The sequence below is a fragment of the Sapajus apella genome, unplaced genomic scaffold (assembly GCF_009761245.1).
Source record: "Sapajus apella isolate SASKATOON/1434 unplaced genomic scaffold, GSC_monkey_1.0 scaffold114, whole genome shotgun sequence".
Lineage (NCBI taxonomy): Eukaryota > Metazoa > Chordata > Mammalia > Primates > Cebidae > Sapajus > Sapajus apella.
The window spans coordinates 4205853-4347185 of record NW_022437054.1 but is presented as its reverse complement, the minus strand read 5'-3'; the positions used below and the strand labels follow the sequence as shown (position 1 = coordinate 4347185).

The following is a 141333-nucleotide window of genomic DNA, read 5'->3' as shown; positions in this document are numbered from 1 at the left end:
CTAGAGATCGAGACCATCCTGGTCAACATGGTGAAACCCCATCTCTACTAAAAATACAAAAAATTAGCTGGGCATGGTGGCACGTGCCTGTAATCCCAGCTACTCAGGAGGCTGAGGCAGGAGAATTGCCTGAACCCAGGAGGCGGAGGTTGCGGTGAGCCGAGATCGCGCCATTGCACTCCAGCCTGGGTAACAAGAGCGAAACTCCGTCTCAAAAAAAAAAAAAAAAAACAAAAAGAAATACATATGTGCTTATATGTGTATAGATGTGCATTTTATATACATACGTATATAGAAATATTCTAATATGTATATATGCATGTCTGCTGTGCCTCCACCTCCGTATTTTCCTGTGTTATATAACTGTAGTTCCTGGCACATGGTCATTGTGTGAGTCAGGGTCCACATTCAGTATTTCAATAGACTTTTTTTTTCAGGTCTGGGGAATGGGAGCTCAACAGAAAAAAATTAATAGAAGGTTGAACAGGTGTTAAGAGGAGTGAAGAAGTAAAGACGAAAGTAAATGCCGGAACCAGCTACCAAGCCCCGGGCCGGGGCACGAAGGGAAGAAGAGGCTGGGGTCTTAGAACCCAGAAGCTGGACGGAGAGGCCTGCCTCGTGCCTTGTCCAGGAGGCGCCTGGCAGCTGGTGTCAGTGCCTGGGCGGGTGGCGGGAGCGGGGAGAGGACACAATGTGGCTGGTTCCGGGAGTGCAAAACAAAAACAAAACAAAACATTAAAAAAAAATCGGAGACTGGTACTGACCGCTGCCCGGATGAAAGCTGAACGCAGACACAAATAACACCAACACGGAGAGGAGCGAGCCCTCTCCCTCCCCGCGGCTTGCAGGCTCCCTCTACTGCCCCCTATCGGCAGAGACTAGCACGCCGCCAGTAAGCAAAGGGAACCGGGTTTTGCAGGATCTGGGACCTGCCCCATCATCGCAAAGCCAGTAGCTTAGCAAACCTTAGAAACTTAATTTACTCATTCACATTTAACAGCTGCCTAGAATTTCTCTGTACATTTGTACCACAGTTTATCCATTTTCATGGTGCTAGATATTCACGTTGTTTCTTGATTTTTATTTGAAATGATGCTACAATGAACATTCCTTTAATTCTTTTTGAATCATAAAGTTTTGGAGAAGAGCTCATATGACAGTCTGCAAAGCATAAAGGAGTTATTAATATTTTTTCACCCACAATTGAATGTTTAAATATTATATAAGTCCAGGTGTTGTAAGTACTATACACAAACTATTTTCTCCCATTTCATCCTTTTGGCAAGAGAACTGTCCTAGAAAGAACACTAGCATCTAGCAGGGTGCTTTGAATAGAGCAGGTTTTAATAAAGTTTGACACTGATTAGGCTGAGGAAATAACCTGGTTAGTAACAAGATGTTGCATAGAGATTCCAAACATTAATTTCCTTTCTTACCAAACGTAAGCAAATGCAAACAGCATGTGATAATGGTAAATGTGGTAAAGTGCTCATTTCTCTGAGTTGGTCAATATTTAGCTGAGGCACGTCAGTCCAAAGTCTCCCCCAATGCTTCTCCTTCATTAAGCAAATCATCTTTGAGATATTCTGTAATTTTCTGTATATCTTCCCTATTATATAGTTAGTTTTTCTGTTAAAGATCATGTGTGGGCCAGATGCAGCGTCTTACCCTACAATCCCAGCACTTTGGGAGGCCTAAGTGGGAGGATAGATTGAAGCCAGGAGTTGGAGACCAACCTGAGCAAAATAGCAAGAACCCTGTCTCTACAAAAAAAGTTTTAAAAATTAGCTGGGTGTAGTGGTGCATGCTGGTAGTCCCGGCTACTTGGGAGGCTGAGGTGGAAGGATCACTTAGGCCAGGAGTTCAAGATTTCAGTAGGCTGTGAACACAACTTCACTGCAGCCTGGGTGAAGCAAGACCCTGCCAAAAAAAAAAAAAAAAAAAAAAGGCAAAAAGCTCGGGCATGGTGGCTTACGCCTGTAATCCCACCACTTTGGGAAGCCGAGGTGGGCCAATCACTTGAGGTCAGGAGTTCAAGACCAACTTGGCCAACATGACAAAACCCTATCTCTACTAAAAATACAAAAATTAGCTGGATGTGGTGGTGGGTGCCTGTAATCCCACCTACTTGGGAGGCTGAGGCAGGAGAATCACTTGAAATGGGAGGCAGAGGTTGCAGTGAGCTGAGATGGCACCACTGTACTCCAGCCTGGGGCGACAGAGTGAGACTTCATCTTAAAAAAAAAAAGAAGAAGGGAAAGGAAGACGAAAGAGAGAAAGAGAGAGAGAAAGAAAGAAGAAAGAAAAAGAAAGAAAGAAGAGAGAAAGAAAGAGAAAAAAAGAAGAAAAAAGCAAAAAGCCATGTTTGGTGTGTGCAAGGCAGATAAAAAAAGATTTGAAAACGCAAGGCTGCCACCTTGTGGATCATTTGTATTAAAGGCTTTCCGTTTAAGTCAACCATAATGCTAGAAGTGATTTGCAGGATTCTTTTAATTTTTCTCAACATGAGTTTTCTCCCTGAATTTCATCATTTTGTCTCATTTATTCTATGGCATCGAGGTGGTATTAGAGTCAGTTTGGACTCCAGCTTTTGAAGATCTGCAGTGTCCATTAAAGAAAGCGTAGTGCCTCCCTTGTCTTCTGTCGCCTTCGTGTATGGATCTGTGCGCTTACTTGCATTGATCTCTGACTTTGAAGTCTGCCTTGTACTCCCCCAGAGAAATATCAGGAAAGAGTCTTTGAAAGTCCATTAACTGCTACAATTTAGAATTAAACATCGGTCACTTCCGAGGCAGAGGTGAGAAAACGCGAAGTTAAGCAAATCACAGGGGATACCTGCAGGGTCAGGAGTGCTGAGGCAGGAGTCCTCTGAGCATGGAAGCTTCTCCTTCTAACGGGCTGGCGCTGGGCTCAGCTGTTCAGCATGTGCCCTTGACGTTGGGTCTTCTTTGGCACGATGCTGGCAGAGAGGCTGGAATCTAGAGAACTGTCAAGGCACGCGCCTGGCAACGTGGGCACTGCTTTTTCTCCTTTCTTCTTGTTCCTTTGCTTATACATCACTGGGGCAGAGGTGAGGGATGGCAAGAATATCACTTATGGGATCAGAAAACAAAAATCCAGGACTCAAAATAAAAACCCGGGACCTGTCTAGAGGGTCTAGACGACTCCTCTCTGCTTACTCAAATCCCTGCTGTGTACCTCTTGGCCCACAATAAAAGTAAAACATGCCCCAGGCAGAGAAAAAGCAAAATATTACTAACTGAATTAAAACCATGTACATAGCTCTTAATTTATTGCATGCTGTCAAATGTATTGGCTATACAGGGATAAGTATGTCGATTTCTTGCAGCCAGGAAGCCAAGTTGAAAGTTCTCCTGGCTGGCCACGGTGGCTCTTGTCTATAATCCCACCCAGCACTTTGGGAGGCCAAGGTGGGCAGGTCACTTGAGGCCCAGAGTTTGAGACCAGCTTGGCCAACATGGTGAAACCCCATCTCTACTAAAAATACAAAACTTAGCTGGGTGTGGGGGCGCACGCCTGTCGTCCCAGCTACTTGGGAGGCTGAGGCAGGAGAATCGCTTGAACCTGGGAGGCAAAGGTTGCAGTGAGCCGAGATCACACCACTGCACACCAGCCTGGGCAAGTCTCTGTCTCAAAAAAAAAAATAATAATAATAATAATAATAATAAAAGAAAGTTTTCCTGAAACTTATTTGTAACTTTCACCCTGATCCTCTAGTGTTGAGTGTAACTTGCCCTGCAGTCCCCTGGAGACTCCTAAACTGGTCTTAGCCTATAGAACTGCACAGCTTCGAGTAATAATCCACTGTGTCTGCCCAGCACCCTGAAGCCTTCTGGGAGTAGTCGTCCCCATCTTTTAGAAAGTGTTCCTTCCCTGCTGCCCTAGAAGAGTGCGGGGGCATGGCAGCTGCCATGCTGGTATAGACCCTGTCCTCCTGGCTGCAGTGGGTTGGTCTGGAATAGAACCTGGTTCAGACAGGGCAGCCAATCAGCCCCTTTCCCAGGGATTTTTGACTCTTAGGGAGAGCAGAGTTAGAATTTCCCTGGTGTACATGTAGTGAAAGAGAATGAAATTGCTTCCCAGACAGAAGCAGAGAAAAGCCTGGCGAGAGTTCTGGGGGCTTCAATTCCTCAGCTGGAGTTTTCCTACATCCCAGCCACTCCCCGACCTTCCCAGGTTTTTTTTTTTTTTTTAATTTATTATTATTTTATTTTTATTTTTATTTTTTTAAGACAGGGTTTTACCATGTTGGTCAGGCTGGTCTTGAACTCCTGACCTCAAGTGATCCGCCTGCCTTGGCCTCCAAAGTGCTTGGATTACAGGTGTGAGCCACCGTGCCCGGCCCCTCCCCAGGTTTGACCCTGTGACACTCCTGCAGACCCTTCCAATCAACTCCTCTTTTCCCTAACCCATTTAGAGATGGCTTTCTGTTGCTTCTGTCTAAGCGTCCTGATGATTACCTATGGAGAAGCCTGTATCAAGGTTCCAGCTTGGCCAGGAGGGGCTGGAGCACCAAAGAGTGTTCCTTCCCGTAAGCAGATGATATGGAAACCAGGTTACCAGAAGCTTGCTCGGAGACCATAAAATCAGAACAAGGTGTACTAACACAATAATGTGATTAACAGCGACAGGCTCTTCTAATCTGCTGTGCTCATCTTTAAATAGGAACAGATCTGTCGTGAAAGGAGCATGCGTCGTTGCTAGGGCTGCCTCTGTGTGGGCCTCTTTTCTGTGCTTGCATGACTGACCCAATGCTCTTTCTGATTTATTTATTTGTTCCAGGGTTCAAAAACATTTATTGGACGCCTGCCGTCTGACAGGTGTTGTTTCAGGTTTTGGGAACACAATGGTGAGTAAAGAAAAATTCCTGCTGTAGTTCCAGCTACTCGGGAAGCTGACCCAGGATCGCTTGAACCCAGCAGTTCTGGGCTAGCCTGGGCAACATAGTGAGTCCCTGTCTCTAAAAAGTCCCCTGCTCTTATGGAACGTACATTCTGATAGAATAAATAGATATAAACAGATGTACATATATATGTATATACACACACTTTTAGGTGGTGATCAAGTTCTAGTAAGAAAACAACATAGGGAAAGAGGGTGGAGAGCAAGGGGGATTGGTTCGTGATGGTCTTTTTCATAAGGATAAGTGAGCAGAGACCTGAATGATGCAGGGGGGTGAGTCCTGTGAAAGACCCAGAGTTCGGGGGGATGGAGGCAGCAAACCACATTGCCATGTATGTACCTATGCAACAATCCTGCATGATCTGCACATGTCCCCCAGGACCTAAAGTACAATACAAAATAAATACATACATACACAAAAAGAAAAAAGAAAGAAAGACCCAGAGCTGAAAGATTATATGCTAGGTGAATAGCAAGGCAAAGATTTTGAGGCAGGAGAGAGCTTGAGGGGTTCAAGGAAAAACAAGATGGCCATAGCGGTTGAGCAAGAAGGGGAAGGAGAGAAGGTGAGGTTGGGAGAGTCAGGGGCAGGGGCAGGAAGAACCTTGAGACCTTGGTGAAGGTTTGTATTTTATTGTTATGGGAGCCTTTGAAAATAAATAGGTTATTTACTTTTAGGTGGTTGCCCTCAAGTTTGCAATATACATTTATTTGTTTATTTTTTTGAAACAGAGTCTCGCTCTGTCACCCAGGCTGGAGTGCAATGGTGCGCTCTCGGCTCACCACAACCTCCGCCTCCCGGGTTCAAGCAATTCTCCTGCCTCAGCCTCCCAAGTAGCTGGGATTACATGTGTGCACCACCACGCCTGGCTAATTTTTGCATTTTTAAGTAGAGACCGGATTTCACCATGTTCGTCAGGCTGGTCTCAAACCCCTGACCTCGTGATCTGCCCGCCTCAACCTCCCAAAGTGCTGGAATTACAGGCGTGAGCCACTGTGCCCGGCTTGTAATATACATTCATAACTAACCCATGTCTTCTTTCTTTCTTTCTTTTTTGTAGGGGCAGGGTCTTTGAACCCAGGCTGCAGTACGGGAGTGCAGTCACAGCTCACTGTAGCCTCAAACTCCTGGGCTCAAGAGATCCTCCTGCCTCAGCCTCCTCAGTAAACAGGGCTGTGGGTATGCATCACCATGTCTGACTAATTTATTTTACTTTTAATTTTTTATAGAGACAAGATCCATGTCCTCTTTCTTTCTTTCTTCCTTTTTTTTGAGCCTGTTGCCCAGGCTAGAGTGCAATGGCGATCTCGGCTCGCTGCAAACTTTGCCTCCTGGGCACAAGTGATTCTCCTGTTTCAGCCTCCTGAGTAGCTGGGATTACAGGCACCCGCCACTACACCTGGCTAATTTTTGTTATTTTTAGTAGAGACAGGGTCTCCCTATGCTGCCCAGGCTGGTCTTGAACTCCTGACCTAAGGTGATCCACTTGCCTCGGCCTCCGGAAGTGCTGAAATTACAGGTGTGAGCCACTGCGCCTGGCCGTACTTTTTCAAATAACAATATACAACTTCACAGGCATGCAGTTACTTTATAACAGAGTATTTTCCCCTCCATCCCTCCCTCTTTCCTTCCTTCCTTCCTTTCTTCCTTCCTTCCTTCCTTCCCTCCCTCCCTCCCTCCCTCCCTCCCTCCCTCCCTCCCTCCCTCCCTCCTTCCTTCCTTCCTTCCTTCCTTCCTTCCTTCCTTCCTTCCTTCCCTCTCTTTCTCTCATTCTCTCTTTCTGTCTTGAGAAAGTCTTGCTCTGTCGTCCAGGCTGGAGTACAGTGGCTTGATCTCAGTCCACTGCAACTGTTCAGTGTAATTTATTCTTAAGCTTGCTCCCCTAGAGGTTATTTCTCTCCCCTCTATCTGTTTTCAAGATTTCCCCATTGATTTTGATTTTCTGCAGTTTGACTATAATACATCTGAGTATAGATTTGTATGGTTATTTGTTCTGTTTGGTGTTCTCTGAGCTTCCTGGATCTGTGGTTTGGTGTTTACCGTCAATTTAATAGGCTGGTCTCAAATTCCTGGCCTCAAATAATCTGCCTGCCTCAGCCTCCCAAAGTGCTGGGATTACAGGCATGAGCCACTGTGTCTGGTCTTTTATTTCTTTATTATTATTTTTTTAGAGATTGGCTCTTGTTATATTGCCCTGGCTAGGGTGCAGTGGCTATTCACAAGTGCTGTCAAAGCACACTGCAGCCTTGAACTCCTGGGCTCAAGGGATTGTCCACATCAGCCTCCTCAGTAGCCAGGACTATAGGTCCATGCCACCAAGCATGGCTTCCTCTGGAGTTTTTGTTTTGTTTTGCTTTGTTTTCTGATTTGCAGTCTTGCTCTGTCACCCAGGTTGGAGTGCAGTGGTGCGATCTCACCTCACTGCAGTCTCCACCTCCTCGGTTCAAGTGATTTTCCTGCCTCAGCTTCCTGAGTATCTGGGATTATAGGCATGAGCCATCATGCCTTGCTAATTTTTGTATTTTTTTTTTTTGAGACGGAGTTTTGCTCTTGTTACCCAGGCTGGAGTGCAATGGCGTGATCTCGGCTCACCGCAACCTCCGCCTCCTGGGTTCAGGCAATTCTCCTGCCTCAGCCTCCTGAGTAGATGAGATTACAGGCGCGTGCCACCATGCCCAGCTAATTTTTTTTTGTATTTTTAGTAGAGACGGGGTTTCACCATGTTGACCAGGATGGTCTCGATCTCTTGACCTCATGATCCACCCGCCTCGGTCTCCCAAAGTGCTGGGATTACAGGCTTGAGCAACCGTGCCTGGCTAATTTTTGTATTTTTAGTAGAGACAGGATTTCACCATGTTGGCCAGGCTGGTCTTGAACTCCTGACCTCAAGTGATCCTCCTGTCTTGGCCTCCCAAAGTGCTGGGATTACAGGCACGAGATACCATGTTGGGACCCTCTGGAGTTTTTTTTTTTTTTTTTTTTGAGACAGAATTTTGCTCTTGTTTTTCAGGCTGGAGTGCAATGGTGCGATCTTGGCTCCCCCTAAGCTCTGCCTCTGGGTTTAAGCTATTCTCCTGCCTCGGCCTCCTGAATAGCTGGGATTACAGACATGTGCCACCACACCCGGCTAATTTTATATTTTTAGTAGAGATGGGGTTTCTCCATGTTGGTCAGGCTGGTCTCGAACTCCAGACCTCAGGTGATCCACCTGCCTCAGCCTCCCAAAGTGCTGAGATTACAGGCATGAGCTACCATGCCCAGTCCATTTTAACAATGTTTAAATGTACAATCCAGTAACATTGACAATGTTGTACAACCGTCACCACTACTTATTTTCAAAATTTTTCTGTTCTGTTTGTTTGTTTGAGATGGAGTCTTGCTCTTGCCCAGGCTGGAGTGCAGTGGCGTGATCTTGGCTCACTGCAACCTCTGCCTCCGGGGTTCAAGTGATTCTCCTGCCTCAGCCTCCAGAGTAGCTGGGATTACAGATGCACACCACCACACCTGGTTAAGTTTTATATTTTTATTAGAGATGGGGTTTCACCATGTTGGCCAAGCTGGTCTCTATTTTCTGACCTCGTGATCCACCTGCCTTGGCCTCCCAAAGTGCTGGGATTACAAGCATGAGCCATGACACCCGGTCTCATTTTTGTATTTTTAGTAGAAACGGGGTTTCACCATATTGGCCAAGCTGGTCTCGACCTCCTGACCTCGTGATCTGCCTGCCTTAGTCTCCCAAAGCACTGGGATTACAGGCGTGAGGTACTGAACCCGGCCCCCAAATTTTCATAACCCCAAACCAAAACTCTGGAACCATTAAGCAGTAACTCCACATTGTCCCCCACTTCCACCCTCCCGCCCCTAGTAACATCTAATCTACTTTCTGTTTCTTTGAATTTGCCTATTCTAGGTTCTTACATAAGTGGGATCACACAATTTTGTGTCTGGCTGACTTCATGTAGCACGTTTTCAAGGTTCATCCGTGTTGTGTCATGTATCAGAACCCCATCCCTTTTTACGGTTGGATAATATTCTGTTGATATATATACCACATTTTGTTTTTCCATTCATCTGTTGACAGGCACCTGGGTGTTTCCACGTTCTGGCTAAATGAATAATGATGCAATGAATATTGGCATACAAGTATTGTCTGAGTCCTTGAGAATGGAATTCCTGGATCATATGGTAATTCTATGTTTAGATTTTTGAAGAACTACCAAACTTTGCAGTGACTGTCTGTGTTATTTTACATTCCCACCAGCAATATATGAGGGTTCCAATTTCTCCACATCTTTACCAACACATATTTTCCATTTTGGGGTTGGATAATGGCCATCCTAAGGCATTTGAAGTAGTATCTCATCGTGCTTTGGATTTGCATTTTACTTTTTGTTTGTTTGTTTGTTTTTGAGACAGAGTTTTGTTCTTATTGTTCAGGCTGGAGTGCAATGGTGCGATCTTGGCTCACCACAACCTCTGCCTCCTGGGTTCAAGCGATTCTCCTGCCTCAGCCTTCCGAGTAGCTGAGAGTACAGGCATGCACCACCACGCCCAAGCTAATTTTGTATTTTTAGTAGAGACAGGATTTCTCCATGTTGGTCAGGCTGATCTCGAACTCTTGACCTTAGGTGATCCTCCTGCCTCGGCCTCCCAAAGTGCTGGGATTATAGGCGTGGGCCACCCCGCCCGGCCAGATTTGCATTTTCCCAATGGCTAATGATGTTGGGTATCCTTTCACGTGCTTTTTTGCCATTTGCACGTCTCCTTCGGAGAAATATCTATTTAAGTCCTTTGCCTATTTTCTTTTTTTACACAGAATACAAATGAAAGTTTATTGTACAAAATTAAGGCCTTCATATTTCATAGTTCACCAAGGCTAAAGAAACACTAGTTTAAGTCCTTCATAAAAATTTCACTTTCAGGCCGGGCGCGGTGGCTCAAGCCTGTAATCCCAGCACTTTGGGAGGCCGAGGCGGGTGGATCACGAGGTCAAGAGATCGAGACCATCCTGGTCAACATGGTGAAACCCCGTCTCTACTAAAAATACAAAAAAATTCAGTTGGGCATGGTGGCGTGTGCCTGTAGTCCCAGCTACTCAGGAGCCTGAGGCAGGAGAATTGCCTGAACCCAGGAGTCGGAGGTTGCGGTGAGCCGAGATAGCGCCATTGCACTCCAGCCTGGGTAACAAGAGCGAAACTCCGTCTCAAAAAAAAAAAAAAAAAAAATTTCACTTTCACTCCCCCTAATCTCTAACTATTAAAATGACCCAACTAAATGCTATCAAAACAAACACATAATACCAAGTCCTTTAAAGACGACTATCCCAAATGTTATTTCTTGGCATAGGTGATCTTCATAGCATGGGATGGTGTGATCTTAAATCCCTGTAAAGCATCCCTGGCAGCTCCAGCCTGCCCATCATTTTTTTTTTTTTTACCATTTATTTATTTTATTGCATTTTAGGTTTTGGGGTACATGTGAAGAACATGCAAAATTGTTGCATAGGTACACACATGGCAGTGTGATTTGCTGCCTTCCTCCCCATCACCTACATCTGGCATTTCTCCCCTTGCTATCTCTCCCCAGCTCCCCACCCCCCCCCGTCCCTCCCCTATTCCCCCCAACTGACCCCAGTGTGTAGTGCTCCCCTCCCTGTGTCCATGTGTTCTCATTGTTCAACACCCGCCTATGAGTGAGAACATGCGGTGTTTGATCTTCTGCTCTTCTGTCAGTTTGCTGAGAATGATGGTTTCCAGGTTCATCCATGTCCCTACAAAGGACCCAAACTCATCGTTTTTGATGGCTGCATAATATTCCATGGTGTATATGTGCCACATTTTCCCTATCCAGTCTATCGTCGATGGGCATTTGGGTTGGTTCCAGGTCTTTGCTATTGTAAACAGTAAAGCAAAGTCATGCCTCCCTGGTACTAGACATACTTCCTTGAAGCCAGGGAACTGATTAAACAGCATGGATAACATCATCTCATTAGTCTCTTCTGGTAAGTTATTAAGGAATAAAATATAGTTTGGAGGGTAATGAGGGACCTGAGGATTTGGTGTTGAATTTCCTTGGGTACTGGCTGAACTTGGAGTTCCCTGGCCAGGCTTTTTGTTTGTGGTTGTTGCAGCCTGTTCCACAGTTTGGCTTTTTTCTTTTTGTCAGCAAAGGTGCCACGCATTTTAAATATTATATCTGAATCTGTCTTTGCATACTGTATTCACACTGCTTTACCATAAAATGGAAATCCTTGTAACTGTCTCAAAGCATTCGTGGGTGAGCCCAGTTCCTTAAAGATGACAAAGGCCTGCCCCTCATCTTCATTGTCTTTAAAGCCGCAATGTCCATCATATGACCAAACTGAGAAAACAGGGCATAGACGGATCTCTTCAATTCTTCCTTTTTAATTTTGTCATTCATATTGTTGATATAAATTGTATGATTTGGTCTGATATCCATGTTTGCGTTAAATTCTTCAAAAACAGACAGTAAATAATCTAAGGCGTACGCCGTCTCTTGCCTGCCTATTTTCTTTTCTTTTCTTTTTTTCAGTCTTTCATATGATTTTATTTTCTTCCTTCAACCATAATAATATGATATCCGAATTTTGTCTTAACTGGTGGGTCTGTAAACACGGGCTTATCCATCCGACTTACAGACAAGGCAAATGCTGCTTCTTGAAACGGTTCTACCACGGACCCTCTGGTCATCCAACCCAAGTTGCACCCTTGCCTGGCTTTGTCTTCACTATATTGTACGGCCACTTCATTGAATCTCATCTGACTTTGACTTTTCCATGGCTTCCATGGTTTTACCATGTTTTTTACACAGAATGTGTCTGACCTTTCCTGCATTGCCACCACCTTTGGGACTTTGAGACTTCTTGTCAGCACTGCCACTCCCAGAGGCTGCTCCCGCTTCCCTGCTTTTCCAGAACCACTTTTTCCTTTGGGCGGCATCTTGGAAACTTGCTGTTGAACTCTTACCTATTTTCTAATCAGGATTTGGTTGTTATTCTTGTCGAGTTATAAGAGTTATTTATATATTCTGGTTGTTAATTCCTATCAGATATATAATCTGTGAATTTTTTCTCCTATTCTCTGAGTCGTCTTTTCATTCTCCGAATAGTGCCCTTTGATACACAAAAGTTTTAAATTTTGATAAAGACCAATTTATGTATTTTTTTCTCTTGTTGCCTGTGCTTTTGGTGTCATATCTAAGAAATCATTGTCAAATCCAATGTAATGAAGCTTTCCCCCTATGTTTTCTTATAAGAATTTAATAGTTTTAGCTCTTATGTTTAGGTTTTTGATACACTTTAATTAAATTTTAGCGTATGGCAAAAGAGAAGGGTCCAACTTCATTCCTTTGCATGTGAATATACAGTTGGTCCAGCACTATTTGTTGAAAAGGCAATCCTTTTTCCACTTAATGTCCTTGGCAGCTGTGTTGAAAATCATTTGACCATATTTGTGAGGGTCTATTTTTGGGTCTCCATTTTATTCCAATGGTCAATATATTCTATATTTATGTCAGAACCATATTGTCTTGATTACTGTGCTTTGTGGTAAGTTTTGAAATAAGAAAGTATGAATCCTCCAACTTTGTATTTCTGTTCCAAGAGTGTTGTGGCTATTCAGAGTCTTGTGAGATTTCATATGAATTTTAAAATGTATTTTTCTATTTTTCCAAAAATTGCCATTGGGGTTTTCGTAAGAATTATATCTGTAGGATCTGTAAGATGGCTTTGGGTAGTACTGACATCCTAATAATACTGTGTTCCAATGCATGGACATGTTATATCTTTCCATTTATTTGCCTTCTTAAACTTTTTTCAGCAATGTTTTGTAAAAGTCTTATTCTCCCTTGGTTAAATTTATTCCTAGTTATTTTATTCTTTTTGATGCTGCTATAAGTGGAATAATTTTCAGGCCAGGAGTGGTGACTCAGGTCTGTAATCCCAACACTTTGGCAGGCTGAGGAGGGTGGATTACCTGAGGTCAGGAGTTCGAGACCAGCCTGGCCAACATAGTGAAACTCCGTATCTACTAAAAATACAAAATTAGCTGGGCGTGGTGGTGTGTGCTGGTAGTCCCAGATACCTGGGAGGCTGAGGCAGGAGAATCACTTGAATCCAGGAGGTGAAGGCTGCAGTGAACCAAGATAGCACCATTGCACCCCAACCTGGGTGACAAGAGCGACATTTTGTCTCAAAATAAACATCAGCCAGGCGTGGTGGCTGATGCCTATAATCATAGCACTTTGGGAGGCCGAGGCGGGTGGATCACGAGGTCAAGAGATCGAGACCATCCTGGTCAGCATGGTGAAACCCCGTCTCTACTAAAAATACAAAAATTAGCTGGGCATGGTGGCGCATGCCTGTAGTCCCAGCTACTCGGAAGGCTGAGGCAGGAGAATTGCTTGAACCCAGGAGGCAGAGGTTGCAGTGAGCCGAGATTGTGCCATTGCCCTCCAGCCTGGGTAACAAGAGTGAAACTCCGTCTCAAAAATAAAATAAAATAATAAAATAAAATAAAAAATAAAATAAAATAAAATAAACATAAGGCTAGGTGTGGTGGCTCATGCCTGTAATCTCAGCACTTTGGGAGGCTGAGGCGGGCAGATCACGGGGTCAGGAGTTCGAGACCAGCCGGGCCAACATGGTGAAACCCATTCTCTACTAAAAATATAAAAATTAGCCAGGTGTGGTGGCAGGCGCATGTAGTCCCAGCTACTTGGGAGGCTGAGGCAGGAGAACTGCTTGAACCTGGGAGGTGGAGGTTGCAGTGAGCCAAGACCGTGCCTCTGCACTCCAGCCTGGGTGACAGAGCGAGACCCTGTCTCTAAATAAATAAATGGAATAGTTTTCTTTTCTTTTCTTTTCTTTTTTTTTTTTTTTAATTTTAGACGGAGTTTTGCTGTGTCACCAGGCTGGAGTGCAATGGAGCAATCTTTTTTTTTTTTTTTTGAGACGGAGTTTCGCTCTTGTTGCCCAGGCTGGAGTGCAATGGCGCGATCTCTGCTCACCGCAACCTCCGCCTCCTGGGTTCAGGCAATTCTCCTGCCTCAGCCTCCTGAGTAGCTGGGATTACAGGCATGTGCCACCATGCCCAGCTGATTTTTTGTATTTTTAGTAGAGACGGGGTTTCACCATGTTGACCAGGATGGTCTCGATCTCTTGACCTCGTGATCCACCTGCCTCGGCCTCCCAAAGTGCTGGGATTACAGGCTTGAGCCACCGCGCCCAGCCGCAATGGAGCAATCTTGACTCACTGCAACCTCTGCCTCCTGGGTTCAAGCGATTCTTCCACCTCAGCCTCCCAAGTAGCTGGAACCACAGGCACGTGCCACCATGCCTAGCTAATTTTTTTTTGTATTTTTAGTAGAGATGGGGTTTCACCATGTTGGCCAGGATGGTCTCGATCTTTTGACCTCGTGATCTGCCCCCCTCGGCTTCCCAAAGTGCTGGGATTACAGGCGTGAGCCACCTCACGCGGTAGGAATCGTTTTCTTAATTTCTTTTTTTGGATTATTCATTCTTATTTTAAGAGACAAGATCTCACTATGTCACCCAGGCTGGAGTGCAGTGGTGTGACTATAGCTCACTGTAGCTATCCAGTTTGTGGTCATACAAATTGTTCATAATATTTTCTTTTTTTTTTTTTTTTTGAGACGGAGTTTCGCTCTTGTTACCCAGGCTGGAGTGCAATGGCGCGATCTCGGCTCACCGCAACCTCCGCCTCCCGGGTTCAGGCAATTCTCCTGCCCCAGCCTCCTGAGTAGCTGGGATTACAGGCACGCGCCACCATGCCCAGCTAATTTTTTGTATTTTTAGTAGAGACGGGGTTTCACCATGTTGACCAGGATGGTCTTGATCTCTTGACCTCGTGATCCACCCGCCTTGGCCTCCCAAAGTGCTGGGATTACAGGCTTGAGCCACCGCGCCCGGCCCATAATATTTTCTTATAACCCTTTTTATTTCTGTAAGATCACTTGTAATGTCCTCTCTTTCATTTCTAATCTTAATTGAGTCTTCGGTTTTTTTCTTAGTCAATCTAGCTAAATGCCTGCTAACTTTGTTCTTTTCAAAAGAAATCAACTCTTGGTTTCATTGATTTTCTCTATTGTTTTTCTATTCTTTCTCTCTTTCATTTATCACAGCTCTAATCTTTATTATTTCCTTCCTTCTATCTTTAGATTTCATTTGTTCTCTTTCTGGTTTCCCAAGGTGTAAAGTTAAGTTGTTGATTTGAGATTATTGTTCTTCTTAAATGCAAACATTTACAGCGATTACTTTTCCTCTTAGCACTGCTTTCACTGTATCTTATAGTTTTGCTGTTGTGTTTTCATTTTTATTGGTCTCAATGTATGTTTTAATTTCCCCCTTTTTTTTGACTCATTGGTTGGTTGAGTGTGTCATTAATTTCTGCATATTTGTGGCCCAGTGACTTTTATATATACTTATGAAGTTACCTTTAGTAGTATTTTTTTTTCTGTCTTTGAATTACTATTATCCTTTCATTTCAGCCTGAAGCACTCCCTTTAGCATTTCTTGTAGGGTAGATACTGGTAATAAATGGACTCAGTCTTTTTAATATGGATGTAACTTAATTTCTCCTTCATTCTTGAAGTGTAATTTTGCTGTATATAGAGTTCTTAGTTGACAGTCTTTTTCTTTCAAGATTTTAAACATGTCATCTAGTGCCTTTTGGCCTCCATGGTTTCTGGTGGGAGATAAACTGTCATTCTTATTGAAGGTCTCTTGTACATGCATGAGTCACTTCTATCTTGCTGCTTTCAAAATTCTCTTTTTGTCTATGAGAGTTGATAATTTGACTATATGTCTCAGTATGTATCTCTTTAAAATTTTCCTGCTTGGAGTTCATTGAGCTTCTTAGATGTATTTATTCATGTTTTTAATCAGATTTGGGAATTTTTCAGCCATTATTCAAATTTTTTGCTTCTCCTTTCTCTCTGTCTCCTCCTTCTGGGATTCCTATAATGTGTACTTGGTATGCTTGATGAGGTCCCATAGGTTCCTCAGGCTCTCTTCATTTTTCTTCACTCTTTCTTTCTTTTCCTTAGACTGGGTAATTTCCAATGTCTTCCTCTCTTTTCCTTGTTCAAACCTGCTGTTGAATCCCTCTGTTGCATTTTTCATTTCAGTTATTACAGATTTTAGCTTCAGAATTTGTTTGGCTTCTTTTTATAACTTGTCTCTTTATTTATATTCTCATTTTGTTCAGACATTGTTTTCCTGATTTCTATTAGTGTTTATTCATGGTTTCCTTTAGAAAATATATTGAATGTATTTAAAACAATTGATTTAACATCTTTGACTAATAATTCCAAAGTCTAGTCTTCTTTAGGTATGGTTTCTGTGAAATTCTTCATATCCTGTGAAAGAATCTTACTTTCCTGTTGCTTTACATATTTTATAATTTTTTGTTGGGAACTGGTTATTCTGAGCATTATTTTGTAGTTACTCTGGAATCTAATTCTACTCCTCAGAAATTGCTTGTTTTTGCTTGTTGCGGACTGGACCCATTCCTATTTGTGCCTTTTCCAAACTATTTTTGCAAAGTGTATCTTCCTTGTTGTGTGTGGTCACTGAGGTTCCTTTTCCATTGTCTCTACAGTTAAATGTCCTTAAATGTCTGGCTCTCAAGAAGGAGGGAAGAGATCCTGTCTCTTTAAACCTCCTGTGGCTGGGAAGCTGCTTCAACCTGTGAGGTGGGCATTAAAAAATGGCTGGCCTCCAGCCTGGTCCCTCACAATCAAAAGCGGCAGGCATCTGGTAAAACACATGACCTCCTACTCCTGGAGGATAAGGTCGTTTGTGTCCACACTGGTTCCAGGAAGCTGCACCAGGAGTGTGGGCGGCTTCTCTGACAGTTTCCTGGTGCTGAGTGGCAGGCTTTTTCCTGTTGCCGCTACATCACAAAAGGCTGTTCACCAAAATTTACTACCAATTTCATCACTCTCTCCCTCAGATGTCAGAAGTGTTCCAAAATAGACAATTTCTGCCAGTTCAACAGCTGTTTAGGTGAAGAGACAGATTACTGGATCCTCCTGCTCTGCCATCTTCCCTGACATTCCCTACCTTATACCTTTTTTTTCTTTTGAGACAAGAGTTTCACTTTGTTACCCAGGCTGGAGTACAATGGTGCAATCTCGGCTCACTGCAAACTTTACCCCGTGATTTCAAGTGATTCTCTTGTCTTGGCCTCCTGAGTCACTGGGATTACAGGAGCCTCTCACCACACCTGGCTAATTTTGTATTTTTAGTAGAGATGGGGTTTCACTATGTTGGCCAGGCTTGTCTTGAACTCCTGACTTCAAGTGATCTGCCCGCCTCAGCCTCCCAAAGTACTGGGATTACAGGCATGAGCCACCATGCCTGGTCCCTACATTATGCTTTGATTATATGAATTAACTCCTGGAGGGTAAACTTGTTTCCAAACTTTGAGAAGGTATTTCAATTTGCTTCCATTCCCAGAACCTGTTCTGCTTTCTAACCATATCAGAAACTGGCCAGTCTCTCTTGATATTTGCTATCAATGTCCAAAGCAAAGGCCAAACCAGAACTGTCTTAAAGCTCCCTTAAGCCATCTCCTCTCTCCTGTCCAGTCCTGTAATAGAAAAGCTGAAATGTGATAACAGGTCAAGCACATACGGGAATTTTGTTGTTGTTGTTGAAATGGAGTCTTGCTCTGTCACCCAGGCTGGAGTGTAATAGTGTGATCTTGGCTCACTGCAACCTCTGCCTCCCGGGTTCAAGCGATTCTCCTTCCTCAGCCTTCCAAGTGTCTTGGACTACAGGTGTCGGCCACGATGCTTGGCTAACTTTTGTATTTTTAGTAGAGTTGGGGTTTTGCCATGTTGGCCAAGCTGGTCTCCAACTCCTGACCTCAGGTGATCCGCACACCTCGGCCTCCCAAAGTGCTGGGATTACAGGCATGAGCTACCGTGCCCAGCCCAGGGATATTTCTTGTTCTACTTTCCTTTTTGTTCATTCATAGGTCAAACATTTTTTGAGCAACCAGTATGTGCCAGCTCTTTGATGGATGCTGGGAGACAGTGTTAAAAGAGTCATGTTGTTCTCAATAAGCTCACAGCCAATAAGAAGCGAATACATAAAAGAATTCCAGTATACTTCAATGAGGCTTGAAAGATATGTGGACAGAAATGTGTGAAGGAAATAACAGCATGTATGCCTAAATGAATGTGAGGGAAAAGCAGGGAGAAAAATGGAAAACCTCACACATAAAATGGCACATGCAGTTAGGCAGGTGGGAGCATTTCAACAGGGGCACTAGTTAGTGCAAACACTTGGAGAGTGAGAACCTTGCCAAGTGGAGTGACGGCAAGTAATTCAGAATTGTAGTGTAAGCTGTGTGGGGCAAGTGTTAGGATATGAGAAAGGCCGATGGGGCAAAAGCACGTACAGTTGAATTTTATTTTATTTTTATTTATTTTATTTATTTATTTTTTTGAGACAGAGTTTCGTTCTTGTTACCCAGGCTGGAGTGCAATGGCGCGATCTTGGCTCACCGCAACCTCCGCCTCCTGGGTTCAGGCAATTCTCCTGTCTCAGCCTCCCGAGTAGCTGGGATTACAGGCACGCACCACCATGCCCAGCTAATGTTTTGTATTTTTAGTAGAGACGGGGTTTCACCATGTTGACCAGGATGGTCTCGATCTCTTGACCTTGTGATCCACCCGCCTCGGCCTCCCAAAGTGCTGGGGTTACAGGCGTAAGCCACCGCGCCTGGCCTTATTTTTATTTTTTGAGATGGAGTTTTGCTCTTGTTACCCAAGCTGAAGTGCAATGGCGTGATCTCGGCTCACCGCAACCTCCACCTCCTGGGTTCAAGCAATTCTCCTGCCTCAGCCTCCCAAGTAGCTGGGACTACAGGTGTGTGCCACCATGCCCAGCTAATTTTTGTATTTTTAGTAGAAACGGGGTTTCACCATGGTGACCAGGATGGTCTTGATCTCTTGACCTTGTGATCCACCCCCCTTGGCCTCCCAAAATGCTGGGATTATAGGTGTGAGCCACGGCGCTTGGCCGAGTTGAATTTTATTTTTAAAGCCATTTTAGTGTGGTAAGATTATCAGAAGTGTAGTGACATGATCAGATTTATGCTTCAGAAAATAAGTGTTGTGAAGGAGGATCTGAAATAAGTTAACAGCAATAGTATTTAAAAGCTGCTAAAGGTTTACTCTGGAGTGTTTTACATATCATCTCAATCCTCACAAAAATGCTATGGCATCAGAACTAAAATCATTCCTTTTTAGATGAAAAAATGGGCACAGAGAAGTACTATGCAAAACGATATATGGTGAGTTATGTTAACTAATGTGGTGAAGCTGAGATTTGAATCCAGGTAGTCTAATAGCAGAGTTTGGATGCTTAATTGCTGTGCCTTACAAGGGGCTGGAGAAAGGGCAAGTTAGAATTCTATTGAGATCATCTAAGTAATGAATAATCAGGGCTTGAACTAAGGCAGTGGCAATGGGGTTGGAAGGTGGAGCACAAGTTGGGCAACTTTGAGGAAGCAGAATTGATAGGACATGATTGACTGTGGAGGATTAAGGGAGTGAGGCTCCTGGATGACTGGTTCCCAGTTGGTCTCTTATGGGAGATGCTCACTAAGGCAGAAGACATGAAGAAATGAAGTTTGGAAAAAGAGGGAGACATAATCTGGTCAGTTTTGGATGTGCTGAGTTGGACAAACCAAATGTAGACATCTAGGAAGCAACTGGGCCTGAAGGTGAGGAGAGAACAGAAGCCAGAGGTGTGATGAGATTCCTGAGGGAGTAGGCAAGGAGACCAGTGAAGGCAGGGCTCCGCTACCCACTGCAACTGTCTCCCACCTTGAAGGGATAAGCAGAGAAATACAAGCTTCAGCTGTTTTCCGGGTGAAAGTCTCCAAACTCAGGAGACACTGGCAAATCTAGTTTGCTTATTTGATACAGATATTTATCCATATTCTTTTCAAATGGGATCAAGTAGTTTTGTAGTAATTACATGATGAACTTTATTCATTTTCAGAAATCTTTTGTTAATTTCCTTTTGGACTCGAAAAATTGAAAACTGTATCTTCAGCCCTCTAAATACTCCTGTTGTACGGAAGTCTAATCTCTAACACTGCTTTTTTTGATCTTAGTTTGCAGCTGTATATATATACTTAAAATGTTTCCTGGTTAGTTCTGTCTTCACCTTCTATAAGTTCCATGACAGCAGGAACCATTTAATTCATCATTGTAGGCCTGGTGCCTAGCAGATTTTTGGCATACTTCTTTGTTGACTTACGAACTTTACTAGCTCCTCCCATCCCACCTTTCTCCTTTCTTCTTCCCTCACTCCCTCTCTTCTTTCTGTTCAACAAACATTTGTTGGATGCCAGGGATTCAGCTAGACTGGTATATAAAGATGACTAAAGCAGTGCTCCTGCTCTTGATACTTTAGTAGAGATAAACCTGATAAGTGGATGGCACCTTGATGTCTAGAATTTCATCAAGAGGATAGGGGAAAGGCATCGCTGTCAGGAGATGGCATGTGTCAAAGCTTGCGGGTAGGGAAATGTGAAACACACATGGTGCACATGAAGAAAGACCAGGAGTTTTATGTCGCTGGGGCACTGCATAGCATTCATGGAATGCTGTGGAAAGTAAGGCAGAACAAATCAGTGCCAGGTGAGGCTGAAAAAGCAGAGCCTGTGAAGGCATGAGAAACCATCCTCATTTTTGTGCCCCTAATCTTTACCCATAAGGGCATCTGGAAGGACAGGTGAGGATTTGTGGTTGACAGATAAAATGGTGGAGGATTCATTCATACCTATACTTTCTTGCATTGCCTATCTTTTCTTTTGGTTTTATATGATAAAAGATTACTTTATAAGCAATTATTTCTAAAACAATTCATTAGAGCCAATTTGTTTTCAATCAGCAGCAAACTATTTTTAATAAATGGACAAAAGCTTTTGCCCCTTGTCGATTTCAATCATTAAATTGTGTGGGAGAGTTTTTCAGTTTAGTGGATTAACACATTTCAAGGCATTATCCTTCAACAATAAGGGAGAGGTTTCTCTGGCCTCATTAATTAATTAATTTTTGGTGTAACTCCTGAATTCTTATTCAATAAGCTACAGTTTATTACTGACATTAATTACTCTGATCCTTAAGCGGAACCAGATTTGACAGGGGCAGCCTCTTCGAGCTGTCTCTGTCCTTCTGCCTCTTCACCTTTCTGTGAGCCCTTCTTTACTTTTAGGCACAGGATGTTCTAGCCTGATCTTGGACTTTCCCTGTCACAGCCTTGGAATTAGCCAGTTCTCTAGAGAATGGAACTGGTTTTAGATATTTGCACAAGTTTTTTATAATTTTTATTTACCGCGTTTTTAAAAAATGCCATTTTATAATAGCATTTTATATTCAGCTTAATGCCAATTAATGACCCCATTTTAAACGTTTTCCACAACCTGATATATCCCATGAGACCTTGACCTTGTGATCAAAATTTCTTCCAACTATACTAGTCTTTAAGAAGTAATAAGGTTGGCAAGGATGATGAGTATTTATAATTTTTTTAAAAAAGTAGTTTTAAAAACACATGAAAAAAAGCACCTCTCAGTATTTTTTACATCTATGTAAATATTTTATTCTGCTTCCAGATAGAATATTGAAATTTACATGTTAAAGACAATAAACAGCTAAGCTACTGACATAAAGTATACAATAAATTTATGAGACATAAGATACAGATGAGAAAAATCTGAAATAAGTTTTAACTTCATTTACCCTATTAGGAACATCAGGATGTCTGGAATTGATACTGGCCTTGGTCTCAAGTACTTGTTCCTGTATATACCTGTTTTATCCTACCAGAGAGCATATCACATTAGAGTGTCTAAGAAATCAGTGAATCTTTACTAAGCTTTCCATCTTACCAAAGTACAAAACATTATTTCAAATCTAGGCCTTCTGACAGAATCCAGTATCTATTTTTACACTTACTTTTTCTAAGTTCTTTAGTAAAATTATAAATCAGAAAGTAAGTCAAGATATGCTTATATCACAAAGAATATCAATGAAGATTTATGAAGATATATAGCTAGTACTTCTAAAAATCACAAATTTTGACATTTGGAGCAACATAATTGCCATATTATTATAGCTTTTATTAAAAAAGCCCCTTTCCAGCTTGTTTCCAGACTTCTTTTACGCCTTTAATGCTTTCTTTCTTCACACACTTCCAGTATTCTTGTATACTCTGATGTTGTGGTACCTGTTAACCAAAAGTAAAAATCAAGGGGTAAAAAAAGACAGTAAAAATCACTGTCTTCAAGGTTAAACACAATTTCATGTGTAGTTTATGTTACTGTTTATTTCCTTCCCTCCTCCAAAAGTAGTTGAGGATGGACTGTGTTGTAAAAGATGATCACAACAGAATGTAAAATGAGGGTAAAAGACAAAGAGTGAACGTGACTACACTTAATGTAACCAGGGAGTGGAACCAGACTCAGCACACATTAATGGAGTTTCTTCTGTAAGAGGGTGATAAAGATGTTGGGCCATCTCCTTTCACATACTGGCTTTAAAATTTAATTATTTTATAATGTTTTATAATCTTTCCCTTTTTCTGGTTAACTTTATTTAGCTGTGTGGAATAAAATTATAAACCCAAAGCTTTGATTTAATGTTGGCTTAAACTAAAAAAGAAGCAATAGGTCACAAAATATTTAATGAAAAGCGTCAAGAAATAATCTAATTCATGTGCAACATTTTTTAGCAAAAAATATGTGTGGATTACTATTTCTCTCAATAAAAAGGTAAAGGGTAGAAAATATTTGGATCCTGGTGACCACAGGAATTGATGGAAAATTCCACAGGAATTTCCATTGATGGAAATTAGCCAAGTGGAAGCAAAATTCTACTCCAGGTTATGTATGTTCTTTTTCCTATGACTGATTTACAGCTCTTCTTTTTAATGTCTTCTGAGAAAGGGCAAAGAGACTCCCAGGTAAACTGTTAACTGTAAAGACTGGCTTAATTTCCAGGAATATATTTATGGGGTGTCGGATAACTGCAAAGCTTATAAAATATTGTTTGCTAATGAAAATCATATTTAATATTTTTCCCTGTTATATTTGTTGCAGGAAATGGAACTGCTTTTCTGAGCTGTAAATAGCTTTATTTTCATGCATAGTCCCATATTCTCTCTCTCCCCACCTCCTTTCTTTCTTCTTATCTGTCTGTCTGTCTGTCTGTCTACCTATCTACCATGTAGGGTCTCTTTGGATCCTAGTTTTCCCCTTGCAGACTTCTTTTCTGAGAGTGCTTCTAGCACATTCTAATTTAAAAAAAAAATCTGAATTTGATCTGTCCCATAAATGTATAGACTCATATGTGACTTCGAGTGAATAATGCTAATGGTGAAATTAATTTCATTATCTCAGCTACTATACTAAGTATTTCACATTAAATTCTTACAATAATGCTTTCTGATAGGTTAGTTTCCTCATGGTATGGATAAAGAATCTGAGACTAAGAAAAATTAAGTGGCTTTGCAAGATTCAGCAGTTAATAAACAGTAGAGCTGGGATTTGAATTTACATATATCTAATTACATGTCGTCAGTCAAATACTAGGGTAGGATTTCTTTTTCCTTTTTTTGTAGAAACAGAGTCTCATGGTGTTACCCAAGCTGGTCTCGAACTCCCGGCCTAAAGTGATCTGCCCACCTAGGCCTCCTGCTGGGATTACAGATGTGAGCCACCATGTCTGGCTAGACTATATTTCTGAATAGCATTTTCCTTAAAAAAAAAAAAATTTTTTTTTAAACAGACAAGGTCTTGCTCTGTTGTAGAGGTTAGAGTGCACAGGTGCGATCATAGCTCACAGCACCTTTAAATAGTGATTTCTGATTAGATTCAGATTATTTTTTAAAAATCGAAGAAAATATTTAATCTCATAAAGTATATTTCCGTATTTCAATTTCAGCTTATAATCTTTTTATAAATGATGAAAACTCCATTTAAAGACTGTACATTTGCCCAAATTCTAGGTTTAATATCATTCAGTTAATGATAATGTAAACATGTATTATATAAAAAAATTTGTTACCCATAAACCTCGATGCATTCTGTTTTTTAACACCCCAAGAAACTCTTCATGACTAAGACATTCATCACCGTCCACATCAAAGATCTTGAAGACGGTGTCCAAAATATTGTTTGACAGTTCTTGTCCTGTTGCTACTTTCACAGCTCTCTTAAACTCGGCTAAAAAACAAAGATAAAACAACTCATCAACTACCTGAAATAGTCTCAGTGGAACTAATCTAAATTTTCATTATTTGAGAAGTAAAAGCAAATCCAAATTTTTATTATTTGGGAAGTAAAACAAAAACAAAAATGTCCATGAAGAAAATATTCAAATCCTAAATTGAGAGATGGCATTAAAGTCACTGCAAGATAAATGAGCTATTTTAATTTAATCAATGCTATAGACATATATTTAAATAATTCCTCCTTTTTAGGAGAATGAGAAAATAAAAGTAAATAAAGTAACCATTAAATTGAAGTACTGGTATTGTAAATCTAGAATAGCCACATTAAAAGCTAAAATAACCACATTATTTTTACTTATAATTTGTTCCCTGACTGGTAGTATTTAGTTGAAGAATATAGTAAAACTGTTTATAGGTGATAAAAATCGAATGGTTTTTCATAACTTACCTAGTCTGACAGGACGATGAGCTAAACTGAACATCTGCATGGCAATAGCAAAGTCTTCCAAGTGGGTTGTAAAATGGCAAAATGACTTGAACTCATCCAAACTAATGCTCTAATAAAACAAGAGTTTTTATTACAATTTTGTAAATACATTAAACAATCTTATAAACGCTGTGAACCTTCTTTTCTACAGTTAAAGACTAGTGTCATTCTAAGAGGAAGAGGCAACAGAACTTTCTCTGTTCCTTTCTCTCTGTGTGCACAAAGAAATGGCCACATGAGGGGCACAGTGAGAAGGTGCTGCGTGCAAGCTGAGCGAGAGGCCTCACCAGAAACTGGCCCTGCTGGTGCCTTGACCTTGGGCTCCTAGCCTCCAGAACTGTGAGAAATCAATCTACTGTTTAAGCTGCCTGACCTGTGGTGTTTGGGGGTGGCAGCCTGAGGAGACTAATATAGTCTGTTACGTGGTCCACTTCTGCTAAGTTTTATTAGTGGACACAGCACTGAGCAAGAGCACTGGGTTTTGGAGTTAGATGAACTTATGTTGAAATTCCGGTTCTGCCCTTTACAACGTGTATGACCATAGCATAAGTCCTAAGTAACACTTCAGGGGTTATACAGCTTGCCCAAGGTCTACTAACTGAAACAATCAGGATCTGAACCTTGGTCCATCTGACTTCAAAACCTGCACACTTAAAAATAAAACAAACGGACTCTGTGTGGTGGCTCATGCAGGTAATCCCAGCACTTTGGGAGGCCAAGGCAGGAGGATCACCTGAGGTTAGCAGTTTGAGACCAGCTTGGCCAACATGGTGAAACACTGTCTCTGCTAAAAATACAAAATTAGCTGCATGTGGTGGTGCACGTGTGTAGTGTCAGCTATTTGGGAGGCTGAGGCAGGAAAACTGCTTGAACCTGGGAGGCGGAGGTTGCAGTGAGCCAAGATTGCAGCACTGCACTCCAGCCTGAGTGACAGAGTGAGACTTCCTCTAAAAACAAACAAACAAATACAAAAGTTTAAAAAGTAAACAAGGCTGGGTACGATGGCTCTTGACTGTAATTACAGCACTTTGGAAGGCCGAGGTGGCCGGATTGCTTGAGCTCTAGAGTTGGAGACCAGACCGAGCAACACGGTGAAATCCCTGTCTCTACAGAAAATACAAAAATTAGCCAGCATGGTGGCATGTGCCTGTGGTCCCAGCTACTCAGGAGGCTTAGGCAGAAGGAGCCCTTGAGCACAGCGGTTTGAGGTTATTACAGTGAGCTAACTGCACCACTGCACTCCAGCCTGGGCAATAGAGCAAGACCCTGTCTCAAAAAAAAAAAAAAAAAAGTAAACAAAGTATAAAAATTCTCTTAGCTTTTACTTTGTTTTTGAGACAGTATTTCACTGTCATCCAGGCTGGAGTCCAGTGGTGCAATCACAGCTCACTGTAACCTTGAAATTCTGGGTTCAAGCTATTCTCCTGCCTCAGCCCCCCCAAGTAGCTGGGACTACAGGCACACAGCACTACACCAGCTAATTTTTAAATTTTATTTTTAGTAGAGAAGAGATCTTGCTATGTTGCTCAGGCTAGTTTCAAACTCCTAGGCTCAAGTGATCCTCCCACCTTAGCCTCAGAAAGTGCAGGGATTACAGGTGTGAGCCATTGTGCTCAGCCAAAAATTCTTAATTTGAAAGTAAATTCTTCCCTGCTTGAAAAAAAAAAGTTTCTCTTTGTAGGGATATTCAGGATCATGCCCTCCATAATGTGTAGTCTTACTCAAGGTTCATTGCTTTCAAGCTTTTGTGACTTCATGACATTTTTATTTTTAAACATTTCAATAAAGTTTTTGAAAAAGTAATATGCGCACATGGTTAAAAATTCAAACAGTATGAAGAATAAATGATGAAAAGTCCTTCCTCTTCTGATTCCCAGTTCCATTCCCCAGACATGTGATACCAATTCCTAGTGTGTCTCTGTCCAGAAATATTTTGTTCATATAAAAGTGTATACATGTACACACACATCTCCTTGTTTTACACAATGGGAACAATCTCTTCACATATTTCTGTATCTTCCTTTATTCTCTTAACAGTATATTTAAAAGATGATAGGCAGAGAGGAAAAAAAGAAAAAGAAAAAACCAGTGTATTTATCAGCACAAATAAAAGAGTGGCTGCTTCTATCATGATCTCAAAGTAGGCACTGGGTGCAACTTTTTTGATGTTGCTTTTCTGATAGATGAAAAATATTGTATTAATGTCTGAATTTGTATGTCTTACAGAGCCTTGCTCTGTTGCCCAAGCTGGAGTGCAGTGGCACGATCTTGGCCCACTGCAATCTCTACCTATCTGGTTCAAGTGATTCTCCTGCCTTGGCTTCCCAAGTAGCTGGGATTCCAAGCACGTGCCACCATGCCTGGTTAATTTTTATATTTTTAGAAGAGACAGGGTTTCACCAGGTTGGCCAGCTGGGTCTCACACTCCTGGCCTGAGATGATCCACCCACCTTGGCTTCCAAAAGTGCTGGGATTACAGGCGTGAGCCATAGCATCTGGCCTGAATTTCTATCTTTAATTGTGAATGAAGTTAAACATTTTTCACATGCTTATTAGTCATTTGTGGATTTCTCTTCTTGTGTCCTGTTTAGGTCCTTGGCCCAGATTTCTAATGGGTTTTTAGGTGACTTCTTATTGTGGGAGACTGTTCTCCATGAGTCTCACGTTTCTGTATATCTATCAAACAGAGGCAGCACCAACTGCATTTTTGTTCCAGATTATCTTTTCAAGGATTTCATGCCAGTAATCCCAGCACTTTGGAGGGCCAAGGTAGGTGGATCACCTGAGGCCGGGAGTTTGAGACCAGCCTGGCCAACAAGGTGAAGCCCATTCCACCGAACATATAAAAATTATTGAGGCATGGTGGCGTGTGCCTGTAATCTCAGCTACTTAGAAGGATAAGGCAGGAGAATTGTTTGTATAGCGGACAGCATTGTTCCTCAGGAGCACCGGACAGCTTTCCTTACTGTCCAGTATCATGAATACATAATGTCTCCCACTGCAGCAAAGCTCAGGAAGGTTTGTTTACTGCCCATTACAAAACATTCAGATTTATTAAGATGAGGGGTCTCAGCTGTGAGGTGGATCTACTGTGTGGGCAGCATCTACCTGGGCCTCTCAGCATCATGCCCACAGGGACTGGGAGGCAAGGGGGAACTGATACAAATATGTTGCTCATGTTGTTGCTACATTATGATAATAAAATTCTGTGTGTCTGACTCAATATTCTTGTATCTTCTGCAAACATCCATGAAACTGTTCAGGCTAACTTGCAAAGGGATAAAATCTCAGATACTCTACAGTTAATCACATGTTGATTTTCATAACATATTAAATAGGGAAAAAAATCTCACACCATTTTAAGTTTCTTGATACATACATACAGAGTCTCACTCTGTTGCCCAGGTGCAATCTTGGCTCACTGCAACCTTTGTCTCCCAGGTTCATGCAATTCTCCTGCCTCAGCTTCCTGAGTAGCTGGGACTACAGGTGTGTGACACCATGCCTAGCTACTTTTTTTTGTATTTTTTGGTAGAGATGGGTTTTCACCATGTTGGCCCGGCTAGTCTTGAACTCCTGACTTCAAGACAGCCTCCTGTCTCAGCCTCCCAAAGTGCTGGGATTACAGGTGTGCGCCACCACATCTGGCCAATCCCTACTGATTTTTAAAGATCCCATTATAAATTGAGAAAGTTGGTCTTTACATATCAATTATCTCCCACTTCCTCATGTTGTTAACTTTTTCTTTTGACTCTGATTATAATTTTTGGAGGGGATGAGGTGAGGTAACAAAATATTAATTTTTAGATATTTCATCAAATTTTCTTGGAAAGGTTCTGGGTTTTGCTTAGAAAGGTTTATGGCCTAAGATAAAACACTGTTTCCATGTTTTCCTCTACACTTTAGTTTCATTTTCTTTCTTCAACATTTAATTTTTTGATTTATTCAAAATTTAGAGTAATGAATGGGGTAGAGATTTATGTTTATTTTCTCCCTCAGATGGCCAGTGAATTATCCTAATGCCATTTATTAATAATTCTTTTACCCAACTAATTTAAAATACTATTTCATAAATGCTAAATTTTCCATATGTTCAAGTCTATTTCTGGAATCTGTCAAATTTATTGTCAGTAACAAACTATTTTAGTTACCAAGATTTTGATAATATATTTTAATATGTTGACATTCTTTTCCTATAAACTTTTATGGCTTGTCTAGTTTCTTCCCAAGAATTCAATTTTGGGAATAAAAATTCCCAAGAATTTTTATTGAAACCTGCAAGTGTTGACCAGTATCTGGCTCTTTTCTGATTCTCGTATGTATGAAAGACTGCAGTTCCTTGCCTCCCTGCATTCAGGTGGGGTTTGTGATTAGTCTGGCTAATAGCCAAGTGTCACATGATGTTTCCAGGCCAAAACATTTAATTGCTGGATTGTGACTCCCCTCCTTTTTTTCCTGCCACAGCCTCTGAGTGTGGTGCTTCTTCCAGATGACGCAACTCCAAGATGGCACAGCCTCAGAGGGTCTAGACCCCTGAGGGGGTCTATACCTCTATGCAGACAGAGACACCTATCAGCCCATAATGGAACTGTGGCATGACTGAGCAAGAAACTCAGGGTCAGCCAGGGGGATTTCAGGGTTAATTTGTAGTTGCAGCAAACTTGGACTGTTCTAATATACCTATTACACTTATAGGCTAACTGAAGAATTAGAATACAACCGAATTGCTATATTTATAATTCTAAGGCTTTCTATTCAATAATAGGGAATGTCTTATAATTAGATGCGTTTTCTTTCTATAGCCACCAAGGCTATTGTTTTCTTTTTTTGTTACATTTACTTCTAATTGTTATATATTTACCTTGCAATTATAACTGGGTTCTTCTATTGTATTTTATCTTTTTTCTTAAAATAGAAGTAACTTTTAAAAAAGTTATATAAAATACATGTCCATTGCAAACACTTTTTTGGAACAATACATAAAGGTATAAAGAAAGAAACAGTCACTTGAAACCTCACTACTGCACATGAATAATTATTAATACCTTGGCAATCATCATTTCACACATCTCGTATACACATACATACACATATGCATGCCATTACGTTTTCTACTTGTAATTTGTATACAGGAGAGCTGCTGCTTCTTATATATTAATTTGTAACAGGTACTTCAGGTACTTTATTGAATTCTTACTGTTTCTATGATTTTTCTACTGAATTCTCTTGGGTTCTCTAGGCATATAATTGCATCATATAAAACAGAGACAACTGCTACCTCCTTTTTAATACTCTTTTAAATAACTGTGTTAATTTGGACTGGTTAAGATTTCCAGAATGATATTAAATAATAGTGGTGATACTTGTCTTATTCACAGCTTTACTGGAAATGAAAAACTTGTAATTGCTAGACTCGATTCTGTCTTAGGCAGTAGTTTTCCTTCATAGGAAAATAGCATGTACAGAACATTCCTCAAATTGATTTTATATACTATTGAGAGTAGCACAGTCTTGGTTAATTCAGAAGTTACTTTATTTATTTATTTACATATTTGTTTTGAGATGGAGTTTCGCTTGTCGCCCAGGCTGGAATGCCATGGCTCAATCTCAGCTCACTGCAACCTCTGCCTCTCGGGTTCAAGCGATTCTCCTCCTCAGCCTCCCAAGTAGCTGGGATTACAGGCGCATGCCACCATGCCTGGCTAATTTTTGTATTTTTAGTAGAAATGGAGTTTCACCATGTTAGCCAAGCTGGTCTCGAAATCCTGACCTCACAAGATCCATCTGCTTCAGCCTCCCAGAGTGCTTTGATTACAGACGTGGGCCTCCATGCAGGGCAGAAGTTACTTTATTTATGTAAACATGTGTAACTTATTATTTCATCTTTATCACATACATAATAAAAGGTATACCAACCTCTCCTGCTGACAACTTCTCTCTCACATTTTTCCAATAAATATCTTTATTTTCAGTGTTAGTGAAAAAAAGTAGCCACTCTGCAAAGTCTTCTTTTCTCATGAAACTCAAACCTTTAGAAAACTGAAGGAATTCCATTTCTTGAATCTCTGTTTGTAAATTTTCCATAAATCTAAATGTTAAAATACAAAATTAGTAAAGTAACTAGTGGTATCCAACCTTAAATACTGTAAATGGGTCTGCAAAGTACCTTCACTATTACCCACTGAGTGGCTGGCCTCCTGATGTGGTGAGCAGGATAAGGCAGAGTGCTGTGCAAGGATTGTGGCGAGAGGGAGGATGCAGAGACGCTGATTATGTTCAGCACTGGCTTCCATCAGCAACTTCCTATACTCAATATGTTTGTGTAAGTTATAGCTGGCAACCTACATTTTGATAAACCTAACAACTTAAAAAATTATGTAAAATGTTGCTTTGACACATCCAGAGAAAATACAATTCCATGGGAACTAATTTTTTCCAACATAGAAAAATTATCAATAATCAGAGAAATTTAAAATTTAGGTGGGACATTGCTTTTAGAATGTTAATCATAATTACTACTTCCTAACATTTTTCTGATACCAGGGTTAATCAGTGTAATCAATGGCTTGGCATCAAAGCTTAGATCTTCCTAAAAACATAATCTGTTTAACAATAATACATGTCTATATGACTCAACATGCCTTTCTTGTAAAAACAACATGGCACTTTGATCAAACGGTCATCAATGGCTTCCCAGGAAAGGGACAAGTTGAGAAGACATCAGATTAAAATAAATCTTCTTTGAACAAGAACCCAGAAATGTTGTACTTGATTTATTTATAACCTACATCATGTGAAAGTATTATCATCTCCACGAATTTTAATATGTTGCAGATCTCTTTATTCACTTATCCACATGTTAAAAGATCTATACTATCCGTCATGTCAAATTCAAATGAAAATATACATGAGGGGATGACAGAGAGGGACATTCTAATTCAGTGGGAGAAAAACTGTCACTGTTAAAAATTACTTGCTTGAAGTTCTACATTTATCCCAGAAATCTTAAAAGCATGAAGGAGTTTGATCTTAGACTTCTGTCTACATGGTAGGCAAGAGTTTGTTACTTAACAAAACATTTTCTGAATGTACTGAATACACAGATTCATCAATGCCATGTTTCTTTCTGGGTCAAAGCAGAACTTTATCTAAAATTTGAAGCATTTTAAGTTTGGACTGATGGATCAACAAAATATTTTCCTGATATATTTTGCCTTTTATTTAGTTTAGTTTTCTTGCCCTGTATACTGTAATGACATTCAATTGATTCTTATTACGACTGTTAAATGCATGCTCTACTTGCAAATGAGTGTATACTGAATTATGCAAGCAGAAAATATGGTATAAAAACATTATTAACATGTTCCTTTCCCTTTCTTTTTCTTCAGGCTCTAACCGAGCCGCTTGCAGAGGCTGAAATATTATAAACTTAATTGCCATTAAACTATACATTGTCAGGATTAAGCTACTTTCATCTTACCTAATTATACTACTTTTAATGAATATGAGCCCATTTATGATGATAATCTTTTCCCTTTAAGCCTAAAATCATAGTATCTTGAAAGTCTAGAACATGATCTGAACATGCATATATGAATTGGAAGATTTATAGATAGGCTGACAGACACATTTGTGAACAAATCACATACTTTGTAAATTAGTGGGTTAATTAGAAACAATGAAAGACATCTGTTCCTCCTCACTGGAATTGTTTAGGCAGTGGTGTACTGGAGTGGCTCATATCAGCTGTGGGTCTGCGAGCACATCTTCCCACCTCTGCTGCATGCTGGGGGGCTTGACATTGGCGTGGCAAGAGTATTTATTTATACCACTAATTGGCAAACACTACAAATCAAGGCTGTTTTTCCTGAGACAGAGGACTGTTAAACATATTTACGAGCACACTACTGCTTACAGACACCTCTGAATTTATAAAAGCTCTTGATGAAACTCAGAACTCCGCAACTAATAATTGGCATTTCAGAATTTTTAACAGTCCCAGTCCTAAAAAGTACATCAGTATCAACATCCTCCCCAATTTTTCCTGATAAGAAGACTTGAGGCCAATTTTCTTCCCTCTAACCATTATATATCTTAAGTCACAGGTTTATTTTCAGTATAAAAAACTCACTGGAATAAAAAATGAGGTCAAATGTGCCATACTAGAAATAAACTCAGGGATTATTTCTGGTTACTGTCTTTAAGGCTAATTCATGGAGTTTAAAAGAAGGGAAAAGAAATGCAGAAGAAGAAAAGTCTCCAAAGAGAGTAAGAGAGAAGAGGAAAAAAGAGACAGGAAAAACACAACAAAACCAAGATGTACTGATTCAGGGGGTAAATGTCATCAGGAGCTGCCTGAGTAGCCCGAGTCAATGCTTTCCCCCCGAACATCACGTTGGTTGATAGAAAATTCAGTTTTCACAATTTAAATTATCTGCTGCTTTCATAACAATAAAAGAACACCAAAATCCTGGAGACAGAATTAAATTATACTGTGGTTTTTACTTAAAAGGCTAAGTGGTATTTCAGTTGGAAAATCTTTTTATTAGTTGTATAAGTAAAAAAAACCAAAACAGAAAACAAATCACAAGTTTTTCTGTGTGCTTCCTCATTAGCTGATGAGTTTCTCTTGATCTGTGCCTGTCCTTTTGGTAACCTAGTCTGGTACTTGAAGGCCCATTCAATGCATCCACCACCTATCAGAAGACTATGGAACTCTGGTGATGCTCCCCACCTCAGCCTCCCAAGTAGCTGAGGCTATGAGTGCATACCACCACACACATCTCTTTTGCAGAGATGAGTTTTTGCCATGTTGCCCAGGCTGCTGTCGAAGTCCTGGGCTCAAGCAATCTGCCTGCCATGGTCTCCCAAAGTGCTGGGATTACAGGTGTGAGCTGCCACGCCAAGCTCCAGACCCCACTCTTAATTGCTTCCCACTTTCTCACCCACGCCTCAGCTCTAATGGGCTGCAAAAGGCCTTCTTCAAGTATGGCTTAAAGAAAACCATATTAAAACTGCACATAGTGCTATCTTCACAAATTGATGGTGCACATTTTCAACTGGGTCCTTGAGCTTTCCAGACCCTCTTCTGCAAGCCTGGAAATGTGTTCTTTGATTTTACTTAGAAGCTATTTCAACCCCTTTTCACTTTCTTTTCTGTTTATCCTCAGCATATGACTTTGCCCCTGCTTCCTACAGAAACTAGAAACCATTATTTAATAAATGCATTCATTTTCTTATTGTCACTAAAATTTTTAATAGCATCTACAGGCATCCTTCTCTCCACTCTCTCCAACCTGTCACAATGGATGAGGAGTCCCTTTTCCTGTCTGTGGCTAACTTATTTGCCTGCACTGTGAATCTTACCTAGATTCCTGCACTTCCTCCCCCCCTTCAGGGACCTTGCTCCTCTGGTGATTCCCAGTCACTCCTGTATTTTCAGCCTTCACCTCCTTCCATCATCAGTTAAACATGTTATTCATTACACTCCCAGAAACACAAAAGTATAAGCTCCAAATAATACATATGGAAAATTTTTTGTGGAATTTCAATGATTTGGCTAGTATGTTGGTGCAAACTTTTGAAAATATTATATATTAGAAGTCATTTTCTGTTATTTTATGACTTAGCAAAATTTAAAAGATATTTTATGATTGCCATAACTTCCAGCCTATTATAATTTTAACTTTAGGGACACTTTGCAATACCTTAGAAAACTTCTGAAAAATTTCACTTTTAAAGTTTTTGTTAATTTAATCAGATTTAAAAAACTGCACGATGGTATGACATATTTCACAGGGCCCATTATTTATAGGAGCCATTAAAGTAAGGTGAGAAGCATCCTTAAAAATTAACTAGTCAGGAAATCTTAAAGTGAAGTGAGGTGGTATGTTAGTATCTCTGTGAATGTAGTTTGAAAAATTATCAGTAATATGACAATATCAGCATTATGATAACAGCTTTCCTTGTTTTAAATTATGATACTTTTGAAACTTCAAAAAACATTGAGAGAGTGATATTTTAAGTATACAAAAGAAGTACGGTTTAAACTGTTGTTGAAAAAAGTTGTTATAGAGAGGTTAGATGACTCAGTATAGCTATCGGGTAAACTGTGATTAGTGGGATTAGGATACAATTCAGAAACATAGATTTTTTTTTTTTTTTTTTTTTGAGACAGAGTCTCAATCTATCACCTAGGCTGGGGTGCAGTGGTGCAATCTCGGCTCACTGCAACCTCTGCTGCCTGGGTTCAAGCGATTCTCCTGCCTCAGCTTCCCAAGTAGCTGGCATTACAGGTGCCCGCCACTGCACCCTACTAATTTTTGTATTTTTAGTAGAGACATGGTTTCATCATCTTGGCTAGGCTGGTCTTGAACTCCTGACCTTGTGATCCACCCAGCTCAGCCTCCCAAAGTGCTGGGATGACAGGCCTCGAGCCTCCATGCCTGGCCAGATTTTTTCTTTCTTTTTTTTTTTTTTGAGACAGAGTCTCACTCTGTTGCCCAGGCTAAAGTGCAGTAGGCACTTGGATTTTCATGTATTCTTCTCCATTCCTTAAATCTAATCAATCACTGAGTCCTACAATTTTATCTCCTGTGTCTGGAAATCTTTTCCACTTCAAAATCTTTATTGCCACTACACTAGTTCAAGGCTCTTATTTCTTTTCTGGAATATCTGAATGGTCTTCTCTCTCATAAAATCTAACCTCTACTCTGCTGCCAGATGACGGGCACATCTGACTAAATACCCTTCACACAGCATTCTTCAGGGCCTTCATCACTGAGTTAATTCAACAAGCCACCTCTGTCTTATAAAACCTTCACACAGGTAAGTACATACTTCCCCAGCCTCCGTTCTCCTCACCTTATGCTTACTGCTTTATGAACTCTACTGCTTCTAATTCCCTTTACAAACCATACATTTTCATGCTTCTACATCTTTGCTCCTGCTGTGTTATCATTCCCTCAAATGGCTCCCTGCCCAAAGCACTTTTGCCTGTTAATCCCTGCTAGTTTGTCAAGATTCAGCTTAGTATTTCTTCCAGAAAGCGTCCCCTGATTACCTAGTCCCAACCTTTAACACAGGGTACACTAAGTGATCTTCTGTGCTACCCAAATATCCTGTTTATATAAGAAAACACTAACTACAATGTATTTAAATGTTTTTCTGCCTGTTTGCTAGACAGTTTCCAGAAGGAACTATCCCTAGTGTTTGAGAGGTAATTTGACACATAATAGCATATATCACATTCAATAAATCTTTACTGAACTGGATTCAGCTAAATAAGATGCAGGTCTCCTGCCTCCCAAGTCAGTGTTTTCCCTGCTATTCTGTTCTGCTTTTTGATATTTAAGACTTTGGTTAGTGGAGTAGCACAGGGAGGCGCACTGTCTCATTGTGCATGGAATTATTATCATTGGGAAGAAGGTACACAGGACACCGTATTTTAATGTTTATAATAATCATATAGGTAAGCATTATTCTTTCCATTTTTTAGATAAAGAAAAGAACTTAGGGAGGTTAAATACATTACTTAAAATTAATGTTAGTATAAAGCTTTACTTGAACATGTCATGTCTATTTGTTAATATACTGTTTATGGCTGTTTTCACACTACAACCATGGAGTTGTGTAGCTGTGAAAGAGATCATATTTACTCTTTGGCCGTTTGCAGAAAATGTTTGCCAACCCTTGTGCTAGAGAATGAGAGACTACATGAAGCAGCTGAGGTGTCCCAACTGAGATCATCTTAGAAGAGCCAGCAGCCAGCCAACCCATCAGCAGACTTCAAATGCAAGAGTACAGTAAAGATCTGCCAATCCTGTCCCCATCAGGAGAACTACCCAACTGCCTTAAAGACTCCTGAGAATAAATGGTTGCTGTTTTAAGATGGGTTGGTGTTTTGCCTAAAGAACTGATGCTAGGGGCATGGTTCTTTGTTGCAAATATTAAGTTACTAAAAAGAATTCTAAAAAGTATTCTATGAAACAGAAAATAGGTTCTATAATAGGTTAGAATATTTTGAGCACACTAATTTTAGTTTCTATTTCATAGGTTTAGTCCTTAAGAGATAAATACTATATAGATACACAAAATTCAGACAGTATTTTAGTTTTATAATCTGCAGTTCTGGGAAATGAATATATTCTCTTTCTCTTTATTTCTTACCCATAACATTTCCCTAAATGAATATAAATATTTGCATTTACCTTCGAAATTCTTTATAATGAAGTTTTCTTTGTCCTCTTTTTCCAAAGAAATGGATCTGAAGAGTTGTGTTAATTTCAGGTTCTTTCACTGTTGCTTCCTATTAAAAAATTATAATAATTTAAAATATTATAAATGAGAAAAAAAATTGAATCTGTAGAACTCTTAGAATAATACCCAGAAAGGACAACAACAAAAGCTGTAAAAGAGGGATAGAGTCATTCCTTCTGTTATTTTGCAAACACTCCATAACCATCTTTGCTCAAGCAGGCAAAAAACAGTAAGGGCTGAAATACTCAAGGTGGACTTCAGCATGAAACAAGATCTTAGATCAGGCCAAAAAAGAAGTTTAGAAGAGTGAAATAAATGTTACTTCAAAATATGATCTCTAGGTCTTTACTAATGAAGCAGCACTGAGTTAAAGCAAGAAAGTCTTTGAGCTTTTGTTGAATGTTGGAAATACTTGCAAAACACTTGTTTTTCCTAATTATAAAATTAACTGGTGAGAATTCCAGTAAAGGTAATGAGTGAGGCAGATTCGCACTTCTTTAATAAAATAAACAACGAAAAAAACCTACTAAAAAAAAATTGCAGCAACCAAACAACAAAGGGGGTATAAAATTTAAACCAGATTTTGAAAAAGAGCAGTCAGAGACACACTAGACTCAGGTGTGGGATGGTCTAGCATATCTCCTCATCTTTCCACCACCCCAACCCTGATTCTCCGAAGTACAAGGGGGATGTCAGATTACCCCATTAGGAGAAAACCTTCAATTCTGTGATAAGCAGATTAACAGGGTTAGAAGACAACTGTGAGACAAGTCATGGAAAACTCTTCAGTAGAAGCTCCTCCCTGAAGCTTGGTGGGACTTGCAGAGTGAAGAAGGGCTTCTATCTTTCAGGGCACTATGTTAAATTGAGGGAACAATCAGAAGCCCACAGGATGGGATATATCTCAGAGGGTGGAGTGGGCCATGGTCTGGAACATTTAATAGAATTACAGAGAGAGAGCGGAGTCTAGGTGCTCCAGTAAGGGTTGCATTTAGACTAAGGAATTCCCTTCTCTCCTTTAGTCTATGTAATAGTGGACCAGAATGCAGTACCTGCAGTTCAGGGGAAAAGATAAATTAGTTCCAGATAGGAGAGAACAGTATTAAGGAGAATGTCATTCATGCTCTGCCAGAGCAGAGAGGGTCTGGATAGAACATGAGCATGAGGAAAAGATAAGGCATGACAACTATACAAAGACCCTGTAGCAAGAAACAAAAAGAACAAGTCAGGCAAAAGGCACAAAAACCCAGATAACCCAAGGAACAAATGAGTATTTCTCATGAGTCCTTTAAAAAACAGTAACTTTTTTTTTTGAGATGGAGTCTCACACTGTTGCCCAGGCTGGAGTAAAGTGGCACGATCTCAGCTGACTGCAACCTCTGCCTCCCGGGTCCAAGCGGTTCTCCTGCCTCAGCCTCCCGAGTAGCTGGGATTACAGGCGTTTGCCACCACACCCAGCTAAATTTTTTGTATTTTTAGGAGAGATGAGGTTTCACCATGTTGGCCAGGCTGGTCTTGAACACCCGACCTCATGATTTGCCCGCCTTGGCCTCCCAAAGTGCTGGGATTACAGGTGTGAGCCACCGTGCCTGGCCTAAAGAAAATAACTTTTTGAGATAACTACAGATTTCAAATGCAATGGTAAGAAACAATACAAAATATCCTCTCTGCCCTTTACTCAGTATCCTCCAATGCTAACATCTTGCCAAACTATGGTAAAATATCACAACTTGACACGGTCAACATACAGAACATTCTTTCACCACAAAGCTCTCATGTTGCTTTTATAGCCACACCAGCTTTCCTCCTGTTCCCACCCTTTCTTTAGCCTCTGACAACTATTAATGAATTCTCCATTTCCATAATGTTGTCATTTCAAACATGTTATATAAATAGAATCATAAGGTTTGCAACTTTCAGGTATTGGCTTTTTTTTTTTTTTTTTCCCTGGCTCAGCATAATTCTTTGGAGATTCATTCAGGTTGTTGTATCTTTTGCCATATCAATTGTGTTTCTTTTTATTGCAAAGCAGTATTTCATGGTAATGGAGTCCCACAGTTGAACTGTTCACCTGTTAAAAGACATCTAGATTGTTTCCAGTTTGGGCTGGATGTTGCCAAACTGAGCTGCCAAGAATATTTGTATATAGGTTTTTATGTGAACACAGGTTTTCATTTTTCTGGGATAGAATCCCAGGACCACAATCACTATTTTCGGGTGGTGGTTTTACATTCCCACTAGCAATGAATGATTCAGTTTCTCTGCATCCTTGCAACCATCTGGTGTGTCAGTGGTTTGTTTCTAGTCATTTGGATGGTGTATATCTCTCTATGGTTTTAATCTGCACTGCACTAATGACTAAAGGTGCTGAGTATCCTTTTATGTGCTTGTTTTTGCCTATTTTCCTTGGAGAAATATTAAGTCCTTTGCCCAGTTTTTAACTGGGTTGTTAATCACTTTGTTGTTGAATTATAAGAAGGGTTCTTTATATATATACCAATGGTAGATCCTTACCGGACACGTGGTTTGCAAGTATCTTCTTCCATTATATTGGTTATCTTTTCACACTCTTGATGTCCTCTGATGAACACGAATTTTTTATTTCGATGAAATCCAATATATCTACTTTTTCTTCTGTTGCTTGTGATTTTAGTGCCATTATGTAAGAAATCATTGTGAAATCCAATGTCATGAAGCTTTGTTCTGATGTCTTTATAAGTTTAGCTCTTACACCCATTTGAGTTAATTTTTATATATGGTATGAGGTAGGAGTCCATATTCTTTTATACATACATATCCAGCTGTACCAGCAACATTTGCTGAAGAGATTTCATTACTTTTTGAAAATTGTGAATGGTATATTTAAAATTTTAGTGTCCCTGGTGTTCAGTGATAGTATATACACATGTGATTGATTTTTGTACATTTTTCTTGTACCTGGTGACTTTCCTAAAATCAACTATGAGTTCTAGAAGCTTTGTTTTGTTTTGGGATTTTTTTTTGCAGATTCCTTGGGAGTTTCTACAGAGACAATGCCATCTATGAAAAGAGACTGTTTCATTTCTTACTTTCTAATCAGTAGGCCTTTTATTTCCTTGTCTTGCCTTACCGGAGTGGCTAAAAATTTCAGCACTGTATTGAACAAGAGTAGCAAGAATGAACATCCTTGCCTTGCTCCTGATGTTAGGGGAAAAGAATTCAGCCTTTCATCATTAAATATGTTAGCTGTAGGTTTTTTGTAGATGCTGTTTACCAAGTTCAATGCCCTGCCCTATTTGTTTTAATGAGTGCTTTTAAAAAAACTACAAACGGGTGTTGAATTTTGTCAAATGCTTTTTCTATACTGATAGATTTGATTGTGTGGTTTTTCTTCTACAGTTTGTTAATATGCTGGATTACGCTGATTGCTTTTGGAATACTTAACCATCTCTGTAATAAACCCTATTTGGCCATGATATATATTTTAAAAATATCTTGGCCAGGCACAGTGGCTTGCGCCTGTAATTCCAGCACTTTAGGAGGCTGAGGCAGGCGGATCACCTGAGGTCAGGAGTTAGAGACCTGACCAATATGGAGAAACCTCCCCTCTACTAAAAATACAAAAAAAATTAGCTGGCGTGGTGGCACATGCCTGCAATCCCAGTTACTTGGGAATTTGAGGCAGAAGAATTGCTTGAACCTGGCAGGAGGAGGTTGTGGTGAGCTGAGATTGTGCCATTGCACTCCAGACTGGGCAGGCAACAAGAGCGAAACTCCATCTCAAAAAAACAAAAACAAAAAACTTCTGTTTGCTAATATTTTGTTAAGAATTTTTGTGTCCATCACATTCATGAGGGAGATTTGCTTGTCCTTTTTTTTTTTTTTTTTTTTTTTTTTTGAGACAAGGTCTTGCTCTGTTGCCCAGGCTGGAGTGCAGCAATATGATCAGAGCTCACTGCAGCCTCCATCTCCAGGCTCATGTGATCCTCCTACCTCAGCCTCCTGAGTAATGGGGACTACAGATGCTTGCCACCATGCCCACTAAGTTTTGTATTTTTAAAGAGATGGGGTTTCGTCATGTTCCCAGGCTTGTCTCAAACTCCTGAGCTCAAGCAATCCACCTGCCGGGCCTCCCAAAGTGCTGGGATTACAGGCTGGTTTTTAAGTTTTATTTTTTATCATTATTTTTTGAGACAAGGTCTAGCTCTGCTGTCCAGGCTGGACTGCAGTGGTGCAATCATGGCTCACTGCAATGTCTACTTCCTGGGCTCAAGTGATTTTCCCGCCAAGCATGTGCCACCATGCTTGGCTAATATTTTATGTTTTTTTTTTTTTTTTTGGTAGAGACAACAAGGTCTTACTGTATTGCCTGGGCTGGTCTCAAACTCCTGGGCTCAAGTGATCCTCCTGCCTCAGCCTCCCAAAGTGTTGAAATTACAGGTATGAGCCACTGTGCCCAGCCTCGTTTGTCTTTTTATGTACTATCTAGGTCTGCTTTTGGTATCAGGGTAATACTAGTTTCATACAATGAATTGCAAAGTGTACTGGAAAGTGTTCCCTCTTCTTCCTTTTTTCTCTTTGAAGAAACTGTGTGTAGGTGGTAATTCTTTAAACATTCAGTAAAATTCTCCAGCAGAACTATCTAGATCTGAAGATTTCCTTTTGGGGAGTGATAAAATTATGAATTCCATTTCCTCAAATGATCTATTTTATTGGATGAGTTGTGGTGGTTTGTTTTTATCAAAGACGTCAAGTTCATGTGTGTAGAACTGTTGTAGTATTCTCTTTTGACTTCTACAGGGTCTGTTGTGAAAGCTGCGGTTTCATATTCGCAGTTTGTGTATTCCTTTTTTGTCAGTCTTGTTAGACGTTTTTCAACATACATCTTTTCAAAGAACCAGCTCGTTTCATTAATTTTCTCTACTGCTTGTTTTTAATTTCATTGATTTTTGATCTTATAAGTATTATTTTCTTCTTTCTGCTTACTTTGGGTTTTTGCTCTTCTTTTCTAATCTCTTGAGGCAGAAGCCTAGATTACTGACACTTTTCCTTTTTTCTAATGTAGGCATTTTATGCTATTAACCTTCCTCTCAGCAGTGCTTTGGCTATAACCCACAAAGTTTGATATGCTGTATTTTCATTTTCAGTTAAATATATTTTTTGGTTTCCCTAGACTTTCTCTTTGACACACGAATTATTTAGAAGCATGTTCTTTAGTTTCCATGTGTTTGGAGAGTTTCTTGTTGTCTTTCTGTTACTGATCTCTCGTTTGATTCCATGCAGTGAGAGAATACACTCGGTATTATTTCAATTCTTTTACATTTGTTAAGGTTTGTTTTGTGGCCTGTGATGTGCTCTGTCTTGGTATATGTTCCATGAACACTTGGAAAGAATGTGTATTCTATTGTTGGGAGGAGAGTTCTACAAAGGACAATTAGATCCTATTGGCTGATGGTGTTCTGTGTCCTTGCTGATTTTGTCTACTTGTTCTACCAATTGTTGAAAGAGGGTTGTTTAAATCTCCAACTTTAATTGTAGATTTGTCTAGTTCTCCTTTCAGTTCTGTCAGTTTTGGCATCACATATTTTCAGCCCTGTTGTGGTACACACATTTAGAGTTGCTATATGGTGTTGTTGGGTTGATGTTTTTGTTATTTATACAATATCCTTTCTCTATTTGGTAACTTGTTTTGCTTTGTAGTCAACTTTATCTGGTATTAGACAGTTATTCTTCCTTACAGTTTCATTAACGTTGGCATAATACATCATCCTTCTTCATCCTTTGCCTTTTTATTAGTCACAAGTTCTTTTTTTTTTTAATCCTTTCTTATTATTAGTTTTTGAGACAGGGTCTTGCTCTGTCTCTCAGGCTGGAGGATAGGGTGCAACTGCTCACTGCAACCTCTGCCTCCTGAGTCCAAATGATTTTCTTGCCTCAGCCTCCTGAGTAGCTGGGATTACAGGTGTGTGCCATCTTGCCTGGCTAAGTTTTGTATTTTTAGCAGAGATGGGGTTTCACCATTTTGGCTAGGCTGGTCTTGAATTCCTTACCTCAAGTTATCCGCCTGTCTTGGCCTCCCAAAGTGCTGGGATTAAAGGCATGAGCCTGGCCAATTTTCTTTTAATCCTTAAAAAGAATTATTATTTTTTAAAAAATGTCAATAGAACAGTGGTGTTTGGTTTCCTTTGACTTTCAAGGTGCTGTATCTTTATATCTGAAGTGAGTTTATTGTAGCATATAGTTGGGTCACATCTTTTAATCCACTCTGCCAAACTTTATGTCTTTTTTTTTTTTTTTTTGAGGTGGTGTCTCGCTCTGTCACCCAGGCTGGTGTGCAGTGGTGGGATCTCAGTTCACTGCAACCTCTGCCTCCTGGGTTCAAGTGATTCTCCTGTCTCAGTCTCTGGAGTAGCTGGGATTACAGGCATGTGCCACCATGCCCAGCTAATTTTTGTATTTTTAGTAGAGACAGGGTTTCACCATGTTGGCCAGGCAATCTCTGTCTTTTATTTTTTTTTTGAGATGGAGTTTCCATCTTGTTCCCCAGGCTGGAATGCAACTGCATAATCTCAGCTCACTGCAACCTCCACCTCCCAGGTTCAAGCCATTCTCCTACCTCAACCTATCGAGTAGCTGGGATTACAGGCATATGTCACCAAGCCTGGCTAATTTTTTTGTATTTTTAGTAGAAATGGGGTTTCTCTATTTTGGTCAGGCTGGTCTCGAACTCCTAACCTCAGGTGATCCACCCACCTCAGCCTCCCAAGGGCTGGGATCACAGGCGTGAGCCACCTTGCCCGGCCATCTCTATCTTTTAATTGGTGCATTTAGACTATTTACAGTTAATATAATTATTACTGTGTTAGGGCTTAAGTCTGCCAATTTATTTTCTGTTTTCTATTTATTCTGTTTTTCAGTTCTGTTTTCCTTTTCTTGCCTTCTTCTGGGCTACTCAAACATTTTGTAGAATTCATTTTTGATTTATCTATATAGCATTTTTTAGAATATTTATTTGTACAGCCTTTTTGTGGTTGCTCTAGGTATTTTATACATATGACACAGTCTACTGGTGTCATGAGGTTAGCAGTTTGAGTGAAGTATAGAAACCTTATGTAACTTTAAGTTCCTTTACTTTCCATGTTTATGATGGTTTTAAATATTTATCCTACAAACATTTACATCAGATGTTACAATTTTTGCTTCAGTCTTAAGGGAGGTAAAGTCTAGTCTATTTATGCATATTTTTGCTTAGTATGTTCTTCCTTCCTGGTGTTCCAAGGTCCTCCTTTTATTGTTGCCTTTCTGTTTAGAGAATTATGTTTAGCTATTTATTTAGGGTAGATCTGCTGATGAGAAATTCTCTTAGTTTTCCTTCATCTGAGAATGTCTTGATTTTCTCCTCATTCTTGAAGGATATTTTCACTGGATATTGGATTTACATTGACAGTTATTTTCTTTCAGCACTTGGAAAATGTGCCACTTCTTTCTGGTCTTGAACAAAGTGAGATAAGAGATGAGAAACTGCTGTCATTCTGTTTTTCTCCTACAGGTAAGTGTTGTTTTGAAATGAACTAACCTGACTCCATCTTAGAAAAAAGCCTGACAAGCTCCAGCTTAGCTCTGCTCTCCCTTTCACGGCCCCCCCGCCAGGTGCATTACTGGGTCACGCTGTACTCAAAGCTTTGAACTGCTGAAGTTTGGGTCACGCTGTTCTCAGTACCCACAACTGTTGTAACTGCATCCTGCTTGGCAAGTCTACCTGCTATTGTGAAAATAGCCCCCTAATGATCGTATGTAAGTACTCTTCGTAACCAGCAACTATGGGAACCTCCTGCCTCCTGGTTACTAGCTTCCTCCTACTAACTTGCTTGCTCTGCTTCTGTAAAATTCCGCTTCAGCTAGACTCTCCCTCCCCTCTTGTCTAGGTTAGGTATAAAAAAAATCTTAGCCTCTTTGGGGCCGAGAAAATTTTGAGCATTTGCCATCTCTTGGTCGCCGGAAATAAAGGCCTCTCAAATTGGAACTCAGAGGGTGGCACCTTCTCTAACTTGCTCAGGCGTAACAGTTTCACCACTGCTAACTTAAGATTTTTTTATCTTTCATTTTCAGAAGTTTATGTATCTTGGTATGGATCTCTTTGGTGTTAGACTACCTGAGGTTTGCTCACTCTCCTGAATCTACATTAATGTCTTCTGCCAAATTTGGGAAGTTTTCAGCTATGACTTCAAGTACTGTTTTCAATACTACTGACTCTCTCTCATCTCCTTCTAGGACTATGACAACACAAATATCAGATCTTTTGTTATAATCCCAGAGGTTCCCAAGGCTCTATTCATTTATTTTCAGTCTTTTCCTCTCTGTTGTTCACACTGGGTAACTTCTATTGTTCTGTCTTCCAGTTCATTCATCCTTCCCTCCGTCTCCTCCATTCTGCTGTCGAGTCTACTCAATGAATTTTTAATTCAGTTACTGTAATTTTCAGTTCTAAAATTTTCATTTGGTTATTCTTTTACAGTTTCTATTTCTTTGCCGATGCTTTTATCTTTTCATTTGTTTTAAATGTGTAACTGCTTGTTGAAGTACTTTGACAATGCCTGCTTTAGAATCATTATCTGATAATTCTAACATTTCTGTTATCTTGGTGTGTTGGCATTTATTGCTTGTCTTTTTACATTAATTTTGAGATAATGCTAGTTCTTTGTATAACGAATGATTTTTAAAATTGAAATCTGGCCATTTTCAGTATTGTGAGACCTTGGACCTTATTTAATGCTTCTGTTTTAGCTGGCTTTGTCTGACAGTACTCTTGACAGGAGAAGACAGATGCTGCCTCTTTACAGCCAGGTGATGGTGGAGGCACTAACACTTGAGGACAGATCTCTTCATTACTGTTGTGCAGGGATCAAAGTTCCTGCTCCACACTAGGCCTTCACTAATACTCCCCTGAATGGGAGGGACTGGAGTGCCTTGACACTCCTCTTGCAGCCTCCACTGACACTCTGGGGTGGGTGGAGATGGGGAAAGTGGTCTTATTACTATTGCAGAATTGTAAAAGTCTTGACTTCTACTAACCCTCCTCTGATAACACCAGTGGTGATGAAAATCACAGCTCTGACACCATCATAGTGGGGGGGAGGGGACAGGTGGGTTGGTTCATTATAACCCTGCAAGAATAGATGTCTAGGCTCCCCACTAAACCTTTGCTGGTATGGGTGGATGTGAGGCTACAATTTGTGTGTGTGTGTCTGTGTGTGTGTAGTCTGGCTGAAGTAGAATAATTATTATGTAAAAGTTTTCTGTCTTGCTAGGCTGTCCCTTTCCTGATCTTTTCCTGTTGATCAGGCTTTTGTTGGAGCTTTAAAAATCTGTGTCTCTTGGTGTTTCTGGGTTGCCAGGTCCTTCAGCTCCAAATTTGGAATACATGAAACAAAAAAATAAAATCCACGGAGCTTACCACCATGTCATTCCTTTGGTTCTGAGGATGCTGGTTCCAGAGGAGCTGGTTTGCCTTCTCTTCTCTACCTTTTAGGTGTTTTATATGTAATGTCTAGGATTTTTAGTTATACTTAATGGGAGAGGAACAGAAAGAAGTATATCAACTCCATTTTCCCAATAGTGGAAGAGTTCTTATTTTTAGTTCAGATCCATATTAAATGTTTCCATGACACACAAAAAAATTCAAAAACAATATACAAATACCAGCATTAAAAAAATAGAAAACCCAAATAACACTACAATAGAATAAACAAATTATTACAGACAGCAAAGAATAAAACAGATTTTCTAATTTGTTTTGGATAAATACTTGACTTTTTTTGGATAAATACTTGACCTTACGTCCCCTTAAATAACAAAGTATCAGTATCCACGAGTTGCATCTTGTCCCACCCAGATCTGCCCTCTATTCCAAACCTTTCCTTTACTTTCTGTCTCAAAGAGAATGCCTCTCAGTATTCACTGGTATTCAGGCACATGAAAAGGGTCAATTTTCATCCCTTTTATTCCAACCTTTCCAAACACCCTCAGCGATATCTTCCTATTTGTGTGCCCCACTGTCCATCCATTCATCTATAATGTTTGTGTTCTCAATTTGTTTTCTTAGCTCTATAGTCTCCAGTGTCATCTCATTCTGTTATTATTTTAGCCTTCCTTTGACTTCTGTTGGTTTGTGTTACAGAAGAACTTGAGTTTGTTCATATATTTCTCTTGCCTTTCCACAAAAATTAGGACTGCTTAAGGACACACACATACCTACATACATACATACATACATACATACAATCAACATGAAGGAGAGATAAGGGTCCCTTAATAAGAGGAGGCTAAGGAGTTAATATAAAAACATTAATGTGCTATAGCACCTTTCATAATTCATACAGGTAGGTCACAAATTTTGCTTTAAACTTCCTGGGGACCAAATCAAAAGGAATAGTTTTAAGATTCAACTTTGTCTATACACTAAAATTATTAAAGCATTCAGGATTTTGATTTTAGAGTCAAAAGGAAAGCCTTTCTTCCTCACCCTCCTAGGCCACCCTCTCCAACTCTACGAAGTCTAACATTCTTTAGTAATAGACAAAGTCTCTCATTAGAGTGAAAATAAATTTCAAGAAATGAAAAATCATTGTGAATGAGGATGAATACAGTCAAAGAATAAATTATATTAGTTCCCTTCCTATTTTGATAGTAGAAAGACAGTTTTGTACCCCACACTGTACTATACTTTTAAATTGTGCTTTCAGGTCTAAAAATAAGCTCTTTGAGGGAAGGGGACTTGTAAGTTTAACATACAGGATACCATACAGGGCCTGAAACATATTATATGATTGTTTAACAAACATTTGCATATCAGAACATATTTGTTGAATAAACATACCTACGTCTAGTGTTCTCTAAAATTCTCTTAGGATGGCTGCCTTCCTCTTCAGCCTATGAGGTGCTCTATATCCCATGTCACATTGGTTTGTAATCCTAGACTCAAAAAGCCTTCCAACAACCTCCAACTCTGTCCTGTATGGCTTCATTCCCAAACTCTCCTTTGTTTAGCCCCCTCATAGGCTGGCAATTCAATTAGGACTATTTACCTGACTTTGGTCAGTGCCACAGGACCTAGTGCTATCTGGACCCTACCTACTCATAAAGGGGATTGCCTAGAATTGATAAATGACTGAAGATCACAGCTTTTTGGCCTTTTCTAGCAACTCTGATCCCCAATTCCTTAATACAGGCCCTATATTTCCTACATTCTATATAGATACTGTAGTCTGTGAAAGACTAATTTGTTCTGTCTTCTGTTCAAAATAGTTGTAAATGAGAAGTTTCCATTTTCGGACTCTGTGTCCACAAGTGCTCAGGTTCTATACATGTAATTAATATGTGGGTGTATCAATTAATTAGTGAAAAAGTCATCAGATTCAAGCCAGGCAAACACTGTTCTGCTCCCAAACATTAGATAGTATTGACATATGGGGCATTTAATTAGCTGATTGTTATACTTGTTCTAATAACATACTTACAGACATAAGAATATTACTAGTCCCCCAGATCTACAGTTACCTATGTATTCTAGACAGAATGTTACTGCTATGATTTGGATGTTTGTTCCCTCCAAATACATGTTGAAATATAATCTCACCGTAACAGTATTAAGAGGGTAGGAAATTCAACTATGGTATTTCAGAGGTGAGACCTTTGGGAGGTAATTACAATTAGATGAGGTCATGCGGGTGGGGCATTAGTGGTTTTAAAAGAAGAGAAAGAGAGAAGAAAGGAGAGAGCTAGTATGCTCTGTCCCTCTTGCCACACAATGCTCTGCACCACCCAGGGATTCTGCAGAGAGTTCCCATCAGTAAGAAGAACCTCACATATGTGGTTCCTTATCTTCAGAATTCTCAGCCTCCGGAACTGTAAGAAATAAACTTCTTTGTTTAGAGGTAAGGTCTCGTGGCCCAGGCTGAATTGCAGTGGCATGATCATAGTTCACTGCAGCCTCCTCCAATTCCTGGGCTCAAGCAACTCTTACTTCAGCCTCCCAAGTAACAGGGGCTACAGGTGTGTATCCGTGCCTGGCTAATTTTTTGTAGAGACAGGGTCTCACTAGGAGGTTGGTCTTGAACTCCTGAACTGAAGCAATCCTCCTGCCTCAGCCTCCCAAAGTGCTGGGATTCCAGGTGTGAGCCATTACACCCAGTCAATTTCTTTTCTTTATAAATTACCCAGTCTCAAATATTCAGTACTGTAGGAGAAAATGGACTAAAACAGTTACACTGATAAATTTCCTTTTGAAAGACAGCTTCAAAATTTTGATATTTACCACATACCAAAAAACAAATGAAAGTAAGTTTTTCTAATCAGATTAGAATCAACTATTGCTCTGAGTCTGAAATACAGCTGTAGTTTAATGTCACATTTATTTTTATTCATTTTTTAAAAAGATAAGGTCTTGCTCTGTCACTGAGGCTGAAGTGTAGTGGCATGATGAGAGCTCACTGTAGGCTTGAACTTCTGGGCTTAAGGGATTCTCCTGCCTCAGCCTCTCAAGTAGCTAGGACTACAGGCGTGTGCCACTATGCCTATTTTTGAAAAGAAAATTTTTGTAGAGATGAGGTCTTACTATGATGCCCATGCTTATCTTAACTCCTGGCTTCAAGTGACCGTTATACCTTGGCCTACCAAAGCACTGGGATTACAGGTATGAACCATTATGCTGGGACAAGATAAACATCATTTGGAGATAACATGATTTTACACTTAGAACAACCAAGAAAATAAACAGAAAAGTAAAAATAATAAGATAATTCAGACCAGGGCAAAAACACTAAAAATCAGATAAATTTCCTGTTTAGTTACAATAATTTTCCCCTGGAGGGAAAAAAAATTCATTTATGTAACAGTAAAAAAGTAATGTAAAGTTCCTAGGGAAGCCCTCAAGAAATAACTTACGTGAATGAAAAAATTAAATTTAAATAAATAAAACCACAACTAAACCAGAAGATAACATAGGTTAGTATTTTGATGTGGGGAGGGCCTTTTAAAGAATGAAAATAATTGGATAAATTAAGTGAGATAAATATGACATTAAATCCGTAATAAAAAGTAATCTCAAAAATACTTCAATAATTTTCCAGATTACTAAGTTAATATTCTTAAATATAAAATACTCTCAAGAGCACATATGAAACAAAAACCAAGTCTCAAAAAACAGAAATAGAAAATTTATAAAATAAGAAATACAAATGCTCTAAATAATTATCTCAAAAAATATCTGAGATAACTTCTCAACTCTATCAAATTAGTGACACAGATTATTAAAACAATAAACAAAACAAAGATACCAAATCCTGGAAAAACTGCTGAGAGATGGGTATGCTTACTCAATGCTGGTGGGACTATAAATTGTTATAACCTTTCCAGAAAGGTTATAATAGAAAGCAATTTGGCAACAGGTACCAAAAACTTAAAAGGTATTCATGTCTTTGCTCCAAGAATCTCATTTCTAGAATTTTACTCTAAATTTACATGTTTAGATATTTACTGTGGCATGACTTCTGTAGTTCGGTCTCGCATTACTATAAACAAACACCCGAGACTGGGTAATTTATAAAGAAAAGCGGTTTAATTGGCTCATGGTTCTGCAAGCTGTACAGGAAGTATAGGGGCTTCTGCTTCTGAGGAGGTCTTGGGAAACTAACAATCATGGCGGAAGATGAAGGGGAAGCAGAGGCATCTTACACGGCTGGAGGCAGGAGCAACAAAGAGACGAGTGAGGTGTCACCGGCTTTTAAACAACCAGAGCTCATGAGAACTCACCTTGCAATGATAGCACGAAGGAGGATGGTGTTAAACTATGAGAAACCACTCCTGTGATACAATAACCTCCCACCAGGCCTTCCCTCCAACACTGGTGGTTATATTTCAACACGAGATTTGGGCGGGGACACAGATCCAAACCATATCAACTTCTAAGAGCAAATATTTGGAAACAATCTTAATAACCAATGAATAGGCCAACGTTTAAATACATTACATCCATCTGATCAGGTATTTGTTCATTCATTAAAGAATATTAACTGAGCATGTCATCCATGCCTGGCGCTTTACAAGGTCACATAGATACAATCTGTGTAGTAAAGACTTAATCTTATCAGAACAGAGGTCTGGCCTTTGTTTTGGCTGCTGGAAGTTGATCTCTAAGATAAGAGTGTCTTTTTTGACTGGGGGGCCTTGGGTCACAGCAGACAGTCTAAAAATAAGATTTAGGGTAGGGATTTGGATGAAGGGGATCAGCTTGACCCTGAAATGGCTGGAGACAAGGGTCAGCTACATGGGCAGCCAACCAGGTTTACATGGCTGGCCCAAATAAAATCTCTGGACATCAACACCTTGGCGGGCTTCTCTGGTTGGTACTACTCTGTGCATATTATCACACACCATTGCTGGGAAAGTTAGCACTACCCATGACTCCACTAGGAGAAGACAATTGGAACCTCTGCTTGTGGGACTTTTTGGAACTCTGCTCCATGTGCCCCTTGCCTTGGCTTTTTTTTTTTTTTTTTTTTTTTTTGAGTTTTGCTCTTGTTGCCCAGGCTGGAGTGCAATGGAGCGATGTCAGCTCACCGCAACCTCCGCCTCGCAGGTTCAAGCGATTCTCCTGCCTCAGCTGCCTGAGTAGCTGGAATTATAGGCATGCATCACCACACCCGACTAATTTTTGTATTTTTTTTAGTAGAGATGGAGTTTCTCCATGTTGGTCAGGCTGGTCTTGAATTCCCAACCTCAGGTGATCTGCCCACCTTGGCCCCCAAAGTGCTGGGATTACCATGCCTGGCCGCCTTGGCTGATTATCCTCTCCCTGTGGCAAATTGTTACCATGACCATAATGACTTTGTTGAGTTATGTCACTTCTTCCAGTAAGTTACTGAACCTCAGAGTGGTCTTGGGGGTCCCCTTGAATTCTGTAGTTGCTTTCAGAAGTTAAGAGTGGCCTTGTGAACTACTACCTAACATCACACAACCTTAAAGAGAAGCATGATACTTTCATTGTAGAGGACACAAACAATTATATTAACATGTGACAAGGTGTTGTGATTGGGGACATACAGGGTACTAGGGGAGCACACAAGATATGTTTAGGGAAAGGGAATATCATTCAGGGAATTGAATGTGAGCCAAAAAGTTCAGTATACAACAGCTCAAAGGGAATGAAACGTAAAGAACTGTGACTTAAATAATTCGTTGATTTTGAAGCAGACATGCTCTAAAATATGAAGCGATTTACAACTTTAAGAAAATCTTAGGAAAAGCAGAGTGTGGAATTACAATTGATTAAAAGATGATTAATGAAAAATGCACTGATAGGCATTACTGATGAGACTAAGAACTGGTTCATATTCTCTAGAAGGTATTTGTCAATATTTATGAAAGTTTGTCAATGACCTTAGAAATATTCATCTTTCGACCCAGCAACGGAATTTCAGGGGTTATTCCTGAGATATGTTCACGTATGTATAAAATAATTACAATTATTCAATGCAGCATTATTTGTAATATCAAAAGATGAATACCTGTTAAATATCTTTCAAAAGGGGAATGGTTACTATATCCATACAACAAAGTACTATGAAGCCATTAAAAAAGAATGACATCTTTAGATATATTAAGTTAAAAAAGAAGGGTGTGGAACAATGTATAGTATGTTACTGCTTACATTAAAACACAAAAAAGAATACAGATGTATCTATTGACTTCTTTACATGTATACTTATATATGCATAAAACCTCTCTGGAAGAATATGCAAGAAACTGAAAGCACTAATTGCCCAGGGAGGAGAACCGGGTGACTGGGAGGGAAATTCTGCTCTACCTACATACTCCTGTGCACCACCCGAAGTTAGGAACACGTAAATATAGCATATATATTTAAAATACAGTCATGTATTGCTTAACCATAGGGAGAAGTGCTGAGAAATGCATTGTTAGGTGACTGTCGCTGTGAGAACATCACAGTGTACTTACACAAACTTAGGTGGTACACCCCACCACATACCTCTATGTACAGTATAGCCTATTGCTCAGACCACCACTGTATATGAAGTCTGTTGTTGACTGAAAAGTTATGTGGTGAATGACTGTATTCAAAAAATTAAATATCTGATACCAAATCTATTGGTAACTATTGGGAATATCTGAACAAACAGAATAGAGTAGCTATTATAAATATCAGTTGTTTGTAAATCATTTATACATACCTGATGTCCAGTTTCATTAGTTTTCACTGTCATCAAGTCATCTTGTTTACTTATTATCTTCTGCAGCTAAAAAGATTGCAATCATGAGTTTACATGTGTCCCTACCAGATTTTTCAAAACAACCTAAAAAACAGATGCCAAGTTGTTGTTATAAAATATATGTAGTTATTTGCTGAATATTAAACTCTTTCTAATCATAACTCCTATTATCTTTTTCTCTTAGACAATGTAAGAATCAGAGGACAAAAGAGATAACAAAAGTATTGACATTATTATTACTACAATTTTCTACTAAGAAAGCTAGCTTATTTAATAGATACATGTTCTTAGGTAGCACTCTACAAAAACTTCAAGATTACACTTTCTTTCAAGATAATTTTTACTCATAATTAATTTGTTACATCACTAGTTTATGGGTGACATTTTCAAGTATACAGTTCTTAAAAAGCGATTTATATTATACACAGTCTTGCTTTTCCCTTTATGCATTTATAAAGCATTAAAATAATTTAAAGACTTACATTTCTACTAATTAGGACATTGTAAATAATATCTTGAAATTGAGTACATTAAAAAACCTACCTGCCTTTCAGGAGCATTTCTATCAATCCTCATATGGAAAGCAAATTTAAAAAAGAAAGCATTTTAAAAGAATCAGATATAGACAAAAATCCCAAACTATGGATTCAAATCAATTAGGAGACAAATCTCGATCCATTTTTTTTTTCTAGGCTATTTAACATTTTGAAAACTGCTGCAATTAAATTCCATATTAGTTATTTCAAATTTGGCTATTTCTATTATGTTTGTTTTAGGCAAGTGGTTTACTTCTAGTTCTCTAAATCTCTCAGCCAGTTTTCAATGTCCCCCTTTCCCCTACGTATTTATTTTAGAAAAAAGTTAAAAAGCTTTATATTTATTTTATTTTATTTTTTTCTGAGACAAAGTCTCACTCTGTTGCCAGGCTGGAGTGCAGTGGCATGATCTCGGCTCACTGCAACCTCCACCTCCTGGGTTCAAGTGATTTTCCTGCCTCAGCCTCTCGAGTAGCTGGGACTACAGGCGCATGCCACCATGCCCAGCTAATTTTGTATTTTTAGTAGAGACGGGGTTTCACCATGTTGGCTAGGATGGTCTCGATCACTTGACTTCGTGATCCGCCTGCCTTGGCCTCCCAAAGTGCTGTGATTATAGGTGTGAGCCACTGCGCCCGGCCTATTTTTAAAGTTGACAATCAAATGGTATAATGCCAAGTTCAATATCCAAACATTTCTCCCTGTGCTTATTCCCCTGGAACCTCTTAAAAATTTTCATTACAGAAAATTTCAAACATAAGTAAAATGAACAGAATTCTATAAGTCACCATATAAACATTACTTATCTTCAATAATTATCAGTATTCTGCCATTCCTGGCTCATCTACCTCTATCTGCTCCCTGTTCCCTTTCCAGTTATTATTATTTATAGCTCTTCAGGAAAAAATGACATATATTAAAATGTACAAATATCAGCCATACAATTTTGACAAAGTTTCTTTGTGTCTCTTCCCAGTTTCCAAACCTAGTTTCTCCTTTACTCTGGTTCCCACAGAGACAGTTCTGATTTTTTTCCCAACGTAAATTAGTTTCACCTAGTTTAGAAATTCAAATAAATGAAATTAAACAGCATGTGTCCGACTTCTTTCACTCAGCATAATGGTCTTAAGATTCATCCATGTTGGTTGCCTGTCAGTAGTTGTTGCCATTTATTGTTGCATTTTATTCCATTTTATGAATATAGGATTATTTATTCATTCACCTTTTGATAGATGTTTTCATGGCTCCAGTTTTTGGCTACTGTGAATCAAAATGCCACAAATGTTCTTTTACAACTCAATTTTGTGGATGTAGGTTTTGATTTCTCTTGGATAAACCTTAGGAGGATAACAGATCTGTTTAACTTTATAAGAAACTGCCAAACTATCTTCTAAAGTGAATTCTGGTTCCTTCACATCCTCACCAACATTTGATGTGACTGGTCTTTTTAATTTTGGTCATTCTCTTTAGAGGGTAGTATGTCACTGCGGTTTTAACTTGCATTTCCCTAATAGCTCATGTGGAAGGTTTCTATATTTATTTAAAAATAACTCTAGCAGATGTATTTAGTATAATAAAACTGTAATGCTACTATATTAAGTGGGCAGTCCTTGCCATCAATATGAAAGCAATGCAAAATAAAAGGACCACCTAAGGAGCAACTGATACTAGGAAACAGACCTACCATTAATCTACTGTTTAGAGAGATTGCACTAAAACCCTGGCATGTATCCCACATAAGCACATGTATCATCGATCAAGGTAAAGATTTAATGGATTAACCATTACTGGCTTTGATCACAGTTGCTATCTTTTATTATTAGCTGACAGAGAACAGCTCATGCAGACAGTTGTTATTTTACGAGTTCTTGAGATAAAGAAGCAAGGAATACATTTACTAACACAGTTTTCAGATCTGAATGTTAATAAAACATGAATGTTCACAAAACACAAAAGTAACAAACTGAGGCAATCTGTATTTTAGGACGCTTTCACAAGGCTTTTATTACCATACTTTATCATTACTTTTACATTTGCCATTCAAATCACTTTGTTACATTTATGTTTTAGGTATTAAAGTGATTCTCATTACTTTCTAGTACATATGGTGGGTAGAGCAAGAAATAAAATCTACTAGAAAAACATTTAGATAAACTAAGATAAATCCCTTCCTTTTAAATATGCTTTTTTGATATGTAAAGAACTAATTGGTTCTTTGAAGAAAATTTCAAATATAAGATGCTACATATGGCCGGGCACGGTGGCTCATGCCTGTAATCCCAGCACTTTGGGAGGCTGAGGCAGGTGTATCACCTGAGGTCGGGAGTTCGAGATCAGCCTGGCCAACATGGTGAAGCCCCATCTCTAATAAAAATATAAAAAATTAGCTGGGCACAGTGGCACGTGCCTGTAATCCCAGCTACCCAGGAGGCTGAGGCAGGAGAATTGCTTGAATCTGGGAGGCAGAGGCTGCAGTGAGCTGAGATTGTGCCACTGCACTCCAGCCTGGGTGACAGAGTGTAAAATTATCACACAAACATCCAGGTATTTTATGATAAACCTAAAATAATTAGCATCTACTTACCTTAAAAAATTCCCTTTTATCAATCATCTCATTACCATCTGTATCTAGCATTTTAAAAGCAACATGAAATCCAGAATGGGGTTCTGCAATAAAGTGAAAAATGAAAAATGTTGATGAAAGCAAGTTATTTGCAGATAGAGAGATCTTCAAATTTCACATAAACTAGCAGGAACTGTTTGAATAAGGGTCTACACAGAAAACAATGATTTCTTACAACAATTCCAAAGGCTGACATTTGGTGTTATGGCTTTGTTCCCCGTCTTCTCCAACACCCTTTCCATAAGTGCTACTGCTCTGATACTAAGTGTTCTCCCTTTCAATGCAAAATTAATTTGTGGGCTTAATTTATTTCTTTAGCTCTACTAGGGGCTTTTCTATATTCTTACAGTAACTTGGCTATTTTCAAATTAATGATTACTTTTTATTTCCCTTTTTCAGAGTACTTAAAAAACAACAACGTATTTTGCAATCATTTTAGACTTACACAAATTTTGTAAAGACAGTACAAAGAGTCCAGAGAGTCTCCATATACTCTTTGCTCAGGCTTCTCTAACTTTTTTCCTTTTTTTTTTTTTTTTTAGACAGAGTCTAGCTCTGTAGCCGGGCTGGAGTGCAGTGGCACAATCTCCGCTCACTGCACCCTCTGTCTCCCAGGTTCAAGCGATTCTCCTGCCTCAGCCTCCTGAGTAGCTGGGATTACAGGCACATGCCACCACGCCCAGCTAATTTTTGTATTTTTAGTAGAGATGGGGTTTCACCATTGTTGATCAGGAAAGTCTCGATCTCCTGACCTTGTGATATGCCCACCTCAGCTTCCCAAAGTGCATGAGCCACCATGCCCAGTCAATTTTTTTTTTGAGACAGGGTCTCACTCTGTCACCGAGGTTGGAGTACAGCAGTGTGATCACAGCTTACTGCAGCTTCAACCTCCTGGGCTCAAGCAATCCTCCCACCTCAGCCCCCACAAGTAGCTGGGACTACAAGTATGCACCACCATATCTCGCCAATTTTTTTACTTTTTTGTAGAGATGAGGTTTCACCATGTTGCCCAAGTATCAAACTCTGGGCTCAAACTAAAGTGCTGGGGTGAGCCACGATGGCTGGTCTTCTAATGTTAACATGTTACACAACCATAGTACATTTATAAAGACTAAGAAATTAACATGGCATAGCATTATGAACTACACTATTAACTTTATCAAGATTTCATGTTTTTTCACTGTTTTCCTATTCTAGGATCAAATATAAGATACCATGTTATATTCAGTTATGTCTCCTGAATCTTCTCTAATCTGTAACAGTGTCTCAGTCTTTCCTTGTTTTCCATGACCTTCACACTTTTGAAGGGTACTGGTCAGGAATTTTGTATAACGTCAGATAAGCATTTTTAAAGTCAAGACTACCACTTTCATTCTCTTGTTCAACAAATGTCCTATTAAAGAGACAAGGCTATGGGTTACTATAGTGCACAGGAGATAGAAGAGACTCAAGGGGATAACTGAATCCAACATTATCATTTTGTAGATATAGAAACTAAGGTACCGATAATGTTTTTCATGATAAACACACAAATACCAAACTTTTAAAATCCTGTTTAGTAAGAATAGAGAATTCCACAAGATCACTGAGAAGAACTGTGGGATACTTACTAGTGAGGATTGTAAGCAAGAAAAGATACTCGGTATACGAAATTAGCCCTGAAAGAGATAAAATAAAAACATACCAGAAAATAAGTTTTAGATGGTTTAGAAGTAAACATACAGAGACATTAAGATTGAAATTTCACCTAATTAAAAAACCATTTTTACTTTAAATTACCTCTCTTTGATACAATGGAAAATTTTTATAATAGTTGAAGTAGAGTCCTAATACTGAAAAAAAGAAACTATGCTTCATCAGGTTACCATTGCCAGTAAGGAGGTTGTGATGGTTAGTCTTAAGTGTCAGTTTGACGGGGTCACAGACCGAACATCTTGAGTACCCAGATTAAACATCATTTCTGGGTGTCTCTGTGAGATTAGCATTTACATTGGTAGACTTGGCAAAGTAGGCTGTCCTCTACAATATGGGTGGGCATTATTCACTCTCTCTTTGTTGAACAAAAAGTGCAGGAAGGAGAAATTCACCTTTTTTTTCTACCTCACTTCTTTAGCTGGGACATCTTATCTTCCAGCCTCAGATGGGAGTTTATACCACTGGCTCTCCTGGTTCTCAGTCCTCCAAATGTGGACTGAATTACACCACCAGCTTTCCTGGGTCTACAACTGGCAGATCAAGGGACCTCTGTGCCTCCATAACTGCATGAGCCAGTTCTTCACAGTGAATCTCCATCTATACCTCCAATTGGTTCTGTTTCTCTGGAGAACATTGACTAATACAGAGAAAGAATGGATGCCGGCTAGCAAATAATTGGCATCCACTAGAAGTTCTATTTGCGTGGCATTTTATGTAATTTCTACTTAAATTTTTACTATTCATAACATCTCAAGTGAAGCAAATTTATAAATTCAGCAGAATAACAGACTTGGAATACTGAGAGTCAAATTATATTATTTAAAATGTAGCAATTAATTTGTTGTAGCAGTAACTTGATTTTTCCTTTGGGAAATCATTCTTTGCCAGTCTCAAATATGCAGTTTGGGTAGGATGACCCTACATTTGCCTCTGCAAGTAAATGCTAATTGGCCAAAGCCAATCACTGCATTTCTGTGGAATTGATGTAGGGATGGGCAAGTAGCTCAGGCCAAGGTAACAAGCAGGTTGCAACAGTCTTGAACCAGGGACTGGCTTAGGGATGGGCTATCACCTAAGTTGGGCCACTCAGAGTACAGCAGGATTTCTGATGCAAATGCTGGATTACTGACTTCTACATTTTTATTTTGTGCTGGGCTTTGGTGATGTGAGAATGTTATTCTCAGGAATGTGCGAAAATAGAGAGTGTGCCTGGAACTGCCAGAGGTCAGTATTTAGAGTTCAAGAATGTAGCCAATCTTTAATTGCCTGATCTGGAAAATGAATATGGTGATGTTTGTGCCCTGGATGAAGCTGGGTGTGAAGCTAACTCTGTCTAGTCACTAAACTTTCTTGCTTGCTCAAGTACATTTTGTCAGGTTTTATGTTGCTTACAATGAAAAAGTTACATTAAACATAGAAATGATATCTCAAAAACATGGCTTCCTGATAAACTAAAAACAATTGTTCTCTCCGGGTCATAAGATTGGTATAATAGCAAAACACACAATTAATAATTTCAAACATTTTTTTTAATCATGGAAAATGTCCATCACACACAACAGCAGAGAGAATAATATGATGAATAATTATATAGAATTATATTAATAACACAACGAGACTCAGTGCCAATAATTGTCAACTCACGGCAGGTACTGCTTTACCTATACTTTTTTTCACTCCCTACTTCCCACAGGATTATTTTGAAACAAATCCCACATGCACATATTTCTAAAAAATTTGGGCTGTACATCTAAAAAAACCCTCCCTACCAGATAGTTACCACATCTAAAAAGTATAATTTCCTTAACATCTTCAAATTCAAATTAGCATTATCAATTTTCCTGTTTTAGATAAGTTTTCAAGTGTGTTCAAATGAGCATCCAAAGAAAGTCCTTACATTGCACTTGGTGAGTAGGTCTCTTAAATCACTTGTTTTTTAAATACTGTGGTAAAATAAATATAACATACAATTTACCATGTAAGCCATTTTTAACTGTACAGTTTGGTGGCATTAAATACATTCACACTGTTGTACAACCAGCATTAGAAATTTTCCACCATCCTAAATAGAAACACTGTATACATTAAACATTAACTCCTGAATCCCACCACTCATCCCCACCTCTAGCCCCTGTAACCTCTATTCCACTTTCTGTCTCTGAATTTGCCTATTCTAGGTACCTCATATAAGATTAATTATATAATATTTGTCCTTTTGTGACTGGCTTATTTCACTTGGCATAATGTTTTAAAGGTTCTTTCATACTGCAGTATGTGTCAGAATTTCCTTCCTTTTTAAGGCTGAATAATATTCCACTGTATGTATGCATCACATTTTGTTTATCCATTCACCTGCTGATGGACATTTGGGCTGTTTCTACTGTGTGGCTACAAATATTGGTGAAGAAATATTTGTCTGAGTCCCTGCTTTCATTTCTTTTGGGTATATACCCAGAAGCAAGACTGCTGCATCATAAGGTAATGCTGTTTAATTTTTGAGGAATCGCTCTACGTTTTCTGCAGCAGCTGTGGAAATGCAAATTCCCACCAAATTTCTCCACATCCTCGACACTTGTGTTTTCTGCTTTTTTTTTTTTTTTTTCAACTGCCAATCTACTGAATACGAAGTGATATCTCAATGTGATTTTGATTTGCATTTCTCTGATGATTAGTAATGTTAAGTACCTTTTCATGTGCTTATTAGCCATGTGTATCTCCTATTTTGAGAAATTTCTATTTGAGTCCTTTTCCCATTAAAAAACATTTTGTTACAGTTCTTTATATATTCTGGTTATTACTTTATCATATATACAAATATATATGATCTGAAAATATTTTCTCCCATTTGTGGATCTTTTTTTCACTCTTTTGACAGTGTTCTTTGATTCACAAATGTTCTTAATTTTGATATAGTCTAACTTATTTCTTAAATTCCTTTTCTTTACCTTTTTTTTTTTTTTTTTTTTGGAAACAAGGTCTCACTCTGTTGCCCAGGCTAGAGTGCAGTGGCACAGTAATGGCTCACTGCAGCCTTCATCTCCCATGTTTAAGCAATCCTCCCACCTCCTGAGTAGCTGGGACCATAGGGATGTGTCACCATGCCCAGCTAATTAAAAAACTTTTTTTTTGGTAGAGGCAGGGTCTTCCTATGTTGCTCTGGCTGGTCTCGAACTCCTGGGCTCAAGTGATCCTCCTGCCTCGGCCTCCCAAAGTGCTGGGATTAAAGGTGTGACCCACTGTACCCAGCCTTCCTGTCTCTTATGTCTCTCTTAATGTGCAGGTTTTCTCCCTTGTCTTTTTTGCCCCTACCTTTCAACTTAATTGTTGAAAAAGCTGGTCATTTGTCCTGTAAAATTTCCAAAAGTCTATAAAATTTTGATGAATGAATCTCCTTGGTATTTCACATGTTCCTCTACCTTCTGTGTTTTCTACAAATGGTACTTAAATCCAGATGTGTGCTGAGATTCAAGTTTGAATTTGGCAAGAATTCTTCACAGATGGTGTTCTGTATTTCCAGGTGTTTACAGAAAATACTAGATGCCATAGAGAGATATGGATAGTAAGAGTTACAGGAGTTTAGAAAATTGTGCAAGCATATCTGAGCTTAGATGATCAAAGGTGTCAGAGAGAAAGTAATTCTAACAGTAATCTTTAAATGATCGGCAAAAATTTTAATTAGGCTGATGTGCTATGAGTGGGAAAGCTATTTAGGATAGATGAAGCTGAATATGAAAACTGAAAAGTGATTGTCTGAAAAAATGTTCAGGTGGAAGCAGCAATGGGAAATAAAACTACTATGGTAGTTCAGACAGGAAGAATAAAGACCTGCAGAGGGTGATGGCAGTGGGAATGTATTTACCCTTCTGTGCAGGACACCATACCCTAATGGCTCCCAATCAAAGAGAGGAGAGAAGACTCAGGGCCAAAGCCCAAAGGTACTTCAGAGCAAGGAAGGCAAAAATTGTATATCTAGATGATTCCAAGTTTTACCTATAAGTAAATATTTTAAATGTTTTCAATGGCTTCCTTTTTTTGCATTAATTTTTGTTGTTTCTATTTTGGAGCAGGTATATTTTTCTTTAATAAAAAGACTGTAGTACATTTTCAGATTTATTTTGCTTTCAACTATTTAGTCATTACATAAAGGGAGAATAAATTAAATGTGTTTTGTCATATCTTGTACCTGGGAGAAGTGCTCTAATGTTAGCTGAAAGATCAAAGTATTTCATTCTTTGGCAGCCTTAAGAATTTTTCTAATTATCAAAGGAATATGGCAATATGAAAAAAAATGGTCAAACTGCTAGACTGCACTGGGCTTGGTGCCAAAAGGAGACCTTGCTTTTCTTTTCTGTAGACACAGGTACAGGTCCTTTATGCAAGCAGAGCTTTCTGAAAAAGAAAATTCCAGTGTCTGTCTTTGAAATACTGACTTAAAATAAAAAGCTTGAATAATCACAGAGTTGAGACAGTATAAAAACAGTACCTTTCACTCTCAAGGTGGGTTATAAATAAGCATTCTAAGCCTCTGTCCACTAAAAATGTTTTTATTTATTTATTTTTTTTTTCTGGTGACGGAGTTTTGCTCTTGTTACCCAGGCTGGAGTGCAATGGCGCGATCTCGGCTCACCGCAACCTCCGCCTCCTGGGTTCAAGCAATTCTCCTGCCTCAGCCTCCTGAGTAGCTGGGATTACAGGCATGCGCCACCATGCCCAGCTAATTTTTTGTATTTTTAGTAGAGACGGGGTTTCACCATGTTGACCAGGGTGGTCTCGATCTCTTGACCTCGTGATCCACCCGCCTCGGCCTCCCAAAGTGCTGGGATTACAGGCTTGAGCCACCGCGCCCGGCCTAAAAATGTTTTTAAAGAAAACTGACACACGAGAATGCTGACAGGAGAAATAGTTTAATATATATTTGTTAAATTTAATTGTAAAACAAATGCTATTAAGTGGCAATGATTCAAAACTACATTAACAGAATATTTTAAATCATTTATGTTTAAAAGTTTGTTAAAGAATCCTTAAGAGGAGCACTAGAAGAAATTAATAAATTCTGATTTTTTCCCCCTCTTCACATCACACAACCAATATGTTGTCCTTGTAAGAAGGTTTGAAGGAGGCACATCTCACTCATGAGTGTGAAAACCCAACATCATACTTAAGACGAATAAATCCTGGCAGTTACAATGCTTATCTAGAAATATTAAGTTGGAACCATTCTAAAATACGATCTGCTGTTAAGTACAATTTTGTGAATCCTGTTTTCCAAAGGCATTGAATTATCCCATCTATTGTAAGAATACGTTTATATCTTACACCATATCTCATAATTTATACTCAGTATATTTTTGAGGATGGTATTGAGAATTATGCTCAGTTAAAAAAATATATAATAACTTACAACTTATTCTTCCTTGTAATAATACATGTTGGTAAATTACTTTCTTATTTTCAGAATGTACTACCTTTTGCTAGTTATGATAAGAGTGTAAATTTTGACAGTTCTTATATGTGGTAAAATGGAGTATTTCAAAGGGTCCCAAGTGTAACTAAGTTTTACATTGTTTTTCTTCAAACCACTATTAACAGCAACAGTAAAGTACACCTTTAACAACTATATCTTCTGAATCTTTCTTATATTTACATTAGTGTTTTTTTCTTTAAGCTGGAAATGTACACTTCAATTCATGTATTTCAGAGAACTAAAACATAACTGTTGTCTTTCCTCAAGCTGTTTCCCTATTGCACTTATAAGCACTTTTTTCCTACACTATCAGATCACAATCAACATTATAGACAAGTTATACAAATAAGTCTTAGCCCTTCCACTGTATTGGGCTTCCTCACAATTTAATAACCAATTCTACTGTTCTCTATTTGTTCAGTCAAAAACAATTTATTAAGAGTATACCACGTGCTAGCCATCGTGCTTAGACCTCACACGTTTACATAGAAAAAGCCTTTTCCCTCAAGAGTTTATATTCTAAGCAGTTAGCAGATGACACATAAACAAGCAATTATAATAAAATGTGGCAAGAGAGACTATATAAAGAATGATGAGCATGTAGAGGAGAGAACAATTCTTTTTTTTTTTTTTTTGGGACGGAGTTTCGCTCTTGTTACCCAGGCTGGAGTGCAATGGCGCGATCTCGGCTCACCGCAACCTCCGCCTCCTGGGTTCAGGCAATTCTCCTGCCTCAGCCTCCTGAGTAGCTGGGATTACAGGCACGCGCCCCCATGCCCAGCTACTTTTTTGTATTTTTAGTAGAGACGGGGTTTCACCATGTTGACCAGGATGGTCTCGACCTCTTGGCCTCGTGATCCACCTGCCTCGGCCTCCCAAAGTGCTGGGATTACAGGCTTGAGCCACCGCGCCCGGCCGAGAACAATTCTTTTCCACTGAAGAAGTTAAAAACGATTCCCAGAAGAGGTGATGCTTGGGCTAATTCTTCAACGAGCAGAAGGCTGAGTCAGAGAGTAGAGGGAGAGAGAACAGCACAGGCAAAGGGAACAGCATGAACAAAAGCACAGAAGTGTGAGCAGACATGGCACTCTGTGCAGAATGGCAAGAGAGGAGCAGGGAGAAGCTTGCGCAGGTCACAGGCCACAAGGGGCTTATATGCACCAAACTAAGGAAGTTGGATTTTACTTATTAAGTGACAGTTACTTGATCTGTTTCCTATTCTCTAGAGGTAGGGAGAAGAGAGGATGAATTTGATAAATACTTGGGAAGTAAAACTGGAAAGACATTGTGTTCAATTGTACATGAAGGCTGGGATGGGCAAAGAGAGAGAGAGAAGGGGTTTTAAGATATTTCTTGGGTTTGAGGGAGTTAGATGAAATCTGGTACTACCAAATGAGATCAAGAATACAGGAAGTGTTGGTTTAGGGGGTAGACGATGAGTGCAGTTTGGCATATCTGAATCCATGGTAACTGAGAGAGATCCAAACGCAGGTGTCTGGCAGCTGGTCTGTATATACAGACGGCTGAGGCTCAGGAGTGGAGGCACTGAAAGAGATTTGGGAGTCATCTCATAAATGCTAAAACCAAGGAAGCTGAAGAAGAGTAGTAACTGAAGGCCAAAATTCTATGAAGTACCAATGTTCAACAGGTAGGAGGTCAAAGAGACACAGATTTCCCTAATAAGAGATCTGTTGTTGATACAATCTCAGGCACTGTGTCAGAAGTTTCATGTAAGCATCTCTATTTTACCAATGAAGTAGGCTTTAAAGCAGCTCATAAACTACAGGCCACACAGGAGCTGTGACACTCTCTATGTATTCAGCGTGTGAAGGCTTCTCACAATTAGGGACACTCTTCTCCCAGCTAGAATGTGGTATGGTAGATGCGTTGGAGGGATGGAGAACGGGAAGGATCAGCGTTGACACCCCAATCAGAGTGGGATAAAAGTACAGAAAAGCTTAGGTATAGAAAAGTCTTAGTTACGGGTGGCCAGCATTTGGACGAATGGTGAGATAGCAGATCTTATACCATGCCCTTTCATGATACTTTGAACTCTTCCTAGTTCTGTAACTCTCCAGTTCTGCCTCAACTTTTACCCACCAATTGCTTAAATTTCTTGTCATCATTAAGCGGCATCTTACAGTCCTGAATTCCCTGCCAGTCCTTTATGAATGCAGGAAGGTAAGTTGATTTTCCTTCCACAGCCACTGCATGTACATTTTAAAAATTTATCTTTGATTTTGTAATGAATGTTAGTTATATATATAATCGATCCTTGCAGTCATTCACTGTTTCTGGTTAAAGTCTCCTTGCCTCACCCCTTCCCCTCTCATCTTCCTTATTCCTCTATTTCTCATATAAATATCCTCATGGACTTTGCCTAAGAAGGGAAAAACCTTCCTGTTTATTTTTCTAATAGTTCATCACTAAGGACTTTCTCCCAATCGTCCAGAAATACTGGGTCTCAATTCTCCTTCAAAAAAAAAAAAAAAACCATCCTGGAAATATATGATTAATGCTGTTGTTAATTCTGAGAACAGAAATAGTCTTCCAGCTATGTAAAGAACAGAGGCCAGGTGCGGTGGCTCACGCCTATAATCCCAGCACTTTGGGAGGCCAAGGCGGATAGCATTCACATTTTCAATACACAGAAAGGCTAACTAGAACTGTAGTTGCAGTGAGCCGAGATCGACCCACTGCACTCTAGCCTGGGTGTCAGGGTGAGGCTCTGTCTCAAAAAAAAGAAAAAAGAAAAAAAAAGTTGATGCATTATTTCTAAAATTTATGAAAGCATTACTACCAAATGGATTTAATTTTGTTGACAAAATAATACCTATTAATCCAGTTTAAATTTTTAAATATTTTCTTTTGAGATAAGGTCTCACTTTGTTGCCTAGGCTGGAGTACATCACTGAAGCCAGCTTCTCAGGATTAAGTGATTCTCTCCCACCTCGGCCTCCTGAGTAGAGGATATTACAGGCATAAGCGACCATGTCCAGCTAATCTTTTAATTTTTTTGTGGAGGCAGGGTCTCCCTATGTTGCCCAGGTTGGCAGTGTTCATGCTTTTAATAGACAGAAAGGCTACTTAAAACTGTATAGCAAAAATACTCAAGGGACTCACTGAAATAGTTCAGGATAGTTTGTAATTAGCATGTAGTTAACTTTAGATGAACAGTTACTATGTGTTAGAGAATGTTTTTAGGCAACATACCAGGCAACTGGGGATAAAATAATAACCACACATATTTTTCCACTTTGACAATTTATGGTTTAAGAAAGATTAGAAATCAGAGAGTACAGTATAACAAAATACAAAAATGAGAAAGCGTAAGACTCTGTTTATTGGTTTCAGAGAGGACTTCATAGAGTAGGGTAGCTGAGAAGTGAGCAGCTGTTCAGCAGGTAGCAGGAGTATGGTATTCCATATAAAGGCCACAGGCAGCACTTAAGGCACTCACTACCAGGGGTCTGCAACGTGAATGCAGCAATGAAGCGGTATAGGGTACTTCTTTGAAATACCCTATATAGGATTTTATAGGGTATTTGAGAAGCACAGTGTGCTTCTAAGGTCCTTGAAATGGGTTTCTCTTGTAAGATCTACAGATTAATCTCTTACTCTCAATTTTTTTTAAGATGATTTAAACTTTCTCTTTTCAGTTTTTATTTTATGCATTTTCCTTGAAAACAATTTTGAATAGAATTTCTAAAATCACATTACGTAGAGTTTTACACAAAACCTGAATTAGTCTACTCTGGTTCTCACAGTCTGCCTTTAGGTCAAAATTATTACAGAACTCTTTCCAGCCTTCCTTACTTCAGGAAAAAACCCCTCAAATAATTGTAAGTCAGTTCAGTGTATATTCACAGACATTATCTGAGTTTTCAAAACTGGTAAATATCTTTCTTAAAAATCTGAAAATGCTTCCGGAAAAGTCCATATCATGGAAAGGTACCTCAAAGCCATAGCTCTGATCTAAATATTGGTACTTGAAATTTAAATATTATGCTTAAAATCTACTTTAAAATGCCAAATTAATAATTTCCTAAAGCAAAACCTTACAAAATCTTTATTAGCTATGATTTTTAAAAATACCATTTACAAATTCATTAATAAGAAGCTAAAGTTCAGTTAATATTAAATCTTACAAAAAACATATAACAATATTCCAATTATAAACTTAAAATGTACCAGAAACATAAGAAAACTAAAACTAACTTGCCCAAGGTTACACAGCTAACTAACAGAGCTAGGAATCTAAACCAGGCTTAAAACCCATGCTCTTAATACTTTTTAAGGCTACGTAACAGATACTATACATGTTTAAAACATCTTATTTTATTAAATTCTTTCAACAATCCCATAAGGAAGGCATTACTATCTTATTTTGAAGGTGATGAAAGTGAGGATGAAAGAGATTAAGTAATTTCCTCAGGTCATAAAACTAGGAAAAATTTGAATTTAAGTCTGTCAACTTCAAAACACACACTTTTTGTTCACCAACCATATACTACATTCCGGTAAATTCCCCCTATAAAAAGTTTAGGAGCGCCGGGTGCGGTGGCTCAAGCCTGTAATCCCAGCACTTTGGGAGGCCGAGGCGGGTGGATCACGAGGTCAAGAGATCGAGACCATCCTGGTCAACATGGTGAAACCCCGTCTCTACTAAAAATACAAAAAATTAGCTGGGCATGGTGGCGCGTGCCTGTAATCCCAGCTACTCGGGAGGCTGAGGCAGGAGAATCGCCTGAAACCAGGAGGCGGAGATTGCGGTGAGCCGAGATCGCGCCATTGCACTCCAGCCTGGGTAACAAGATTGAAACTCCGTCCCAAAGAAAAAAAAAAAAAAAAAAAAAAAATTTAGGAGCTTGTTAACCTCAAAGTATATAGAGATGTTCTGATGCTATGACCGGAAGGAACTGGTGAGGGGTGGGGTGGAGTGGGCGTAAAGATAAGTAGACAGTTTAGTATAAGGAACTAATACTTGTAGAATATAATGAAAGTCCACTAAATCATGAATGTGCAGACGTATTTATCAACAATAAATGAGTGATACTGCTTTTATGGAGTTATTATACCTTTGTCATATTTTCTTCCCCCCCAGAGTGTAATGTCATAAACTTACTCTCAATTTAAAACTAATGTTATATATTTTTTGAGACAGGGTCTTGCTCTGTTGCTGAGGAGACCACAGCTCACTGCAATCGTAACTTCAACCTCCTGAGCTCAAGAGATCCTCTCACCTAGCCTCCTACGTGGCTGGGACTACAGGTGTGTGTCACCATGCCCGGCTAATTTTTTTTCTTTTACCTTGTCTGTAGAGATGGAGACTTGCTACCTTGCCCAGACTGGTCTTGAACTCCTGGGCTCAAGCTATCCTCTTGCTTTGACCTCCCAAAGTGCTGGGATTATAACTGAGCTAATACACCCAGCCATAAAATTAATGTTGATTTGAGAATGCTGTAAACCTCTTGAAATTAACTGTAAAAGCTCTGCTGCATTCAATGAAAGGTTATAAACCACTGATTTAGAAATTACATTTATTTCTTAATTCTCCAATTCCTTCTTTAAACAACAGGAAAGAATAATCACCAACCTCACGTGAACACTTTTTCTACACTTCTAAAACAGAGTGGTCCATCTCTCTGATCCTTGATAACTTTCACTGAATTAACAATACCAACTACTTCTATTTTAGCTATCTATTTCTACGATCACTCCCTGAACCCTGAAATCACCTACAAGTGTATCAGCTTAGACACTAAATTCAGACACCTACTCTATGACCATAGTTTTCTCTGCACTTGGACATCCATTACAACTGTTTTCTTTTTTTTTTTTTTGAGACGGCTCACGGCAACCTCCGCCTCCTGGGTTCAGGCAATTCTCCTGCCTCAACCTCCTGAGTAGCTGGGATTACAGGCACGCGCCACCATGCCCAGCTAATGTTTTTGTATTTTTAGTAGAGACGGGGTTTCACTATGTTGACCAGGATGGTCTCGATCTCTTGACCTCGTGATCCACCCGCCTCGGCCTCCCAAAGTGCTGGGATTACAGGCTTGAGCCACCGCGCCCGGCCATTACAACCGTTTTCAACCTCACTGGCAGCTTTCTGTCTAGACTTTTTTCTTTTATTGAAGTTTATCATAAAATGGAATTTTTTTTCCTCTTGACTTTCCTACTTTCTTTTTTCATTTTTCTTCCTGTTTTACCTTCTTCTCTACTGTTACTCTGTTATCCTGCTTAGACTCTAATGGCTCATTAGTTAAAACCTCTCTTACTCCTTACATTGTTAACTCCCTAGGCCATGACTTCCTCCATTCCTCTGCCTAGCAAATCCTAACTGTCCAACTATTCTATTCTATTCTTTCTGTTCTGTTCTATTGTATTCTATTCTACAACTACACTGATCATTGACTCTATTCTTTCATAATCTATGTTCTCTTCTCGTCCTTGAAGGATTCCCAGAAATTTTTGTTTCTCTCATCTGTTCTTCTTCCATATCCCAAAAGCTACTTCAAACCTTCTTTTTCCATGAAGTTCAGCCCTACTATCCTACTTTATAAATAAAATCAAGGCTACTCCAAAACACCTGTCTCATTTGCCTGCCACTAATTTGCAAATATCTGCATAAAATGCTCATCTGTTCATCCTCTTCTCCTGATACAAAGGGAAAGATATCCTCCCTGTGGAATGCTGATCCTTCCACTCCTGTTCTGAAGACAATCCCTTCTCTCATATTTTCCAGGATTTTGTCCTATCCATACTTCCTTTGCATATTTCACCTTTCCTTCTCATCAACAAGACGCGTGCTCACCACCTAAAATAAACCAACATTCCCTTGGTCTTTTTTCTCTACGCTTAGCTATTACCCACTAACTCCTCTGTTAATGACCAGGTCTCAAGAGGTCTGTGCTTACTTTTCTCATATCCCCCTCACTTCTCAGCATTCTGCAACTTGGCTTTAGATCTCATGCTATCACTGACCTGTATGGTCGGCCCTCCACATCCATGAATTCAAGTAACCATGGATCAAAAATATTAAAAAAAAAAAAAAAAAAAAATAGGCCAAGTGTGGTGGCTCACGCCTGTAATACCATCACGTTCAAAGGTCAAGTCTGGAGGACTGCTTGAGTCCAGGAGTTTGAGGCCAGCCTGGACAAAATAGTGAGACTCCCGGCTATAAAAAAATTAAAAAAAATTAGCCAGGTGTGGTGGTGCACACCTGTAGCCCCAGCTATTCAAGAGGCTGCAGCAGGAGGATTGCTTGGGCCCTAGAGTTTGATGGTATAGTGAGCTATGATTGTGCCACTGCACTTCAACCCAGCAACAGAGCAAGACCCTATCTCAAAAACAAAACAAAACAAAACAAAACACCAATACAAATAAAAAAAATAAGTTATAGAATATAACAACTATTTACATTGTATTAGGTATTAAAAGTAATCTAGGGATGATCTGAACTATATGGGAGGATATTTGTAGGTTATATGCAAATATGATGCCATTTTATATCAGGGTCTTGGGCATTCTTGGATTTTGGTATCCAAGGGAGGTCCTAGAACCAATACCCCATGGATAACAAGGCGCCACTGTACTTGCTAAAATGTCAAACACTTCCAGCTGCTAAATATAATGGATACTTCTCAGTCCTTGGCTCACTCAACTCCCTAAATTTACTTGGTTTTCATATTTGATAAATTTCTTTAACACTTTCTGCTTGGCTTCTGTAATAACACTCTATTGGTGTTCCTCTACCTCTCTGATCACTCTGCCCCATCTACTCCCTTAAATAGTGGTGCTCTTCTGGATGCTCTCGGAGGCTTCTTATCTTTTATTTTAAATACTCTGCCTCATCCCCTCTTCCAGGGCTTTAATTAACATTGATGTTTTAATAATTTATCTGTAATTGCTCAGAGACTTTGAAAAAGTTACCTCCTACATACTATGTTATTATGTTTTATAAACACCTGTTAAATAACATGGTGGAGATCTCATACTGTAATTCCTTGATAATACTTCGGTTAAATAAAACACATAACTAGAAATTTAGCAACATATCAAAATTACCTTTATCGCCAAGGTCTCTGAAAAAAGTTGATCCACAACCAGCTGTTTGGATCCCTGACAGTGTATCCTCGATGTCCTTTGAACACACATATTAAAATTTTAACTAAAAGTTCATTTTCTATCTTACCAAAAACAAACCCCACCTCCTCCCACATGTTGCTTACCTTTTTTGTCAGTTTCTTGACCAAAGTTTTACCTACAACAAAGAACAAACATTATTTAGTATCCATTTTCTTTGGTAAAACTCAAGTTGCAGAAAGAAAATTATTTAAAAGACAAAACAATCAAATATTTATTTAAAAAGACTTGTAATTTTAGTTACCACCTTAAACCATAATTATGAGTCAGAGAATTCTAAGACTAAACACAAAGGCACTATAATTTTTTGCAAGATCCATTTTCAATTTCACTCACCCTATTTCATACATATGAAATCGTATATAACCATCTATGACTTATCTTAGTTGTCTGAGCCATATGATTATTAAAACCACTCTCTTTTTCAGTTTAATTGATTTAGAAAAAAACACTCATGATTTAGAAAGCTTCTTTTTTTTTGTAAATCTGGAAAGTCCTCTTAGGCTTATACTCTCCAGTCCAATGTAAAAGTCTAGCCGACATAACCATCCATTCTAAAATAGTCACTTTAGGCCCGGCGCGGTGGCTCAAGCCTGTAATCCCAGCACTTTGGGAGGCCGAGGCGGGTGGATCACGAGGTCAAGAGATCGAGACCATCCTGGTCAACATGGTGAAACCCCGTCTCTACTAAAACTACAAAAAATTAGCTGGGCATGGTGGCACGTGCCTGTAATCCCAGCTACTCAGGAGGCTGAGGCAGGAGAATTGCCTGAACCCGGGAGGCGGAGGTTGCGGTGAGCCGAGATCGCGCCATTGCACTCCAGCCTGGGTAACAAGAGCGAAACTCCGTCTCAAAAAAAAAAAAAAAAAAAAAAAAAAAAAAAAAAAAAATAGTCACTTTAAATAACTTCCTATTGGATAACAGAGATTTAAAATGCTTTCAGGTTTTCAAGCCATCTTCTTCATTTTCTACATAACTTTCCTCATATCCACCATAATTCTAAAGCCATGATACTGTTTCTTTTTTTTTTTTTTTTAGGAGTTATTCTGATGATAGCCTCATTTTAAACATCTAGAACAAAACTGAAAAATGTTTTATTTTTGTCTCATATAAGTATATATAGCACTAACTTTGCTTACTGATCTCAAAATTATCTTGTCTATGAAGTTCCTTCAGTACAATTACACAGTCTGTGAATATTCAGGTGGCACATTAAAAAAAAAATGAGTGCTTTTAGATGTGCCTTTTCTACAGTTTGGGTTGCATAATTTGGAAGATAAATCTACAAGGGCAAATTCTATTATTTGGTGTTAGTAAACTGTCAATATTTTATTTTTACATTATTAATCAAAACATTTAGTTGTGAATATGACTACATACTTTTTAGAAACATCTATGACTATGTTTGTAAGCTTAGGAGCTGTTATTTTCGGATTATTTTTATTCATTGGAGAAACTATTAGGTGACAGCCAAAGCCAAAGAGCCCCAGAATCTACTGTTAGGTGGTGTCATAGTACCAAATAATCAAATAGATAAAAATTACAATTTAATGTAAAAACGGAAGTGAGTGAATGTGTATATAATATAGTAACATAATGCTGATAATGAACTCCAGAAAACTGTGTAATACATGTATTTACTTATCTTTACACAGTCAATTAATTTAAAAAAGAAACTGATCAATATTTCTATGCTTTTCCTAGAGTTATGCCACAAATATTCATTCATGTGCTCTTTTATTTTTAGATAATTAAAATTAGTCTTATCTATTTTTAAAAAGATTAAGCTTTACACCCAACTTAGAAAGTATTCTAGAAAGCAATGATTGACATTTTGAAGGCAGAAGAGGAACAAGAATTTGAGGTAGCAAAATGGTTGGTATCTAAGAGTTTCTTTAAAATCAGATTATTTCTAAGGAGTTTCATCTGTTTGAAGGCTAGATTCCTTTTTGGTCTTTCAGAAATCTGTAAAAAAAAAAAAAAAAAAAAAAAAAAAAAAAGTCTTTCTACTTGAAACTGAGTGAGTAAAGAAGGTAATATTTGCTTCCCTGCAGCTAGAAGTCTGGCTGCCAAACAGCTAAGCCAATAAAATTCAACACTATGTGAATGAAATACCACAATAAAGTCATGAACTAATTGAATAATATAATGCCGGAAATACAGGTAAAAAATAAATTATAAAATCTATGGAGGCAGATTTCATACTTGTCTTACTTTTATGTAGGTCAGTGCTAAACATTTAAATATCTGTTGACCGAATAACTGAATAAACAAGTCAGAAAAAATTTCACAATGTCTTCTTATCCAGGTCCCTGTCTTTTGGATAATTATATCATTTTACATTTAAAACAAATTGGCAATAGGAATTAGGTAACAATATGGGCATTGAAGGATTTATTTTCATATTTCATATATAGTTTTCAAAAACAGGTGTTAGACTCTTTGAATTCCATGGTAGTCGTAAAAGGAAAAAGAACCTGTGACCTACTTTCAACACTTAACAAAAGTGAATAATTATGCACAGTAAAAACTGAATAATTATGCACGGTAAGATTATAGAGGCAGTTTTGCTGCTTTTGATGACTTCATGTAGATTACAAGTTCTATTTGATATGTATATAAAAATTTGATCATCAAAAGTGGGAAAACCATATACTTAATGCAGTTTAAGTTATAAAAACCCCTTTTAAAATTCTTTTTTAAAAATTCAAATAGAATAAATGATTAGAAAATAAGAAATTAACTTTTTGGCTAAAAGTTTAGAAGCTATTCTTTTATATAAGATTCACTTTTAGATTTAAAAAAAAAGACAAGGAAGAGACACTAGGAGTGAACACCTATTCTCTCCTTCTTCCTCTTTCTCTTCAGTTAATGTACTTTTCCCTGAGTATTATGAGAAGGTGTGGTATTTCAAATCCAGGACACTGCGGTAGGATTTGTTTAGGTAGACGGTTGTCTCACCCAGGCTACTTACTCTATACTACTTGCTCACAGGCTGCACCAGAAAAAAAACAAGAGCAGCAAAGTAAGAGGTCCATGGTCCGACCTGCACACCAGCAGCCATGACCTTATTTCTCCTGACATCAGTAACAAGGCAAGGCCACATCAAATATACCTAAGTATTTCTGGACAATATTTTTCTATTTAAGGATAAAACCCATCTGGCAAATAATCTAATTTTTCCTTCTGTTTTTGCTTGAGTTTGTTTTTTTCAATGTGGGGTATAGGGGGTGACTCCTGTCTCTCTTTCTTTGGCTATTTCCACATTCACACAAATAAAAAATTTAGTCTCATTATTTTCACAGCTATTTTATATGTACTCATGCACTTATATATGAAAATAACAGAATGGGGGAAAATAACAGAATGGGGCAAAAAAACAGGAAAAATGATCTAGAATTGAGGTTGTAATGTTTCATTGTATGAATATGAAAACAAGAAAAACACATTGGGTTTTTTTTGTTCTTGCAGGAGGAGCACTAGGACAGAAGTTTGAAGCACTAGGACAGAATTTTGGCTCAGGAAGTATAATGAAAAGGATTCCACCTACACTAGAGAGTCCACCATGTGTTTTTTCACTATTTACAGAGCATTTATGAAGTAAAATCCAGATACAGCATATCTTGTTATAGGTAAGCAGACCTTTTAATACTTAATAAAGTTGCATCTATACACATTAAGCGTTCTTACAGATCAAATAAATCTGCCTCTAGCTAAAATAAAATTATTAGATAATCATAATTACAAAAACAATACCAGCACTACATAACCTAATTTCATATTGTAGAGGTTAGGAATCTTCCCATACATCAAAATTAGACAATAGACACATTTGCTTCTTTGCGTAACTTTTTCATAAATGTATGGGACAAGTTGGCATTGATATTGAATCAGCATAAGACAGGGATAATTACTCTAATACATGCTTTTATTCAGTCACAGCTATTATGGAAACCAAGGCAGAAGATGATGCATTAGCAAAACTAACCTTCCTCATATCACTAATAAAGGTGGTAACAGCCACAGCTAACATCACACTAAAAGCTCTCAGCTTTTTTCTTCTAAGAACTGGAATGAGACAAGGATGCTGCTCACTCTCACTCCTCTTATTCAACATAGAACTGGAAGTCCTAGCCAGAGCAATCAGGCAAGAGAAAGAAAAATAAAGGGCATCCAAATTGGAATGGAAGAAGTCAAACTGTTCCTATTTGCAGACAACATGATCTTATATATAGAAAAACCTAAAGACTCTACCAAAAAACTCTTAGAATAAACAAATTCAGTAACGTTGCAAATATAAAATCAACATAGAAAAATCAGTAGCATTTTCTATATGCAACCAATGAACTAAGAAATCAAGAAGGCAATCCCATTTGCAATTGGTACACACACACACACACACCCCAACAACAACAACAACAACAACTGGGAATAAATTTAACTGAGGAGGTGAAAAACCTTCACAAAAATAACTACAGAACACTGATGAAAGAAACCGAGACAGTAACTTCTGATGGGCAGTAACTCTAGACAAACAGAAAAACATCTCCTGCTCATGGATCAGAAGAATCAATGTTGTTAAAAGGACCACACTATTCACAGCAATCTGCAGATCCAATGTAATCCCTATGAAAAAAATAATGACACTCCTCACAGAAGTAGAAAAAAAATCCTCACAAAACTAAAAACAGAATTACCATATGATCCAGCAACCCCACTACAGGCCATTCATCCAAAGGAAAAGAAAATCAATGTATCAAAGAGACATCTGCATCTCCCACCATGTTTACTGCAGCAGTATTTGAAACAGCCAAGACATGGAATCAATCTAAGTGTCCAAGAACAGATGAAGAACAGATAATGAAAATGTGGTATACGCACACAATGGAATATTATTCAGCCATTAAAAAAATAAAATCCTGTCAGTAACAGCAACATGGATAGAACTGAAGGACATTATCCTAAGTGAAATTAGTCAAGAACCAAAAGTTGTAATATTCTCATTGATATGTGGGAGCTAAAAAAAAGTTGATTTTGGCTGGGTGCGGTGGCTCACACCTGTAATCCCAGTGCTTTGGGAGGCTGAGGCGGGCAATCACCTGAGGTCAGGAGTTCAAGACCAGCCTGACCAACATGGTGAAACTCTGTCTCTAATAAAAATACAAATATTGGCTGGGTGTGGTGGCGCATGCCTGTAATCCCAGTTACTCGGGAGGCTGAGGCAGGAGAATCGCTTGAACCCAGGAGGCGGAGGCTGCAGTGAGCTGAGACTGCATCATGGTACTCCATCAAGAGGGAAACTCCATCTCAAAAAAAAAAAAGTTGATCTCATCGAAGTAAAAAGTAGAAGAGGGTATTCTAGAGGTTGGGAAGGGTGCGAGGAAGAGAGGGATAGGAAGAGATTTGTTAAAGGATACAAAATTACAGCAAGACTGGAGGGCAAAGTTCTAGTGTTCTATATGCTACTATAGGATGACTACAGTGAGCAATAATACATTACATAGTTTGAAAGATCTAGGAGGAGGAAACTGAAAGTTCTCAACACAAAGAAATGATAAATGTTGAGATGCATATATTAATTACCCTGATATGATCACATTACATGTACGGCAATGTCAGTATGTACCCCATAAATATGTACAATTATTATGTGTCAATTAAAAAATAAAAATCAACAAATAAAACATTTTAAGTAGTAACTGAAGAAAAAAAGAGAACAAATGCAGTGTGCTATTTTCCTTCAACAAAATATACGGCTTGTTTATGTTTGCTGGAATATTTAAATAGTGAGTGTAAAGATATTCTCTGGCTGTATTTTTTCTGAAGGGAGACAAATGGTCATTCCCTAAAATGCCTAATGCCTAAAACCGGCTTCCTTGCCAATCTCCAAAGTATAGTTTTCAAATACATTTAAGTTGTTTTGGAAAGGATAAAAAGACTTTTTTTTTCACCTCAAGCATTATGAAATAATAAGAACATATTTAATTAAAAATGATCTAAAGGGAAAATACAGCAGCTAAGAGATTTTATAACGTGGGGGTGGGAGAAGTAAGGGAAAGCTCCAAATATGAGCTGCTTCAGCTCTTACGTATTAGTATGAATTAGCTCAGAAAATTGAGGTTAAAAGCATTATGCACATGTTGTGTTAAGTTCTGAAATGGGAATGTGTTGGAATGTTCTAGGACCAGATGGCAAGTCCTGCCAGTCTCTTCTATTGTGATGAGAAGGCAGGAGAAGCTGAGTGCCAAGGCGAGTAGTTTTGGCAGAGGAGGCTGAGGTGGTTCCTATCTAATGATTTCTATTTTATCTGGAGCTAGGTGGTCGGGAAGGTGTTAACAATAGCTGGAGGCCTGCAGAAACTCAGCATGACACATCTGAGATTGCTAGTATAAAAAATACAGCTGAGGCCCAGTCCGCTCGCTGAGCCCCTCCGTCCCCGCCACGATGATGTGCGGGGCGCCCTCCGCCGCGCAGCCGGCCACCGCCGAGACCCAGAACATCGCCGACCAGGTGAGTCCCAGCTTGAAGAAAAAGCAAACAAGAAGTTCCCCGTGTTTAAGGCTGTGTCCTTCAGGAGCCAGGTGGTTGCGGGGACGAACTACTTCATCAAGGTGCATGTCGGTGACGAGGAATTTGTCCACTTGCGAGTATTCCAGAGTCTCCCTCACGAAAACAAGCCCTTGACCTTGTCTAACTACCAGACCAACAAAGCCAAGCATGATGAGCTGTCCTATTTCTGACCCTGACTTCGGACAGGGTCCTTCCGCCGGAAGGCTGGTAATTAAATTACTCTGCGTCGACCGGAGCGTGCGCTTTGGATCATAAAATGAGCATCTCCCGGCTGCGCCCCACGGGTGGAAAGGGCCGGACGCAGCAGCTGCTCTTGCATTTCGCTTCCTAAATTTCATTGTGTTGATTTTTTCCCCCCTTCCAATCAGGGATCTTAATTACATTCAAAATATTTTCAAAAAATATGTATTTTAAAAATCCTTGCAAAAAAAAAAAAATACAGCTGATTTTATACAGTGGTGCTCTATCCTGTGACCCTGATAAACTTTATTAGTTCTAATAGCTTTAATATTGACAGATTCTTTGGCATGTTCTACATAGGTAATCATGCTGTGTATAAACAAAGACAGCTTTATTTCTCCCTTTTATATGTGTAGGTCTCATTTCTTTGTCTTCCCTTTTTGCATTGGCTAGATCTTCCAGTACAATGTTGAAGACAAGTAGTGAAAATGGACAGCCTTGCCTAGTTCCTGATCTTAGGGACAAAGCATTCTATCTATCGTCATTAAGAATATTAGCAACTGGCTTTATGTACATATTGCCTTTTATTACCTGGTCTCAGAAGTCTCATAATGTCTCTACCGCACATGCTCTATGAGTTGAGGCAGACACAAAGGTTCAAGGGGAGGGACATAGGCTCCACTTTTGATGGGGAGTGATAAGGCTCTAGAAGAGCATGTGGGACCAGAAATAGTATTTTCATTTTTGAAAATACAAATGCTACAGCATCTTAATAAGTTATCTCCTCATATACCATATTCTTCCTTTTTCTGCTTTACCTAGGGAAATTCTATCCATTTTTCTAATATCCTCTGTGAAATCTCTGACTATTCTAGCCCTCATTGATCTCTCTGCTGAAATGTTGTCAGATTTTAGTCTATTACTGAAGCTTTTACACTACATCATGAATTCTATCAATGTAATAATAGTATGTTTTATTCACCACTATATCCCCAAGGCCTAACACAGTGCCTATTACATAAGGTAAATCAAATACAAATTTAAAGAAATGTACAGATTTTACTTATTTCATTACATAATAGTTTGTACTGATTGATGTATTTACGAATCTATCTAACATCTGTACCAGGCACTGTGCTAGGTTGGGAATATGATGTCAAGTAAGACAGACCTTGAGGCTGTTAACAGAGGAACTGTAGATGGGGTAGGTACGGGTGTCTATGCGTACTTGGGGTGGGGATGGGGGCAGAGCATCTGCAGTGCATATAGAGTTGTTGACCTGACATGCCTCTGGTACTACTTAGAGATGTTCAAGAGACAAGGAATATATCGGTCTCGTGGTCAGGTGAGAAGTCTGATCTGGAGATACGGGTGTGAAAATCAGTGTTAAGGAAACAGGTCAATCACTGATGTGGATAAGATCATCAAGGAAGAAGAGTCAAAGATATATGAAAAACTATATTCACTATAGCATTACTCGTAAGATTGGAAAAAATATAGGCAAATGTCCTACCACTAGGGAACCAATTAAATAAATTATGGCATATTAATAAAACAGTGTTGTGCAGTCACAAAACCAATATTTTAGAAAACATATTTATTGGAGGCGGGGCATGGTGGCTCACGCCTGTAATCCTAACACTTTGGGAGGCCAAGGCGGGCAGATCACCTGAGGTCAGGAGTTCAAGACCAGCCTAACCAAGATGGAGAAACCCTGTCTCTACTAAAAATATAAAATTAGCCTGGTGTGGTGGCACATGCCTGTAATCCCAGCTACTTGGGAAGCTGAGGCAAGAGAATCACTTGAATCCAGGAGGTGGAGGTTGCAGTGAGCCGAGATTGTGCCACTGCACTCCAGCCTGGGCAACAAGAGCAAAACTCTGTCACGAAAAAAAAAAAAAATTATTAACAAGGAAAATAACTCACCATCCATTATATGTAAAAAGTTAGGATATAAAAACAGCAATATAAAGCTAAAGGATGGTCTCAAATTTGTAAAAATAAGTGTGTTAATGTTGGTTATTTCTGAATGGTGGTGACAATCTGGTTGACTTTATTTTCTGCTTTATGCTTTGTAATGTTTCAGTTTCTAACATGAACATAGGTTTTATTATAGAAACGTCTTATTTCTTAATCTAAAATATGTAGCTGCTAATGTTTACCTGATGAATATGGTTAAGACCTTAATACAGATTTTGTGGATAGGCGGCTTTAATCTTTTAAACTTTTAGACTTTTAACTGAAAATATTAGTTTTAACCTATAGCAGCTACAGGTCTTCTCACATTCTCTAATTTAATCATGTCAACAACACTAAATGGTAGACACTGTTATTTTATACATCTGGAAACAGGCCAGGTCAGGTAATTTACCCAAGGTTACAACTGGGCTAGTGAAGCTGTGGAGAGAGGACTGTCTCCAGGTCCGGTTTTACTGCAATATGCCACCCTTTACAACAGTTGACACCTGGCGTCTCCAGACACCTTCACATATGTTATAAATACTCCTCAAACTTGTTTGATGAAACAGTCACCTGGAGGGTACTTGCTAAGCATACAAGAATCTAAGAAAGGTAGGTAGACAGATGGTGGGAGAGTATACATGGATTCTACTGCTCTATCTCGGACCTTATGAATCAAAATTTCCCAAGGTGGGGGAGGGGAAAGACAAGCTTGAGAGTCTTTAAACAAAGGCCTCTGGCAAATTTACTATCAGGCAAGTTTGTGAAATTCTATTATCACATTAGATAACTGATACTCAATTTTACAGAGCAGGAAACAATCTCAGAGAGATTAGGAGATGAGCCCCAAATCACATTAAGCTACGGTATGCGGTGGCAAAAACAAGAACTACATAGTTTAACTGCAATTAGTTTTCAAATTTAAGATTCATTTGTGGAATTTCAAAGTCCAAGGTAAATTCGCAAAGACATGGGGTCACATGAGCAACTCTGACACATGCACCCTAATAAATTCTATGGTCACCCTAATTATAACTCTTTGAGAGCAATGAACTGGTTAATCTGAATTTGGCTGTCCGGGTTGACCATTTATTTATTATTTACTTATTTATTTGCAACAAGATCTCTTGTGCTGTAAGTTTAAATAAGGGCATACCGTATACTGGTATAAGGGGCAGTCAACACCACATAGGGCAAAATTCTGTGGCGTCTTTCTACAGGCCTCTTTGCAGTTCAGCACTTGTGCAGCTGAACATGGTGGAGAAAAATAACCACAATTATGCTGAACAAACTTACTTTAACTTTATAATAATAACCTCAAGTGGGACTTTAATAAGTGGTATCTGTTTTGCGACCCATTTTTGCTTACCCTCAGCTAGTTATTAAGAATTTAACAGAGGTTTAAGTTGTGGCCTCAGGCTCCTGGATGTGTAAAAAGAACCTTCAAGGAATTTAAGCTAAAATCACAGTCTAACAGGTGGTAGAGTAGACGTTTTTAAAGGGCAGAGATAGTACTGTTTTAGTTTCCATTAAATATTATTACCAACAATGATTGTAAGGTCTAGCTGCATTACACGGGAGCTACAGATATCTGCTTGCTTTAACTCAGAACCTAAGGCAATATCCACTCTATCATCCCAGCCCAGGTACTTTTTGTTACATTAATGTATTAATTTTTGGTTTTCAGTTTCAACTTAATGCTGAGTTGCACTTAAAAATACTTCCTGCCAGGGATGGTGTTTTACACCTATACTCCAGTGCTTTGAGAGGCCAAGACAAGAGGATCACTTGAAGCCTGGAGTTTAAGAGCAGCCTGGGCAACCAAGCAAAACCTCTGTCTCCACAAAAAATTAAAAAATTAGCTGAGCGCAGTGGCATGTGCCTGTGGTCCTAGCTACCTGGGAGACTGAGATGGGGGAACTGCTTGAACCTAGGAGGTTGAGGCGGCAGGGAGCTATGAGAGCACCACTGTATTCCAGCCTGGGCCACAGAGCAAGGCCCCATCTCCTAAACAAAACAAAGCAAAATAAACAAAAACTTTTGTAGGGGTCTACCAATTATAGGAATAACATTCATTATAAAGTCTTTAAAAGTTAGATATAGAAAATAATTTTTAAAAAACCTAAAATCACCCATGGTTGAAGAATTGTTATAATAACTGCCAATACTTTTGCATTTTCCTTAACAAGAATGACAGTTAAGTTTCAGAGCCTCCTATATGCCAGGTACTCTGCTCTCTACTTGTGCTATTGGATCTTCACAACAATGCTTTGAGGCAGGTACTATTAGCACTCCCATTTTACTGATGAGGAAACCTAGGCTGAAAGAGTTTATATAACTTTGCCCACAGATGCAATACTGCTAAGTGGTAGAGTGAATATTCAAACTCACTTTCTGTCCTTTTCTAGGAGCTGTACTCTCAACTATACAGTAATGCCCATTCTTCTTTTGTCCTTCACTTATGTGTGTGGACTACAACTATCCTTTGATCTCACTGGGCCCTACAATCTATTTGAGTCTACGCTCTTTCCACTATTTCTCACTTGCTCATGTCCTAACTTGCCACCTGGCTCAGCTTCCATGGTCAACCATCAGACCGTTTCCCTTGTATACACATCTACTTCCTTGCCTCTCTTTCATTTTGTTCTATGCTCTTGGCTAATCCCAACGCTGGCTAGTTCCAACTCTCTGCCTATTCCATAGCAGCACTTTTGCAGCTGAAAACAGTGGAGAAAAAGAACCACAATCATGCTAAACAGACTTATTTTACTTATTTTTTTATACTTTAAAAAATATATGGAATGCTTCACGAATTTACGTGTCATCCTTGTGCAAGGGCCATGCTAATCTTCTCTGTATTTTTCTAATTTTAGTATACGTGCTGCCAAAGCAAGAACATAGACTTAGTTTAAATTCATAATTAAAAACTTCAAGTGGGACTTTAATAAGGCTACTGGTGGCCATATTGTATTTCTCAATCCATCAACTTTCTTACTGTTTTATAAGGCTATTTCTGTAAACCTCCAATACTGTACCTTTCTTTACTCTCAGCTGATGACCTGCCTTCCTAATTCACTGAGAAAGAAAGAAAGACGATAAACAACTTGACCAGTTGCCATTAGAAGCCCTGTGGTGTGCGTACCTTTTCTCCCGCTATTACGAAGGGACTCTGTGCTCCCACCTAATCCAAGCTTCCACTGTGCTCTCATACTCTTTCCCCTCTTGTCTTCACAAGGACTTGTTTTAGAAATTCTTCCTTCTTCCTGCACTGCCAAGTTTTCCCTTCTCATCTACCAACACGCGTTAAAAAATCCTCTTGATCGCATTTCCACCTCTGTCTGTTGCTTCACCTCTTTTTCTTTTTTTTTTTTTTTTTTGAGACGGAGTTTCGCTCTTGTTACCCAGGCTGGAGTGCAATGGCACGATCTCGGCTCACCGCAACCTCCGCCTCCTGGGTTCAGGCAATTCTCCTGCCTCAGCCTCCTGAGTAGCTGGGATTACAGGCACGCGCCACCATGCCCAGCTAATTTTTTGTAGTTTTAGTAGAGACGGGGTTTCACCGTGTTGACCAGGATGGTCTCGATCTCTTGACCTCGTGATCCACCCGCCTCGGCCTCCCAAAGTGCTGGGATTACAGGCGTGAGCCACCGCGCCCGGCCTTCATCTCTTTTTCTTTATGGCAAGCCACTCTGGGGTCTATTTTTTGTTTTTCCCATTTTTTCCTAAACACACTCTAGTCGGGCTTTGGTGTTTATACCAATGCACCAAAACTGTTCTTATAAAGGTCACCAACAACCCTCATATTGCCAAATCCAATGGTCAATTCTTAGTCCTCATCTGACTTGATTTCTCAACAGCATTTTTCATAGTTGATTACTCCTTCTTCCTTGAAATGCTTTATTTAAATTTTCTCATAAAGTAAATTTTGAGATCTCATAAAGTATTTTAGCTTGAAATAGCACTTATATATTGAAGATTCTTAAATTTACATCTCTAATGTCTATGGAGTTTTCAGGATAGTCAAGACATGAAAGAAAGGAAGTTTTAAAGAATGAGACAGTGGAGAAAAGTGATGGAACTACAGGAGGGGGCGGAGGAATCAGCCTTAGCAGGGCAAGAGCACTCCTTCTAGTTTAAAAGGCCAGGAAGCATGTAGGCAAGTTCTTGGGCAGTAAGGGAGAGATCTGAAGAACTCCCTAGCTTATGGCCTTAATTTGCTCAGTTAAAAATAGGTCAAATAATATCATAAAAGTGAAAAATGGATGTGATAAAAAGTTTGAAAAAAGCAGCTGGGTAGAGCTGATGAAGCAAATAGGAGAAAGCTAATTCATGTGTAAAATGATTTGATAACTCTAGGTGAAGGTGAAGACTATGAATTTAGTGGCCCCAATCTGCACAATCACATGATTTTCTCCCAAAGCTGACAGCAGGCTAAGTCCAACAAGAACAACAAATGGGAAAGATATTTGCAAGTAGTTATTAAACAGTGACAAAATGACAAACCTGTAGCTACAAGGGAGGAAAATGATCCAGGAGGAGCAAAGAGCTTGGGAACAATGGGATAGTTGAGACTAGAAAATTTATTAAATCTGAGAACAGGTGTCCTGGGTATTAGAAAGTAGGCACGGTAGAGACAACAATAAGTTGTTGCCAGAGAATGGGATTCTGAGATTTTAAAACTGGAACAATTCCAGGTAATGGACATGGGACATGAATAAGAATGAAGGTCACTGGAAATGAGAACTAAAGAACTATAAGGTTATAGAGATTCAGTAGAAAAGAATGTAAAGAAGGGAAAATGGTATTCTGGCCAGATAAGCCAGGTCTCAAAGCAGCACAGTTGACAGTTTTTAGAGTGTACACTGGAGGACTGAGGATGACACAGTTTTCCCTCAAGCCTACCATGGAACCAGGAAGACTGAGTATCTACTTGAGAGGAGCATGGGGAGATGGTTTACATAAGCCTCATCAATTACTATTAATAAAGTCTATTATTTGCAAAAAATCCCAAAAGATAAATACCAGGTAAAAATAAGTTTAGGATCTAATAAATCTTACATTGTTTTTTATCTTTCTGTTTATTCATGGAGATCATGGGTCAGTGGGTTGGCCCTGTGTTTCCTTATTTTGCTGTTCATCATGATCTGTAGGAATGCAACCAATATTATTATTATTCTTATCCATGATGAAAAATGAAGATGAAGTACATCATATGCATAAAGGATGTATTATTTGGCCTGCAAAATTACTGCATTCTTGATTTAGCTAAATGCCTTCTGATAGTTTAACTGCATTCCAATGAATAATAAAAGTGGAAACATTATAATCTCTAATCATGGTTTATTTTAGTTCCTTGAATACATTTACAATGGCTATTCTGAAGTCTTTTTTCTGCTATATTTGATATCTGGTTGCAATCACAAGCAGTTTCTGTTGCCTGCTTTTGTTCAGTAGGGTCATATGTTCCTGTTTTTTTGCACATTTCACAATTTTCTGTTAGGAAATCTCATCTTTCAGATAATATACTATAGCAACTCTGGGTACTATTAGTAATTCCCTGCTCTCCCAGGGTTGTTACCGCTATTTGCTTATTTGCTATTTATTTGTTTAGTGCCAGGCTGCATTATTTTATGAAGACTGTCCCCCCTAGTGTTAAGCCTCTGACGCTGCTCCTCAGGGAGGCGGTTTTGGGTATGCCTACAGTCATCCTGGGATGACAGTAATTTTGGCAGCACTCTAGTTTCCTTTTTCTTGACCATACCAAGATGTTAAGCTCCACTAATTTGGGGTCCTCTGAAGGAATAATTTCCATGGTCAGTGTTTAATATTTGTTACGACCCCAAGAGGGCTCCTTACAGTTGTCTCTCTCCCTAGTTCTCTTCTGCAAAGCAGTCAGCCTACAGTTTAGCCTGTTACTTTCATTGAATTTGTCAATGTCCTCCCAATTACCTTTCAACACAACCTCCACCAGTTTTTGAGAGTGGATCTTAGGCTTGCACTTCTCTATTTTCTGTTGACAGTAAAGTCAGTTTCTTTGGGAAGAGATAAGGAGCTATTTGTTTTACCTGTTCCCCATACCCTCCACTTCTCACCCCACAAAATCTGGGGGCTAGGGCTCTGGGACTGGGAATGGGTCCAATGGTGTAACTTCAGGTCTTCTTGACTTGCCTCTCTCAGTGTGGAACCTGTCTTACAAGTTGAGACAAGAGCAATCGGGGTCCCAGTATTCACCACCTGACTCAGAGTCCAAGGTGGAACCTCCATTTCACAGGTGAGGGTTGAGTGGGAGAAGGGAGCTCCCACTTCTCAGCTGCACTCCGCAGAACTAGCCTCAGCAACAAGTAGCTGGCGGCAGGATGAGAAATGCTGACGTCCTGTTTCTCAGGGAAGAAAGCCCTCTGAATAGCTACTTAGGGAAGAGGAAACCCTTTTGGCTACACCAGTTTGGAATGGGTTTCCATTCAACAAACTTGGACAGGGTAGGGAGGGAGTTCTTAGTTCAAGTATCATAGACTCTTACTTTTCTTATCCAATTTTAGTAGATTTTCTTAAACAGATGATTTTTTTTTTAATGTGCTGTACGACTCTAAGACCACTTCCAGAGACTTTAAGGAAAGGTCTTAAATTTTCTTCACCAGTTTCAGTGGGGAGTGGGCCAAGGAGTTACTCATGCTGCCATGATAAAAGTCGATTAACTAAGTTTGTTTGCTTTTACTCAGTAAAATTCCATTGTGTGAATACACTGTAGCACAGTTTATTTATCCAGTCATTTGAGTTGTTTCCAGCTTTTTCTGGTAATGTAACACTGCTACTATAAGCATTCTTATACATATATCCAAAGCACATGGGCAAACATTCTTATTGCATATAGGGTATATACAGGAATGGGATTTGTATGTCAAAAGTTATGCTGGTTTCACTTTATAAAATAGTTCTAAATTATTTTCCAAAGAAGTAGTTTCCTTTGTTTTTTTTTTTTTTTTTTTCCAAGACAGAGTCTTGATCCAGAGTCTTCTTGCCCAGGCTGAAGTGTAGTGGTGTGATCTTGCTCACTGCAACCTCTGCCTCCCAGGTTCAAGCGATTCTCCTGCCTCAGCCTCCTGAGTAGCTGGGACTACAGATGCTCACCACCATGCCCGGCTAATTTTTGTATTTTTAGTAGAGAGAGGACTTCTCCCAAGTTGGCCTTCTTTTGATTACTGTTAGGAATTACTCTATCTGTATCTTGGTATTTAAAGTGGGTTTCTTATAGACAACATACATAAAATACATATCTACAGTGATTGTTGATATAGCTGGATTGATATCTACCATATCTAATCATTTTTTATTCATTACACTTGAGTTTTTTTCATTTTTTTTTTGTCTTCCACTCTTTTTTTTGCCTTCTTTGGTTTTAGCTGAGTATTTTATATAACTTTATTTTCTCTTCTCTCTTAGCATGTCAATTCTATTTCTTAAAAAATTTTTTTCAGTGGTTGTCCCAAATTTTGCAATATTTATTTGCAACTAATCTAAGTCCACTTTCAAATAACACCATACTGCTTCATGGGTAGTGCAAGTATCTTATAATGACGCATTCTCAATTTCTCCCTCCTGTCCTTTATACCACTGCTGTTATACATTTCACTTATCCACATAATCTGATTATCCAATACTGTGTTGCTATTATTTTGATTAAACTGTTATCTGTTACATCAATTTAAAAAATGGGATTTAATTTTATACTCATGTATTCCTTTTCTAACTTAACTCTCTTCCATTCTTCATGCCAAGTTCCTGATATATAATTTTCCTTCTTTCTAAATAACTTATTTAAACATTTCTTGTAAATTAGATCTACTGGTAACAAATTCTCTCGATTTTTGTTTGTCTGAGAATGTATTTCATTTTCATTTTTGAAGGATAGTTTTTACTGGATATAGAATTCTACACTGGCAAATTTTTCTTTCAAAATTTTAAATATTTTATCCATCCTCTTACTGCTTACTGATTTACAAAAAGAAATGACACAATTCTTATCTAATGTCTATTAGATAAGGAGTTTTTGCTTCTTTGGCTTCTTTCAATATTTTTTCTCTTTGTTTCTTAAAATTTTTCTGTAGTTTGAATATAGGCATTTCTTGATATTTATTCTGCTTGGTGTTTTTCTGTGAACTTCTTGAATCTATGGCTTGATGTTTGTTAATAATTTTGGAAAATTCTCTGTCATTATGATTTCAAATATTTCTTTTCCTCTTTCTTTCTGGTATTTCTATTACTTACATGTTACACCTTTTGTAACTGACCCACAGTTCTTGAATATTCTGTTTTTCTCAGTCTTTTTGTTTTGTTTTGTTTCTGAGATGGAGTCTCACTCTGTCGCCCAAGCCGGAGTGCAGTGGTGCAATCTTGGCTCAGTGCAACCTCTGCCTCCCGAGTTCAAGCAATTCTCCTGCCTCAGCCTCCTGAGTAGCTAGGATTACACACATGTGCCACCATGCCTGGCTAATTTTTGTATTTTTAGTAGTATTTTAGTAGAGACGAGGTTTCACCATATTGGTTAGGCTGGTCTCAAACCCCTGATCTCGTGCTCCATCCACCTTGGCTTCCCAAAGTGCTGGGATTATAGGCATGAGCCACCGCGCCTGGCCTTCTCTTTTTATTCCTCTTTGCTTTTCAAGTTGGGAAGTTTCTATTGACATATCTTCAAGCTCACTGATTTGTTTTTCAACCAATTCCGTTATACTGATGAGCCCATCAAATGCATTTTTTTTTTTTTTTTTGAGTCAGGGTCTTGCTCTGTTAACCAGGCTGGGGTGCAGTGGTGCAATCATAGCTCACGGTAGCCTCAAACTCTTGGGCTCAAGTGATCTTCCTGACTCAGCCTCTGAAGTAGCCAGAACTACAGGTGTGTGCTACCATGTCTGGCTAATTTCAAAGGTGTTCTTCATTTCTGTTACACTATTTTTGATTTCAAGCATTTCCTTTTGGTTTGTTCCAAGAATTTCCCTGCCTCTGCTTACATTACCCATTTTTAAATGCTGTGCATTTTTTCCATTAGAGCCCTTAGCATATTAATCATGTTATTTTAAATTCCTGGTCTGATAATTCCAAATATCTGTTATATAAGAATCTGATACTGATGTTTGCTTTGTCTTTTCAGATTGTGCTTTTTCTTTTTAGCATAACTTGTGACTTTTTTGTTGTAAGTGAGGCATGATGTATTGGGTAAAAGTTACTGAGGTAGACTGGCCTTTTATGTTTATCTGGCTAGGAACCAGTTGTGTTTACTGTAGTTGTAGGTGACAGAGGCTAAAATTTCCTCTGGTGCTTTTATTTATTTATTTATTTTTGAGACAGAGTCTCGCCCTGTCGCCCAGGCTGGAGTGCAATGGCTCAATCTCAGCTCAATGCAACCTTCGCCTTCTGGGTTCAGGTGATTCTCCTACCTCAGCCTCCGAAGTAGCTGGGATTATAGGCATGCGCCACTATGCCTGGCTAATTTTTTGTATCTTTAGTAGACAGGGTTTCATTATGTTGGACAGGCTGGTCTCGAACTCCTGACCTTGTGATCCAGCCGCCTCAGCTTCCCAAAGCGCTGGGATTACAGGCATGAGCCATCGCACCCCGCCCCTTGGTGCCTTTTTTTTTTTTTCTCCCCTGTTGTCTTTTCTCTCCTTAAACAAGATCTGAGAGGTAAGTTCTTTCAGTAACTTCAGTACTGCCTTATTATTGTACAAGGGCCTGCTCTATCAATGTGGTGGTGAGGGGGAAAGAAAGGTAGGGACTGGACAGTCCTATGATCAGTTCTCAGTCTTTTGGTCAGACTGTGTGTCTGTGAAGGGCTGTGTTCTTCAAAAGCACTTCTCAGTTTTTTTGTTTTTCCACTCCCTTTGGTGAGACAAGAGGGCCAGAGGGAGCCAGATTTGGGAATTTCCATCGTCCCAGGTTGGCTGGGCTCCAGTAAAATAGTTTTCTTTCTGTGCAGGCCTTTGTTAAGGAAAATGAAATTCTCCGGGAGTATCTAAAAATGGCTAGTTTTCCCTCCCAATGAGTGAGTGGGAAGAGCATTTTTCTTAGATCTTCACTGTGAGAACCTGGTGGAGCTCTTCAAGGTAAAACTCACAAAAGCATATGGGCTTCTCAGTGGCTGGTTCTTCAGTAGTTATCTCTCAAGCTAGTTCACACTCAGATTCTAGCAATTAATTACTCTTTAAATATTCCCACCTGAAGCTGGCTCCATTATTGGGTTCTCAGTGGTTTCTGTTGGCAGTAAGCTGACTCTAAGGATCTGCTTGCCTCCAGTTTCCAGGTCAGTGTGACTTCAATTCTCTGATGAATCTAAGGGCAATTCAAGATGACTAAGTGCATTACATGTCAGAGGCTAAACTACTTTTTAAGAGAAATCTTTTTGCATATCTTTGATTACTTATGTTGTAAACTTACTGCATTATGTTGGTAAGTATCTTTAAGGTTTCTGATACACACAAACTTCCCTGCAAAAAAGCTGTAAAAAAAACAAAACAAAACAAAACAAAAACCAAGGCCGGGTGCAGTAGCTCACGCCTACAATCCTAGCACTTTGGGAGGCCAAGGCGTGCAGATCGCCTGAGGTCAGGAGGTTGAGACCAGCCTGGCCAACATGGTAAAACCTCATCTCTACTAAAAATACAAAAATTAGCCAGGCGTGGTGGTGGATGCCTATAATCCCAGCTACTCAGGAGGCTAAGGCAGGAGAATTGCTTGAACCGGGAGGCAGAGGTTGCAGTGAGTCAAGATCGTGCCACTGCACTCCAGTCTGGGAGACAGAGCAAGGCTCTGTCTCAAAACAAAAAACAACTCTCCCCACCCCAAAAATCTGAACATATTTTAACCACCTTATTTTTCTGCTCACAAATCTTCAATGCTCCCTCACGGATTCAAGATGAAGTCCATGCATCCCTGCCAAATACCATTCATCTGGTGGTTGGAGAGGGTCACTGAAGTCTTCTAGATAATCCAGACCTATCTGTTTTTCAATTTGACTCCTCACTACTGTTCAAAGTAATCCTTTGGTTCCAGTGATTAGTGAATTGATTGTCCCTAGAATACAACATGATCACTCATTTTGGTTTTGTTCAGCATCCTTTGATGTTTAGGATGCTGTCCCATATCCTCTCAGCCTCTTCCAATTCAATCTACTATGCTGACTGCTCACCTTGCTCTCACCCATTTCAGCTGCTGCATATTTATAGAGTATTCCAGTACACTTTGGAAGGTGTGAGAAAGCCAACAAGTTTTCATAGACTCCTTCGTCAATATGGGCAGAGAGATGGGGCCAAATCTACTCTATGCAAAGTGAGGACTAGTTTAGATAATAAAACTAAGAATTTCTGAAATGGGAAATAAATGCAAGTTGGCTGCTTATGAAATAAAATCATGGAATTATAGTTTTTCAACTTCTTGTTCCTCATTTGTTCCAGGATTTCCTACCTATGATGTCATGACTGCATTAAGGAGCTCTCTCCTAAATTCTCAAATCTCGTTTCATTTTTTTTGGCTCAATTCAAAACATGGACAAAGTAATTACTAATGACATATTTAGTGGCATTTAAAACATAAACTATTTTTCCTGTCTCTTTAGAGAAACCTATATACAAAACAACTATTTTTAAGATAAATATAAAAGTTTAAGCAGTGTCATAAGAAAAGTCTAAATAGTAAGCAAATGCATGGTACAAAGATGATCATTAAAATGAAGAAAAGGTGTTATCAATCCTGAAAAACAGGGTTTTCAGCCCTAAAGTTTGATTTTATAAAAGAAAAAGACCCAACTCACGTTCTATTTGCTCAAACATCACTGAGAAGAGGAAGTCTCGTGGTGTCATATAATATTCTCCTTCATGTTCCAGTGAAGAAAACTGCATAAAGCGTTGCTTACGAAGAGACAGTTTCCCTATTATTCCATGTTCAACATTTTTCTAAAAGAAAAATACATTGCAATTTAAGATTTTTTCAGTGTTATTCTCAAACAGTCATTTCTAAGACAATCTTTAAAAAGTAATTTTCATGCTTGGATCTGACAATCCCCAAACTTTTAAAATCATTCATTTAACAAATATTAACTGAGTCCCTACTTTGCACTGATGATACAGCAGTGAATAAGACTTACTTGGGGGATGTGATATTCCAAAGAGGGAAAATGACAAGTAATGAATAAATGTATAAAATATTGTGAAACAGGTCAGGTGCGGTGGCTTATGCCTGTAATCCTAGCACTTTGGGAGGCTAAGGTGGGCAGATCATGAGGTCAAGAGACTGAGACCATCCTGGCTAATGTGGTGAAACCCTGTCTCTACTGAAAATACAAAAATTAGCTGGGCGTGGTGCCGGGCACCTGTAATCCCAGCTACTTGGGAAGCTGAGGCAGAGGATTGCTTGAACCCAGGGGGCAGAGGTTGCACTGAGCCAAGATTGAGCCACTGAACTCCAGCCTGGTGACAGACCATTTCAAAAAAAAAAAAAAAAAAAAAAAGTTTTGACTGTTTCAAAAAATAAAAAAAAAAATAAATAAAATGGTAAGAAGCACTACAAAGAAATATAAAGCAGGATAAGAAAGGGATAAAGTGGTAATATCTTAAGATAGTCAGAAAGACCATCTTAAGATATTCTTAATATCTTAGGATGGTCTTTCTAAAGAGGTAACATTTAGAGACTAAGTTAGGTGGAGTTAGTGTGTCCTGGGCTCTCTGGAAGAGTGTTCTAAGCAAGCAGAAAATCCATGACTTGGGATCAAGCTTGGTCAAGGAACAGAGGAAAGGCCAATATTACCAGTGACTGAGGAAAAAGAGTGGCAGAAGAGAGACAGGAGGGCAACAGATCATGTAAAGTTGTGCTTTCATAAAGATAAAATATGACATATTAGACAGACAGCTGTTTTCAGAAATGTGAGAGAACAATAGGTAGAAGGAGCTAGAAGGATGGGTAAAATATTGTAGTAGAAGAGTCTGCACCTCAGGCAGCAGGACTTAGACCCTGACTAAGTGTTAATGAAGACAGTATTGAAATATTTTTTTTTTTTTTTTAAGACAGGGTTTCACCATGTTGGTCACGCTGGTCTTGAATTCCCGTCCTCAGGTGATCCGCCCGCCTTGGCCTCCAAAGTGCTTGGATTACAGGCGTGAGCCACCGCGCTCGGCCAGTATTGAACTCTTTATAACTAACTTTTCATTGAGCACCTTCTATGTGCTAGGCACTGTACTAATTAAGTACTTCACATAGATTAGTTAGTCCTCACAATAACTTTGAACAGTAGATACAGAAGTAGATACAGAAACTGAAGAGTAAATGGCAGAGACAGGCTAAAAAATGAGGTGTGACTTAAAGGGTTTTGATCTCTTAACTACCACACTATCCTCCTAACATGACTGGGCACTGTGAACTAGGGAGACTGGAGGAAGATGACACAGCAGTTACCAGACACTTATGTCAATGCAAGACTCTTGATACAAGAACATATTACCTGTGGAATCCAATAGTAGGCTTTCATCCTGGACTGCTTTCTAACTGCATCCTGGAGTGCTGCTCTAACTTGACTATGGTATCCTTCCTGGACATGTCACCTACATTTCACACTTAATACTGATCCTATAATTCCCTGACACACAGGCAATGTTCAGTGACTGCTGACTTGAATTGAAATGGGAAAAACATGAATTCCAGTTGCTTAAATCTCTCCAAATTCAAAGCTGCCAACCCCCTTTTTTTGGCTGATTTCAGTTCTCTGACCAGAATGAATTCTCTCGCTTAATTAGATAATAGGCTTCCTTGAGCAGCTGGTTTTACAAATCTTTTGTGTTGTCAGTGCCTACCAGAATACTGCACATGTACAGAATATCAATAATATTGCAATGATCTGTACCCTATGCCTTTCCTTTTTTTCCCCTTAAATGACTACTACAAAAGTAACTCAAGGCGAATGTTTTAATCATGTAAGTCCATACCTATGCCAGTAATCAGAAAACTAAACTTTACTGATACTTTCTGAACATTTTATACATGAGGCAAATATACGTACACACATAGTAAAATATAAATATACGTAGCAATAGATATACCATTTTATTTAACAAATTGTTATTAAATATCTGTAGGAAAACAGTAGTAGATAAACTAATTCCCATCAGAAAGTACTAAGCGTTCTGGCAATGAATTTATAAGAAAGTATATGGCTGAGATAGGGATGAGAAGGTGGCTAAGAGTATTCTCAGTAAAGGTCATGGCATTTACCAAGTCCTAGATATGAGAGAGAACACAGCATATATTAGAGAAGTGAAAGAAGCTGAACATGGGCATATACACTGTTTAGATAATTTTTATATCTATAATGCTAATATATAAGATTAACAAAGTTAAACAGTCTATACAGAAAAAAAGTATATTCTCATATTCCTAAGTGAGTGTTGTCTCTTTTAAATTTCCTGATATCTAAGTTGTTCATGGCTGGCAAAAAAAAAAAATTATATATATATATACACACACATATATATATTTTCAACCAACAATTTAATCCTTTTTGTAAAAATAAACAAGCTCTTCTTTCCAAACCTCAACCAACTAAAAAAGGTCAGCTACTCATTTATCTCTGTCTTCTACTGGTTCCATAACAAAACCAGCCATCAACTCTGTGTTTCTTCTGGTTGTCCTTTCTCTTGTAGCAAACTTACCCTTTCCTGGTCCTAATTAATACCGAATCTCATCAAGAAGTAAAAACATTAACCTTCCATTTTCTTACAGCAAGACATAAAAACTAATTTCTTTTTTTTTTCCTCCTCATTCTGGTTTTTAATGGTCAAGGTGACAACAGTGTACAGTTTTTCCAGACCCATATGTAGGTTCCACAGTAATCTCCACCTGCTGGAGGATACACCATGACAGAGGCAATTGTCCCAGCAGGCCACTGTCAGTGTGGGAACTTTGCGATCAAAAGCATCAAGCCAAGTCTCTTTCTCAGGATGGGTCTTGGTTGAAACCACAAGCCCTTCTGCAGTTCTAGGTGGATGTAGTGCTGGTTCTTGGCTCATTGCAGGGGTGAAGCAGGAAAGAGAAAGAGACTGGTGAAGATCTGTTGGAAAGGACTGTTGGAAAGAGGATGGAGACACATTACAATTCCAAACCAGGAGCTCCTGAGTCAGCATGGATTCTAAGTCTCTTGTTTGTTTAATGGGGAGACGGTTCCATCCAAGAGCCCAATGGCCCTCCTCTCCCAAACCTGCATAGGAAGCAAACTTACAGGGGTGTTGGAGGGTCTTTATCAGGTCAGGACTACTGCCTAAGTTTCTGCAAGTCACAAGTCAGCAGGTCAAAGAACAACTGTGAAGCAGAACCTGCAGGTTTTGAGTACCAGCTCTCTAGCCCAACAGGCAGAAAATGAAGCCGAAGCCAGCTCTTCCATTTTAATCAACGAATCAGAGCCTATCACAAACATCCAAATTTGGCTTGCAGACGGCAGGAGGCTGGTGCAGAAATTTAACCACAGCCACAGGATCAGTGACATCTGACTCTTCGTCGCGGATGCCCGGCCGGCCATGGCTGCAACCAGCTTTATCCTCATGACTACTTTCCCAAACAAAGAGCTGGCTGACAAGAGCCAGACCCTGAATGAAGCCAACCTGCTCAATGCTGTCATCGTGCAGCGGTTACCATAACCACCCAGCCAGCTGCCTGGCCTCCCTCCTGTGTTTCCCATGGCAGTGGCCAGGATCCATGGGGATCGCCCCTCCTGCCCCCTTGTGCGCACCCAGCAGTCGAGTGCGACTTCTCCTCCATAGGTCTGGGTTCTTAGATCTTGGTTGGACATTTGTTTTCTCCTTAGTTGCATTTTCCCGGGTTTTTTTGACGATCAATGGACTTTAATGAAAAAACAAAAAAACAAAAAAACAACCAAAAAAAATTGAAGGAATATCACCAGCATGTTGTACGGAAACTCTCCCACTGAAGCAGGCTTTAATTGCTTTAAAATTATATTTATCTTGGGGCCTGTGGGACAAAACTTCCTTCCATCCTCTGCATAAAAACTTGTGGCACACAGTGCTTATTCACTAGTGTGTCCCACCCGCCAGCCCCAAAGATGACTGGAGGAAGGAGCGGAAACGTTTAGAAAGAGGCTTTGCCGCCGCTTGTTCCTACAGGAATGCATCACTTGCCCAGATAAAACTGAGCAGCGGCCAGAGTCCCCTAAAGTGGGAGGTCAGAGCTGCATGCATACAGTGTCTTCAGAAACTGAAAATATATATTTCCCTATGCTGTTTTTACTCAACCCCTGGGAAATCCAATCTTGCCAGGCCTTGGCCAGTTGAGATTCTGTTTCACCTGCCTGCCTGGCCCTTTCCTTCGTCACCATCTGGACTGCTTGCCTCCTGGGAATTCTCATGGGCTCCATCATGGCTTTATTTACTCCATGTGCAGAAGTCTAAGTGGACCTAGGAGGGAGGTGGGGTATTTTTTTCAGTAGGATACAGCTCATGCTAACCCAACCCAAGTGAGTTCAATATCAGGGTATCTTGCCCTAAAAGATAAACAGTCAGAATGCCACCAAGCTGTTCACTAGTGATGTGTGGCAAATCAAATCAACTGTTGAAGAAGGGGTGAGTTTCCTGTGCTACAAGCACCTGTCACTGTTGGTACTTACAGGAGGCTTCTGCTGGTACATCTTGGAAGTGAGTGTAAAAACTATTTTCAAAGAAATTCTGTTTGTTTTTCTTATAGGAGGTTTAGACCGCACAAACTCCTCCATCTTATGGTTACCAGTTTTATAGGCTTATATATGCCTATAACTTACACAGGATAACATTTTTGAAGAGGCTTGAGAAGAGTCCGTTATTCAGGGAAGTGCCTTGCTGCGTTGAAAGGTTGGTTGACTGTCATTCCTTTCAATTTTGGGTAAATAACCGCTTTAGTGAACAACACAAGGTAGAGGAATTGAAACGAAAGCTCGCTTTCTTTCAGAGGTTGTTTCTGAGTTGAAGCTGTCACTGAATGGCAGACCATGAATTTAGAAGGTCACTTACATAAAAATGAGCTCCAAATTTGTCCCACTGCTGTAAGTCTACCAGTACATGGTGTGGTATAAAACCTTCCAACAACCCTATCAACATCCCCCCAATTCATTTTGGTATGGTAGCTTTTCCTTCCTGCTACTCCATTGTCTAAATAAACCTATTCCACTACCCAAAACCTTTTAACTCCCACTGTCAGCACTAATAATGTCTCTCGTCCTTTTCCTAATCCTCTCCACTACCTCTCGCACTCTGCTTATAGAGTACAAAATTATCATCTGGAGGTCATCACCATGGCAGATTGTAATCCTACTAGTTTCCTTATTAAGTATACAAAGCAAGCCCCCAAGTCACTATCTCCTACTATTAGAGTCTTTCTCTTCATCCTAAGTCTCACTTTCTCTGAAGAAAACACTTAATGGAGCATTTACTAATTTGAGGAGACTCTAGGAAGAGACAGAACACTTAAGAATCAAGGGGGCAACTCGGTGGTAGTAAATACGAACAATAGTATCTAATGTTTGTTAAGTATGTCATATATGCAGAGCAGGGTGCTAACATCTTTACATACATGTTCTCACTCAATCTTCACAATGCCCTTAATAGTGGACACTATCCTCATTTTACCAAAAAACAGAATCAAAACACTTAAAGCTTGTGAAAGTTAACCGGCTTGCCTAGATTGAGAGAGCTTAGGCAGTATGACATCAACCCCACCATCTCAACCACTATCCTATACTACCTCCTGTTAGAATAATATAAATTAGGAAAACAGAAAAAGCAGTGTGTGGGTAATGATAGTTGAGAACATGTTTATGAAAAGAATAGGATTTAAGCTAGACTTCAGAGAATAAATAATAAAGAACCAAACTAGAATTAGTCATCATTTAGTCCCTGGGCTAACTGTTGTCCAGTTCCTAAATGGTATGTATTACTTTCCTAGTTCAATCAAATTTAAAGTAAGTAGGATGCATTGAATGTGTTTCTTTGCTACAACAATTTATGTAAAGGAAAAAAAAAAAAGTATTGTTCTGAAATTACCAGGGCCTTTCTAATTCCAAGTTGATGAATCAGCATAGTTTTATTTAGGTCATCTTTATCATACAGTAGTTGAATTTTATAAGGACATTTTAAAAGATCACTAATATAATCAATGTGCATTCTATATTTATGCTTATTTCATATAATTTGGAAGATTAATTTCCCAATACCATTTTTAACCCTTTATTCATCTGTCAGGCTTAGCTTGCTTTACTTCATGTTTATAATAATTCTGAACAAATCTCAGATGTACTGGATAGATTTAATGGTTAAGAATTTACTAACCACAATATTGTTCCCAAGAAGAAAAAAGGTACCTTATTATATCATTTCCATGAATGCACTGAAATAAAAAACAAGCTGTCTTTTTTTGTCTAATTTTTCAACTAAACTCTTGAAGCATAAATTTCATCTTTGTTTCACTGTGCTGTGCAAAGCATTTGGCCTGGTGCCTTACACATATTGGGACTACAACTGACATTCGACATAGAATTTTAAGAGGTAAAAGGGACTTAGAGATCATCTACTCCAACACTTCTGTGCAAAGGAACAGAAGTCAGGTCTTTTGAGTTCCATACCATGCTTGATTAACCAGTTTGCTTATTAACTACTTCTGATAAATGTTGGGTACAAGTGGCTAAGTTCCAAATGCTGCTAATTTACAGTCGAGGGAAACGTATGGCAAATTATCCCTTATTAATAACTGAACAACTAAAAACACAGTTTACAACAAGCCTTTGGCAGAAAATGTGAACTATTTCTTAATTTGTTCTTTTTGTTTCTTTCTTCACTTCTTCCTTCCTTCCAACTGTGTGCTTTTCCTGATAACATGTGTGAATGCTCTCTCTTTCCCAGTTTTGCTTCTCTTCCCTCTTAGGTTTCAGGTCACTTTTTTTGGTTTGTTTTTGTTGCTGCTACTTTCATATTCCCTGAACTAACCATATTGCTTTGGGTACTCATTTACTTTAATCTCTGTTGTCTCATTTTCACTGTGGTGTATTTGTGGTAGGTTAGGCTTGGTAAACTGAGCTAAGGTAAAGAAATGGCTTGTAGACTTCAGTAAGTACAGTTAGAATATCGGTTTGAATGGAGAGGATAAGGAGCTATAATAAATATCAAGATATCAACATTATTTGAGACCAGCTTGAGCAATGTAGTGAGACCCTGTCTCTATAAAATAGAAATTAAAATTAAAAAAAAATTAAATCTAATAACAGTACCAATACCTAGCTTAAAATTGTTTACATATCAGGCAGTTAAAAAGTTCATTAATTCATTATCAAACATTTAAGAAGCTGTTATGCATCACTGTTCTGGGGACACATAGACAGATACTATGAAGTCTCCCCCATAAGGAACTTACAAAGGGGAGTGTTGGATAGCAAAGAAACAGTTCAAAGCACTAGCTCTGAAATCAAACTGCTTGGGATTCAAATTCTAGTTATGTCACTTACTAGGTATGTGACCTTGGACAAATGATCTCTCTGCACCTCAGCTGACTCATTTGAAAAATAAGTAAAGGGGACTCCAACTGCCTAGATTTAAATTCTAGTTCTGCCACTTGGGCAACATTACCCCTCAGTTGATCTGTGAAATGCAAAAAATAATACTACCTATTGCAAAGTTGTTTTTTTTAAATGAGCATTCAGTGAAATAATACACATAAAACGTAGCATAGTGCCCAGCACATATTAAATGTTCTAGAAGGTTAGCCATTAGTATTATGATAGTCATAATTTTAACAAATGCTCTAACAGACTATACATAAATTCTACGGGAAGGCAGAGAACCAATAAACTGCCTTGTAGACTTAAAACAGGCATTACAGAGTAGGAGATATTTAAACTGGATCTTAAAGGATGAGTAGGAGTTTGCCAAGACAGGAAACAATAGTAGAGCAAGCTATACTAAAGTTAGCTCCGACATTTGGGCAGCCAGATCCATGGTGTAGAGGGTCTTTGGGGTATGTGACAAAAATGGACAGAGGAAAGGAAGAGTACCCATACTGTACTGCAAAGATCATCATGAATTTTGACCTTTTATTAATCTATAAAATAGACAACATATCTTACATAGACACTGGAGCCTATTTGGAAATTTGGAATTGGAATCTGATATCATGATTTAGCACTCTTAATCTACATATCAATCTAATAAACTTGGTTAGTTTCAAAACCCTGCCATATTAAAAACATTAAATTGTAAGTGCTAGAATAAAATACACTAATGGCAGAAGGGAGATCTAACAGCCTGACAGTCAGGCAGGAGAGAAAAATAATACAAAATAGTGACAAGTAAAATGAGTGACTGGAACATAAGTTTTAATCATTGAGGTTTATTAAGCCAGTTATAGGCTGTGTCCGGGAAATACATAAGCTACAAACACATCTACGGCTGATTTTCTGGAGGTTTTCAGGAGTTTTAGTATTTATACATTTCCTTAAAATGGGTGAAGGCATATAGGAAGAGGGGCAGGTAGGGGTAAGGCAAATGGTTGCATTCCTGTGAGACTTCGGTTAGTGCCCAGTCAATCTACATTACAGAAGATAAGGCGTGTGTCTGGAGAGAAAAAGGGAGTAGTAGTCTTCTCTTTGTTCTGCCCTGGGGAGATACACTTGTAATTGACATTATCAGTGTGGAACTGAACAGACTTTAGGAGCTAGACTTAGACTGTACACCTGAAGTTATAATTGGCATGTCCTTGTTTATGGGAGGCTACAAAGAATTTACTTATGAATAATCCGTGGGGTAGGCCTTGCCACATGCCTAGGGCCTTTTCCTTTCTAGGAGGACCTGGCTGAAATATACTGTTAGTAACAGCCATTCATTTGAAAGGGGGTGTTGCAAGATTCAGCCTTTAGGCTTAAGTTTGGGGGTCCTGGGATTTAAAATTTTTCTTTATAGAAGACATGGCTGCAATTGCCTGGACCAATCAATGTTATTACAACCAATCAACAGTGCCAGGTTTATTCATGGTTATGATGATAAATTAATCATTAGGGAATATTAGAATGTAGAAAAATATGAAATACAGTTTAGCTGTTTTTAATGTGAATCAAAAAACAAATGGTTTTTTGCTTACATGGTTAATTTTAGTTACCTGGAAGATTCACATATACTATATGCGGCATACTCCACGGATGCCATATAAGTTCAACATCACTGTCTGATTTTATTACATATTCAAAGTACTTCATAGAAGGTATGTTATATAAAAATATTAGGGCTATATTTACATAAGCTGAAAATAATTAAGAGCTGTGAGTGGAAACATAATGTCTTTCAGAAAAATAAAAGCAGACACAGTTTGGGGCTGTCAAATACTGTTACATGTCAAATAAAATTAAATCACATGATACAAATGCTTTCATCTTTCTGATAATGCTAACATACACTTTTTTTAAAGAACTTATCACTAGTTTAACAGCAGTCACAATGAGGTATCACTTTCAGGAAATGCACCTACATGAATAACAATCCAGTATGTTGACATACAAGTTTAGAGATTTCAGGACATCAGAAGAAATGGGACAATCTCCTAGGGCTAAAAAACTTCCTTATAAAAATAAAAAGCATCATAAGGCAAACCATAATTTTAAGCAATTTATATAAGATGTAAATTTCAGTATAAATGTTGCTGCTCATGTCTAAAATCCTAGTCAGTACTGAGTACTTACTTAGTTTCAAGGCTACAGAGGGTATCCGTACCAGAGGGAGTCAAAATCTCCAGGTATTTATTGTAGAACCTGCTGCCTAAGCCAATTTTTTAAGTGTCTTTTTTTTCTTTGGATTTTGGTTTTTACTCTCAATTTATATAAGAATCCACTTGGATTCTTATATAAATTTGAACTGGAGCTGCCAAGTAAAAAAGTAATAAATAAAAAAGGAATCTACTTGGAAATAAAATCTGGGAAGGTCCTTTATGACAGTTTTCTTAAAAAAAAAAAAAAAAAAAAGGTACAATATACCCTCCTGAGTTAGTAAAATGAAAAGGTTATTAGGACAAACAGGAAAGAAAGCAGTAAATGAAAGTTTTCACTCCCTCCTCCTCCCACTACTGACAAAAAAAACTCCCACAAAAACCAAAAAGAGGTAGTAAACACAGCCGTGCTGAAGTGAGCTCCTAACCTTTCACTTTAAGTTTGTTCTAGATGATCTTCTGGATTCTGAAAATTTGGCCCAAACTGTAAGATTACACTAGGATTGAAAACCAGTTTCTTCTTTCAGAGACTAGGATACTATAATGGAACTAGAAGACAGAAATGCTGAATGACTTCATTGTTAGGGTGTGCACTGCAGAACTCTATGGCAAACCATTTATATTGTAATCCTACAACTGTCTAGCAAATGGCAGTAAGATTCGCAGAGGAAAGGGTGTCTTTTTGTAATTTGCACGATGGTACCATATGGGCTAGGGGTTGTGCTGTCACTGACACCTCCCAATCTGTAAGCGCTTGGCAGACCAGAAAGAAGTACAGAATATGCAACTTGAAGCTCTTATCACTCACTGCACTCACTAAAGACCCAACACTTTACTTTTTTTCTCCTGCATCTTGTTAAAGGTAGAATCAGTATCAGCAAAATATGGCTTAATTGGGCAGAGAAAAATACTGTATTAACGGCTACAGTAATTTAAAACCTAAGAACTGTGAGGATAGTTCCTTAAATTGGCAGGTACCCTGAAATGGAGAAACAAAGTGACACTAAAAGTCCACCCTATGGAATGGGATAAACTTCGACTTAGCCAAACAGGCAGAACTTCCAAACAGTACAAACAGTACAGGTGGCCTTCCATATCCAAGGTTCTGCATCTGTGGTTCAACCAACCCATATCAAAAATACTAGGAAAAAAAAACACACGCACAAGAAAAAAATGGCAAAACAACAATAAAAAAGTACAAATAAAACACAAAAACCACAGTCTAAGATCTATTTACGTAGCATGTACATTCTATGAGGTACAAATATCTATAGATGATTTAAAGTATATGGGAGGATATTTGTAGGTGATACACAAAAATTAACACTATGACATTTTATATAAGGGACTTGCTATCCATGATGGGGTGTGGAGGGTTGGTCTTGGAACCAATCTCCTGTGGACACTGAGGGATGAGTATGGCACCCAGGACACACACATGTTCCCAACTGCAATCGTCCAAAGCCCAGCTCTTTCTCGATCATCAGGCAGCTGAATGACTAACAGTTGATAAAAGCTATTATGTTATTTAGCTAATATTTTAATGGAAAGATAAAGAGTACTTAGATCAGTACCGAAAAATAATATACATTCACATTGTTTTGGGTAAATAATGTACTTGGGTAGAGCATCTATTTAAAACCTAATGAGGGTCCTAAGCAAATTCTGTAGGACAAATGAAGGCAAGAGCAATAGCAAACAAATAATAAAAATCACATTCTGAAAGAGAAAAAAACTATAGAAAATTAAAGAGATAATGGATCTTAGAGAGCAAAGATAAGATGCAAGACAACAGAAATATATAAAAAGGGAGCTGGTCAAACTAAGTAAAAGAGAGGAGAAAATTATAAAATTAAAAAAACTTTAAAGAAACAGTAACAATTGGAATCAACACCACAGAAAATATGTGGGCTATAAAACAAAATCCCATAGAAGGCAGAAGAAAGGCACAAAGAGAAACAGCAAATAGAGTATCTATTTAAAACATATAATAGAAAATACACTTTATTGAAACTAAGACTTGAATTTGCTGCTCTATTTGCTGCTGCCCTATGTGTATGCATACTAAGTATGAACAATTCTAGAGGACTTCAGGAGGAAACTGATCCATTTTAGTTTCTCAGAAAATGTAAACAAGGTTAGAACCATAATACCTTGGTTGCTGGATTCAACCTTTTAAAAACTGTTGTCCAAGGAGTTAATAACAGAAAAAAAAAAAGACATAGTACAGGATTAGACATAATTAAGATTATTCTGAAAAGGCACACATTGCCCTCATATATTATGTGGGGAGGTAAAGGCAGTGCAAGGTGAGTAACAGCACTGCTGCTATTCAACCTACAAAACTGGAGAGAATTTTTGTCCCTCCTCACCTCAAACTGCTTATTGTAGTTAAGCACAATATTCCAGTAGCAATGGAATAAACAATATTAATGTTAACCTTTATCTGAAAGAGATTTCATAAGATGCTTCTACAAGCCTACTCAGTTGGCAGTGTATACAATTACATATAAATATGTATACAATTACATATAAATAACCAATGGACTGGCAGGAGAAGCAGCTGCCTGAGGAACTAGCTGGTCAGGAAGAGAGGAAGGGTATGGAATGCAGTGGTGGAGATCAAAGAGCTGCTGAGGGCTTGTTGACGGCTGTCATCCTATCCCTACCCAAGATGCAACTTAAGAGTCTTCTGAGGTGGAAAGTGCTGGGAGTGGAGAGATGGATTCTCTCTATTACCATGATTTGCTTCTCAAACCTGTATCTACTATGAAATATATGGAAAAACAGGAGCAGAAGAAATGCTGGCATTTGGGGCTATGCTGAACACATGAGAACCATCCACATGGTTCTAGTTATATATAAAATGCTCCATGGATTTCAAGGATTACTTGTAATGCAGTAAAAAATGTGACAAAGGAATTAAGAGCAATGAGTGATGTGAACTGGATAAAAGAGATCTTTGAAAGCTGATGACTTCTGTTAAAACATTTCACTAGTTTATTGCCTTTAAAGCAACAGGTGCTTCACCACTCTGTCTCTACTTTTTATCCATGAAGTGACATATTGGAAAAAGTAAGTTCTCTGTTCTTTGTTTAACATTCTTTGGTCTCCATATTTCTCAGGAAGAAAGTGGGAAAGGGCTTTCCTTATAGCTTTCAATATATATATACATGGCATTAGACAAAATACAGTAAGACCTATTCATTTGGGGCCTTTATTTTGGAATTTGTAATAATCTGTATAAAATATAAAATTGCTTTGTTGTCTCTGAACTTTCTGTGGTATAAATTGAAGACTATCTTTCCTTCTTAAAGAAACCTTTACAATCAGAAATTTTCATTTCATTAGAATGTTTCCACTTTGTTCTGAATTAGGGAGACTTTATCATATATGAAACAAAATATTGCCAGATTAAATTAAAAATATTCACTGCATAAGCTAGGACTCACAATACAGTCTACAAAATGACAGCTAAGGAGACAAAAGTCATTCCTAGGAAACCTGGAAGCTCTAGGAACTACTCTTTCTGGCTTCTGAAATATTGTTTGATCTATAATGGTCTAGTCTAGACTTTTTCCCGGAGACTAGAAGAAAGCTAGCATGGCTTTTTTAAGATGAGGATGGTAAAATGAAATGGCAAATGCTTACACATACACACACATCATTTTTTTTTTAAACCCCACAGGTTTCTATCTGGAGAATAGTGGCCACTGTCAGGGGATGCTGCTGAGTGAAGAAACAAGCATCTTCTCTTCCAGTGCTTTTTCTTTCCTGATTAAATAACTGAACGGAACTTACTTTTGCTTCTCGCGTAATTATCTTCCAAGAGGTACATCATAATTACATATATTGCTGTTTCTGTTCGAAACAGAAAGTATAAACTAAGTTTTGAGTGATAAAAAAAAAAACAACAAAAAAAAACTAGCCTGGGCAGGGTAACTCATGCCTGTAATCCCAGCACTTTGGGAGGCCAAGGCAGGAGACTCCCTTGAGCCCAAGAGTTCAAGACAAGCCTGGTCAACATGGCAAAACATCGTATCTACAAAAACCACAAAAATTATCTCAGCATGGTGGCTCACGCCTGTGGTCCCAGCTACTTGGGAGGCGGAGGTGGAGGAGGTGGCAGGATTGCTTGAGCCTGGGAGGTCAAGGCTCCAGTGAGTGGAGATTGCTCCAGCACTCTAGCCTGAGTGACGGAGTGAGACTGTCTCAAAAAACAAAACAAAAAAAAGGCTAGAGCCTTAAAATCTCGATACTCCCAACAAGGTATCATCAATATCATTTATTTCAACTATGAAAGGAGCAACAAGCATTTAGCAAATGTGCATGTTCCACAAGGATAAATTTAAGTATTTTTCACACATTATTTCTCAAACATGACATTTTGATTTCTTACTTTCCACAATGAGATAGCACCAGACTAATATTTTTCAATGTTGGATAATTAAATTTGAATAGAAAACTAGTAACGGGTCTGGTATCTTGTTTTCTCTTGATTGATCCCTCTTCTTTGGGCAGCTGAGAAATAGATGCAGAGTAGTAACAAGGAACTTCTGTGGTATAAGCTCTGATCTTATTTCAGGAATTCATGTACCCATGCAAAAAGGTTTTCTGGAAACTGAGAACTTCAAGTCTTTGCTGCTATCAGGGGGCTGAGTCATAAAAAGAGGCTACTACTAGGAATAACAACATTTAGGATATTATATCCTATAATATATGACACAGTATGAAACAAAGAGGAGATGGATTAAAGGATCCCTCTCTTCCTCCTATCCCTTCTTAGGGAACAGCTGCAATCTGTGGCTCTAAGTATTTTATAGTTTGTGAATGCAGTAGGAAAGTGATTCATTCATATAGTATTTTGTCCTGCTTTCCCCTGTGCTCCCACATTCTCTGTGACCCACTCAGACTTCCATATCCCAGTCCTCAACAAATGGCTGTCACCTCCATGTGCTTCCCCAGCTTACAGGAAACTGACAGTGAGAATTCTCATGGCTGAATACTGACTGACAGCAGTTTGCCACTCTATCATCGAATCTCTCATGGCCCACCCCAACCCTACACAAAATTTTATTAAATACTGGAATTATTTTTTTAAAAGTCCTACAGTGTATGTTGATTGTGTGCAAATAGAAATTTTATCCAAAACAAAAATAGAACAAAAAATTTTAAAACTTTCAGGTAAATGGAAAGATAATGATGGTTTGAATTTAGGAGATTTCCAATTTCTTACTTTAAAAATTATATTTCTTTTAAAAATTTCATTGATAGTATTTTTTTCTGAATTAGTCTTTGTACAATTCAGAAAACAAAACAAATATTGTATAAAACAAATACTGTACTCTCTCTCTTCAATGTCAATCTCAGTTTTGATCACTGTTAACAAGATTTTCCTAAAACAGATTTGACCTGCTAAGGTGTCCTTAGCTTCAGTATTCGCTTGACTGCCTTACACTAACTTCAGTAAACCTTTCCAGAGGACAGATTAAATAACCACTTACTTGTTTCTAACTGTAATTAAAACAGCTCACAAAACTAAGCACATAGTATAGCTCCCCTTTTTCATTTGGCTAACTTATTTGTTAAGAATTAATTTTAGGTTGGGCTTGGTGGCTCATGTCTGTGATCCCAGGACTTTGGGAGGCTGAGGCAAAAGGATCACTTCAGGCCAGGAGTTGTAGACTAGCCTAGGAAACATAGTAAGACTCTGTTTCTGCAAAAATTTAACAAATAAAAAAAAGCAGCCAGATGTGGTGACATATACCTATGGTCCTAGCTACTGAGAAGGCTGAGCAGGAGGATGACTTGAGCTCATGAGTTCAAGGTCACCATGAGCTATAATGGTGCCACTGCATTCCAGCCTGGGTGACAGAGTGAAATTTTTGTCTCCAGAAATAATAATAATAAATTAAAAGAAAAAAAAAAGAATTCCGGTAGTTATCTTCTCTAGGAGTCCTTCCAGAAGTACCTATTTTGGGTTAGGTGTCCTCCCTTGTGGGCATATAGAACGCTGGGTAAGTTTTTATCAAAGCCCTAGTAATCCTGCACTGGAATTGCCTGTTCACTACACTGAAGTCTTCAAGAACAGGAAGCATCTTTTTTATTCTGTATCCCCAATGCCTAGTACATGGCTAATATGGTAACATTCATGGGTTTTTATGAATGGGAATCAATTCCAAACTCAAAGTGTGATCTTAAAAAAATAATTTTAGAGCTAGGCTTGGTAGCTCATGCCTGTAATCCCATCACTTTGGGAGGCTGAGGCAGGAAGACTGCTTGAGTCCAGGAGTTTCAGACTAGCCTGGGGAACATAGGGAGACCTCATCTCTACAAAAAATTTAAAAAATCAACTCAGGCATGGTGGCACACGCCCGAGGTCCCAGTTACTCAGCTGGCTGAAGTGGGAGGATCATTTGAGCCTGGGAGGTCAAGACTGCAGTGAGCCGGTGAGCCATGATTGTGCCATGGCACTCCAGTCTAGGTGACAGAGTGAGGCCCCATATAAAAAAAAAAAAAATTTTTTTTTTTTCAGTCTGTGAACCAATATGCAAAAGTGGTTATGCTGATGTATTTTAAAGCCTTATTATATTAGTAATTTATTAAAATGTCTTTAGATAGCCAGCTATGTACTCTATGTGCAACCTCACTAAAGATGTACACAAACAAATAGGGCCCTTTGTTTCCCTTTATTTTAACTATAAATTACTGCATACTGCTAATTACTTTAGATTTTTAAAATGCCTCTGTAACAAGAGGAAGAGGTAAAACCATTGACAGGTGGTGGCAGTGTTAACTGTACCAAAGGATACTGCCTTATTTTTTGCTTAGCATAGAAATCATGGAATCTTAGAAACAGAATGCTCTGAAACTGGATTACACCAGCTGCTTCACACTCTCCTTCTGTAAATCTGAATGAATGACCTGATGGATTTCAGGCCTTATACCATGGTTGGTTTAGATTTTAGTAGAGTTTTCAGCTTCATCTTTGAGTTCATTGACAGACTGTAATGAAATATTTCTAAAATAAAATTCTGCTAATAAAATGCACTTATAGGAAATGAGCAGAGAATGAGCCAGATATTTTACCGAAACAGGTAGTTTACCAGCAAACGTACTAAGACGCATGCAATTAATATTTCTGTTCATGTTTATAAATAAATCACACAATACAAAAATAAAGTAATGCAGATATGGTTATATAATATTCTTGCAAATTAATTTATTGTTCAAGCAAAACTCTGCTTTATATTAGTTATGAACAAATACAGGGCAAATCATTTAAGATCTAGCACAAATCTGCCAAAGTCTCCCTTTCCACTTTTACCTTATTCTTTTTGAAATATTTCATGATAAGATATCCATGCTCTCAGTAATTTCTGAGGATACTTTAACAGTGAAGATTCTAAAAAACTTCACAACAGAATTTGCAGTATAACAACTGAAACACCAAACAAGTTTTGTGATTTTTCTGCTATGTTTTACAGTAGCACCAAGCATAACTAAAGTAAAACTGCAACTAAATATGTAGAAAACAATTTCCCACTTTACTACTTCAATTGCCACCATTACTAGAACCAGAGTCATTTTTCTCCTTCAACCGTCCCTACCCTTTTTTCTTTTACAACAGTTGGTGTCAAATGGGGAAATGTGAGTGCTACATCTTAACCTCAAGCACGGGGAGCAGTACAAAACTGTCCCACTGAATCATATACTAAGTAAAATTGTTGGCATTTGCCCAGGCAGCAGTGAGGTCTATACCAAATATAAAGTTCTTTGGTGCAGGTTAAAGAAAAATCTTTACCTTGATCCCCAAGAATTCTAGAATCTTATATGAGAAACAAAACCAGTGAAAACTTGTAGTTTATAAGTTGTTACGTACATACTTTTAAGGGTAGGCATGGACAGAGCCAGCATTTGGGTAATCTTTCCCTTTTAAAATGTATTGGTGAATCTACTCCTGTGTCTTTATAATAAAGAATAATCCTAGTTAGATCTTGGGAAGAGAGTGGAGCAAATATTGGTAGACTAGAATAGGCAGAGCCTGATGTTCTACAATGATCCAGGCAAGCCAAATCTCCAAACTTAAATTGCTCGTGAAGTACGAAAGAGTAACTCTTAAATATTTGAAAACTTGAATGCATTGTGTCAGTTTGTTTAGCCTAAAATTACTTTCTAAATATTTATGGGCCGTTGTTTTAGACAGTCTCTTAACATATAATTTTATAAAACTTTATATAATATTATTACCAGTATTAATAATATTCCTGAAGTTATGGGTAGTCTACTTAGGCTGTGAGAACTTGAAGACCCCAACTCACTTACAGGCTAGGGGGTGAATAAACTTGAAGAAGCTCCCTCGTACAATGAAGGTTGGTGGCAACAAATAAAGGTGTCTGTTCCATTTATAAAGTTGTAAACAGGATAAGTTAGTAAAACAGGGTTAGAACAGAGAATGTACAGAGTTAGAACAAAAGAGAAGAGCTGGTAAAGAATAAGAGGTGAACATTATCAATTACATGATCTGAAGGTAACAGCATGTAAAAATTAGCAATGACATAATCAAAGCAGTGAAGTGGAAAATAATTTTAGATCTAGCCTTTGAAACATTTTATAGTGTGAAGGATGAATATTAAGAACCAGAAAGGGACAAGGACGGAACCTGAAAATTTAGAGCAGACGTTCTGCAACCACTGCCTCCTGGGTTCAAGCAATTCCCATGCCTCAGCCTCCTGAGTCGCTGCAATTACAGGCATGTGCCACCACGCCTGGCTAATTTTTGTATTTTTGGTAGAGATGGGGTTTCTCCATGTTGTCCAGGCTGATCTCGAACTCCTGACCTCAGGTGATCCACTCACTTTGGCCTCCCAAACTTCTGAGATTACAAGTGTGAGCCACTGTGCCTGTCCTATAGCAGAGGTTCTTAACCTCACATGACATAATCATACTTCTGGGGTTCGCAACTCCCTGAAATCTGTGTGAAACATGCATGTGCATTTTTTGGGAAAGAGAATACGTAACTTTTAGCACATAATCAGATTTACACCGTATTCAAAGATGAATGATAAAATGGTAAAATACAATGACCAGCAAAATAAAATGTCTCAATTTTAAGTACTGCACATATTAGAATAATGTATATAGTTAATGAAGTTTAAACAGCTGAGATTGAATATCTGAATTCCTTTTTGATATCCAACAGTTAAGGTGTCTTTTAAAATTTAAAAGAAAAGAGATTCCCCAACATGACTAAGTATGAAATGTAAAGTCTATTAATGCCAGGTCATCTAAAAATGTCACCATCACCAGCTAAAGCAGACTAATTAAAATGAAGAATACACAAAACTGCTGTCTAGCATGAATAAAACAAAGAACTACAGGAAATCACTGCTACACAAAATTTTTGAATAAAAGCTTGGTCTGTAACAAAATCTTACATGCATATCTGCATAATTCTGATTTTTGTTTTCACTATACCCTTTCCCCGATGTGGCAATAAAGCCACTGCAGGCTGCCTTCCCCTGCTCTATATAAGAAAGCGGCCATCACATTAAGTATGATAAATACTTATAGCCATTAGTAGAGAAACAACTAAAGAGAAATATGGGTAACAAGAGACTGGAGAGCTAGGAGACAGGGGCAGGGGCCAGTCTCCAAAAGGGCCTGGATGGCGCACTTTCCCTCTAATGACATGATTTGGAACTACCACAATCATTTCTTAGCTTCAGCACTAATAGCTTTATTTCTATTAAAAAAAAAAAAACCTACCTACTCAAGATCCAACAGCCAAAACTTTAATAGTAACTAGTCTTCTCAAGTCATCATAGGAAGACGGTTTTTACAAGTTTCCTTTTGACTTTTCCCCTAATTTTTCTCTAATATACATGTATTTCAATAAGAAAAAAGCCAACATAAGTAATTTTGAAAAAAGAATTGAGAAACAAGCAACATCTCTAGCCCCCTTCCTGACATATGCCAAGGAATTTCAGTAATCATAATAAAAAATTATTTCTTCAGTGTTTCAGGAAGCAATCTTTTCATGACTATAATTTAAGATGGATTTAGGCACTGTCTAATGGTCAAGTTTACTAATGAAATACAAAGCACTAATTTATAAACAAAAAGGCTGGGCTAGGCATGGTGGCTTGTGCCTGTAGTCCTAGCCACTTGAGAGACTGAGGAGGGAGGTCGGCTTGGGTCTAGGAGTTGGAGGTCGCCTTGAGCTATGATCGCACCACTATGCTTCAGCCTAGGTGACAGAGCAAGACCTTGTCCCTGAAAGTACAAGATAAAAACAAAAAAGTTGCAGTATTAAATAAATAAACAAGCTCCAATCACTCATAAAAGGTGATCAGTCAGTAATAAGTTTTTTAAAAAAGAAAAATGTGTCTCTGGAACATATACTACTGATTGTCTTCTTTGCACTGCGATGGTTTCCTAGTTAAACCCCAATGCTTCCTCAATCACTATTTTCTGGCTTGCCAATAAAGTATGTTATACTTGGTATGTCTAAGATTAAGAACTACTAGGACAGATAAATCTTTCATATATACTTCAACATATGTAGGCAGCTGGATCAGTTATCTCCTGATAATTAAATGAGCCGTTGGGAGGTGCTCAGCCGTTTATTGTTTTTTCTTTGCAGTAGGGCAGTCACAACTCCACCCATGGGGCTCCCACCAAAGCAGCGGTCAAAGCGGTACTACTCCTATCACGGAAAGAGCAGTTCCCTGACCTGGAATTCAGTCCTCCAGCATTCCAAGCATTCCAGAACTTCCCAGGACTAGGGTTGAATGGACGCAGAGGCATATTGAAAATGTGCTGATTTGAGCTGGTTTCTTAATTGGGCAATTACTACCAAGTTAAACTGAAAAGGTTTCTGTCCTTAAAACACTCAACAGTGTAATTTAATCTCTTGGATTTTGTTTTGGAGACTAGCCCTTGCTCCATCTTCTTGCTCTCCAGTGTCCTGTCACCTGTATTTAATCTCCTACGTTTTAAGAAATGTAGAAATCAACCCGTTTACAACTTCTTACTGTATATAATCTTCTAATTATATAAACTAGTGAATGAGAAGAATGACAATTCCAAACAGTAGATGTGCTGCATTATTCATATTTTGTTTTGAAACATCTGGAACAGTTTGTGGAAACACATTGTGCTTTCATATTTAAGGTTCATTTTGCCTAATTTTAAAAATGGTTTGCATTTCCAGGGTACATACAGCTAAGTGATGAGGGACTGAGGACAAAGATGCCTATGATTGTAAGGTATCAAGTTTCTCGTACATAACACAAAGCAAATAATATCCATGTGGATAAATTTAAGATTTTATAGCCACTTATTTCCTTGGAAATAAGGTGTGTGTGTAGACTTCAACTTTTACTCCATACACCACATATCTATGGAACTTTCACAGATGTCTATGAAAATTTTAGGGCCAGGCTATACTTAAAAATATGATTCATTAAATATTATTTTTATATTGAAATTACACTCTGAAAACATTTAATAATCTTATTTATGAAGAGTTATTGAGAGGATATATTTACTACTGATTTACTCTACCAACTTACCACTTTTTAAACTACACATAAAACATTTAAATTCATATACTGCTACTATCAGTGGCTTATGTTTATGCACTGTTGTAATTCATAAAACTCTAAAATTCACAGTAACAGAAGCATAATTTGTATATATTATCTACTGAAACACATGGTTTACAGGACAAGAACAAACAGTAATATTTACTCAGATTCCACTAAACAATATACATGTAAAAGAAAAGGTTAAATATGCTTTTGTTTTTATTACAATTTGTTGTTCTTTCCTCGTTGGCATCCCAGAAAAGTCACTCCATAGATTTACAGTAGGATCGTTAAGTACTGTTCTATTATACAAGGAAGGAAAGTAAGACAACCTCTCATTCATGCAGGACAAATAGTTATGCCAAAAGCACAAATTACATGTAAGTACAGGGTATAACTTTGTCATCTCTCTTTTCATAATCTAGCCATTTACACACTTTGATTTGTGACTTCCACTTAGGTTTATTAACATCAAAGCTTTGTCATCACTTACCTGTTTCTACAGACATTTTTACCTGAGGCAATAAAGTATAAAAACTTCTTTGCATTCTTGCTTTACTGTTGCAAGAAAGCTTTAGTGTTCACTGGGATTACAATGTTTCATGGTTATTAAACTTCTGTACATTGCTGTAAAGTTTACTGTCCTTGGCATACCAATTTTACATGCAATATCATTAAACCAATGCACTGCACACAAATATACTAGCAGTACACTCCAATGTTCCAATTTTACGTACTGTTAATGTCCTATTAACATCTTTTTCTTTTTCACAAAAATAATCAATACAAATTATGGTCAAACAGCTTGAAATAAAAGAAAGCTATTCCAATTTAATTTTATGATTATAGCAAATTAAAATAGATCCATCTTATTAACTACATTGTTTAAAATATTCACTGACATGTGAAAAAAAAGGGATTCTACATTTAATGAAACTGCAAATTCACTTCCTAAATTATTAAAAATATAGTTCTGTTTGTTTAAACATACTGGTCAACATTTCTTGCTTTTATTTAAAATTTGTAATCATCTCTTTTAGTCAGATTATACTCACAAAATAAAAAATGAGTTCAAAATATGAATTTAAATAGTATCAAAGAAAAGCAAACCATCTTTGGTATTCTCTATTTTAGAATTTTAATGATTTTTAAATTTAATGCCCAATATATTACCTGTATTAAACTCAAATAGCAAGGTTTATGAAAAAACATTTTTTAGGTAACAGTTTACAGCAACATTAAAAAACCCCAATTAGCTTACTCACTAGAAGAAAGCCATTAGAAGTTTGTGGCAATTGGTCCTATATTCATTGTAATTGTTCCATCTCATGGGTAAGGTTGACAGCTTTGTAAATTATTCCCTCTTCCGCTAACTATCAGGGTTACCTGCTGCAGTAGCAGATTACAGATCCCTCTGATATGCCCCGTATTTTCCTGAATCTACTGCTTTATTTTTCAGAGCAGTTCACCATCAGGTTTTTTGTTTGTTTGGTTTTTGAGATGGAGTCTTGCTCTGTCACCCAGGCTGTAGCGCAGTGGCACGATCTCAGCTCACTGCAACCTCCCACTTCCGGGTTCAAGTGATTCTCCTGCCTCAGTCTCCTGAGCAGCTGGGACTACAGGCCCATACCACCAATCCTGGCTATTTTTTTTTCTCTTTTTCTTGTAGAGAAGAGTTCTTGCTATATTGTCCAGGCTGGCCTTGAACTCCTTGCCTCAAGTAATCCTCTCACCTTGGCCTCCCAAAGTGCTGGGATTATAGGTGGGAGCCAACAAACCTGGTGTGTTACAGCATACCTTTTAGTCTTCTTTATGGCTTATGTTTATTACTCTCATTTTTCTCTCCATTTAAAAATTCTAACTTACAGTAGCATTTTTCTAAGTCACTTTAAATCTTTCCAGTACCAAGGTCGGCATAAATATACAAACATTCAAATATAGTACAGAAAAGTGATGCATTTAAGTTGGTGAGAGAAGATGCCTAATTTTGTTTTCCTAGCAGCAGCTTTTCCCAGGGGTCTTCTTCCCTCTTTCTCATCATTTGTCTGACATTTCAGAGAGTATAAGCTACTATATCCTGGGAAAATTATCTGTCATTTTGTACATCAAAGCTAAAAGCTCTCCTCTCTCAGATCAGTTAATCAAGACTTGGCTGTACCCTTTCCTCCTTTCTCCCCGTTGCCAGGGACGAGAGGAGAAGACTACCGAGTGTTCAAGGCACCGGCTTTTAGGAGACTGGTTACATATGTGGCGATTGAGTATCAAAATAAATGGGAACTCTGAGAAAATGGGAAACCATGAGTCAGCCTATAATGCCGTAGATATAAATGAATAATGAGTAAACAGTGGAGAGAAAGCCCTATAAAGCCACAAAATTATTTCCCCACAAAATACTTATTAATTAATGAGTACAAAGTACTTATTAAGTTTTCAATGAAGAAATCTGGCAGATGTCTTTTTACTATAAGATAAAAGTAATTCTAATTGTACCATTGATAGAAATCTAATTTGTGTACCTCCTAATACGATGCACTGAAAAGAACACAGTATGGCTTTAGTGGTATTTGTGACAAAAGTGCATACATCATGAGGAAACATCAACCAAACCTAAATTAAGGAACATTTTGGAAAGTAGCCACTACTCAGTCATAGGTGAAAATGCTTTAAAACTGCAAATGCAAGTAGGCATAGGAAAAATATGAATGGATTATAGATGGAAGGAAAGGCACACTGATTTTGAACTGAATTAAGCCATTTTAAGTACAGCGTTAGCTGGACACTCTTACTATTCATTCAACCACTGACTTAGTTAACAGTTGTTTATTAGGACTTACCATGAACTAGGGACTATACTAAATACTAGTAAAATGATGAATAAAAGCTAAATAGTCAAAGTACTTTAAGATGGTAGTTATAAGAACTAAAAGACAAATGTGCACTTAAAGTAGATGAAATTTCAGTGAATACTGAATCTGGATTCTACTTTTTTGATACATTCAAATAAGTGAGACTTAGAACTGCACAGTTGGAGGCATTCTGCTTTCTCTGGACATAAAGACATCCAAATCAAATTTATTAAGTAAATAATATCAAATTTAACATTTATAATTAATTCCTATAACAGAATTAACTACATAAACAATCATATAAAATTAATCTAAACATGTCAACTAAGCTTTTAGAATACAATGTTTTGCTATATTTTTTTTTGATAAAAGCCTTACATCTGAATTCCAGGCAAGTTATAGAAAAAAGAAAAATATTAAAAAGACTTAATACTTCTAAGCCAGTCTTGATAACTACTTAAAAAGACCCCAATACCATTTATTAATCTTCAAACTATCTTTAGTTTATCTGCCATAATTTGAATGCAGTGACAAAATGGTATCTTTTCTTGACCACTCAGCTTGTTCTGCCTTTCTCTTGATCCCTGGGGAAATCACTTTCTGATGTGAGGGTATGATCTCCTGTCATGTTTCTTTGAAAACAACTTTTATGGTAGTTCATCAGCTTGTGACAACATTAACTCCAATCTTTACATGGTGTTCTCCCTGTGTGTGCATCTCTATGTCTACATTTCCCCTTTTTATAAGGACACTAGTCATATTAGATCAGGGGCCAACCTATTCCATATGATCTCACATTAACTAACATCTGCAATAATCTTATTTCCAGATAAGGTCACATACTGGGCTAATAAGGGTTAAGACTTCAATGTATGAACTTTGAGGGGGATGCAACTGAACTCATTAACAGTCCACCCTCTGTTACTCCCAAATTCATGTCCTCCTCACATCCCAATGTCTCCAAAAGGTTTAATCATTCCAGCATCAACTCTAAGTCCAAAAATCTTACCAAGGCCCAAATCTTTCATTAAGATCAATTATAAGTGAAATTCTACTCCTTCTGTAAGGCTGTGAAATGAGGCAATAAATTAACTGCTTCCAAAATACAATGGTAAGAAAGGAATAGGATAGACACTCCCCTTCCAAAAGGCAGAAATTGAAAGTAAAATAAGAGGCCACAGATTCCAAGCAAGTCTGAGGTGCTCTTTGACTTATGATGAGGTTAAGTCCTGGCAAATCCATCACAAATTGAAAATACTGTTAAGTAGAAAATGCATTTAATCCACCTAACCTACCATACATCATAGCTTAGCCTAGGCTACCCTGAACATGCACAGAACACTTAACATTAAGCCTACAGTTGGGTAACACAGTACACTGTAGAGTATTGGTGTTTATCCTCACGACTGTGTGTCTGATTGGAAGATGCAGCTCACTGCTGCTACCCAGCATCGAGAAAACAGTATCACATCACATATTGCTAGCCCAGGAAATGATCAAAATTCAAAATTTGAAATATGGCTTCTACTGAATGTGTATTGCTTTCACACCACAGTAAAGTCAGACAGTCTGAATCTGATGCTTATCCTCTGGGCCCACCAGGTAGTGACCCCAACCTTAGGGTCACTCTTCCCTTTACTTGAAAGACAACAGACTAACAGCCTGTGGACTTCCGGATGTCCCACAGCCTTCTTTCATTTCATCTCTTCTCTAATCCCTTCAGCATTTCTGAGATGGGTGACTGGATCCATGAGTCACACTACATCTCTTCAGCAAACAGGTGCCCAAACACAGTCTTCTGTGTTATCTGCAGAGCATACTTTCTCATTTTCTGCAAGATGGATAGGCCAAGAATTTGTCAAAACTTTAAGTGCGGTTCCTTTTTGGGTAACGATTCCTTCTTCTCACCACTTACACTTAACTATGTACGGCAAGGAAAACGAAGGCCACGCCTTCAACACTTGGCTTAGAAACTGCCTTTCCTTTGCTAAATATCCAATTTCATCATTAACAAATGCTACTTTCAGTCTCCACCCATTACCACAAACCCAATTCCAAATCTATTTCCACATTTTTAGGTATCTGTCACAGCAGCACACCACTTCCCAGGACCAATGTCTATATTAGTCAGTGTTCTCCAAAGAGAACCAAAAGAAGATATGTATATATATCTCTCCCTCACCTCAGAGCAAGACATATACATATATATACACACATATATACATACACACACAGACACACACACACCTCCCCCCCACAAGCGGGAGAGGGAGAGAGAAGGAGAAAGAGATACTTAAGGAACTGGTTCAACTGCCGGGGCTGGCAAGTCCAAAATCCATGGGACAGGCTAGCAAGCTAGAATTTGGGTAAGAGTTGACACTGCAGTCTTGAGTCTAAAATCCGCAGGGAGGTTGGTTTCTATGATGCAGTCTAGAGGCCAAATTCCTTCTTCTTCAGGGAATCTCTGTCTTTGCTTTTAAAGCCTTCCACTGATTGGATGGGACCTACCCATATTATGGAGGGCTATCTGCCTTACTCAGTTTAGTGATTAAAATATTAATCACATTTAAAAAATACTCTCAAAGTTACATTTTGACTGGTGATTGATCATATAGCTGGGCACTATAGCCTAGCCAAGTTGACACATAGTATTAACCATCACACCGCCCTCATGACTTTCCTGCCATCATTAATGATATCTATCTTAAAAATATAAAAATTATGATTTCAACAATGTCTTATAACCTTACTGTTTTTCACAATTAAAATATCCTAAACCTCAATTCCTATACCAAATTATCAGGAATTTTATACTGAGCTAATAGTAAATAATGGCAAGTAAAATCTCCAGTGGGGAGTAGGTCAAGCTATTTTCAAACTATGGAATGTTTATCCAACTAACATTTTGAACACCTTCTAAATGCCAAGCTCTTGGTTCAGTGCTAGAGGAACAATACTAAAAAGCTCACTTTTATTGAGTTTTTAAGTTCCTTGAGGATAATAATTGCAGAAACAAAAGAGGCGAATTGGATCAGATCAACTGCCCATATATCATGAGCACTGCATATAATGCAAACATGAAAATCCTTATGGCAGAGCCAAGATGATCAACTAGAAGCAGCAGTGTTCAGAGGCTGCCGCTGAAAAAACCCATGATAAGCCTGTGAATCCTTTACCAGCAACCAAGGTATCCAGGTTCTCTCATCAAAATTGACTAGAAGGCTGGCGTGACCCATGGAGAGAAGGAAGAGCAGTGTGGTGGGACGGCCCACCTGAGAGCCACATGGGGAAGAGGAACCCCCTCCCCTCAGCCAAGGGAGGCAGTGAGACAGCATGCTACGCAGCCGGGGAAACTGTGCTTTTTCCAGGAAATGGTGCAACCGAAGACGAAGATCCCACGTGCAAACCCACACCTCAGGCCTAGCATCCCAACTCCAGAATGAGCAGATTCTTACAGCCTCTCAGCTGGAATCTGCTTAAGCCTACTGAAACCCCAGGGGGAGGGGAGACCAGACCTGTAGTCTAGGCCGTTTGAGCTCCTTGGAGGAGGGATAGCAGCCAGCACTGGGACCCGCAACTGCAAAACACTCTAAGCTCCTTGGGCGGGGGAAGGGTGGCATACACTTCGATAGCTCTGGGGCTGTGTTTCTCCCCTGCTAGAGCCAGGGAGGCTTGATGGCTTGGTCCCAAGACTTGTCCCCCAAAGCACAACACACTGGCTGTGGCAGTCTGCAGCCAGAGTGCCTCTTTAGGCCTAACCCTGACTCATCCTTCCTCATGGAGCAAGGTTTCCCTGCAGGATCTCCAGTAACTCCAGCCAGAGGCTCAGGGTCAGAATTTGGATATCCCTGGGCCTGAGCCCCTAAAGGGAGAAGTGACAGCAGTCTCTGCATACCAGCTGACTTAGCCTCTCCTCTTGGTAGTTCTGAAGAATAAGGGCAGCCCAGATTAGTGGGTTTCCCCCCAGTGAAACACTTTCTCCAAGGGACAAAATGCTTCATTAAGCGGGTCCTGCTCCCCATACCACCCAACTGGTTGAGATCCTCCAAAAAGGGTTGTCAGACACCCTATACATGAGTGATCCTACTAGCTATCAGGTTGTACTCTGGGAGGCCAAGGCGGGTAGATCACGAGGTCAGGAGTTTGAGACCAGCCTGGCCAAAATGGTGAAATCTCATCTCTACTAAAAACACAAGACCTAACACCATAAAAACCCTAGAAGAAAAGCTAGGCAAAACTATTCAGGACATAGGCATAGGCAAGGACTTCATGACTAAAACACCAAAAGCATTGGCAACAAAAGCCAAAATAGACAAATGGGATCTTATTAAACTCCAGAGCTTCTGCACAGCAAAAGAAATAATCATTAGAGTGAACTGGCAACCAAGAGAATGGGAAAAAAAATTCTGCAATCTACCCATCTGACAAAGGGCTAATATCCAGAATCTACAAAGAACTAAAACAGATTTACAAGAAAAAAACAAACAACCCCATTCAAAAGTGGGTGAAGGATATGAACAGACACTTTTCAAAAGAAGACATTTATGAGGCCAACAAACATATGAAAAAATGCTCATCATCAATGGTCATCAGAGAAATGAGAATCAAAACCACATAGAGATACCATCTCACGCCAGTTAGAATGGCGATCATTAAAAATCAGGGGACAACAGATGCGGGAGAGGATGTGGAGAAATAGGAATGCTTTTATACCGTTGGTGGGAGTGTAAAATAGTTCAACTATTGTGGAAGATAGTGTAGAGATTCCTTAAGGACCTAGAACCAGAAATACCATTTGACCCAGCAATCCCACTAATGGGTATATACCCAAAGGATTATAAATCATTCTACTATAAAGACACATGCACAGGTATGTTTATTGCAGCACTAATCACAATAGCAAAGACATGGAACCAACCCCAATGCCCATCAATAATAGACTGGATAAAGAAAATGGCACATATATGCCATGGAATACTATGCAGCCATAAAAGGGAATGAGATCAGGTTTTTTCCAGAGACATGGATGAAGTTGGAAGCTATCATCCTCAGTAAACTAACACAGGAACAGAAAACCAAACGTCACATGTTGTCACTCGTAAGTGGAAGCTGAACACTGAGAACCCATGAACACAGAGAGGGGAACAACATGCACCAGGGCCTGTTGGGGGGTGGAGAGTGAGGGGAGGGAACTTAAGAAGATGGGTCAACAGCTGCAGCAAACCACCATGGCATACATATCCCTATGTAACAAACCTGTATGTTCTGCACATGTACCCCTTTTTTTTTCTTTAGAATAAAGAAAAAACAGCTAAAGACAAAATTAGAGACTTTAATGTAAGAATAAAAACTAGAAGCTTTAAAAAAAAGAAACAAAAGAAAATCTTTAACCTGTACCATTACAAGTAGTCAACTGGCAGTTTCCCTGCTTCTTGAAACCCAGGTAAAACTCTCTAGAACTGTATACCAATTATCAATTTGTTCTCTCCCAGCTAAAATCCACACTTCTTTGCTTGGTAATACTAGAGCTAGACTCTGTAAACTCTTCTCCTTTGCCAGCTGGGACAACTCTGTTCATAGAGGGTATGGGAGTGACACTGCAAGATAGCAGAAGCAAAAAGGCACTCCTCTCAGGTCTCAGTCCACCTTTTGTTATTCAGAACTGGACCCCTCACAGACCAGCCAGAACCATTTCCAATTAGCTCTGGTGGGCAGAAACAGTGACTTCAGCTGCACCTTCAGGACACACTGGTCGGTGGCTTCCAAATAGCGTTAATGAACAGCTTCCATGGCAGCTCCAGGGGCCCTTAGGTCACACACAACCCACTAGGCTGCAGTTATTAGTTACTCCAGGGCGCCACCTCTGCAGTAGCGCCAAGCCAGGACCTCAGGCCACCTTCTCCCACCCAGCAGGTCAATACTATAGACTAGTTCCAGCCTACTCACTCCTTCCACCAATGGCAGGCTCATTCTACAGACTAGCTATGGCCTGTGCCATCTGGCAAGTTTCTTCAGCAGCAGCAGGCTTTACTTGGGATAGGCACAGCCCTTGAAAGAGGGTGAATCCCCGCTTTGGGGATGGAGGGGGGATACCTCTCCCAAGTCTTTAGTTCCTTCATGGTCCACTCTCTTCAGCCTAAAGGCAGTAGCTACTTTTTGACATCTGCTACTTCTGGACCCTGTGACTATTACTCCCTTAGTATCAATCACCTTTTACTACTTTTTTACATTAAATTTCCTTCTTGAAATTACTGATTTCTGTCTCCTCATTGGACTCTGACAGAGATATATCCTACCTTTAATTTCACAATCTATGAATATTCAAAACCCTTCCAGGAGTGTTGCTAAGAACTGAGGCAATGGAGGTACTTACATTCTCCATGTGTCCTCTTTTGATATTCACTTCCATCCAGTGATACTTCTGCTTAAACCATGGGAGCTTTGTGTAACTCTATCCAAGCACTTGTGAATTTGCTAGACTTTACTTAACATGGGCTGAAAAAAGGAGAGATCTTAAGACTATACAGTTGTCCTTCCAATTTTGTCCTTCCTTCTCCCTCTATCTTCACTCCCAGTACTCACTTCCTCCCACATTTCTTTATATGCTTCAAATTCTTCTGCTTGAATTATGCAAAGCAGCTTTCTCTCACCCCTGAAGCCTAGGTCAGCCACATTCAGGTTCTTATGGGGCTTGCTCTCTACCTCAAAACAGAGTACGTAAACCAAAACCATTCTCTCGCTAAGAGGATTTTCAGCCAATTATCAAGATATACAGCTTGTTATATTTATATCTTCAGTTGGTGTAAAATATATAACATGCATTTGATTATGATGAAAAATTAATTTATTAATAGAGTTGGTTTTTGCCATGTCAGGATTCTTTTCCTAATTTAATTGGCTTGAGGTTTACCAGCTGAAGCATCTCAGTAACTTAAGTCAAAATGTAATTAATCTTATTTAAATTCTAAAATGAATATTTGATATTTTAATGTGATATAACAAAGGACAAAAGCTGGCTATATAAATGTTAATAATCTATATTAAAAATTCAATCTTATATGTAATAACAGGTTAAATGGACCCATCTTTTAACTTCAGAGAGAAAGGTATATCTATTATTAAAACATTATACATGTCATCAATTAATTCACTTATTCAATAAATATTTACTGCACCTACTATGTGCCAGACTTTTTTCTAGACCCTTGGGACATAGCAGATTAGAGCAAAGTCTCTTATTTATTTATCTTTTCTACTGGGAATATAGCATGACATGTCTCTATGGCTCTAAGTATGTAATTAAATATATTTGGGAGAGTTAGTAGCTGATTCTAACCATTTTTAGATATTGGTTGTCTAATATTTCTATAAATGCTAAGCAAACCAAAGATGGAGAAGGTCACTTTGTTATCTAATGCCTTTTAGTTCATTCATTTAGATAAACATTTATTATGTGCCAATAGGTAACTTCGATTTTTCTAGGTACTAATAATACAGAGATGAAAAAGACAGGCCATTCTAGTAAGGGAAGACAAAATAAACAAGTAGATAAAAGAATTTCAAAGAGTGATAAGCACTGAAAGAAAAGAAAAACTGATAACTGAGAAAAGAGTTTTATGTATTTATAAATACGAATGTAAATAAACATATCAAAGAATGTTTGATGTTTTTGTATAATAAGTAATTTGGATTTATTTAGAATAAAAAATACAGCATTATAGACTGTTATGCAAAATAATTTTACTTTTTAAACTGTAGTGGAAATTTTTTTTTTTTTTTGAGACAGAGTTTTGCTCTTGGTGTCCAAACTGGAATGCCATGGAGTGATCTCAGCTCATTGCAACTTCGGCCTCCTGGGTTCAAGCGATTCTCCTGCCTCAGCTGCCCAAGTAGCTGCGATTACCAGCATGCACCACCACGCCTGGCTAATTTTGTATTTTTAGTAGAGATGGGGTTTCTCCATGTTGGTCAGGCTGGTCTCGAACTCCTGACCTCAGGAAATCTGCCTGTCTCAGCCTCCCAAAGTGCTGGGATTACAGGCATGAGCCACCAAGACTGGCTGTAGTGGAAAAACTTTCTGCTGAAAAGCAAACAACAACAACAAAAACCTGTTATGAAGTTAAAAAAAAAAAAAAACCCTAAAGTATCCAATATTATATATAATTTGGAAAGAAAATTTGGGGAATAAATGAAATATTCATGCAATTAACAAGTGAATAACAACAAATAAAATATCACTGTTGTCAACTGTGAACTGTATTGTATTTTACTTCAGCTTTGCTGTTTTTACTTTTCTTCTCCAGTTTTGAGCATTATTACAATGACTTGAAATGGTAATGGTACCAGGTGTGGTGGCTCATGCCTGTAATCCCAACACTTTGGGAGGCGAAGGCGGATGGATCACCTCAGGTCAGGAGTTTGAGACCAGCCTGACCAATGTATCTACTAAAAATACAAAAATTAGCTGGGCATGGTGGCTTGCGCCTGTAGTCCCAGCTACTAGGGAGGCTGAAGCGAGAGAATCACTTGACCGGGAGGTAGAGGTTGCAGTGAGCCGAGATCATGCCACTGTATTCCAGCCTGGGAAACATAGTAAGACTCCGTCTCAAAACAAAAACAAACAAACAAACAGAAGATAGTAATGGTTCAGAAAGCTTTACTTTTAGTCTGATCTTACATGCTGTTGAGTATCTACGTAGTGAAATGGAGGTTTGTTTTAATCAGTTTGGATTTACCGATATATTATTCTAGCTTATAATAATAAAATACAGTAATAACCACAACACAGGGGTACCCAACCCAGTAACAGTCCATGGTCTGTTAGGAACAGGGCTACGCCGTGGGAGGTGAGTGGTAGGTGAAAGAATATTACCACCTGAGCTCCACTTCCTGTCAAATCAGCAGCAGCATTAGATTCTGATAGGAGTGTGAACCTATTGTGAACTGCACTCCTATGAGAATCTAACCAATGCCTGACGATCTGAGGTGCAACAGTTACATCCTGAAACCACGCCCACCTCGGTCAGTGGAAAAATTGTCTTCCACGAAACTAGTCCCCGGTGCCAAAAACGTTGGTGACCGCTGCCCTAACAGTTTCATTATTTAAATTCCTGCAGGAAAGAAATACTTTTACCCTTGCAACTCTAAGACTCTAGCTCCTAAACCTCCTTTCTCCATTGAAATAACTTTTTATAATTTCAAAAAATATATCAAGGTTTAAGAATGCAGCTATCCTTTTATAGCAGAATGGATTGAAAAAACAAAATAAGTCTGTCTCCTCCCTTCTATTATTTTGGATTTTACGTGTCAGAGTCAAATATAACATTGTAATGGGAGTAATACTAAAATCTTAGAAAGGTTTTTGAATATTCTGTTTTTTTTTCTTTTCTTTTTTTTTTTTTTTTTGAATATTCTGTTTTAAAAGCAGCAGTTTACCTAGAAGTAACTGATGTGCTGACATGATCTAAAACAAGTTCCACTAAGAATTTCTTTGTAGGAGGCACTATTTTGTTGCCCAGGTGTAACAATACAATACATACACTTGCAATTCAGAGTCTTTATTAATTTATCTTTTAAATGTCTTTTAAATTCATCCACTAATTTAGTGATCATCAACTGTCTCCTGAATTACTGCAACAGCTCCCTAAATCTAGTTCTCAATCCACTCCCTTTACTAAAGTCCCAATACTCTTTCCAAAGGTCAAAAACAAATTTGTGATACAGTATTACATGGATTTCTTTATGCATTAAATAACACGATATGGGGGCAGGTTTAAAAAGTGCTTCCATTTTGAAGAAGTGATACTCTTGAGATGCTTATAACAACTATAATACAGCAGGAAAATATCTGAGATTTCTGTTGATGACAAAGGCAGTTACTGTAATACCACTGCAGCTTGTTGCCTACATTCATTAAATGAATTGAAAAAAACATTAAATTACATGTCAATGAAAACAAAAATGTAATCTTTTTTCTATCTAAGTTCATGGGTCCCCTAAATTCTATGCATGGATATATGGGAGTCCATGAGGATTAAGAAATGCTGCAATGGCTGCCTACTGTGCTTAAGATAAAAATTCCTGTCACATGGTTTAAGGGACACTTAATGATCTGATTCTCAGCCACTGCTCATACCCAGTTTTGAACCCCATCTTTTGCAGCTCTTACTCTGCTGTGTCAAACTCTTACTTCCAGATCTCTGTAAAGCTATTTCCTTTGTCTACAAAACTCTTCCCCTTCTCTTTGCCTAGCAAACTTGCAATCACCCTCCAGGTGTCAACCTACATAATAATTCCTTCAGGTAACTAAGACTGTGAGATGCCCTTCCACTATGCTTCCACAGCACCGACCACAGCATTTATCACACTGTATTAAAATTGCCCTTCCCCATTAAACTGTAAGCACATAAACTGTGTCTCTAATCCCTGCTCCTTGCATACTGTCTAGTATAGAATAAGATTTGAATACTTGTGAAAGGAAGAAAGTAAAGAAAAAAGGAAGTTTCCAATTTATCTACTGTTTCATGACATGACACTCTACCCTTAATTCCTGATTGACCCTCACAAATGCAAGCTGTTGGTCACAATGGGAACTGGAAAAGTGTCGGAGTCCATTAATACAAATTCATATTTTTATTGGAAAAAGCACTTAGTGTAATGACGAAATGAAGAACATAATCACTATTATTACAGGGCCACATCAGGGAGATTTTACCAACTTGGAATACTAAGTAAGATAACTGTATTGGTGCATAAAAAATCGTATTGTGATGAAAGATTATTCACCACAAGCCAAAATTCTGGTATATATCTAGCTCAGCTATGTACACCTGTCCCCAAAGTAGTGGTAGAGGAGGATTAACAGCCCCATCTCTTAGGGAAATGTATCAAAATCACTGAGGTGAGGGCAAAGTTTTCAAGCTATAGGTTCCTCTCAATCCTTCCTGTATTCAGCCACTGACGCTGAAAGACATGTCCACCATGGTGGCAAAAGGATGAGAACCACTGTCTGGTCCAACAGCAGATGAGGCAAATGCTGTGCCAACAGACCTTATAAAACAATTGATAATCAAATGGTAGAAGTTACAAAGATTAACGTTACAAAGCTTAAAGTTACAAGCCGTAGGGAAGGAGATTAAAGTTACAAAGCTGCAGGGAAGGAGAGCTAAGCCTTGGGAAGAGAATCCAAAATAACTACACTAGTGTGAAGTTTTTAGAGTCAAGTCAGAGATTTCAAAGAAGAAAGACTAGAAGTGGGCCAGAAAAAAAAAAAAAATGAGATGGGTAAGTGAAATCAGAATCTACAAATGCTGCAGGGGGGTGAGTGGTATTTAAGGCTTGTTCCAAGAATAGTGAGTGAATCACTTTAGTGGGAAGGTGCCTGAGTAGCAGTAGGTCAGAGTGTGATTACAAAGGGCTCTGAATGACAGTTTTAAAATGTGGATTTTACTCTCGGCAAAACGAGACACTAAGGTTTCTAAAGAAGGTTACATTGCGTGGTTAAAGCACTTCTCTGGAGAAGATTAGCCTAGGGGTCTTAAACAGGATGAATCAAGGGGAGAGAGAAAATGATGAATACCCTAAACTGCTTGGCATAAGATTCACAAAAATGCTATAAAAACACTAGATGACATCTTTTCATTATATATGTTTATATTACATTAATATAATTTATATTATAATCATTTATGTGTTATTTAGTAATACAAATAAGGAATATCACTTGCCAATACTTAATTTTAATTCACAAGGACTTCTTTCCTCTTTTTTGTTGTATCTGAATGTTCCTTGAGTTTTTTGTTAGAAAACCATAATGTAATTCTAACAAAGAAAATAATACTTTCAGTTTTGAAAAAAGTTCACATGTAAAAACATTGCCTATAAAAATTTTAAAGTAGTACTCTTTCATATTTTCAAATGCGTTACATGACATTATTTATCTTGAAATAGGGAACTTGACTCATCTTTTTTTTTTTTTGAGACGGAGTTTGCTCTTGTCGCCCATGCTGGAGTGTAATGGCTAGATCTTGGGTCACTGCAACCTCCAACTCCCGGGTTAAAGCGGTTCTCCTGCCTCAGCCTCCCACCACGCCCGGCTAATTTTTTATATTTTTAGTAGAGACGGGGTTTCACCACGTTGGCGAGGTTGGTCTCGAACTCCTGACCTCAGGTGATTCACTCGCCTAGGCCTCCCAAAGCCCTGGGATTACGGCCACCACGCCAGGACGACTTAATAGAAGGAAGTTTTAGGAGCAATTTTTGCTTAGAACTTATGATCCACTAAAGTATTAAGGTTTATAATCATGCAATAGTGTTCTTTAAAGTTGCTAATAAAATCTGGAAATCATCAACAGGTTAATTTTTATGGCTGACACTTTCGTGACTTAAAAAAGCAAACTGGGCCGGACGCAGTGGCTCACTCCTGTAATCCCAGCACTTTGGGAGGCCAAGGCGGGTAGATCACGAGGTCAAGAGATCCAGACCATCTGGCCAACAGGGTGAAACTCCGTCTCTCCTAAAATACAAAAATTAGCCGGGCATGGTGGCGCACGCCGGTAGTCCAGCTGCTTGGGAGGCTGAGGCAGGAGAATTGCTTGAACCCAGGAGGCGGAGGTTGCAGTGAGCCGATTGTGCCACTGGACTCTAGCCTGACGCCTGGCGACAGAGCGAGACTCTGTCTCAAAAAAAAAAAAAAAGCAATCTACAGAACTTCACCACACTATACAAAGAAGAGGTCGTAAAACTTTTAGTTACAAAGGTTAACAAAAGTACATCTCAGAGGTTGTAACTGGACGCACACCACCTGCAGATGTGAATGCCCCTTCACTGACCAGAGAGGGAGGAAGGGGCGAGGTGCTGAGAGATTCTCAATTAGAGGTCTTGAATTAACACACACCCACACTCGTCACTACTAAATTAGTGCGGCCGGTTTGTCATCAGCACCCCGGGTTTCTCCCAAGGGAGGCAAAGTCTCCAGTCACCAGCCTCGAAGGTCCTCGGGTGCTTGGGGAAGGGGGCAGTCCAGGAAGGAGCGAGTCCCACCAGTCGCAAGGCGCCCCGACTCGCAGCGACACCTCTACCCCCGGCTCCCGGGAGACAGCCGGAGCCGCCCAGTACCAAACCACTCCCAGTCAAGGAGCGTCAAGGGAGGGAGGAGCTTGGCTGCGGCTCGCAGAAAGAGTTCGTTCCGTACCTGTGTTGAGACCGTGAGGCTGCCCTCCCGCGCCGCGACATTCACGCGGCTGCGGTGCCAGGCCGCTCCTGCTCCTGCAAGGGCCGCACCGGCCACTGCGGCTGCCAAGGAGCCAGGATTCGGCACAGCCCGTCGGCTGGCAGCGAGCCCGCGCCGCAGTCTTCCGCCCCAGGCCGCCAGCCGAGCGCCGCTCCCTGCAGCCGCCGCCATCTTTGCGGAAGCGCAGCTACGCGGTGCCTCTTCCGTACCGCCACTGCCTAGGGCCTGCGAACTCTCGCGAGATCCGACAGGCTTCCGCCCCGCCTACCGGGCGTGCGTCGTGGGTGCGGCTGCTGAGGCGACGCTCGGAGCCGCAGGCAGCGGCCTTCGGTTCCGGGCCCGCCTTCTGAGGCTGTGGGGATGGGATGACTGGAAGAGTATCAAAACAGTGTGACATGACTTACTAGTCCAAAGCGAGATAGCGCCCTCGATTGTGTGGGCCGGTTTCTCCTTTCCATTTTTCATCTTGTGAAACCGGCAAACGTTTTTAGAAATAGTCACTTCCGCCTCTGGGTTGTTCATGTCTTCCTACGCTTATAGCCTTGACTGTTCTTTCATTTCTGCTAAAAGGACTCTCAGACAAAGCCATTCTCTTTATTTCAGGCACCCACTGTTGGCTGAATATTGAATTTAAATTCAGTTTCAACAAAGTGATGGTAGCTCTTATCCTACCCAAAACGGAAGTCGGAGACAGCAGCACGCCAGCCCCGTGTCTCTGTCATTGGGGACCCAGAGTTTTTCCCTAGGGCAGGCTTAGAGGGATACCTCAGTCGTGGCTGTTCCATTGGTGATAGTGGTGTAGCTGAGGCGGACTACTTTGTTTTATTTCATAGCCTCCAATCCTCCATTCTTTGGTCTGCCCTTTTCCTGAGTAACTCTCTTTAATAAACTCTTTGTTCAGCCTCTGAAATGTTCCCTGCTATTAGAAGCTTTAGTTGGGCATGCAGTAACGGAGCTAACATCAAAGGGCCAAGACTCCTAATGACATAATCACTGCTGTCTTGAAGTTTTGCACAAAACAAAACTTCAAGAGACAAAAGCCTGTCACACGAAATCTAATTTGATCATTCAATGGAAGTTCCGTGGATCACTTTGCTATTATCTGCCCTTAATCCTTGCTCCTTTTCTCTTAGCCTGCTTGTCTAAATTAATCTGCAGTTAAAGCTTTCTCACTTTTCCCTCAGTTGCGGGACTCACCTTCAGTGTACCTTCCCAGGCAGAAAGTAGAGAGATGAGCCTCACTTCACAGACTTGTGAGCCAGACCTCAAGGTTTGAATCCTAGCTCTACCAGGATGATCATTGTGGTTTGGGGGAAATTATTTAATCTCTCTGAGTCTCAATTTTCTCATTTGTAAATGATTCACGATTTGGGGAGATGACCACTGCAACTTGGGGTAAGGTATTTAATCTCTTTGAGTCTCAATTTTCTTTTCTGTAAACAGCCCTCTTACAGTTTGGGGTGGGGGAGCTAAATGAGATATTTTGTGTAAAGTGACTAGCCAAATGCCTAGCACATGGTAGGCTCGTGACAGATGAATGTTTACTGTGGTCAAGGTTTGGTTTACTCCTGCTCTGTGAACACAAATGAGCTTGACCGAATGTCCATGATTTCAGATCACTAGCCCATCTTAACCTGAGACTTTCCTGCTTTTTCATATCTAGCCTAACTTTGTCAACCTCTGGTCTGTTTTTCACCTCTGCTAACTCTGGTAGCCGTTAGCACATGTCCTGCTCTTCTGGACTGTTGACATCTAGCTTGTTTCTGTCCCCTGGTGATTATAGGACTTCTAGGATATGTTTGAACACTGTGGATGTCTTACTTTGTAGCTTATTCTTGCTTTCCAGAAACCACAGTCTTTACTTGTCTACTTCTAACTACCTAATTCACACAGTTCCTCTAGGTATTTAATGAAATCTGGGATCTATTACTTAGTTATTGCCTCAAGCCCAAGGTAAGTTTAGATTTCTATTAAAACATGTGGCATATTTAAGAGCACTGTATTTCTCCCACAATTTGATATCCTTCTAGGTGAGATGTCTTCCTTTTCCCTGTCTCTCTAGCACCTAGCACAATGTCCAGCACATAATAGGCGTTCAATGGATGAGTATATAAGTGAACAAATAAATGGCACAAATGAAACTCTGGGGTTCCCATTTCTATGCTCTGGGCATCGAAAATACAGAAATATATTACTGCTTTGGTGTACTTTATTTTCAAAACAAAAGCTTTTTATTTTCTTTTGCTGAAAATCTTTGAACCCACTTGGAAAACCGTGTAATTAGGTGTTTTTTTAAAATTTTCATTATGTGCCCAGGCCTCTAGAACTCTCACTTATAATTTAATATGTTCAAACTTTTCTTATGCAGAGGAAACAAATTCTTATAATAGAACCAATCTCTAGTCGAATAACCATTCTAAGTATGAAATCTTCCTTGGCAGCTGCTGACATTTGTCTAAGCACATTGACTATATTGGTCTGTTTGGGATCCAGCTTTGTTCATTTCTTCATCACCAGCTGTAAAGTCCTGGGCTGGGATGTATTTTCAACCATGCAGTTTATAAACCAATCCCCAAATAAGAAGCTGCTTCAAAAGCTATACAATGTATGCTGTTTTAAATAGCTGGACAAAAACAGAATGGAAATACTGATTGTTTCAGAGTATCATTCTTAACTCACTTACTCCCGCTCTGTTTTCTGAAGGAAGAACAGAAGTGATACATCAGAAAAACTGCTCTCAAGAAGCTTTATTTTCACTGGAGAAGCTAGGCTTGAATTTCAAAACAATTGTCTCTATTGTACTGTACAGAGGGGCAAGGATGTGGTGGGCTGGCACAGGCAGAAAAGCATTAGGGAAGAGGGAAGACTTGATTTGGAACTTGCTGGGGTCTGAGGCAGGGTGAGAGCCTGGGGGAGGCCGCATACAGTGTGTGCCGAAAGGCTTGGGGTAGAAGGGATAGCTATGGGGATTGGCTTGGAGTGTCCTGGGAGCCAGGCAGGGGCCACCCAATAATCTCCAGGCTATGAAACAGTTGTCAGCCCCCTTGTCCCTCTGCACATTTGTCACTGGGGTATTCATGCTTCCCTTCCAGCGTCCCCACCCACCTTGAGGCTGAGCCCCTCTTCTGAATCTCAGATGCTCTGCCAGTGTATTTCTTCTGCTTGCCCAGACAGTATCCTGGCCTTTCTTAGCCACTATCCACAGGCTTCTCCAAATTATTTTCCTTTTAACTGTCAACAAAAACTTTGATTCCCCCTGGGTTACTGCTTTTTAACAAAAGAGGTCAACTAGTTTTTCTTACTGAAGATATTTACTCCTTTGTATTTCCATTTTAAAAGAGATTATTAACTCAAACACATCTTTGATCTTAGCATGTGTTGGGGAGAAAAACAAAAATTGCTATCTGATTCCGAAAGATTGTTTACTGTTCTATTCCAGAATAATGTGCATTGAAATTGATTATCTTAGGTGGAGGAGAAAAAATATGGGGGAATCTCAAAAGATTAAAGAGTTTGGACTCCCATAGGAATGAAGTGAAAAGCATATGAATGGACATTATAAAGAACCATTGCTTGGAATAGACAGAGGTTGAACTATATATATGGTGGATAATTGCATAGCAGAGGGTATGAATCACTCTCAGAGGCCCTAGATGAGTCAAAAGAACTGCTAATTATGTCTTTTTGTGCAGTTTGGGGCCATGGTAAAAATATCTGGATATCATGATTGATACCAGCATGTGTAGAAATAGGTTAGAATGAAATCTTACTGACAGTGAGAAAGCAGTGCCCAGAGGAGCATTTTGTGTGTCTTTCAGATCCTCCTCTGCATCTCATTCCCTTCCCATCCTCCCAATGCAGCTCCCATTACCTCGCGCTGTGATGATTGCAGCCATCTCTTAACACGTGCCTTTGCTTCCAGTCTTTCTCTCCTCTGAAGCATCCCATAGATCTATGTCAGATCAATCTTCCTAAAACATTTCTTTCACCATACATCCATTAGCTCTGTGATTTAACCTTCCTAAGCCTCTGTCTCACTGTTGGAAAATGAGGAGAAGGAGTTCAGTTTATTTTTACACTTCTAAAATTCTTATTCTATGCCACTCCAAAGTGGCTTTTTTCTCCTCATTTAACAAACTGTATCGAGTGTGAAATATGTGCCAGGCATGGTACCACACATTGGAGACACAAGGACAAATAGGATAGAGCTTGAAGTAAGCTATGCTCTCACACATTGGCCTATGCCCTCTATGCTGAAAACTTTTAAAAGTATGTAACCCCCCCATTTATGTATGTTTATTTCTTAAATTTACACATTTACAAGTAAATGTTAAAAACCACGTAGTAAGAATTTGAATGGTGATATAAAGATGAACTAGTATTTACAAATTAAAATTGTATTATTATTAAAGATGCAATGAATGTTTTGTTCTAAAGCTGTTAATATTTTAGTGAGAGCTATGTGATTAAATTGGCTTCATTGACTTGGACAATGCTGATTTAGGTTTTATGAGATACAAGGTCTGGTATTATACCGAGTTAATTTATACATTAGTTTTTGCTGACTGTCACAGCTCAAAAAGGTACCTCACAAAAATATGTTAATCCAAATGAAAGGTGTGACTGTACTATTAGTTGAGGTAATGAAACCATAATGCTTGTCTTTATTTTTTTAGCTTTTTCTTATGAAAAATTCAAATATATATATAATTAGGGAGACTAAAATGATAAGTCTCTATGTATGTAGAGCTGGACTTCCACAATTACCAACTCACGGCCAGTCTTATTTCATCTCCACCTTCTCCTTTTCCCTTAATTAGATTGTGTTGGAGTAGCCCTCAGGCTCATATAATTTTATTCTACATATTTTATGTATTTTTATTTGCTGTTTTTGGGGTGTGTGTGCGTGTGTGTGTGTGCGTGTGTGTGTGTGTGTGTGTGTGTGTGTGTGTTTGAGACAGGGTCTCAGTTTGTCACCCAGGCTGGAGTGCTGCGATCTAGGCTCACTGCAATCTCTGCCTCCCAGGTTCAAGCAATTCTCGTGCATCAGCCTCCTGAGTAGCTGGGATTACAGGTGTGTGCCACCATACCTGGTTAACTTTTGTATTTTTTGTAGAGAAGGGGTTTCACCATGTTGGTCAGGCTGGTCTTGAACTCCTGGCCTTAGGTGATTCTCCCTCCTCAGCCTCTCCAAAGTGCTGAGGTTACAAACATGAGTCATTGTGCCCTGCTCATTATGTGTTTTTAAAAGATGAGTGCTCTTAAAAAGAAAACCCACACACCAATATTTTGTTTTTGTATTTCTTAATAATGCTTATAATCCAATGAACGCAAATATTTACTGACAACAAAAAGTTGTGTCAATTGCTTAAAATGCTGGGAGGTTGGGGGGACACCGCGATAACAGAAAGAAGAAGATTTAAAAGTCTGTTGTATGAGTGTTGGGTAACACTTCCACATCTCAGGGAGAGGGGTCTGTGTTGTCATAAAGTACACTTATGAAAATTAGTGACAGCACAATGTTTGGGGTTGCAAAAAATATTTTTTCTGGAAACACATTTATGGAACAGATTGCGTATGTCAAAAGAATTCAGTCTGTACTTTAAAGTCCGTTATAGCATCTCCAAAGTTCTGTGTAGCCTACCAAAGGAGACTATTCACACCTTTCCTTTTCTCCTTTTCAGCTCTAAAATGTACATCTCAAGCACATCAAAGATGGTGACAGAGAAGAGTTAAGAAAGACAGCACGTCCAGAGGAGCAAGGGACAAGATCTAAATAATCTCATGAAATGGTCCTTGATCCCAAGATTTCTGCAGAAACTTTCAAGTCCATGATATGTATTCTTGTGCATGGAGACATCCAGAATATCATAGCTTGTCTTTAACTGTGCAGAAGAAGCCGCTAAGTTAATGCAAACGCTTTGACATTTTTATTGTTTCTTAAGAACCCAAATAAAAATTTCAGTTACTCATTCATTTCTTTTCCCCAAAGCCAATCTGCTGGTTAGTTGTCTTTAGCCTACTGCGGGGTGTGAACATGTGGTGTCAGCACCACCACCCAGAGGCCATCAGCAGTGCGGGAGGCTGGGCATCTGGCAGTAGGATCTGGCTTTTCTCCAGGGCTTGTTTTTCCAGTTGACTGGGTTGCCCTGAGTTTCTTTTGCGCTTCTGAGACTTGAAAAATACACTGAGATGGTCACCATTCAGTGGCTCTCAGAGAGGACGATGACCTTATGGTCTAGTCTCCATCTAGAGACCCTGGTGACCTGGCAAGGAGGGTGGAGCCAGGTGTGACAGGTAACTCCTAGGTGGGCAGGTCTGTGCCTCGCACACAAGCAGACTGGTGTCCGGGGGTGTTGGTGACCCTTACCACCTGCTTGGCCTGCAGACAGGTGATGGGACAGCTTTGATTCATTCGCCTCATCATTCCTCATCACTGTGGCTGTGGCTCTTCCACTTGTGAGGGCTTCATGGCAACCTTTGGGTGTTGAGGGTTTGTCGGGAGTGCTTCAGATGGGGCAAAGACCTAGGGGACAGGACGTGATTGGCAGAGGCAAAGAGCTGCCGCGCAGGAGCTCCTGCTGTCGGTGGGGGTCTTGCAGGCAGAGTCCAGACGCTGAGACTGCAGGGTTCCCCGCTGAGCTGCACCTAGTTTGGGGGCACCTCAGCCTGGGGGCTTCCCTAGGCAGACGTGCCAGCCCAGGGGAGTGAAAGGGCCATCTGGGCTGCCTTGGGGAAGGGGTGACCACGAAGGTCTGTCTTCCAGGAGATGGCCACAGGGTGCGCGGGAGGTGAGGCCTGTTTCCGCCTAGGGCCTCTGAGCGTCGGCGCCAGGCCCAGGAGGTCACCTGGCCTCCTAGGGACCCTGAGCCCTGCTGGGTTGGTGGCTGGCAGGGCTGATCCACTCCCCCGACCGGCTGACCTGTGCCGGAATCAGGACGGCGAGTGCATTGAGCAGGCTTAGAGACCCGGAGAGTGGGCCCTGGGCCCTGGAGAGCCTCTGTCGCCATCGTTGCGTGCAGGGTGGGGAGGCGGGTGCTGCGGGGCTGTGGGCCACTGCGTGTTCCTGGGCACTTGGGATGCCGGAGTTACTCCCATGCAGTCGTCCCGCGGGTTCCGGACGTGGCGGGGACGGTGCTGCTGGTGTGCCCCTCACTTCTGACTGCAGGCCCGAAGTACTCTCGTGGTATTCCTATGACAGTTCAACCCTCCACTTGGGGGACGTTTCTGCCAGAGTTTGGCTTCTGAAGTCTCCAGACTATTCGATGTCATTCACTTGTTCTTTCAGACTAATTAGGTTCAAAATCACATCTTCCTTTCAGAGGTTTTCCAAATGGGTTAGAAAATCTGGAGTTCAGCTGTTGCAAATATGAAGACTTACGAGTCTTCCTAAGTCACGTTTACATCATTTTCTGGCAACAAAACCAAACAGGGATGCAAATATCTCCAAATACTAGTTACCAAAATGTACACCTCAAGCACAAGTCTCTTTCAGAGATCATGGTCGTGACTTGTTAAAACACTGCCTTTGCCCTGAAGAGATAGTGTCAATATTTTTAAAAAAAGTATTTACCAACAACCACTTGTAGAAATTGGCCGCATATACCGGCGACTTGCCATTTTGTAAAAGCAAGTTCCAGTAACTCACCTTTCCACAGAATGATTGTTTAAATTATTTTGCTATGAGTTGACTAGCAAACTGCTATGTGGCCAAAAGCATTTTATGGTCACATTTCGACTCATTGCAGGGTAATGTAAAGACTGCAATACGCGAGACAGCTTATTCTTACAAAATTAAGCATTTGTGATTTCTCAATCTCAGCACTATTGACTAGCTGGGACAGAGGATTCTTTTTTGTTGTTGTTGGGGGCGGTGGAGGGATGGGGGACTGTCATGTGAGCCACAGAGTGTTTAGCAGAATTCCTGGCTTCTACCCACTACATACCACATGCCAGTAGCACCCCCACTCCACCCTGCGCCAGCTGTGAAAAGCAAATATGATATCTCCAGATGTTGCCAAATGTCCCCTGGGTGACAAAATCACCCCCAGCTGAGAACCACTGCTCCAGAATGTCAGCTCCAGGAGGGCAGTCAGTCTTGCTTACTCTGTGCACCCCTAAATCTCTGATGTCTAGAACAATGCCTCGCCCTCAGTTGGCACTCAGTGACTACTTCCTGAATGAATGAATGAATGAATATTATCTTAGTGATTTTTATTACAGTAGGAAAAACCTGTTGTAATAAAACCCTTGTTTTCTCAGTGGAGGTTGTGAATTTCTCATTTGGAACTTATGAATAGTCAAGTTGAGTAAAGTTTTGTCAAGTATTGGATTGAATATTCCTTGAAAAAATGTATTTGTAGAGGCTTGTCTTCATGTTTTGGATAGTAGTATTGAATTCTTATTGTGGCTTCATACCATTAATATTTAATATCTTAGAGTTTAATGTACATTTTGGATCAGGTTCTTTATTAATGATAGTGGATATAAATCAATTTTTTCAAATAACTGTCTTGATAATTACCTTATTTTTGGACTGATTTTGTCTGATTAGATAGTTGTTTCTATCTTATAATAAAGCTGGAGAGCAGCATTTTTGTCCTAGTTCACTGGCATGTTAATGTTTTAGCATCATCTGTCTGTAGAGTTTTTGCAGGACTCTTTTAAAGCCAGATTTTGGCTGGGCATGGTGGCTTGCGCCTATAATTCCAGCACTTTGGAAAGCTAAGGGGAGTGGATTACCTGAGGTCGGGAGTTCGAGACCAGCCTGGACAAGATGGTGAAACCCTGTTTCTACTAAAAACACAAAAAATTAGCCTGACATGGTGACAGGTGCCTGTAATCCAACCTACTCAGGAGGCTGAGGCAGAAGAATCGCTTGAACCTGGGAGGCAGAGGGGGCAGTGACCCGAGATCGTGCCGTTGTACTCCAGCCTAGGTAAAACTCCATAAAAAAAAAAAAAAAAAAAAAAAAAGCCAGGTATCCACTTTCATCAGACTTATTTTCATTAACACTAGATAATATAACAGGTAAATCCACCTAACTGGATGCACAGAAACTGCAACCCCTGACAATTTATTGAAACCTCATGGTCGAGTAAGGATACCTCTCATGACTCCTTTAAGTCATAGAACTTACAGTCTTTTGTCTTGCATATCATGACATGAGGCCTTCTTACTTAGGGCCTATATAATATATGTAGTGGTTTTTTTCTTTTCTTTTCTTTTTTTTTTTTTTTTTTTTGAGATGGGGCTTCGGTCTTCTTTCCCAGGCTGGAGTGCAATGGCATGATCTCGGCTCACTGCAACATCCGCCTCCTGGGTTCAAGCGATTCTCCTGCCTCAGCCTCTTGAGTAGCTGGGATTATAGGCACCTGCCACCATGCCTGGCTAACTTTCTTGTATTTTTAGTAGAGATGGGGTTTCACCATGTTGTCCAGGCTGGTTTCAAATTCCTGACCTCAGGTGATCCACCCGCCTCAGCCTCTGGGATTACAGACATGAGCCACTGCGCCCGGCCTACAGTTCTTATATATATATGTTTGTTTTATATATATATATATTTGTTATTTGTTGTTTTTGGATTAAAATTAACAATGCATAGAAGTTTTAATATTTTGTTCTCATACCATTAGTTCATATGACAGTACCCTTTAAGAACCTCAGGCTAGTGCATCACATCTAATCTCCTCAGTATGGCATTATTAGTTGTGGCAGAGGCAATGTTATACATTCACCAAATCTCATTTTATTTTCTTTTTCCAGGGCACACGGATGATATATTTCCCAGCTTCCCTTGCAGTGAGGTGTGGCCATATCCTCACACTCTTGGCCAATGGCATGTGAGGAGAGCTGACTGTGTTCATTCTGAGCCGAAGTAGCTAAGGCCAGTGTACCTTCCTCCATGCCCTGCCTCTTCGTCTTCTGCAGGGCCCTCCCAGGCCATGCACACCAGTAGGGATAGCTAGGGTAGGTCACTTGTTGAAGCAGAGCTGCTGAGGAGAAACACGCAAGCTGCATTTCACTGACTTTCTTGTGTTAAAAGACTGAGATTTTTATGGTCGGTTGTTACAGCAGCTGGCATGGATTACCCTGACTAATACTGGCTATCAATATTCTCTATGTAAATTCTCCAATGCAGCCCTCAATTATTTACTCTCTGTCATTGCCATTACTTTGAAGAACATTGTATAGCAAAATGAAACTCAGTATTATATTATTAAAAGACTGTTGTATCTCAGGTTAAGGGAGTTAAAAAAAAAAAGACTATTGTTGAGGTTGTAGCTTGGTAAGCTATATTGTATCCCCTGATAAGAATCAATAGGGGAAGTTTCTCTTAGTTCTGGTGATAATAGAAGACCTCTCACGTTTGTACCCAGCCTGCTCTTTTGGATACTCTGCATCTTGTAACTGATCATGTTTTCCTCAGTGCTGACTCTGTGGCTCATGTCTGGTAACTATGTGAGCTTTCTAATCTGTATTATTCTACTTCTTATCATCGCTTTCCTATGACACCATAATTTGCTAAAAAATAAAAACAAATCCTTTTTAAGTGTTTACTCAAATGGCTCAAATATTTTTTGGTAAAGAAGCTGATACAAATACATTTTAAAAATATGTAGCTTTTACCATTTTCTTTTTTCTTTCTTTTTTTTTTTTGAGATGGAATCTTGTTCTTGTTGCCCAGGTTGGAGTGCAATGGCATAATCTCACTTCACTGCAACCTCCGCCTCCTGGGTTCAAGCAATTCTCCTGCCTCAGCCTCCCGAGTAGCTGGGATTACAGGCACCTGCCATCATGCCTGACTAATTTTTTGCATTTTTAATAGAGACAGGGTTTCGCCATTTGGCCAGGCTGGTTTCGAACTCCTGACCGCAGGTGATCCACCCACCTTCACCTCCCAAAGTCCTGGGATTATAGGCATGAACCACCGCTCCCTCCAATCATTTTCTGATGGTCATATTTTCCAGTTAGGCTATTATCTTCCTGAGAGTTTACAACATGTTTTCTAGATTTTTGGTAGCTCTCCTCATAATTTTTAAGAAGTATTTATTGGTTGATTGATTAATAAAGATACTAGTATATGTGTTGAGTTAAAGTTAAATTTAAAATGGAAGTAGATGAGACTAATGGAACAGAAGAGCTTAGGAATGGGGACATTCTGATACCAAGCAATTAGCAAGCAGGAACAAATCTACAGATGTATTTATATGGTGCACACAACTTTTGTTACATATTTTCTATATTTCAGTTTGAAGGATCTCGGAATGTATTGCAATCATTTTGTAAGAAACATTTAATTTCTAATGTATATATTGGGAAGCATAGTAACCTACAATATTATTTAGGCAGAACATAGTGCATACGAGTTTCATTAAAAATCTTTTAATAAAGTAAAAAGAAAAAAGCAGTGAGATAGCACATGTGCACATGGGACAGTTTTTATTATAAGAATTGTCTATTTTCCCCTAGTGCAAATACCGAAATTATCATAGCTGC

The 141333-nt window shown here is 39.1% G+C and overlaps 1 protein-coding gene, 1 long non-coding RNA gene, 2 other non-coding genes and 3 pseudogenes across 4 annotated transcripts; 2 read left to right on the top strand and 5 right to left on the bottom strand.

Moving 5' to 3' along the window:
* Positions 1–9738: 9738 nt before the first annotated feature.
* On the bottom strand, positions 9739–11437 carry LOC116537847 (annotated as a pseudogene).
* A 35-nt stretch (positions 11438–11472) lies between these two features.
* LOC116537846 lies at positions 11473–11981 on the bottom strand (annotated as a pseudogene).
* Positions 11982–21573: 9592 nt separating this feature from the next.
* On the bottom strand, positions 21574–130066 carry MICU2 (mitochondrial calcium uptake 2). Its single transcript, XM_032260101.1, has 12 exons — positions 129796–130066; positions 92208–92349; positions 71784–71815; positions 71620–71695; positions 58001–58048; positions 56352–56434; positions 53193–53258; positions 36918–37015; positions 30625–30796; positions 24670–24778; positions 24056–24213; positions 21574–22217 (listed from the first exon to the last, which is right to left on the bottom strand). The coding sequence occupies exons 1-12, from the start codon at positions 130003–130005 to the stop codon at positions 22113–22115; spliced, it is 1299 nt and encodes a 432-aa protein (XP_032115992.1). The 5' UTR covers positions 130006–130066; the 3' UTR covers positions 21574–22112.
* On the bottom strand, positions 63160–63258 carry LOC116537935. Its single transcript, XR_004263425.1, has one exon. It is a non-coding gene; the product is annotated as a small nucleolar RNA U13 (small nucleolar RNA).
* On the top strand, positions 78128–80048 carry LOC116537891 (annotated as a pseudogene).
* Positions 83198–83300, bottom strand: LOC116537938. The gene has a single exon (XR_004263428.1). It is a non-coding gene; the product is annotated as a U6 spliceosomal RNA (small nuclear RNA).
* LOC116537892 lies at positions 112359–121915 on the top strand. The gene is made up of 3 exons (XR_004263401.1): positions 112359–112437; positions 113042–113047; positions 121906–121915. It is a non-coding gene; the product is annotated as an uncharacterized LOC116537892 (long non-coding RNA).
* Positions 130067–141333: the final 11267 nt, after the last annotated feature.

Bases quoted from the DNA above. Each gene is read 5' to 3' on its own strand.
- MICU2 (XM_032260101.1), bottom strand. From the start codon at position 130,005: ATGGCGGCGGCTGCAGGGAGCGGCGCTCGGCTGGCGGCCTGGGGCGGA. The intron at 92,350-129,795 runs GTACGGAACGAA...TTTTTCTTTTAG, and splicing joins GCCTCACGGTCTCAACACAG to AAAAATGTTGAACATGGAAT. The intron at 56,435-58,000 runs GTAAGTATCCCA...ACTTTATTGCAG, and splicing joins CTTGCTTACAATCCTCACTA to AACCCCATTCTGGATTTCAT.